Here is a 106,532-nt window from a genome sequence, read left to right as displayed (position 1 = left end):
ACACTTTACGTATCGACCGTCCACTGTAACGTCGTCCGAGGTCAAGTGTCGCGATGGTTTATACCTATGATGCAACGTATTATAGGATACACATGTATAAGGTAATATTACGCACATCGCACAATATATTATTGCGGTTGCATAACGATGTGACGAAATGCAGTGGAATCCGAATCGCGTGACCTGCAATATAGTAATCGATTGATTTGGTTTGTTATTATCGTTATTATTATATCCTTGCCTCTATCATTATATGTATAGTATAACTATATAAACGGATAACGAGCTCAATTCCTCCAAACATATTATACGTACCCACCAAATGCTGAGAGGAAAATATCATAACGAAATATCGTAAATTTTTGTTTGATGTGATGCAAAGAAAAAAAAACAAAAAAAAAAAAAAAAATCGCAACGGGAAAGGTTTCATTTTTATAAAATAAAAAAATGACGTAAATTCGATGCGAAATTATTCCCAATTACTCGGTAGATTGATTAATTTATCGTATGATTTGAAGAAAGTCGAAAGAATAAAAAACAATAATTGTTGGATGACGGTTAATGTGATGTTTGGGCAATAAATAAAAATCTCAAAATTCCATCTCGCCATCTTCTGCATAATAATTCTACACCGTTGTATACTTATTGATTTCGCACGAAATAGCTGAACTCATTTAAAGTTTTTTTCTTTCTTTAATCGAGTCCCATTACAAGGATAAAATTATATGCCTCAATTTTCTTCCTTATTACAATTTCCGTTGTAAATAACAATTCACCGGCGCTCATTCTTTTCTCAAAACGAAGTTACTTTATGTACATAAGTAAATATCTTTATACCTATACCTATATACCTGCGTTACAGTTTATATACACATTTGCGTTAAAGTTTGAAGCTATATATATATAATAATAATCTATTATATATATATATAATAGATTATTTTAAGTAAAACATGTTATAAAGTACGTTAAATTTTTTTTTATCAAAACGTCGAATCCTCCGCTGAGTTTGTAATAATTATTATTACAAAGGTGATACTTTTGTTCCTTCTCCAATTTTATATTCGTTAAGATTATTAATTATATAACATAACGTTGTACTAGAACTAGAAATATATAATTGAACGGTGATCTGATTCCGGACTTTAGGCTATCATATTTAGAGAAATGTTTATTTATTATATCCTAACAGTGTGTTAAAAGTATTATACATATATTGAGCAAAAACTTGCATCGCGAAATGAGGATTTTCATCGTGAATAACTGTTATCATTACTGTACTAATTAAATTACGATTATTACTTACATTCGTTATCGTTCTCTGAACTCAATGGTGCAAATACGTGAAGAAAATAAAAAAAAAATTCAAAAATCGTCGCCCGCTATACATTATACGTTACGAATTGTTATACAATGATGCATACGAAGCGGAAAATCCTCATTCGGCAATTACGTCAGTATTATTTTTTCCCTGTAGAAATATATATATATATATATATATATATATATATAAGACATGTTAAAAGCGTCGAGGTGAATGCTGATGAAGTCCGCTGAAGTTTTAAATATATTTATCTATATCTATGTACGTATGAATGTATGTATGTATGTATGTACCTACCATGTACGAATGTGAACGATGAAAATAGGTCGAGCGTGGAATAGAATTTATTTACTTATAATACATGACGTATGTATAATGAAAGGACGAATTCAGTGAAACAAAAAAAAAAAAAAAAAAAAAAAACCGACATCGTCGCAATTGTAAATATGTACATAATTTACACCATCGTTATTATCATTATTATTGTTATTATTGTTATTAAAAGTAATCGAATATCTGAATTATTAATTCAATATTACGATTATGTATATGCACGTAAAATAATTTTTTTATTAGACTCGTGTCAAAATGTATTGCTGAAGATTATTTATGATTTTAATTATACAAGATGCATCTTAAATATAATTAATTGGCCTCTTACACATATATAATTATATATATATATATATATATATATATTATATATTCAGCAAAGCCCAACTATTGTACATAATAGTGATCAAAGCTGTCTAGACACATTTATGTTTTTATGCATCGAAATAATAATATCAGGACAACACCAACAACAACAACAATAAAAATAATAATGATGATGATGATGATGATGATAATACATACATATATATATATATATAGGTGATGAATCTAGGATAAAATTTAAATGAATAGCATACATATAGAATATCGTCATGGTATTATAAACCTTTACGTGGATACACGTATCCTATAAGTGTTAAACCACCCAGTAATGCCATGTAATGCGTGTTAATGAACAGTAATTAATGTACTTTGTATGATCTAATGATCGCAAGTGTTGAGACGCGCTCATTTGCGGGATGATTTAATTACTGGTGAACGCGCCGATAATCATGTAAATTTAGCTGGTCGATCGCTGGTGTGATGTTTAATAAAACGATTCTTTAACGCTCGACTTGCTTCGATTGGGTATCGATATTTCCGACGTGTGTATAATGGATGAAAATTATTCATGTATGTACCTACGTACGTAGGCAAGTGAAGAAGAAGAAGAAGATGAAGAAGAAAAAGGGAAAATCGAGATCAACAGCGAATAATTATCATGTTTTAAGGCGTTGAATTTATTTGTTGATCTATTTTTTTTTTTTTTTTTTGCGTCTAGTTAAAATCGTGGTAGATTTATCGCTGTGTCTGGCAAGTATCTTTATTGTACATACATTGACTGGTTGTTAAAATCACAGAAAGAGATAAAAGTCGGAAGAGTAAATAAAACGACGTTTCGTTTGTACAACATTGAATTATGTGATCCTTGGAAGCTTGTATGTGTATAATTACATTTATATTAATATGTTACTTGAAAACCATAGGATATTAATGTGTAAGATAATTGATCGGAAAATTAGGAGACTTGCAGGATAGCAAAAGTTTATATATACAGATTGAGTGTATTAACGTCATATCATGATTTGTGTGGAAATAAAATCGTCGCGTATCAATAACTTCATCATCATCCCAGCAGCCAAGGACCCGGGATGCAATACATCATTTATAATAATAATTCGCGCATATCTGAACTGTCCTGTTATAATTATCATCTTACCAATGGTATACATTATTATACGACTAAAAATCATGTCGATTGACAACGTAATATAATTAATAAACTAATTTTTATCCAAGGAAAATCTTGATTTACGAAATGTTTGTAAAGTATGAAAACTATGCCCCCCAAAGAATCATAATTTCAATCTCATATCATTAGCAACCCCTTTAAAAGAAGTAATCGAACAATTTTCGAAACAATCGAAGACGCTGATAGACGAAAGAAAAAACAAACTGTGATCGATATCGTGTAATAAAAGAACGATTGAAAGTGTACAGTACGAGAATCGCAAAAAAGGTTTTCAACTTCGCATAAATTCAAAGTAAAAATTGCCTGAAAATTGGACCACCGCCCCCAAATTTAAATCGAATCTCATAGTCCCCACGACTGTCGAACTTCCTGTTCTCACCGGCCGGTAACCGGAAGTTATCGACACCAAAAGGTAAGTGCATAGACCAGAAATGGGGTAGCAGTCTGGGGCACCAGATGGAGCATCGCGACAGGCGCTACCATTCAGAGAGGTAAAAATAAAATACCTAGTGGAGTGATAATGGAAAATGTGAAGGAGCAAATGAAAAAAAAAAAAAAAAAACGAATATCATTAACTGGAGCGGCCATGTTGGGACAGAGCAGATGTAGATATGCGTCGATGCGTGGTGCGGCAGCGTGGCACACGAGCATTGTGTTTGTTTTCATGCTGCAATTAGAACAGCTGAGCAAATTGGCAATGAGCATCAGAGTAGGCATATACCGTTACTAAAATTTGTTGAAAAAGACGAGATGAGACGTAGAACTAAGAAGAAAAATGGTGAAAGGGATGCTACAGAGCGGATAAGGAAAGAAATTGTTCGACACAATTTTTCAGTTCTATCCAATTTTTTGCTTCGTATCGTTTTCATTCAAAGTACATGGAGTTAATCATATATAAGTTCTAAAGCAAGTTGTATGATGCTGGTGGCTGGTTTGCTTCAAGATTTTCCATAATTGGTGCGCAGAAAGCGAAATAGCTGCAGATATTGGGAGTTTTCTGTGAAACTCTCCGCGAAACGCCGACAGATAGGCAACCGAAGCTACATTTCATATCGCTTGGTATTCAACGCGTAGCTTCGGTTGCCTATCTGCAGGCGTTCAGTGACGAGTTTCACAGAAAATTTCCATTTTACAGTGTAATAGATATATATATATTTAGGTATGTAAATTACGTACAACTTGTCATATGATGACAAGGCCCAATTCAAGGATAAAATCGTAGTCGAGGAAGGCTGTAATATATTGAATATCGTTTTTTTTCGATTTTGAAACATTTTAAGCCTTCGAAAGAAAGAATTTTTCGGGGAAATTTCACGTATCTATGTATAGGATAAGATGTGTGAAATTTTATTTGAAGGGGTTTAAATATTTTTCATAATTATGTAATAAAATATAGTATTGTTAGTAATTAAGCAGTGTTTTCAATTAGAGTTGTTGGTCTTAGGATTTCTGGTTATTGCAAAATCAAAAGTCCTTTCGTTCAGCCGACTATAATTCTTCAGCCACTACACAGCTGTAACGAAAACTACGAGGTTGAAGTTAGTAACGTTGGGGTGACGGAACGTTAAAAAACAACAATCCCTGTTTTCCGATTTCAGAACAGTTTTAAAGTGTAATAGTCAAGCTTCGTAAAAAAATCTGAGTATAACAGTTTTGCTTTATTGCGGGATTATGTATTTCTAAGTTCTGAAATAACGACCATTTTCACATACTAAATGCATCTCTGCGGCAACGTTACTGACTTCAACCTTATGGAAAACTGTTTCAATTTTCCACCCAGAACTATGAGGTATGACTTGATGATATGGTGAAGAAAATTCAAACACCTCGTGTCGCGTTGTACATGAACGGCAACTTCAACTGATTCGAAAATCAACAAGTTGGACCCTCGTAGTCGGCGACGACGTACTCGGCACGGTATTTCGGGGATATATTGATGTAGTTCGCATCGGGGGGAGACGCAGGCGCGTTTCAGGACACCGTTGACAGGGTACGGGCGGGGGTCTTCGAAATGGTCGATATCGAAGCTATAGTGGCGCGAGGCTCTCTCGAGGCCAGTCCGCCAGCCGACGACGCCGTCGTTTGTGTATCGCGGTAGAATTTTCGTGTCCGTGGAAGGTAATCATCGTGCCTGAAAGTCGGCAGGAAGAAGAGAACAGGCGTGATACAAGAGTTTAGCGATATTCTATCCGAGGAAGCGGAGCTCGTCGATCGTCCTGACCAGCAGCAGCCTGCATCGCCGGATAACCTCCGCAGCGTCTTAGACGAAAATCGGGGCCTTCGAGGGTCGTCAACGACGGAACTGTGAGTCCATCCCTGAAAACAACTCTCCCCTCGTTCCATTTCCATCCACATCATCTCCAACGCCAACGCGGACTTGACTCGTTCGTCGATGGCCTGCTTATTGATTTCCCGACCTTCGCACGATGCACCCCTTCTCTTCATCTTCTTGTTCTTCTACGTCTCCGCTTTCCGCTTTCAGCTCGCTTCGCTGATTTTTTAACCCGTGTTTAGACTCTCTGACTTCTAATCGACGACTAACGCTTTTATTTAGGTCGACGCACCTCCGCCAATTAGCGAGCCTCGATAAGCCTGCAACAGTAACTCGTTTATGTGTTTGCCACTTCCCACTTCCTTGCAGATAGTACAACGTTATGTCAGTTTATCGCCTCCTGACAGCTGAGCTAATTCGGATTCGTTTCTTATAGCTGAGAGCCGAATGCTCGAACGTAACTCGTTTCGACGTTATTCGTTCGTGTTCGAAACAAGCGAACGGAGGCCGAGGAAAACATGGCTGATTGTGGGAAAAGTCGAGTCGAGTTCGTCTTCTTATTCATCGTTCTTGTCATTTAAGAATAGCCATATTTGATTCGGTTCACAGGCGAGAGAATCTGTGTTATCGCGACACGGCGACGAATCACGTTCGTTTTTTCCGTTCTTCGTTTTTTGATTGGTCGGTTCGTTTGAATCGATTCTCTGCCAACTTCGTACCAGATGTTTCCAATTACAATCTTCGATGGCGGGCATGTGTAAAGTGTCCTATATATGGGGTATACGTCGTTTATACATGGTTCAAGAGCTAAACCCGCTGATCAATAATTGAGACTGTCAAAAAGTAGTGAAATTTCGGCCATGATTTGGCAGATTCGATATAAACGATATCGGACATAGCTTAATATAATATTCATCGATCGCGTGTCGGACAATTGTTAACTTTAATATAAGAATAGAAAAAAAAATTTCCACCAAATTCGACACGGGATTTGACTTTTTAACAATAAGTTTATACCGAAATCGTTTTGTATACTACAAAGGTATAGAAAATCTTGAGACAAATTGAATCTGACGAGTCAGATAAGGGAGACGAATAATCCTTGGTTGAAAAACACTTGAAATCAAAACCGTGAGTAGAAACAGTACAAAGAATACTTCAGTATTTAGCTTTCTTTCAGAAGTGTGAGTAGAATAAATGTTTCATTGAAATTTTTTTTTTTTTTTTGTTTCTCTGCACAAGTGTTCAAACGAAGCGGTTTAATGTAACTTTTTCTTTTTCTCGATTCTCTGTCTTATCCGAACTTAAAATCATCCAATTTTTTCAATGAAAACATTCAAAAAACATTTCCGCAAACTGTATAGCCTAGTTAAATTATCACTTCGAGTTTAAAATCACATTTTTCAATAAACGATAACCAGTTTAGTAAAAATAAAAATAAAAATCCCTAATACAGTTTCGGTTTTCAAAAGTCCAACAATTGTATCCATTCCATGCGTTGGAATGAATTATCTATTCGTAGATTGGATATTCGCGTTATACTAGGTATATATATGTAACATAATTTATACAACGCACTGATGTTAGAGTGATATTTTAAGCGAGATAAGGGTAAGGCTCGAAAATATCGAATTTTATAATGAACTTGACGAAACTGAGAGTGAGTGCAAATTGATGCACCGTATATGCACGGCTCAATCGTGAGTACAAGTGAAACTAGCATTAAGCCAGGTTTCGGAGAGCCGATCAGTGGAAAGGCGGCGTTATCAGCGCTACTGAAAACTGCGAAGCGAGTCGTTCTTCGGCTGGAGAAGCCACGTAGACCGAAGTGCGGTTCGCGGTGTGGTTTTGCGTGTTCTCAATCAGCAACGGAAACCAGTAAGGCGATAACATAAGTACAGACGATAGTATAATTACACCTCGACCTTAAGGCGATCAACATCCGCGGGTAAAAGTTGATCCCAAAGTTTATTAAGCCGGCGATTCAGTCGTCATTCATTCTAGTCTCTTATCGCATCATCCATTCATTTCGTGACGCGTTCTGTAATTCGCAATCCGTAACCGTATTTTCGCTTTTACACCCCGACAATGTCCGAGAATAAGGACGAAACCAGCGCCGTTGGACTTCCTGTCAAGGATTCGGTGCTGCAACTTCGCACGCGAATGCAGCGGATGATATCCATCGTCGAAATCACTTCCCCGGATTACGCGGTACCTATATGGATTATTGTTTTCATTCGCACTTCCCAATGGCGTCGATTGTCGGTATTCTAAACACCTGTTTTACCCGATTTTCGTCTTCTTTTGTTTCTGCGCTTCGATCCGATCGGTCGCAACAGCGAAACGCGTTATATAAATGTATAAATTTTCGAATTAGTTTGAAAAATGACGATAAAGCGTAGAAAATGCAGTTGTAAATACTATTCGAATTGTTTTCAGATGGCGGGCCAAGACCCTAAGTGGCAGAAGGATGCGGCGGATCAAAATTTCGACTACATGTTCAAGCTGTTAATAATCGGCAACTCATCCGTCGGTAAAACATCGTTCCTCTTCCGATACGCCGACGACTCGTTCACCTCGGCCTTCGTATCGACGGTGGGGATCGATTTCAAAGTGAAAACCGTCTTCAGGCACGACAAGCGGGTCAAGCTGCAGATATGGGTTTGTCCTTTGATACTGTAAACGATTTATCTGTACATACTGACCAAAGTGAGGAACGATTAAAGTGTCTCATTTGTTCTATTTCTGAACACGAATTTATAGCTGAGTAGAATATATTAATCTGTAGTCAATTTCTTGAGTAACACCTTAAATGTCATTTATTTTTACCACTTTCAAAGCCGATACATGACTGATGTGAAAACGCTGCAGTCAGTGCAATAAAAGAAAGAAGAAAAAAAAACAGTGACATTTTAATCCGTCGGTAAAGATGGACTGTAGCATATCATCTTAACGGATAAAAATGGCAACTGAAAAGTCCTGATCCTGGTGAAAATGAGAACTGTATTTTTTATTCCTGCAGGACACGGCGGGTCAGGAAAGATACAGAACGATCACGACGGCCTACTACAGAGGTGCGATGGGTTTCATACTGATGTACGACATAACAAATGCGGAGTCATTCAATTCCGTCCAAGACTGGGTTACGCAAATAAAGACATACTCGTGGGACAATGCCCAGGTTATTTTGGTCGGCAACAAGTGCGACATGGAAGACGAGAGAGTCATCAGTTTCGAAAGGGGTAAACAATTGGCCGACCAATTAGGCGTACAATTTTTCGAAACATCGGCCAAGGAAAATGTCAACGTCAAGGTGAGGTCATTCGAAATACATATGGTTGACCTCTGCATTCTCCTGCAATCAGTGAAAACTAAGAAAAGTTAAAATTAACTACAAAGTCAAAAAATCGTGTGTCAAAAGTGTTGGGAAACGAATACCTTTCAGGAATGAATCGAATTAAGCGACTGATTTTCAGGAAAAAAGTTTATTCAAGCGGAAAAGATCCTTCAATTGATTGTCAGTCAATTTGTCAACCACTTGAAGTGCGAAATTATAAAATGATGAGTTACAAGTTTGAAAGAACACCTTGCAGAAATCGATTGAGTTAATTCGTTTTCCATTTCGTAAAATTAATGAGCCAGTAGAAAGGTGTTAATTAAAGCGCAAAAGATTCTTCAATCAAGTCAATTTCTGCAATTAAACAAAGTGTGAAACCAAAAATTGACGAGTTAAAAATTTGTAAAAACTAATATTGTAGAAATGAGGGAAGCTAATTAAAATAAAAACGAGATTGGCGAAAAATAAATTTTACAGAAAAAGTTCCTCCAATTGAACCAATTTCCTCAATACAAAAAAAAAAAAAACAAAAACAAATTAGCAGTACTGTAGAAATGAATCGATCTAATCAATTTACGTCTAATTAGAAGGAAAAAGTGACGAGAAATAAGTAAAGCCAAGCAAAAAGGATCCTGCGATGAACGAGTTGCATAAATTGTCTCAATCATGTTTGCGCAATAACAGATTTGTCCCAAATTTTTAGGCTGTATTCGAGCGGCTGGTGGACATAATTTGCGACAAGATGAGCGAATCGCTTGACAGTGATCCAACCCTGATGGGAAGTGGAGGTGCAGGAACCGGGGCGAAGGGCCAGCGACTTACGGATCAGCCTAGCAATCCTGCAACCGCAAACTGCAACTGCTAAGCCGGCATAATTGATCCTCATGGAAAATCCCTTTGAGTGCCGACGATGGTCGGCTAGTCCATAATTTCGTCGTTCCTTGTTTGTCTCTTCCTCCTCTACCTCTTAATTTCACCTTCTCTCCCTTTTTCCGTCTCTGTACTTCACTTTCCATTCACTCCAAACGTTTTTTTTTTCCTTTCTAATTTTTTTCTTTTTCTCGTCAGTCAGACAATCCTCTCTCTCAACATTCTGACCGTTCATATTCTGGTGTTCAAATTTCCCGCCAACTTGATTCACTCGATCAGAATTCGCAGAAATATTATACAATTTGAAAATTTCATACAACAGATTCGAGTCGATAAATTTTTCGCCAAATTTTTGTCAGTTTCTGAGTATGAATTGGATGGTTAAAAAATAATAATAATAATAATGATAATAATAATAAACATTGATTGTAAGTAAATAGTAATCTTACATTTAAGTTGACTTTTTGATCGAACTTAAATGTTAATTTTAGCCCTATGAAACCTGAGTGTTTTTCATTTCACGTAATATAAGAGTTAATCCACTGATTCTAGGATGAAATTTTTCAGGAATAGATGGGCAATTAATTGGAGACTAGTTTAAAAAGATTTTGAAAATTTGAACACCATTTTACGAAAACCAGTCACGATCTCTTGCTTCATTCAATATGAGTATTATTAACAACTGGAATAGCAGTACGGTGGCTTACATAGATAACAGTTATGTGACAAAAAATAACACGAACCGAAGAAACCAGAGTATAAAAGAAATCCTGTCGTACCAGCATCCTATAATATACGATATATATATATATATATCACTAATGTAATGTAATATTGCGCGATGTACAGCTGCAATCAGTAAATTGTGAATTTATCAATTAGAATTTCAATTATTAGACAAATTTTTGTATATACATATACATTTACACATTACGACAGATTGCAAACTAGTGTGTTATGTATATTTAGATACATCAGCTATATATTGTATTATCTATATTATTAACTTATTCTATAACGTGTCAATTAAAGTGAATTTCAATTGCCTGTTACGACGACGATATAATTACGTAATTGTGTACACGATTTGTCATTATGTATAAAAATTGAATGATAGACCTTTTCTAACAGACAGAAATCAAAGACTCAAAAGACAAAATCGGTGTGGAAATGAAATTTGGCAATTTGGTGAAATACAGATGAATGATCAAACATGGTGAAGAAAAATCGGTGTTACGAATTAAGTTCCAGGCTTTCGAAAAAGCAACGATATCAAAGATTCAACTAATACTCGGTTTTATATGAAGTATACATCAAGATTTCCATTTTTTGAAAATTTTTTTAATTCTTCTCTAAAGTTGAATACAGATAAAAGTAGAATATAAATAAATTTTCAAGTCTTACAAAATTTCACCCATTTTTACTTTATAAATTAAATCCAATAATTAAAATCTACAACGATTAACTGTTTGTAAAAAATTAATCTACAAACAAGATATTGGCGAGTTGAAAAATTCATTCGTATCACCGATCTTTCGCGATGGGGGTATTAAATCCGCGTAAAAATATTGTATTTTTCGCAAAATTCTAAAAGGTCTGTATATTTTGTCACCTAGTTAAACTAAATTCGTACCGTTCTCTTTGAAAATGTTACAACAATAGTATATGAATCTATACATACGCGATATAGATATGTTACGTATAGCCCACGTAATCAGATAGATACATGCATGTCCGTAATGTTATTCCACTGTCAATATTTTTCCAACTTTTCTTCCCATTCCTTTGCGCTCGTTTCATGTCATCAATTCGTTTCAACCCCTATTCCTCCACTCCTGTCCCGCCCTTTTGAAAACTAGGCGAACTACCCTCTGTAAATAAGATATATTAAATATTATTGACATATGTAATGAAGTGTATAATGTATGCGTTAATAATTTATCCGTGTGAATTATAACGAGGGTCCATTTCCGCACGATAGGATGCTGATATAGAACCCGCAACGCAGAATATAAAACAATAAATAAACCTAACGACAAGTTGAAGAAAACCGCGTTCCGAATTGCGATTATATATGTATATATATCTAATATATATATATATATATATATATATATATATATATATATATATATATATATATACACTCTCTGCAATAGAAAAATCTTTATTTTTCTCGTTCATTTTTTTGCTTTAAGTTAATAATATACCAAATGCGATGTCTTCAAGCGACCATATATGTATAATATATATTATATATAATATATGTTATATTATTAGAATTGTGCAAAAAGGAAATAAAAACGAGAACAAACATGATAATAAGGAAGAAAATGAACAGAAAGAAAAACAAAAAAAAAAAAAAAAAAAACAACAAGTTACACAATAAACATAAATTAATAACATAATAGGTAATTTTCCTACATATTTTGTGTGAAACGCCGTTTATCTATGCAATTATTATTATAATAATAATAATCTGCGAACATACTATATATATATATATAAATACAATGACAAAAAGAGGAAACGTGTGGAAACGAAAAAACAAAAAAAAAAACACAAATCGTCGGCGGTCGATTGAAAAGATACGAATAGCGTGAAGACAAAAAGTAGGAAAAAGAGAAAAAAGAAAATTACACATTAGTAAAGCTGGTGTATGGACACTGTATGTATGTATTGTAAAACGTATGTAACTACTATTACTATTAATTTATAATTATTATTATTATTGTTGTTATTATTATTTTTTATCAATAATATCATCATACGCCTAATAATAATAATAATAATAACCTATTACTGGGACTTACTTCGTAAAAGTTACGCTGATCGTTTATATTATTATGATAATAATAATAATAATAAATAAATGTAGTATATATGAATATATATATATATATATAAAGTTAATGTTTTCAGTGCTGTCTACACAATATTATAATAGCAGGCAACATTGTCAAAAAATAAAAGTGTATAATAATAATAATTCAACAGACGAATTTTGCCATCATATTTATTGTTACATTATGTACGCGTGATTTGAATAACCGACTTGAACGAGTATACTTTATATGATTTCTCGTAGAACACATGATCATGACGAAAATGATTTTCAAAGCCCGTTACAACCGTAAATTTGTCGCTAAATGAATTTGTATCGACTAATAAAATCTGCAGAGCGAAATGAGTCCAGCTTTCATGCTCGATGAAAAACCATTCTAGTTTATTCGCAATCAAGTATAATGGTGGCCATTGTTTCACGTTATAATAGCCGAAATTCATTCGGTTAGGTATCACTGCAAAGTTAGATGTCGATTGTCATGAGGTATTTCATTCCTGCGAAGCAATTCGATCATTTCTGTACACGTGAAGCATAATCGACAAGTGATGATGAACAATAAACTAAATTGAATTGTATCGGCTGAAAGGACGACCCTTCACCCTCGATCAAAGTCAGCTTCCACTAATCCCTGGATAAAGATTGGTTTTAAAATAATTACATTTCATCGATCGGATCGGCAAGGATTCATCCTCGACGATTGATTTGACAAAAGTGAAGGAAGTCGATGAGCCAGTTTTTTTGGGGTGGAATTTACCCCAACGACGGGGTGCGAGGGGAAACTCTACTCTTGACTTCCCGTAATCCGATAAGTTTTCGAATTCCACATGTGTCTGACATGCTATCTCGACGTGATGGGGGTTCAAAACTGGGTCAACAGTGATAACAACACCCTCTCATAAACGAACGAACGTACAACGCTACGACTACAGGTCTGGATTCTCGAGTGACGCGTTAAGTCGAAATTAAATCATAAATTACTCAGGCCAGACTGACCCCCGTGATTTCTCATATAAGTAAGCAGACTCCATGCTGGTTACATAATTGCTGAATAATTTCTACCTAATCAAGTTAAAACACCGGTGTGAAAGACCTTAATCAGGTTCTTTCATTACTTGATGATGATCTGCCGTCTAAGGATATCTTGGAGGGACTATGAATTGACACGATTACAGAAAGTACCCTGATGAAGTCACTGAATGGTCATCAAGACACACCTCATTTCCTTCTTGCCTCTGGGCTTAGCTTGATCTTGACTTCATTAGAATCGAAAATCTTGGTGAAATATTGAATCGAGAGAGTCTAATTATTTGTAAACAGGTTTGTTTGGTTTATCGTGTAGTTGTTTCCGGTGGTAAAGTGATGGGGGAGTAAAATGTTCTCGTTGTCGACGTTTAGCAGTTTCTGACCCATTACTTGGTTCCAGTTTTGCTTGTCCCTCTTCAGCGTTAGGGATGATATCGTTACCTTGTAGGGGAGCATCGAAATGGCGAATGGGTTACCTGGTGACCATGATCACGCTGCAAAACTGCAAAATGAAGAAGGGTCTTTGGTGTCGATAAGGAACTTGGGGCTTCAAGCTCCTTGCAGACCGCAGACTAAAAACTCGATCGGCCATTTACTTGGAAATCAAATTAATCATTTTGGTTCGGTGAGGTTAATTTCGAATGATTTCAATCGATTTCTGTCTTTTCGTGGAATTTTTTGTTGCAGCCTTCCACTTATTCACAATTCAAACTGATTCCCATTGACATCCCAATGTTCCAGGAACTAGGAAACGGTGGAGGACATCGAGGAATCAGGAGAATAATTGAAAAACAGTGGAATTCACTAATTTAACTGAAAGCCAACGAAAGCACAAGATGAGACAGACGTCAATAGAATGTCAAAGAATTGAAACCATTTTGCCTTTACCGCAAGGTTGAGGAACGCTTTCCATGTTTTACAATCAAGTGATTGGCGATGAATTCCAATGATTTAAAAAATCTCCATTAATTCACCTCAACTTTGAGGAGTATTTCCGCCATAGAAGTTCTTTCGAATATCCTCCCTCAGGAAAAAGAACTTGTTTCAATGTCCAGGTTGATGACACCGACGAGTTTCGGGTCAATTGGATCGAACCACGTTGAAGGGGAGGAAGAGGCATGTCTTTGAAGTACGAAGCGAGGGGGTCGAGGTGATTCTTCTGGCGCCATTGATCCCCTTAGCGACAATCCTCACGTACCTTCGGGACAAAGACGGCAACGTCGATCATCGAAACTCGCAGTATAATAAACATTGAGTACAATAGCTCGCAAGTAACGGAAGGCAATCGATAAGCAGGTTGTCGACTGGAATGCGAGCAGACGACGAATGGTCAGGGAAAAATAGTCCGATCGATTCCCAGGCCCAGGTGTGAGAACCTGGCCTCAGCGTTTACGCATGTAAGGTTTCCTCTAACCCGGCGATGTGGGCGTCGACTCGCTACTCGATGGGCTCAAGCTTTTCTGGGAACAAGACGAGCTCGCGGTTCACCAGGAGCTTAGGCAGCAGGGCCGTTTCCAGGGCGACGAGACGCACCTTTTGAACCGTCGTCGTTGTAAAGGTCGGTTCCTCCTCGTCGACGTTCATCACTTTTGTTGTCCCATTACTGGTTAAATGGTGAATGATAGTATAGGATCGTTTCATGTAGTCCAAGTCGATTTCAAGCTTCTACACATTGTCTGCTACTCATGTAATGGCGATGATGGTACATGACTCGTTAACGACTCCTGGCAAACTCGTGAATAGTAACAGTACATCAGTCCTTGACTCCTTCACGCTAACGATTTCAAGCAGGCAAAGTCAAGCCCAGCAAGTCTCCTTGACCTCACCTGAACTTTACGTCGTGTAGAAATGGTCGATGGCCACTTGGTGGCCACTCACTGTCCGAGGCTCCCTCTCTCTCTCTCCTTGAAGAGGATGAAATTTGTTATAACGATGTGGCGAGGCTGTGGCTGCTTCGTTACCGGTCCCAATATATGGTCCGACCATCATTCTCGTTGGTTCACGCAGCCAGGTCAACCCTTTCATGGGTCTGACCGATTGTCGATATGCAAGAATTCGTCGCAGTCGTTTGGTACTGTGAATATGACGAGGGATCGAAACGAAGTCGTTCGTTTAAAAATTAGCAAATCGTTAACGCTTGGGCTTTTCTTTTGAATGTTACCAGCAATTCGCGTCTAACACAAAAGCTTTCAGCTTGTCTCAGTGATTGTGAAACCGTTCATTAGTTGTATGATGAAAAGGGGACGTCCCACCGCGTTTTGCTCGACTCCATTATCGGAGATTCTGATTAATGCCAGAGAACTTTCCGTTCTCGATGTTTTCGACTAACTGTTTCAGGGATCCGAGGGGTCCGAATGTAATTTATGTCCCAAGAGAACGTCTCGTCGAGAGTCTCTCTCGGACTGAATATTTCAGTACTGAATTATAAATACGAGATGGATTTGTTCTGGAGGAAAAGAACTGGACGTTCTATAGAAATAGGCATTTGTAACGGTTTCTTCGACACGTATTTTCCATCTTTTTGATGTACCTCCTACACACATTTTCGACAATCTTGTTCCAATTTCGATAGCACCCCTCGGAAAAACATTACAGTCGAATTGGGAAAGAGAGCTGTGCTTTTATCGGAATCGAAATATTCCCGGCGTCAAGTATCGTTGGCTCTTATTGACGCCTGAAGTTCGAGGGTAGTTCCAAGTGTTGGTGGATGGATTTTCCTCCCAACTTTCTTTCCAGAAAATCAAGAAGAATCCTGACATTCTTTATTCATGACAGCGACGATTCCTCGATTTATATCGATCTCCCCTCCCTCAACTTCTTCTTTCATACCGTATTTCACTCTATCAAAGTCTGGTTGCGAAAAAGTTCGCAGTCTTTTTATCTAAATAATTACGACCCATGCCGGCGTGTAGTCTCCTATAAATATCACAATACTTTCCTATTTTCTGACTCAGCAATTTATTCGCAGAGTTTGGCGTGCTGAAATAGCGTATCTGTATCCAACGTGGATACAGTGTATCATACCTGATGTATCGTCGTACCCCCGATTCACGGATAATGCCAAATTCCTATGAGAAAAAAGTTGAGGGTACGAATCGACACCAGAGTTGAGAGCTTTCACCGCGAAGGACAAAACGCTGATATACCAAAATAGTTGATAAAAGCGTTATAAAAAAAAAAGCTTTCAAGCTTTTTTTATCGGTCCACAAGTCTATCCGAGGACCTATCCTAGCTGCGTATCAATTAATACAAGTTATGCAGAGTGCGATAGAGGGTGATGTAATTATTAGATTACGAAAACTTGGATGATTTGAGAAGCAGGCTGGCTATAAGACCGGCGCTTAATGTATGCAAGCTCACGCCCTGAAGCTCGCGGTAAGAAGCGGTCCACAGCAGCAGCGGCGGCGAGAGGAAAAGGGTGAAACGTGATTTGATAAGTTTATCGATGAATCGAGCTCGCGGCGGTGTTATAGAAAAGAAGAAAAACGGCGTCAGCTATTTAGGTAGAGACGCGGAGAAGAAAGATGAGAGAAACGGCGTCGGTGGGAGGATAAAAAAAATATCGGAACAAGAATAATATAACGGTGATAAATAAACCGCGCAATGATACAAGCAGGTAAATAAAAACGGTGACGCGTTTAAGGCTGCTGATCGTGCGACCCCGATGGGCGAATATCGGCTGAGCTATTTCGTGCGGATTTCGTGCCCATTGGTTTAGCCGACGTCTATATTTACGTGGGAATATTATAATTAACCCAAAATGCGCACGTACCGCAGGGATAAGTTTATAACGTGTATTACGTACTTATAATATCGCTGCCGCATGCAGCAGCAGAAGCACATGTTACAGAAACAACCTAACCTATCTTCGAAACGCACATTATCCACACAGACTGTACCAGCTAAGCATAAGCTGAAATGCTTTACAATTAGACTGACGCGTAGAAACTGAAATGTTTACACTTAGTCTCGAAGCGTTCGCTGCAGGTTCGTTTCGTTTATTTAACCGACTCCCGGCGAGAAGTCACGTCGAGATTTTAACATCATCCGGCTCTCTGGCACATTTGTACGTCCGCACTTCTCGCATGGCGAAGACAGGCAACTTGACGAAACCCGGTTCCTTTTCGAAATTAACAAGTTGCTCGCATGTAGGATTGATCGGTGTGTGTATTTCAGCTATTTCGCAATTTCGCAAGAGGCAATTTATCCTGCGCTGCGAATTTATCTTGATAAATTGTTTAGTTGTTAGATTGCCTTCAAGTTTTCCTGCAAAGTATTTGAAACATGGATACATATATTCATTCATATATGTCCGGTAAATTTCTGTTATCTGAAAATTACAGCTATCAGTCTGAGGGTTCGAAATACTCTGGAAGAAAATCATAACTTTTCTAGAGATCTTATCCGCGGGAAATGAGAAAAGTTTCACCACTTTTGTTCCTGGTCTCTCGACACCCTGCCGGGTCTCCTGAAATTTTTATCCTGTTATTCTGAATATTTTATCACGGTTATTAAATTATCTAGTATACAAAATCAGTTATATATACGAATACTTTTCGCACATTTTGATATACAGGTTTGCGATCGTTTTAAACTGTTTTCAAAATTTAGAAGATAACAAGAAATAAAAAGAAAAAAAAATTTGTTCTATAATATCATCAAATTACGTGATCATACATATTTGAACTTGGAGCTTAAATGAAGGCTACTTTTTTATTCTCTGCATATAATACACATTGTTTACCAAGAAGATTAAGAGAATTACTTTCACAGCATCGAGAGAAATTTCTTATTGTAATTACTGTACACTATAGATTTTTTTTAAACCATTTTCATTTTTCAACATAAATTTAAAAATATAGTTTTGGGAACGATGTAAACACAACATTCTCTCGTACTCCATTTTCTTCTAATAGTTGTGCTAATTTGATGCTGGCGCAACAACAAATTTATTTCAAGGCCTCGTTCAACCAAAGCAATGTAATATATTGAACAAACAAATTTCACGTTGCAGCAAGCAGAAAATACGCCATTGGCAATGACACAGTGGAAAAATTTCGTGTAATTTGAAATCCGTATAATGGTACTTGAGCGCAAATCATCGATTTCCACCAGAACATGAAAAGCGTATATAAAAAAAGGTACTCAAAATTTTTACCAATGTATAACTACGCTACAAAAATTTACTTGTACAGATTATTTTTATAATCCGAACATAATCGTTCAAACCGTTAACGTATCGATGTACCCAATATACCAAAATCTTCGAGTATCATACAACGAATCGAATTTTTCTCGTTCCAACAGTGCAAAATATGTCTAGCTCCAATGACAAATCTGAGTTTGAGGGGAAAAAATTGCTTAATAAAAAATCAGAAATACAATTTTCTAAAAAAATTCTGCAAAACGGTGCAAACGGTATAATACAAGTATTTACTATATACATGTATAGCGTTAGAAATAGTATTACATACATAAAACACAAGCCGAAGTAAAGTCAATTAGCTTAAAAATAAATCGAGAAAGAAAGAAAAAAAAAATGGAGTAAAAAAAATGAAGAAATAAAAAACAGGAAGTAGAAAAAAATATCGCAATACAAGTTCAAGTTCTCCAACCGTTCCGCCCTCCCCGCGTCCCCCTAAAGCAGCGCACGTACCTACAGACAGCCAGGTAATACCCTGCACACCACAAGACACGGCATACATTGGCATACATTGGCATACATACAGTAGGTGTCTGCGCGTCGAGGAACGCGGCGCGCGAAAGCTCGCCTCGATGCGCGCGCATCCAATTTCCGTTTGGCCGCGTGGCGATGGTGGGGGAAGAGCGTCGGAGCAACAAGCGTACGTTCGCATAAATTTGCGGTCCGCGCGTCGCCGCGTCGCGTCGTACGTACGGCTCTATCCGCGCACACATACCTACCTGTGCCAGGTACCTGCAATACCTGCCTCTCTAAAAGCTCACGAAAAGCTCTCGGAGGCCGCGCGGGCGCGTGTGGCGTTTCAGGTTCACCCTTGGCGCGTGTGACTTGCGTCGGAACTTCGTGTACGTATACACAATCGCGTGTATACACACGCATATATAATATATATATGTATATATATATACACATGATGTATAACTAATGTGTATATATATATATATATAGGATGAGACCGAAGAGCGAAGACCAGACGCAGGCCGCGAGCGCTCGCCGTCAGTGCTGCGCGAGCTTTCGATCCGCGTCGACGTTGCACCCCTATTCCGACCGATTTTTATTCTCTTATTACGCTTTTGGTGGTGCTCGTTGCTCGTCCGTGTTGAGAAAAGTAAATAATAAACGCAGAAAAGAATTTTTAATATATAAAGAAAAATAGAAAAAAGCAAAACAAAAAAAGCAAAACAACAAAACAGCAGAGGAAGACTTTGCAGACAGACAGATAATGAAGGAGGAAAAGCTCAGTGTGAGTTTTCTCCCTACGATTGTTAATTATCGTAAACTCTCCATCCCTCCTCTTTGACCCCTTGACCCCTTGCGATGTTTGATGAAATCGAACTTTTCTGTTAACGATCTTGTGTTAGATGTTTCTTTGTTTTTTCTTCTAACTCTTGTTTTTGGCAATCGAGCGAAAATCCTTGAGGGTCTTGTTTTTCCAATTTTTATCGTTAGTTTAAGCTCGGCGTTAGGTAACGTGGCGACGACTTGGAGAGTATTAAAAATTCGGTATTGAAACTGATATATTCACGATCCGTTAATTAGGTATTATATTGAGAATCGGCGAAACTGTAAATAGTCGAAGTAAAAGAAAATTTATGCATTATGTCTATAACGCGTTATTATAACACGACGCGTTCAACTGCGGGATGATGAAAGTGGAACGTCTGAAGCCGGACAAGCGTGCGGATTGAAAGTGTATAATAGAGGTTATGTATTTTTTATTTTTATTTTTTTTTTGTAAATAGAAAAAAGCTCAGCTTAGCGGGGAAAAATATGTGCAAATAATACCTGCGGAGTCACCCGCGTCATGTGTTTGGAATATACCTGTTAGAAACGTAATCGGCGAGCCGGGTTTGAAACGGCGGCGGTTTTCGCAACTCGCCGAGTTTCTGTTTTCTTTTCTTCTTTCGTTCGCTTCAAAGATCTTCTCAATTTCGAGTTTCCGTCTTATACCGAGGTCTTCGAAAGCTTTCGATGTCCAACATATGTATTATGTGTATATAATGGAGTGTAGAGCCGACTATATATAGCGGGTGTATAAATAAATCCTAACTGAATATTTAATGCTGCCAACTTCTCCGCTGACCAACACCTAACGTAACGAAACCAAACGAAACGGGACGAAACTTAACGAAACGAAACGAAACGAAACGAAACGAAACGAAACAAAACTAAACCGACTGAACCCCACCACTTGAGTATTTTTATTTCGTTCATATTGTAACACAGGATCGGGAATCGGGCGTTTAGTTCGATCGCTCGGTTATTATATTCCTACGACTCGTCACTGCCTTTGGGAATCGCTCTCATCCTCGGCTAGAAGAAGATTGCAACTCTTGTAGTTGACGATTATTTTTATATTCTCATTCTCCTCGGGCTTCCCGCCGCTTTGCCACATCTGTCGAGCATCGGGCGAGTGACAGATATTCGTGTGGCAGTGTTTTCTTCGCGCAATCACTCTCTCATAAAGCGCAAAACTCGTTTCGTTGCGCTAATTTCTCACACGCGAAGCGAATCGCATTATTTAATCGTCGCTTTACTAATTTCCGTGGAACAAAAAAATTTTTGCTGAATGGAACTAAGAAAATTTAGCTATCGAAAATTCGATTTCGTATATCATTTCGCAAATGTATATATAGTATTAAGTATTTATACACTACGATTCTAAATCTAAATTATTCTTATAGAAAATTCAGTAGTAAATAATAAATGGCACAATTTTTCAAACTGTAACGATACAGAAAACCGAATTTACGATCTCCCGCAAAATAAAAAAAAATAAAAAAAAAATTACGCGAATAATGTTGTTTTTTATTTCTCTCTTTTTTTTTTATACTTCACCACTTATTTTAAAAGTGTTTAAAACACTCTTGTAAACCGTCCGCATGCGATTAATTTGATCTTTTGATATAGAAAACGATAAACTTTCGGCTGTCTGGTTGAGTTTTGAAAAGTAATAAAAAGCATTCCGTTTGGTTAAATTTAACGATAAATCTGTAACATTTAATAAATATATAATCGAACGAAGTGTAAACCCGTTTTAAATACACCGGTGAGTTAATATTGACTCAATTTAGGTAACGAGTGTTCTCCAATCGGATGAATAACAAGTCGATCAGTTTGATTGAAGAGGCAATTAGTTGATTAAAGAAGGAATATTTTTACATCAAAGCGATGTAAATTTGTGAATTTTTGCCAGTTACAGATACGAATAGAGCTTGGAGATACAATTGGAATAAAGATTAGCCAGTGTAGTCGCAGATTCTATTTTACTTTTATTCACGATTTTCGTTGTACAAAAATAGCCGATTTTAGGGTAGCTCAACCTGCGCTGGGACACAATACACACTCTATCGCGTAGGTATACCGTATTATGATGAGCTATTTTTGAGTTGATTAACTTAAGATGACGTTGCCGCGAGTCTATCGGCTGTTGTGAAGGTAATACGCTGTTTCTTGTTTTATAAAAGTTAAAATTAGCCGCGGGCCGGTAAGAATACGAAGATACACGTACAGCGTAACGAAAAGTCGAGGAAGAAGGCGGCGGCGGCGGCGGCGGCGGCTAAAATCCGATGAAACAGCTTTTCTACAAAAGCTTCAGGATGTGAATAAATTCGTTAGATTCCTTCAGACCCGATCGCATAAATATATGTTTTTAAAAAATAATAACGTAGATAAATTATTGTCTGATTTCAGATGAGGATGGAAACACGTTAAGGAATCCTGAGCAATAAGAAAAATAATATAATAAAAAATAGAATAATAATCGTAGACCCAACTACGGGAGTATGAGAAAGATGTTTTTCACGGGTGGAACGGACTTATTATACTACGTAAATAATCGCGAGGATTATAATAATAATAATAAAGGCCGGGGAGCAGGTGCAGGTAACGATGAAGTGGAGGATAGAAATGGTTGCTCTAGCGGTATTAATAATAAATTCGTCTTGGATCGGGCATGTACGTCATCTATCCGGCAGAAGAGCTCCTTAGAATCTATGAAACCAACAGGCGACCTGCTGGGAGTTTACTGAATGCTGGCGTGTTGACGAGTCGACCGTGCCAAGTTTCTAACTGGAGTCAGATTGACTCGAGCGCTAAGAAGATAGAGAAGAGTGGTAGGAAGAATAAGCCGGGAAAACCGACTAGGAACAAGATTAATAATAATAATAATAATAATAACAATAAAAGTAATAATAATAACAACAATAATAATAATCGTAATAACAGTAAAAGTAACAGCAACAGTAGTCATAGCCTTAGTAATATTGACAAGAGCTGTTCGAACTCGGTCGGTAATTCCGGCAGCTCTAAAGGCCGGGAGAAAAAACGAGTTATTATGCAAAATAACCGCAACACCACCGAGGAGGGTGCCCCCAACCCCCTTAAGGATTTGACTCATGCATCCCTCAACGAACCGCTCAAGCTTCACAATGCCAACACCCTCAAGCTCGTTCAGAACGGTCAGTATATCAATCATTACTTTAAGTCCTCTGAAAGCTCGACAAAAGCACAACGTTCGTTGGGGCCGACGGTCGGATGGAAAATGTGACTGTAAAAGTGACGTAGAATTGTTGCATTCCTATGGTTGATTCAGAATTGTATACAGATTCGACATTTTGCAAGGCTATGTTTTCATCTTTCTAAATTTTGACTTTTTGGGTTTCGAATTTCTATGTTTTTAATTTTCGACACTTGGAGTTTTTACATTTTTGCAAATTTTTACTCTTACCCGACGCGGTGAAGAGTTAAATTCAACAATTTACGATGTATGTCGACTTTTTTTTAGATTTCAATTAATTAAAACTCTGAATTTTCATTTGTAAATGAATTCACTGCAAATCAGTTTGAGACAAAAATTTTTTCATTAGCTGCTTTACGTTAAATCACAAAAACCGTATTCTGTATATATATATGTATTATGTATACATATGTATTCAAGGCAAAAACGTTCTGGATTATGATTAATTTCGACACGTGGAACCAAAAAGAGAAGAGAAAAACGAACGAGCACTTGATGTTAGTTTCATTGAACTTTTTCCTCGACCGTAGGTACGCCCGATGCATTATATTAAATCCGATAATAAATTGATGTTGATATAAAATTGGGGGGGGGGGGGGGGAGGGGGGTTGAAATATTGAGGTAAATTCAACGTTTTCATTTTGTATAATAATAGCATCCATGTATTCTGCAGTAAAGTGGTTTTGACGCTTTTTATACGTATAGATGCCCGCACATCGAAGTGGAATGAAAATCACGAAAAAGATCGACGTAATATAGCCACAAGTGTTGGATCATCAGTACCTCGTACGTCACACGTCAAAGGCACTCATAGATCGCGTATCGTCTTGACCCATAACTGGTTGTGTAATTACATTTTCCCCCATCAATTAAGGGAGAGTCAATTATCGATTCTCCGAACCGTTCGCAGAGTAACAAATAACGTTGAATACAATCGGAGAACACACATCGGTGTTAAAACGTCGCGTGTCAAATTTCAGCCAATCGATAACCGGTGAGGTGAACGAAGGAATTTCAAAAACCAGATTTAGAATGAAAATATTGACTAAAAATAACTTGATTTTGGACGTGATTAAGAAATTGAGTTTTTTTTTTCTCTAAGGGTTTCCGTTTTTCTCGTAATGTGAGAATGATTCTACAAAATAAATAGCTGAAATCGATTTCTCAGAAAATTTTACCCTTGTTTCGTATACTTGATAATTATTTGATACGCAGTGTATGTCAAAAAAATCGTAAAAAACGAAAATCAAAATTTTACCTCATATAGTGTACAAAAAATCGAATGGATTAAATCATTCGTTCAAATTAAAATTTCACTTCAAAATTTTAATTAAAAAAAGAATAAAGAAAGTTATTTAGTCACCTCCGAAATGAAAAGTTCAATTTTCAGTATATCACCGCGTTTCAGAGAACGTTTGAGACTCATTTTCGAATGAACATCTGGGAACGAATGAACGAACTTGGACGATTCTGGTGTCACTCGACGGGGCTTTTCTCAACTTAAAACTGATTAGATTTTGCATATGATCGATCGAGTATTTTTCTAGTTATTCGATTATCCACACGACAAAAAAAATGTAATAACGTAAAAATGATGACATCTCGAGAGTGGATCAAGGGATTTTTATGATTTTGGTCTCGATCGGCGCAGAATATATTCGCTTAGAACCGAATCAATTTTGAATTTGATAAGTGACATAGTTTTCCAGTAATTTGATAAAAAGAGAAAATGCAATGCAACCATGGAGAAAAGCTGTTCCCGGATATTTCACGAGCTCGAAACGCATCTGAGGGGAAAATTTTTAGGGCTGGTCTTATCAAGGTCACCAAGGTTAACCACTCGTTTTTTAGCCCCTCCCCAGAGGGGGATCCGTCGCAACGTAACGAGCACATAATTGTGAATCGAGTTATTCGGCACGCAAATAGAGAAAATCACGTGGGCGGGCGAATATCGAGCCGAGTTGCAGGGCGCAGGGCGAAACTTCGCGACGGGACGGGACAATTTGCTTGTTCGCGACAATGCAACCCCGTCGCGACGCGTGTATGGAGCGAAGCTTGCAGTGTGCCGTCGTAATTGCGGTAACGAGAACCCCGCAATTGAGTCGTGGTTATAGCTATACTCATACCTACACCTGCTCGTTGTCTAAGTAGAGTTGGACAACGACTCCGGGCCTTGAATCAGGGTTGAATTAATCATAGGGGTCGCAAATGGCGACTGGGCCTGCAGCTCGTACGGATTAACGATCTATGGAACGTACAGTCGGGTGGAAAAATTGTTGAAACGAAAGCGTGGCGAAAGCCTTGAGGGGTTTACACAACTGACGAACAAGAAAAAGGGTTTTTACAGCATTGGCATTGAAAATTCCACTTTTTGTGGCAGTTTTCGTTCCGTAAAGTGACGCTTTATACGGCAGCGAACAAAGTTGCGGAATAAAGTCTTTATTCCGCAGTTTTGATGCGCAGTTCAAAGTGCGCATCCCAAACTGGCGAATAAAGTAGCTTCGTCGAACAGATCGCGACATAACCTCACTCTTCGTTTTGCTTTTCAATACCCATACTGTAAAAAATATCGTATGTGGCATGCCCGTAAACCGTTTTTTGGCTCGGATAAATTCAGTACTCGCTTCCGGCTCGCTTCCGGCTCGCCTTCAGCTCGTCCTGAAATCTTTATCCTTGCCAAAAAAACAGACGATTTACGGGTATGCCACATAAATAGCTATTTTTTCAAGAATTTTTTTTAATAAGCTTTAACTGTAAATATTGATATAAGCTTTGTTAGGCTTAATAAATACACTTCCGAATTACAGAAATTTTTTTTTTTTTTATTGATTTTAATCACTTTTTATACACGAAAATGGCAGTTGAAAATCAGTCTGGAAAAAAGGCAGGTCTGCGCAGTTGATGATTTCTCGGAGATGGTTAACCTGAAACAAAAAAATCGAACGATATTGGATTCAGCATATTAATGGCCTTCGAATGAATCATACGTTTTTTGAAATTTTGATTTTAACAATATTATTTTTTTGCAAAAAACGGCAAAGAAGCGGTCTATTTCAACTTTTTCGAAAAATGGCCGCCATTTTGTTAATTTTTCAAGTATCAGAAATCATATTATTCGTTCCAAGGCCACGCTGAATCTAAGACCGTTCGATTTTTGGGTTTCAGGTTAACCATCTCCGAGAAATCATCAACACCGCAGACCTACTTTTTTTCAGACTGATTTTCAACTACGATTTTTGTGTATAAAAAGTGATGAAAATCAATAAAAAAAAAATTTAATGGTTAAAACTTATTAAAACAATTCTCGAAAAGAACCTTTTTTTTGCTCGTCAGTTGAGTAGACCCCATAAACACTTTCACTGAAGCTAATTTAGTTACACATTCAACTCAAGAACTTTCCATGATTATGGAAGCTAAATTGTTGAAACACTGAAATGCAAATAACAATACCTCAATATGTTAATTAAATCATGGAAATCTCATTATTCTACTACCCCCCCTGCCCCTCCCAAAAAAAACGTCGATTTGCTTGACTGATTTTAATTAGCATAAGCTGATTTTATTCGTAAATGAATTTTCTACGGATCGTCCAAGTCAAATTGTGCATAACAATAACACACTTCTTGCTCGATCACAAGTTTAACATTTTTAAATGATTACGATTGGATATTAGAGTAGATTTTTCCGCCAACTGATGAAATCGAGAAAAAATCTGACTCAGATGATTTTTCGAGAATTTATTTACTAATAGAATGAGCTATTTTTTAGTACAGTCAGTAGAACTATGTCAATTTATCACAAAAAAAAATAGTGAAATAACGTGATTTCTTTGATGCCGTTAATATCAAGGTTTTTGCAGTTGAAATTTATTGTTGAAACGCTTTCATCTGGATCACAGTGACTTGATTAGCTTCAGTTGCCTTTCATCTTGTTACGTTTTTGATTCGACATATTTTTGACCTGACTATACTTCTCATACATCCTTAACCCTTTGAGTCACACACTATTGTGCTGAGTCAACTTTTTTAACAAGAAAGTATTCCGTGGTTTTTGGGTTCGTTGATATTACAAATCTGAAAGCAAATTTCGCAAATTCAAGATGAGAGATAAAAATTTCAAATTTGATCGAATACGGTCAAAAAACTCTCTGCAGGGGTTTCGGAGACGCTGTTTGGATTCGCCATACTGAATTTTCGAAATCTGATTTCACATTCGTAATCAGCGACCCCATAAACCACTGGACAGAGATAAATATGTTGAAAAGTTCTCTAAATCTACAAAAATGGATATAAAATAGGTGATGAAAATACTTGTCACCATGACTCAAAGGGTAAAGAAGACTGCGGGATTTTGTTTCTCTGCTTCATTGTGTCCGATGAGGTTTCCCGTATTTTCATTTAGAAATTATATTAACCCTCTTCGACTCTGAGATTATTAATTTTCCTTTCAAGAAGAGGCACGCGTTTCACTCCGCCGATTCTTAATGCGCAATTTCATACAAGCGAAAAAGCTGATAACCGAGGAAGGGTAATGAAAATATTTAACAACGGAATTATTATGACCCCGCTCTCTAATCTAATATCCTCAACTTCGTCGTGGAACATTACGAGGCGAAGAAGTTATATCAATATTTTTACAGCCATGTACAATATAGGTATATATCCACATTATGTGTGCATTTTTACTCGTCTTCGCCATTTCTTGCCGGTGGAATTTACTCTGATGGTAATTTTTTAAGCCACTTTTCCAATAACTTTTAATTCAGACTTTGTACAATAGACTTTTAGCTTAGACTTCATTCTCATTTTGCAAAGAGGAATAATTTTTGCGTATAATATTTACGCCATTCTAATGCTACGTTATATGTATAGTATACGAAAAGGAGAAAGAAAAAAGAAGAATGTACTATATATAAAGTGAAATCAATCTTCTTATGGATTATAGTATTATTGCGTGAATCAGTCGTGCAGAAAACCCACCAGGCATCAGTGAATTTGGAATTGTATCCGCACACCCGCAGGCAATGAATTGTTTATGGGGTTTGGGGTACGTGTGTATACATGAGCCAAATGACAACACGCTTTTAACGACGTGAATGAATTTTTCATTTTTACGGAAGTTCGTAATGCGGCCAAAGTTCTCTTCTGCGCTGTATACAACGATTTTGTAAGTTTTACCTGAAACACCAATAATTCTCGTAACAATTGGTGAGCCTCATGTTGAAAAAACAGAAAATCGATTGTGGATTCATTCGATTCAAACGCCTTTTCGTGTTATTTGATACTGTGGAATGATCGTGATTTAAACTTTTGAAATTCTATTTCGAATCACAAAGTTGATCGGTTAAAAATCAAAATCCTTTTAATTTAATTTTCCCACGACACACGCGGACGCTCTTTATTTGATTAATTGATGTAAAAATATTGATATCATTAGATAATTAAGAGCTTCGATACCGATTATGTATTCTTATTATAGATCAGTGATTTTGAAAATTTATCCGTGCAGCAGATAAGTGTATATATATAATCACAACATCATTTCAGTTGAAAATGAATTTTATCATTCCTCTTTTCAGCGTTATACAGAAAATATTAAATAAGCAAAGTGAATGCAGCGTAATTACATCGATTATTCACATTCCAACTGCACGTCGTCGCGGTGTCGACGGCTCGACAAAGAGAGAAAGAAGAAGAAGAAAAAGAGAGAGAGAGAGAGAGAGAGAGGAATTGAGGGTTGAATACAATATAATTGGCCGAATGAAATTAGCACGAGTAATTAAATCTCTATTTAAAAAATCGTTATGCAAATATATTCGTCAAATCCTATTGTCATTCAAACATGACATTCTTCGAACAAGTTATTTTGGAATTTGATTCCACCCCCTTTCGCGCGGTTACGAATTGTCGAATATCGTTGTTAAAATTGAATTTCATTTTGACGAGTGAAACTAGTCACACATCATAGATTACACGTATGCAGGCTATTAGCTATAGATACAGAGAATCGCGAGTTGCAGGTGCTGGGATGTTGAAATTGGATCTCGGTTGCAGGTAATTCGAGGGGTTGGTTTCGCTGAGCGGCGGAGCAGCTCAACGTAGGTATTGTCCTGAGTGTAGTAGCGATCCATGCGAGCGACGCTTGTATTTAATTTCTGTTTATTTTTCTTTTTTATTGTTTTTAAACAATGTCCTGCATCGCCCGAATCGACATTATAAATATTTTATAATGTCGAAGGAGTCTGCAGGTTGCCATGGCAGCAGAGCCGAGCTGGTGAACAGGCAAGGTATTGATCTGCCCCACCTGAATTCAGGTCAACCCCTGACTAAACACCTTTTCTGTATATTATATATGCATACCCACCTGCAATCTTTGACAAGGTTACATTAATTATGCATATTACCGGCCTGGATTAAAGGCTCGAGGTTTGCCCGCGCGGCCGCGTCCTCACCCTCGTCATTATTAACCCCCTCCACCCCCACCACCAAACCGGCAACCTCCGATCTGCTAATTAAGCGGCAAGCGCATTCTGTGAATCCTCATTATAACCGATCGCTTCGCTTCTGTCGAGAGTCCGCCTTTGCCGGTGTTGGTGTCGATAGAACACGTGACTATAGTATCGGAGAAAAAGTAGAAGACGATGAGAAGGGATGAAAATAATAAGTATATAGAGAGAAGAAAATGATAAGAATAAAAATAAAAAGAAGAAGAAGAAGAAGAAACTTGAACCGGGAGAGAAAGGAAAACAACGTTGGCGGAGAAGGTGAAATTCAACAGCAACGTGATATCGGAGAAAGTCATTTGATATTCTCATGTTCCAATTAGGCCGATCCTACTGGAACCCTCGAGGCTGATGGATACTCGTTGTTAAAACAAACCGTCTGCGAAACCGGGGGTTGAAAATATGGGGGCGGGAGAAGGTCGTTCGCCAGGCGAAAAAAAAAAAAAACTTTCAAAAATAAAACTCCACTTCGAGCATCTCGATTTGTTGAAGTTTTGTATCCCGTGTACAGGAGAAAAAAAAAAAAAGAAGAAGAAGAAGAAGAAGAAGAAACAATTCCCAGAGATATTCCCGATTTCATGGGGTAACCTTTCATGCAGGCTTCGTGTGTATCCGTAAATTTTGTTTCGCGGGTAAAAATGTCCCATATGTATATACATATATGTATATATATATATATATATATATATATATATATATATATATATATATATATATATATATATATATATATATATATGTATGCGTGAATTTGATGAAAGAAAGAAAGAAGGAAAGAAAGAAAGAAAGAATAACCGTGTTACATGTACATATCTATACACTCTATACTTTTACGTATCGATCATTCAATTTCATTCACCAGCGAGATGGGTATTGAAAAATGTGCTTTTCTTATCCGCTGTTGTAGAAAGGATGATGCGATGCTTTTGTGCTTGAATTCAATGCATTCGTAATAAACATATAGTCTATACATATAATATGTATGTATAATGTATATCATACTTCTTTTCGACACATTGTTGTTCGTTTTCAAAAACATCACCCGATTCTTTCCTTTTCAATAAATTTCATTTTATTTCATATCTCCCCCCCCCCCCCCCCCCCCCCTCGGTAGATAGATTTATCAAAAATAAATGGCGTTACAAAGGTAATCCCGCAAATGGGCGTCATAAACGTTTGAGAGCCTCGCATATGGGAGGAAAAATTGAGAGAGAGAAAAAAAAAAAAAATAAAAAAAAAAAATAAAGTACCCTGGGATACGTTGACACGGTTCCCTGATGGTTTTCCTGGCTGTGTTTTTTTTTTTTTTATTTTTGTTTTGTTTTATTCCCAACTTCCGTCATAAAAACGATCGTTACTCACGTCACCGGTGACACCGGATCTTGACCGCTTTTCCAACCGGTATTATCTCATCAAGATATAGAGTTTATATTGCGCTCAGGTGTCGCGCATTGTATGTATAATGCCTGTGTATATAATCGAACGATGCGATATGTCGAGTGTTTGGGCAATTAGGGAAAACACGCGATTCTACTTACGCAATTAAACGATTTCGATCCCCGCACGTGGCCGCGCGCCGGAGAGATAAATTGTTATATTCACTCGTAAACGCTAATTGTACTCTCAAAAATACAGTATACATCGCGTATGCAGGGTGAAATTTTTCGAATTTGAAAAAGATGAAATATATTGAAAAAAAAAAGTAAAAAGATAAAAGAAATTTCCAGAACCCGAAAGATCGATCAATTCAATTTTAAACTGCATCGTCCGAGGTTTTCATATATTTTTTACTTTTTCAATCCGTTGATAATTCGATGCTTTTGTTCTTTGTTCCGGAGGTGACCAAAAAAAAAAAAAAAAAAAAAGGGGAGAAAAAAGAATAAAAACAAACAAACAAACGAACAAAAAATGAAAAAAATTAAATCCAACGACCAAATTATTTTTCTCTAATTAGTTGTCAAAATAATCTGAAATATACGAAATTCCACGAAACTTCCCTTACGGAACAATGTTTCCTCGAGGCGAAACGTGAGGCTAAAAACAATGCTAAGAGAGAAGAGAGAGAGAAAAAAAAAACGACCAATAACAAAAACAAAATGAAAACGTTGAACTTGTTTGATTAAACAAAAAAATTTGAATCATTATGGCAATAATTTTAAAAGTTCTTGTACAAAAATTAATGGCCTGCAGTATTTTATCTGGTTATTTTTTTTCTCATCGCAAGCTTGAGTGTACTTTTTATTAATTAATAAAGATTTTTCCCTCGCCACGTTACTGCTGTATTTATGACGATGACACGCCTCTCCCGGAAATGGTCAATTTAAAAATGGGGTAAAAGAATACCAAACGTTAATTGTCAACTTGTATTTCCATCCCTTGCAGTGTCGGAATTCGCTCAGGAATTGGGGGGTGCGATGGAAAGCCACGCGGCGAACGTCCGGCGGCTGGTCGACGATTTTCGTGGACGTTCAGGAGAGCCGAGGGGAGATTCAGGGGGGATGCGCCGTGCCTGGGAAAGCCTTTTGCGGCAGGTCGAGGCGGACGCCGCGGCGAATTTGGACCTCGCGGGTGTCCTGCAGCAGCAGCTTGCACGGCCAACGCAGGAGGCGAGCTTCCACCGGAAGGTGCAGTCGAGAAAGGTGAGAAGGGCGAGAAAAAAAAATTTACATTAACCGAGTGCGGAAAATATTACATTCTCGCACTAGTGCGGAAATGTTTCTACTTTGCGCACTAATTTAGGTACGTAAAATCGAATTTTCCACAGTGGATTGGGAAAAATAGTACGTGCAATACGTGCGAAATCCTAGATGTTGTAAAAAAAATTTATTTTTTCGATCAAAATTTATCGATTAAATTTATTCATGCCGCGAGGATGAGTATAGATTGATTGAAATTCAGGAGATTGATCACAAGCATTACTGCCTTGTGTATAAGCTGGTACTTGCTTCCGTATTACAAGTAGGTATATATATATATATATCCTCGGAAAAGGGTATCCATTTCAATTTGTTAATTACTCAACTAATTCGATCGAAATTCAGAGCTTTTAATGCTTTTCTGTACCAAAGATTTTAATTTTGTGACCAAACTTATGAGAAGTTTTTTTGGTTGGCAATTCTAAACATCTGTATCATAATTTTTTCATTCAGAATAACTTTTCTACTCGACTGTACACACGAAATATCTCTAAAGTTCTTTAATGCCTGGAGGGTGATGTCAAAATTTGGGAGAAAAGTGAGGTTTCATTTGTTTCTACCGTAAAACACTTAAGCTTGTTGAAATGTTGAGAAATTCTTTTCAAACTGACTTGCGAGAGTAAATGAATTTCCGAACTTGTGTCAGTTACGACAAAAACCTTGTCAGTATTTTTAGAGTTTAATTACTTCGGAACGAGCTTTCTAAAGTATGTTTGAAATTCTTTCAGCAACATTATAATGCTTGTTAATTGAACTTGTTATAAGTTTTCATTTATATATTATACTGAAATTAAGCATGAATCAATCACGTTTTTTCCGTCTAAATAAAGTAAGAACCGTTTTTGATAAAGAACCCGACAAAACGACCTTTCGACTCGTGAAATTTCTGAGCATCTTCGAAATTTTGAAACGAATCCAAAAGCACTTGGACAACAGGTCACTGCACCGTGCAACCGGAAATTGCAGTTGGCTAGAGAAATTACTCGACGTCCATAAAATCTTGACTCAGCAACGAGTCTATTTTCTGGAAGAAACGAACAGAATCGCGATAGGCAGGCGTACAGTTGGCACTGCGTTTTTTACGACACAATAAAGCTTCGGTATTTCTTTTGACGGTTTATGACCCCGCGACTCCTTGCGAATAAAAGTATCAAGCTCGTCAAAATGTCGAGAGTAACTCACCGTGCGAGATCTCCGATACTGACAACAAGGAACCTGCTGTCTGAAACCCGGGTGTAATTCAGTCCTCTGCAAGCACCGGCTTAACACGAAGCCGTAAAAACTTACGATCCTTACTTCAAGGCGATTATACACTCGTATATCAGGTATAACAATCAACCGATTTCAACGTCCACTTTTCAGAAACCATAACACGGTCAATACTAATCTCGTTTTACCTACTTGCGGTTTTTTCTTTTTTTTTCTTTTTTTTTTTATCGTTTCTAAAACCAAATTTCTACATATTGATTTATTTTGATTTTGAAATGAAGTGAAATTTGAATCTTGTTCAAATTCTGAATCACGGTTAGACCGAATTTTGGACTACTTGACTTGTAACAGTCTTCAGTTGTCATTTAAGTACTAATAAAAGTTAGCCGATTAATCGATTAATCGGTAATTGGCAGCTTCGATTAATCGATTCATATACCGATTGATCTGCAGAATTATTATGTGGGAACTTCGATTGATCGATTAATCGAAATCGTCGATTAATTGAATAATAGGAAAAACGATTAATCGATTAATCGCACAGCACCAACATAAATCGTTTGAGCCGCGTTTAGAAGTAAACCTGATTTGGTTAGCCAGCCTTCATTGTTGAAATACGTAAAAGCTCAATCTGCTAACTTCCACCGTTTTTCCCCCAAGTATCTACTTATTTCAGGGACTGCATAACGTCGATGAGTATAATGACGATAAAAAAGAAAGTCTGCGTAACGTAACTCGACGTTTAACGGCGTAATTGCTAATTTGGGTTAAGGGGTTATATACAGTTAAAATTTTCAAAAAGTCCGTTTCTTTTTTATTTTCTTTTCGTAATGTACGAAATATATTTAAGTACACACAGAAAATTTCTTGTCAATCCGGCAAGTATTAACAACTCGATGTAAGTTGAAAAAACAAATTTTATACTTCGTGTAAAGTGCTTCTAAAACTTTAAACGCGTTTTTCTCAAAACTGTGTTTTTAAAGTCTCGGTGAGCCAGATTTCTCGGAAACGGCTTAACCGATCAGCCTCAAATTTTAACATAAACTTTTTAAGTATAGTTTTCAGCAATTAATCGAAGGTTTTTACTCACGTATAAATATTTTCCATCTTGTAAACAATTCAAGGCCCAAATTTTTGTCAAAAATCTTTTTAATTTTTTTCTTTTTTGAGAAGCTGCCATTTTGTTGAAAATTATTATTTTGCTTATTCCTTCGATCAATTACAAGATAATACATTATATCAACGAGATATTTTTGGTTTTTCATTTCATATTATTCAGTCCAGAGATATCGTGTTCACTGCAAGACGCCATTTTTTAAAAGTGCCCCCGAAGCTTACTTATAGCAGCTTTGAAAACATTTATTTTTACAAATAAAAACTTTTGAAATACAGTTAAAACTTACTTTAATAAATTAAAAAATTCTTCAAAAATCGATTTTTTTATGGCCTCCTAACTGTACATAACCTCAAAAATGTGACGCAGATATTCGCCCATCGCGATGCGTACGAGCAGGTGGTGAGTAAAACTGAAGAGAAGCTGCAGCGCGCTCGAGTCGATTACAAGCGAGCTTACGCTGCGCTTTTGAGCGTCGACGTCGAAGGGGGCGGCGACCATCAGGGGTTGAAGCGGTCCTACCTGGAGGCCCACAACGCGTACGTGCTGCAGCTGCGGGCAACGAATGCGATAACCGAGAGATACCAGCTGCACTGCCTCCCCAATTTGCTCAAGGAGATGACGGAGGTCTACGAAGAGCTTTGCGGGCTTGCAGGGAGCTGCATGGCCGGCATTGCCGAGGCGGGGGGGGAGAGGGCCGCAGATCAGGCCCGCCGCTTTCAGGCCGCTGCGAAAGAGGCGCGGAACGTCATCCCAGCCAACGACCTCCAGCTCGTTGCCCGAAGCTTGGCGCCCACCCCCGGGTCCAGGAAGCCGCCACGACGCCTCTTCGTCCCTCCGTCGCCCCCCGAACAGGTGCCTCAGGAGCGGCTGGCCCAGGTGCCTAATCTAAGGGATGAGCTTGTGCCCACGGGAACCAGCGCTGCCCCTCTGATGGAGGACCTCAAACGCGAGGCGGACCGCCTTACTCAGGAGATAAGCCGCCTCCAGGACTCGCTCGAGGCCCTCGTTCGCATTCAGCGAAAGTGAGTACATCCCTTAGGAGATTTTTAATATTTTAAGAGCTCGCACTTCAATGTTCAACCTCGACCGCAACGCCTTACATTAGTCATGATTCACCCCCTTTGTAGGTGGTCGTGTATATGTATACTGTCTACCTATTTCGTTGTCGTTTCCATTTTCATACAGGGTTGCGAAACGACGACTCGATTTGCCTATTCATGATTCGTCTTGGAATTCTGAGAGATAACTTGGGCTCGATGCGTCAAATTTATTTTAATTATACGGGCTGATGTACTTATTCGATGGAAATATACTTTGAGACGACATTTTGCTACTCTGATAACAGCGATTTTCTTGTCTGATATAACGGGGGATGTTTTTTTTTTTTGTATTTAACCTGATGCTGAAATATATTGTACAACAAGTAATTTAAGAAAAAATATGAGTATTCGAATCGAAATCTGTGTGACAAGAATATTGTGGAAGAGAATGCACTTTTTGCAACAGTCGAAATCAATGTTTAAGATATTCAAAATAATTTTGTACCACATCTATGAATGTTCTTTTTTTTGGAAAGTTAAAAAATTGATTTTTTCTAACTTCTATGCATGGAGCCCTCGTTTTTGAGGGAAATTGTATTCGACAATTTTATATCTCGTATCCAGCAATAAAATCGGACGGAATTTGGGTCAATAACAGAGTTTACGATCGCGTTTGTGTTTTTATTAAAGAAAAAGTTCGGGAAATTGATAAAGAAAAAAAAAAAAAAACAGATACATAAAATATGAGATAACATCTGTATAATAGCATGTTGTAACTGCAAAAGCGAATGAATATACCGTAAAAATCTTTGCAGTTTTTCCCTGACTTTTCTAAACTGTTATATTAACTACCGCGCAAAAATAATTGCAAGTCTATTATCCTATTTCTAGAGTTCGAAACGATTTCACGATACTTAGGGGATGACAAAAAGTGCAAAATCTGACTTAGTCACTCTCTGAAATTCTCTTGATAAGTACGAGGGTATTTTATATTCGTCGCTTGATGCGAAGGGTAAACGTTTTTTAATTATGCCGGGTAAAAGCTTTGTCGCATACCCGCAGACACGAATTAAGGAGCTTACATCGGACCGTAAAATTAAGGTCGAAAATATACAGTGTATAATAAACAAGGGTACGTAAATTTTAATTTTCTCGTTTTTCACCCCTAGCTGACTTATCTTGCTCAGAATTTCGCCAATCCTCTTCGTTAGCTTCTTTATGTTTAAAGCTTTCGCGTTCTTGTAACAGAATTGAAACAACTGGCAAGCGATAAAATTTGTCATAATTATCCTTAACTGTTAAAAATAAATTCATTCCGTGCATTTTACAAATGACTAAAAATTCGGTGGGGTGGTTAATTTTTTAACTTTTTTTTTTTGATTTATAAATCTGGAAACGTATACAATATATATATTAGGGTGGCGCAAAAAAACCGACTATTTTTTTTTTGAGACTCGTGTGTCAATATGTTAGTTTTTGATGTTTTAAGACTCCACTCCAAAGGACAGTTCAAACATAAAAATTTTAAGAGTTGGCTCCACATTTTTTAAAACGTCAGAAATCGTCAAAAATCGATTTCAATTTTTTTTCTCGTTACGGTATAATTTTATAGACAAAAAAAAAAAATAAGTTTCATTTTAAAAAATGTAGAGCGACCTCTTAAAATTTTTTTTTGAGCTGTCCTTTGGAGTGGGCTCTTAAAACATCAAAAACTAACATTTTGTCACACGTGACTCGAGAAAAAAAAAATAGTCGGTTTTTTGCGCCACCCTAATACATATAAATAATTAAAAAGTATTGCAATAATTAGTAACGATCGCGATCTCTGAATATTTTCCTACCCCCTACCCAGGTTTCGCGACTATTATTTTTTTTGCCACAAATATTTCGAGTGGCACCATGAAAGAAAAAAAAGTTAAAAAAATTAACCGGTTATCAATAATTTAATTCACAAGGAGGTTAATGAGTGGAGTAAAAGCTGACTTCTCCGTTTTCAGAAGCGCAGAAAGCAGCCTGTTCACCAAAGCAGCGGAGCTTCAAGAGGACATATCGTTGAAGCGTTTTGACCTGGGGGTTGCTCACCTCCAACTAGCCGCGGTGCAAGCGCAGGTCTCGTATTCCGTCATTACTTTACTATTTAAACTGGTTCATAATTTCTAGCAAGAGGTTGTTTTACTTTTACGGCTTGGTGAACTCTCTGGAGGCAGAGAGACACAAGCAACTTTCTTCGCAAACAAGCTATGAAGGTAAAAAAAATAAAATAAAGCTAAGTAAAGGAAAAACGCGAAAAGGAAAAGAAAAATAATTTTTCCCTCGTCAAAGGAGTGATCAACCAAGTCACGTGTCTTTCCTGTTTTTAAAACGCTTCAGGAAAGTGAGTCTTATCGCAATCTAACACACGGCTTTAGCGTGCCTGTATATTTGCACGTTCACTCAGCCATTTATTATCGGATTCGCCCTGATTAGAATCAAGCAGACCGAGTTAGAAGCGGCAGAAAAGCCATCGGAGCTTTCGCCTTTATCGCTGGTTGATTAAGCTCAGCTTTGCGTAATTCGGACAGCTCCTTTCTCCACGGCTCTTCCTTTCTTCATTATCCTTTTGCAAATATAGGTATATGTATATGCATGATATTCCGCAAAGTCATGGAGTGGCGTGGCGTCGCGGCGTGACTCTATCCTGCAATTTAAACCCCCTAAACGACGGGGTTTTCGGTGGCTTTTAAGAGGACCTTATATAGCGAGAGGTCTCTACTTATGAATTCCACTCATGCTCCTGATACATTGCCGAGCGTTCAGAAAGATGGCGGCCTTTTCGTGCCGTTAGAAGTTAAAAACTTCTTCCATGACCCTTGAGCCTTGGATCATGGAGGGCTGACTGGGGTCGAGTTTGGAAGGTTAAAAAGTGACAAGAACGAGTCAGCGGAATACGACGTTAATTCAACGAAACATAAACGATGACAGATACGACAGGTTGCTGAAAAAAATCTCCGCATATGTCACACCTCGCCTTCTTCTTCACCTTTCTTTCATTCGTCAGTTTTTTTTATCTGCCTTTGTTCGTTACCTCACCGAGTGAATACTTCTGTTCCCAAATTGAGCCCTTCACTCTCGAGATGAATAGAGTAATTGGCACCACTTAGACTTCCCCGGAAGTTGAAGCTACATCCACCCTTCTCCACGATACCAAAATGGCGATTCGGACCATGTATTAGGGGCCATTCGTTGATTAGGTAAGGACGATTCTACCCATTTTTAACCCCCCCAACCCCCATGTAAGAACACATAAGATTTCTTGGTCTCCCCCTCCCACTTCTTAAGTAAGATTTTACCTTTAGTTTTCTAGTTTTATAAGCTTCAAAGTGTGTAAATATGAACAGATTTACAATTTTAAAAACTTATTATGAAATAAAAATTTTCCACAATAACAATATATTCGTGAAATTGTATATTAAAAATTAAAAAATAGATCTCATAGTTTGCGGAACATTGTAAATACAAATTTTTTGTACTTTTTCAAACTTCCCTTTAATTTTCTGGGCGATTTTTATTTCCCGAGACTATTATCCAAATTCTGACTTGTAAAATATTACCTGAGAATTACTTACCACCCCGCCCCCCCCCCCCCCTCCCCCTCCTCCCCTTCCTTCCCCGAGATAAGGTCATGTATAGATTTTTTAAACCCTCCCTCCCTCCTGGGACCCTTAGGTAATTAATTAATGGCCCCTAACTGAAGGGGAATCCACCAAAACCCCCGTACGATAAAATTAGCCAATCAGACGAAAATGGTTCTTCTAATTCAAACTGAAAACGTGATTCATCGCTCCGCGAAATTCTATTTCTTTCTTGTCTAGCTTTCTATTATTCGACTCGTTCCGATGTTTGTATCTCTCAGTTTTGCACCCCCGATTATGGGAAACTTTTGGAACTTCGACTTGTTTCGGTTGTAAAGTATTATCGATAATTTTTTATACGATATCCGGAGAATTGAATCCATGATTATTTGCGAATGATCCGGTGATCCGCGGTGTTTGAAGCCAAAAGACAAATTTACTGTTGTATTGAGTTTTTTAAATCCTCGTCGTTTGATGAGGTACGAAAATCGATCTTCTTGCTTGTTTTATTGCATTGAGTATTCACAAAATTATTATTAAAACTAGATTAAACAATTGGGGATAGGATATCCTTGTCTTACTTCTAATCGCTTCTAAATCGATCAAAATCTAGTAGATCATCCGGTCGACTTCCCTCCACGATAGGTCATTTCAATCAGAAGACTTTTTTCGTCAATCTCACTGATACAAATTTTCTTTTTTTCCAACTGTCAATTCTGTACTACCAATTGTTCATTAGAGTCAATATCAGTGCAATGTTGTAAAATTAATCATTGAACGATGTCAACGCAGTAAAGGAAAAGATATTTTACTGAATTGACAGGAAATATAGTCTGTCTAAATAAAATGAGCTATCGTAGATTAAAATCGATCGAATCTAATAAAGTTTTCACCGATTTTCAAGTGATTCGAAATCGGGTTTGGAAATATTTTTCTTTTCCGTTATAATTCCAGTATTTCCAGCTCACGTATATAACGTTTAGATAATTATACTCAATGCACGACTATGTTGTATTGAAACTAAAAATAATGTTGAAAAATTATCGAATTTTAGCGAAACAGTCTCATCGACGCACCACAAAGCCTTAGTCAGTCGTACTTTTTCACACTTTGTCATTGTAATTGCGAGATTTGAAGAACCGCTCTGAGTAAAATCAGAGACTGATCGTAAGTGGAAGCTTGAAATGGTGCTCGAAGCGTGGTTCAAGGGCGAGAAGGAATGGCAGGGAAAGAGCGGAAGGTGCGACTTTAGGAGGGTGTGATAATGGAGCGAACGACTAGAGAGAGAAAGGGAGAGAGAGAGAGAGAGAGAGTTCACTTTGAGTGGTGGCAAAAACCTTTTTATAATTCGATAAGTCGAAATTGAACTCACACCTTCGTGACCTACTCAATTGAATTGGGTCCTACGGATAAGAGAAGAGAGAGAGAGAGAGAAATTACGTCAATTTCAGAATAAAGTGGCTGCCGGGTTGGATCATCACACGATTTCGCTAATTCTGGACAAATTCACTTCCTCTATCGAAGAGCTTTCTCACTTTATCGAACAGTAAAATATTTTGAATATGGCTCTCTTGTGTCAGAGTAAATAAAATGCATTATCCAGTAAAGAAATAAAGTTAATTTGCTCAAAGTATAAGACTAAAACCTTTAATATTGAAAATGGAAACGTTCGTTTATTAAAGGAAATCGGCGATCTTACGGCGATCGAATCTGAACGTAATATTAATTTGAAATAATTATTTCCGGTATTCCGAATGCTTTTCTTCTCTTGGTGCAACCGGGGCATTGAATGACATTCTGGCGGTCCGCTTCCTCTAAATTTCACTTTTCATCTCGCAGGGTGGCAGAGAGAAAGAGAGATTAATTGATTGATTGATTAGTTTTATTATGCCGCATGGCAAAAAAATTAATACAGGAAGAATAATGTGAAAATGACAATAAACAGCACAACTGTAGGTCGAGAGAGTGAGACGATATCATTTCTACAAGTTCATTTCCACAAATGGCGTTCCTACAACTTCGTTTCCCATACATTTAATTGTCAACAATTTCCTACATTTTTAATGAATTTAATTCAAATCATCCGACCACCATTTGTAGAAACAAACCTTTCGAATGAACTTGTAGAAACGAGCGATTGCTTCGGTTCAAACTGTCCACCCATGGTCGAGAATCGAGCCACCCTGCTCGACTTATCGAATTCCTCGCTTCGAGGGCGAGATAAAGGGGCGCGTGTCTCTCGGCATGCGCCCTGAAAACTGGGTCAACATGGCTCACCAGCACCCGAAAGCAGTGCAAGCCGCGGCGTCTGCCTAGGTCAGGGTGCTCTCGTAGAAATATCGCCATGGGCTGGACAACTCTTCGTTCCCGAATCGTCAGTATAACCCGCATCTCACCCTAATGCTCGCTTTTCCATGTCCATGATTCTGTTTTTCATGCTTCTACATCTCATAGCTTGACTATTTTTTTCTACATACTTTCAACCGTCGTCATATTCGACGACAAAGTCCTTCTTTTCTCGAAAACTTTGTACTTTGTTGTCGCTGCTCCTTTGGCATCACTCGTTAAGATCAAAGGATCGATCAACCACCCTGTAGAGTAATGGGACTCGGTTACACGATCACTTTGAACAGGCCTCTTAACGAAACTCTCGATCAGTCTTCGTCGTTTTTATTCACTCGGTTCCGTTTTACAAATTTGGCTTACGTGATTTTGTTAAGCTACGATTTCAATTTCTTCCATCGAATACCTCACGCCGGATGTTTGTTTGAAAACGGTATTCTGATCTGGTTTAACAGAAAAATTTATATCCAAGAAAGATGCTATTTTGGAAAGGATTGTTCTGTTCTCAAGAATATTCATCTTCTTTCAATATTTCTTGGATTCGTATCTGATCATCATCCTTCACCGTGATGATCGTTGAAATGCATTTTGGGAAAACGTTACTTCAGAGTTTTCGACGCGATTACTTGACCCCCATAATTAAACTTATTAATAATGAATCTGCTCCCTTCTAATCGAAGGTGATCGTAATATCTCAGGACGAATTGAGCTCATGATTTGATATTCCGAGGATCGGATTGTGCGGATTATGGATCAGAATTTTACTGATCAGCTCTGACTACAAAAATGACATTTCCGATTTGTAGAAGGAGCTCTTTGGGGGCGGAGAAGCGGGTCCCCAGGACGGGATGAACGATCGTAAAATGTCCAACGGATCAACCGGCAGCACCAAGCACAAATGGCTCAAAGCTTTTAAAAGCCTAAAATCAAGTTCTCCAGCGGCTTCGCCGGTTCCCGCAGAAAAGTAAGCCTCTTACATGTAGTAACGTTGCACGGATAAAGTAACTATTATATTACCACAAATTCTGAGGCATTTTTTACTCTCGGAGCTGTAAGGCTTAGGTATATTTATGGTGAATTTTCCTTCACCCCGAAATCCAATTTTCGGGATAATTAAACCTCTGTTAGGATAATCGCATAATTTTGCATTTTTTTTTTAGCGTTTAAGTTTTATTTTGCCTATATCGATTTGATTGGAACGAATTACACCGGTCAACGCGAATTTTTAGTCTGGGTTCTAGAAGTCAAATTTTAATTTCTTTGATGTAATTAATAAATGAAATAACAGTTTCATCAGATAAAGTTTGTTTTTGTAGGAATCAGAACGATATTTCAGATTTTAAGAAAAATTACCTATTTTTACAAGTATTTATTGTAAATAACAACTAAACAAATTTCAGTCTTGCACTTAAATCACATTTATTAAAAAATAATAATTAATAATAAACTACAGACGTAGAACAATTGATAAACAAAGTTGATAAATAAAAATTTTTCGTACTTCTTCTATTTTCGTGTGGACTTTCTCGTATCAAACCAGAAACGTAATCTCCCATCACGCTCTCATTATACTGCCTCTGATAACGTTATCCTTTTTCTTCTGAATAGTCACCAATATTAGCTATAAATCAAAAACCTCACGACCTATTTATCAAAGTAAAAATACAAAAACAAACTTCATAAGTAACAAAAAAAGCTTTTTCTCATTATTCGATGCATAGAATCAAAATTATTCATTTTTTGTTGACCAGTGTTATTAGTCAGGATTTAGAATTTCACACCATCTTACATTACAAAACTGCCACGATTGTCTCTATACGTATAATTCATAAATTATACTTCACCCAATAACGATTATACCTACAACATAATCCTGAGGCTTCGGTGTTTAGCCGTTTTATTTTCATTCGCTGGAAAATAACATTAGTCAATGTTTGTGTAATGCTAAACTAACAAAGGGGGAAGCAAGCGATGTATCACGCTGTGTCCACCGTCGTCGCGATGTCCAGGTAATTTATCAACCACCACCCCCCTCAGTCCGCACATAAACGTCTCTAAGATCTGCAATTCTTTGTCACAATCCGCCCTCGCCGTTTTAACTGTTATATCACATACTCGCAAGCATCCCTTCGTCACAGCACAGAATTTATGTAAACATTTTTCCCCATATACTATACCTCGATCCACAATGTATGCAGAAATTTATACGTATTGATCATATTGATTAAACAACACGAACACGTTCAATCGATTAATTCAATGACGGAACAGCAATTTATATTCGATATTTTTCCACCCCTGGATGGCTAAATCACAAATTTGCACTGGATGGAAATGTTGCATAAATAGCTCATGATTTTTATCATTATTTGTTTAATTTTCTTGTTTTTTCTTGTCTTTACATTTCACACATTTTTTCGCTACTCTCACCCTTTGCGAAAATATTATGCTTTAACGGCTGCGTTTTGGCAAACTGTTTTGAAAGCTGCTGTTATACGTTATAGACACTAATTTAGACCATTGATTACGCATTATGTTGAAGCGGCACACTAATCGTGAATGTGAATGTTGCACCACCTTGCTTTTCTGTCAGAATGTAAAGACGTCTCTGTTTTCATCATAATCCCTGCACTTTAACGCAAAGTGTTTTATTAAAAAAAACATCATTTTCCTAAGCAGAGAAAACCTCAAAAATTATAACTACCGAACTCAAAAGGAGATGGTAGAGGATAAAAAATAAATTATTTTATTTATCGCTTGTGTGTGAAATAATTCAACCAAAGTTATGATCTCAGAATACCGCCTTTTGAGTTCCACGATAATTCTGAAAAGGAATTATAAATCACGGAGCAATTTTTGGCACGATATCAAATCTGACTCTTACAGTGAAACCATTTCGTTACTCAATGACCAGGAAAAATTTGGAGTCCGAGGGCGGTCACGCATGGAGAGAATACACTTACCGGAAGATCACACCTTGCGATGCCTGCGGTCAAGTATTGCGAGGTCACAGTCGACAGGGATTTCGATGTCGCGGTTGCAAAACGAACGTCCACGCCGACTGCATAACGTCCGTTCAACCAGCCACTTGTCCAAGTCTTGGCACGAAACGAAGCGGCGGTATTCCTCTTCTCCGTAGACAGCGAAGCACGACTTCGCACACCGAAGAGACTTCATCGGCTACCGATCACAGTAAGTCCCTCATATGCCTTCACTTCCGGGACGTTTTTTGTCAATTCGGTCGCGTTTCTCAGTCGCACACTTTGTTACTGCTTGGGAGAACTGTTTTTGAGACATTTTTTTACGGATTTTTGAAATTTATTGTTCCACCAGATGTATTGGAGATCGGGGATCTTGTAGGATCGCTGATCGCGATCTGAATTCAGAGTTTGGATGTATCGACGTACTGGATCCCCATCTTGGATTTAAAGATTGTCAAATTTTGGCACCAGATTCGTTATCAGCGACCCTGAAAACCCCCGAGTAACAAAATTCAGGGCGAAATATTGAGGGGAAAAATTTGCGACTGAAATTAGGTTGGCGGTTTTCGAAATTTTTCGGTCTTACTGTGACTGAAAGGTTAGAGAGTCGCTCTTCTTTTTCTTCAAGTCATATTTTAACTTGTGCGGTGGTTTTTCTTGTGAAACAAAAGAAAAAATTACAAGAACCCATAAAATTGCTGGAAAATCTTCGTGCTAAAAATGATAGTGACAGTGAAAATCGGTAGAAAAAAGCTCGAAGAAGGAATAAATTTCAGATCGATTTACGCGGCAAACGCGTCGTTTCAACGCTATTGTTATTGTTATGACTAAACTTGCAATTAACGTCACTCACTGGCCTCTGTACGCGAATACTTTCTTGGTTGTGGATCAGAAACGACGAAAAGTGAATGAAAGATTCTTTAACTCATCGGTTTAGCGTGTGGATAAACACTGTCACTATTGTTGATCGATAAATCCACCATAACGTAAACAAGTTGATAAAAAGGCTTAAAGACACTCAAATATACAGGCTATATATACTCTTTGAAATGTATATACACTTCTTGCCACATGAAATCATCGATTTTCTGAACGAAGAAAAGAGTTCTTTTCAAGTTTTCACTCTCTTCGAAATTTTGAACCTCTAAATCGTCTATAAAATTTAAAACCAAATTAAAAATCCGTAATAAATCACAAGGCATTTTCTCACCTAGTAACATCGAGTAAAATCATATTTACGAAGTACCTACATAGCGAAACTGACCCAATTGACAAAGAAAATCCCTTCATATATCGTCGAACGTAAAATAAATAAATACATACATACATACTTATAAGAATCATATCGAGCGGAACATAAGTGATATAAAATGCCCAAACATACGTTTTGCGAACGACGAACCCGAGGAAAATCGGATGCGAGATGAATCTGATTATAAGCTCGTACTCGATCCTATATATAGAATATTCGACGAGCCACGTTCCTTTGATGTTTGCAAAGTTTAACCGAGAGACACGGTTGACTGGTGAATTTTGGCAATGAACACTTTTTCCCCTCTTATATACAGCTTTGGCAGCTCGTATCAAAATCATTGATCCGACGGACGATTTTCCTCGGTGTTTTCTTTTTCTCGTTTTTCTCTCTCTCTCTCTCAATCTATCTTTTCGTTACTCTCTTACTTTCTCTCTCTCTCTCTCTCTCTCTCTCTGTCCGTCTGTCCGTCTACTCTTCGTTCGTTCGTTCCGTTTCTCTTCTCTGGTTTTTGTTTTTGTTTTTTTTTTTTTTTTTTTTTTTTGTTTTTTTACTCATTTCTTTCATCTCACACACCGTTTCGTGTTGGTCCATGGAGAGCGGACGACCAGCCCCAATGATATGCCAATTGATACGCTGATCCTTTACCCTAACCAAAAACATCTCCTCGGCACCCTTGTGTGCTTGCGTTTGTACCATGGCAGACGTGGACGCGATATACCAGGTGCTGAAGCAGGCTGGGGAGATAAGGGGGAACTCGACGAACTCTCCACCAACACCTCCCACGGCAGATCATCCCCCTTCCGGTGCAGCAGCACCCCTGGCTACGAGGACCTCTTCTTCCCAACCCTGTTCCTCGTCCACCTCTGGTAAGCCACCCCTCTACTAACGATCACTACCAGGGACATGACTCGCCGCTCCGTTGATCGTTATGATGTTGCATATGCCTATACCAATAAGCTGCTGTGCGAGCTTTTATACGTGTCGTTTTTATCAATATATTATGTATTAATTATACATGTGCATATACCTGTATCCGCCATTTTATCAACCGCTACGAAAATTTGCCAGTATTTCTTTCATCTCAATTTGTATTGAACGCTTGACTACATCATACTAATCTCTACGAATCGTCTGCATTATATACGCACGACGACGTTTTCGTCACGCTTCGTTGGACCTGGTGTGTATGTGTGTAACCAAAGCCGTGAATTTGACGCCATGATGCCACTTCGTTCGTTACGGAACTCTGCACATACACTGATGGCTTGAATAACCAATTTACATTTTCCACTATGCAGCCTTGGGTGAAGTATATATGTATATACGGTGTTTTTGTCACCACTCACTCACCTCTCTGACAATCCATACTTTTATATTTTGTGATAATGTTTTTTTTTTTGTCCCAGCTTTGTTCTTCAGGTTTTTACGTATCTATATGCCTGATTTTTAATTTGCCAGAGTGTTAATCTGACACTGTTTATTTTTCAAATAACACGCTGTTTGCCCTGGACCTTTTGATAAAAACGTTTTACCATTAACCATGAATCGACATCGAGGTGGTGTTCGATACTCAAATCGAATTTCGATATTTTCTAAACTCGACACCTCTTCGGTGAAAATTTTAACTCGCGATTATTGCTGCGATTAGGTTTCGATTAGGTGACGATCACAAGTCGAGTATATACTACCAACGTCGACTTGATCTCACGGTCAGTGATTTAATCACTTTTACGAAGTGCCGCTGTTGCAGTAACCGCATTTAAACCTGGCCCTCGAAATTCCCGCAAAATGAGCAAAAATACTGCAATCTTCTTTCAATTTACACCAGTGTGGAAAAAACTGAAAAGAAACCAAATTATGACATGGAATTGTTGATCATACCTGATGAGATTTGAGGAAGAAAAAAGGGGGAAAAATGCTTACCGAGATGTCTTCGAAAATTCTACGGAAAAGCAATATTTTCTTTTCATATCGTCGCCCGTTGAAGACAGCTCGTCAATTATCCTTTAACGGCTGAGTTACTTGCTCGGTGACGGTGTAACGAAAACGGGTCGAAAGAGAGAAGAAAAAAAAAAAGGGTTCCGCTTGTTTCCTGGCAAACGCGCAGAGGATGAGACACGATTCTGTCCTCTTTCCAATTTCCAGTCCCCGACAAAAGCTCCGGGACAAGCGAAGCTCTCGCGATTCTCGAATTCGGGATAATTGCACGTCAAAAAAGACATCCTTGACCCCAAAGCTTCGCGAAACCAAGCGGAATAGCCAAATCCAGCGGATCTAGCGTTAATAAAGCGTCGCATCCGGACCCTCCTAACCTCAAACAGACAGCGAATCCCGTGAAACTGATTCCCTGCCAGTCTGCTCGTTTTTTATTCAGTTTTCACCCCGGAACTCGCTCGCTCCGGAGATTTCTCGATTTACATTTAAAAGCAAGCAATTTTTTCTCGGATGGTACCGTAGTATAAATTCACTTCCTTTGATACGCGTATATATTTTTCTTCGTTGAATTTTCACCCTGTTTATCCGGGATGAAATTTTATACCTCTCGTTCGCGTGAGACGCTTTTAGACAGAAAAATCCATAGCAAAAAGGATCTTATTTTAAAATCAAAACAGCGCATAAGGCCCGATTCCAATGTTTGAAGTTCTAACGAGAAACAAAATTGGGACTCATTTGACCCTCGAAAGCCTGAATCAGAATATTTCAGGCTTAGACCTGAATTAATCCTTGATATTTTCTTTTCCCGATTCTTACAGACTCGATGTTCGATTAATTGATTTTGAAATGCGAGGATCTCTAGGTTAAAAATATCGATCTATAGATTGTGAGATCCTCGGAGATCGACCGAATCAAACTGATTTTAAGGCTGTAAATGAAACCTAAACTCGATTCGATTCTAAGAGGTTTCGAACGAGTTTCGAAACTTTGTTTCGGGTTATCTTACTCAGCCGTTAGAGGGTCGAACGATGAACAAGTTTTCGACTTTTATTCCGTAACAAATTTTTCCCGCAGCTTCTTCTTCATCATATTCTCAATGATGTAGCCGGTGCTATATACGGTTACAACTAACAAAAATCGTGTGGAAGATTTGCAAGCTGAATTATGAATATAACCACAAGAGCTTGAAAATTAAAACCACTCACGCGATTTGGGAGAAGCAAGGATAACGAGAATAAACAAATAAATTAACGAACAAACAAACAAACAAACAAACAAACAAAAACAAAAAAAAAAAAAACAGAAATGGAGAAGAATATTGACGAGATTCGATTGGCCAGGGCGGGGTAGCGGAGGATCAACTTCAGGCACTCGACCCTTCGGACAGCCTCTGGTTCTGATGGCTCGAGGGCCACCGAATCAATCCACTTCGTCCTCGCTGCAACTTAGGCGTAAATCGACGACGCGAAAATCCACGAAACGCAGATGATTTGCGTTTCCGATTCACACCTTTGTTCATTCATTTTTTCCAACGTTTATTTATTTATTTATTTTTTTTTGTTTATGGGCCTCGATTCCAACAGCGACTTGTTGTGTCTGCAATATGTGCGCATAATAATTATCCCTTCTTTCGACGATTCATTTATTTATTTATTTATTTATTTGTTTATTTATCTATATACGATAAATGAAAAAAAAGTAATTCTGCGCAGACGATCCGATGATGAAACTTTTCCGATCTTTTTCTCATCTTCCGATTATTTATATTCCCACCTCTCATACCTTCTTCCTTTGTCGAGTTTCTTGAGGGAAAGAGAAAAAATTAATCTCCGACTGCAGCGTGAAGCAGCGAACAAACGAAAGAGGAAGAAGAATAAATTGATATCAGGATCGTACGAAGATTAGTACCACTCGTCAAGGAATTGTCTCCCTTTCTCTCTCTCTCTCTCTCTCTCTCTCTCTCTCTCTGTAATTGAATGTAAATTGAATCGTTTGAAAGGCGCATGCTATGGATCGATAGACGGAAAGCAATATCTGTGTTAAATTCTAAAACATGAAATACCGTTTACTACTGTTACCTCAATAATTAAGCGATGTATATAATGTATATAATAATGATAATAGATATAATAAAAAGAACTTTATTTTCTTCAAACATCGTTCAACTTTCGGTGTGTATTCTTTCCAAATTTACGTACGTACGTATTACGTATCTACCTATGTGTACAATTTCTACAATATATATATATATGTATACATATATATATATTATGTATGTTCCTATGTATTGCGAGTCGTGTCCCAGCTCTCTTCGTATATCCTCGTTGTACGCACGCGTATTATTGTGATGGAATTGTGAATGTTTGTTATTACATCTGTACCTACGTCGTTGCCAATTTTATCCTCGTATTGTTATATATATATATACACTGTACCATATATATGTTTCTATAATAATCAAACGATTTCGTTGACAAATCAACGTTTCGATCGCGAACGCTTGTCTCGATCGCTCTGGTTGGATATAACATGTACATACGATACGTGATACGAATTACAAGAAAAGGAAACATGAAAAATATGAGAAATAATATAAAAACAGTAATTATACATTATAGTCTTATAATTTCAACAAATTTTTTATATACACTCTCGTTCGATGATTTTCATTATATTTACAAACGAGAGTAATTTAATCGAATCACCTTACCTCGTACAATTCTTTTTAATTATCTCACTCCGTTTAAATCCCCCCCCCTCCCCAAGAAAAAAAAAAAAAAAAAAAATTTTTATTTAATCCTAAAACAATCCATTTTCATTCATCATTATAACGATCGATCATCGTTTGTCACGCAAAGAAAAAAAAAAAAAAAAACTAAAAAAACTTTTTCCTCCCCCTGCGTGTAAAGAGAAAAAAAATTAAACAAAAGGAAAAAAGAAAAATATATATGACAATTGTAGTAGTATGTAATAACAATAATAATAATAATAATAATAGTAATTCGGTGTAATTTCTCGACGAGACGAGAATCGCGCCGATACGAACCTTGAGTGATTGTAGATAACGCTAATTGAATTGATATGATGAAAAATGAAGCGCCCCACAGTCCACAACGTCGGAGGGAGCGGCTTAATTTACGGATGAAGAGTTTGAGCCTGGATTCGCCGGAAGGTTCCGCTCACACGCGTCAGCGTCCTCGAGATTACTATTCAACTGGTCCGAGGGAATCCACGCCCCCGCGGTTATCCGACAGCGGTGGCACCAGCCGGTTATGTATGTATTTCACCGGATGATTGAATAATTTACACAACAAAGCCCGCCTGCCTTGATTAAAATCGCACGGATTAACCCCGAGAGTTCGGCGGTGTGCCGCGAAATACGTTACGCAGACGAAACTTTGCCGAAAAACAACGACATACCCCGTCTGCCCCGATAAATCAGGTGCACAAGGGGAGAATTCCGTTTCGTTTCACCCAATCGCCTAATCGGTGAAAAGTTCCGACCGACCGACGCCGATCCTTTAGACGGAGTTTTTTTTTTTTTTTGGGTGTTTTTATAATATCCTTTTTTTTTTTATCTCAACCGAAATATTAAAAAAGAAAAAAAAGTTACGACCGACGGGTGGATGTATTCTTTAAATAGGACACTTCTTCTGTTTTTAGACAAATTGTTTTTAATATTTGTGTCGATATTTTTCTCCGAACAATTATTCGAACAACGAATGTGTCATTAGATTCAAACTTTTTGAAGGAAATTTAACATCGTAGAATTTTTAAAGTTTCGCGTTTTGATAAAAAGATCGTTTTTCCTCGATTCGACCGATGACAATAAAGATTTCTTTAAAATAATTCAAATTCGTTGAATATCTCACGACACAATTCTTAAGACCCCGTGTTAAGAAATTTCTGTTTCGAAAATAGCTGAAAAATGAAATAATTCGTTAAGCCACCAGATAGATAGTCTAATTAAAACCCTTCAAACACTTTGTCACTTTTATTTATCGGTAAAATCTAGGAGAAAACTAAGGGACAGATCGGTGTCGGTAAATGAGACGAAGCCCCAAAAACTCTGCCTAAATTTTACAAAATTCTAGCCCCCTGCAGCCCTAGCCAAGGACACGGGGGTCACAAGCTTTTAAGAAGCACCATCCGGATGTCAAGCATGGAGCTTCCGGACGATATCGAGAAGTCATATTCTTCGGCGAGCACGTCGCCGTGCCCCTCGCCGCACGCGGGGAACGCGAATCATCTGAACCCTTTTCCACCAGGAAAGCGGGTCCTGCCACCGAACAACCTATACGTTGTTCTTTACAACTTCAACGCTCGTCATCGGGACGAACTGGATCTGAAGTAAGTGCATAAATGGAAAGGACACTAATGAAGTTGGGGGATTAAGATGTTACGGAACGTATATTCCCAGCCAAAAGTGAATCTCGGTGAAAACTTTGCGTTGAGATGAAAGTCGGAAAAATATAAATCTTAACCAAGTTGATGGAATAATTTGTTTTTAATAAGAGTAATAATGCGAAATAGTTGTTAAAAAATTTTGTAAACAAAAATTTGTGCAACTAATCTCTAGTGATATTATTTTTACTTTATATATAATGAATTCGTTGATTCTTCCGAAGACCTATAAAACTTTTTTGGAATTTTTTACAATTTTTAATAATTTCGTTTTCCAAAATTTTCTAACGCTCTATTTATGAAGCTACACGCCTCTCAAAATTCTTCAGTGTAACGTATAGCCATTTACCGAAAAATCTAGAACTTTTGATCCATTTTTTTTTTTTAATTTTTAAAATTTTCGAAAACTGGTTATTCAATATGACCGAAAAATTCCAAAAAAACTCATAGGTATTCAGAAAAATCGATGAATTCAATTTACGTGATATAAAAAATATTCCGCCAGAGATTTTTTACACAAATTTTTGTTTAAACAATTTATTAATAATTTGTTGACATTGTTATTATTATTATTGTTATTATTAAAAACGAATTATCTTATCGCGAAGTGTTCAACATTCTTACCGAGACTGACTTTTGGCTGGGAATATACGTCCTGTAATAACTTAATTGCCCCGTACCGCGCCTGGAGAGCGAAATCGAATGATTTTACCGCGAACGCTCTTCCTAATCACGTTTCAGAGCCGGGTACAAAGTAACCGTTATAGACAAGTCTGACCCCGACTGGTGGAAAGGCAAGTGCCTCGGTGGAAGAGCCGGCTATTTTCCAAGCGCCTATGTCATGCGCGTAGAATCTGGCCAAAGGACACTTCAGGTCACCCGCAATCTTCAGCTAGCCGATCAGACGACTTTACTCAGAGATCAGGTGAATTTTCTAGTAATAATTGATTTTATGATGGTTGAATAATTTATTTTATGACGGAAAAAGGAAAGGCCGGGCGACTCGAGTCTTGCAAAGTTTTAAATTTGACGTAGATTCCCGCCCGAAGTGTTGGAGCGAGACGTTAAAGAGGTGCACACCTATTTCTGGACTGCCCATGATCGTATAGATCGTCGGAGACGTTCTAGAGACGTAGAAATCCAGTTTCTCTATGTTTCAAAATGCGCATCACATTCACTGTATACAAACTAGTTCACAGCGATTCTGAATCACGGATAAAAATACATCATGCAACGCGGAGGTCGTTCCGTGCCAAATCATTTGCATATTCAGGCCGGTTATCTAGCCTCCGGGGATCCTCCATAAAATTAGCAGCCTCTCAGTTTTGAAATTGAAACATTTCCCAGGATGGATCGTTGATGTCTAGTCAATTGCTTAAAAACTACTTTCATTGTAGTAAGAAAGAAAAAGAAAAGAAAATAACGGCTAAATGATTCACCCTGATAAACGATTCCAAAAAATTCAAACAATTCAAAAAACGAAGGGTAAAGGGAGGCAACTTCACGGTGGTCTCCAGAAACCATTCCATGTAAACGCGCGTCGCGATTTGAAAAACGGCACTTTTGTCGGAGGGTGAATAATTCTGGTGAGGAAAAGTTCGGACCCCCGAAGGGTGACCTATAAACAGTGACGGGAGACTAAAAATCGCGTATTTGCATCCCTCGTTCTTTCGAACAGATCGTGATCCAGATTGGGGAGGAGGTTGATGGCGTCGCGATGGTGAGATGCGCTTCGAACGTGAACACGACGGAGAGCCTGAGCAAGGAGACGGAGCCCCGGTTAAAGGAGACCCTGTGCCCCCTCAAGTACCTGCAGGAAGTGTGACCCCCGCCTCCGCAGCGGAGCTTCCGTTTCATATCGCAGCAGCGGTCGAGCGTTCTGAATTCCAGTGGAGGTGAGGCGGGTCTCCAGACGCCCTCTTCAGCCTCGGAGAAGTACTACGACTGTCTTCAGTGCGGTGAGGAATGTCGACACGCTGGAAACGCGAGTTCAAATTTCCCGAGCGCAGCGCCACCGCCGCCGGTAAAGATGGCCGTCGAAGAGCGTCAGCCGACCGTTTTCATACCGAGAAAACTCCCGCAGACTCCGGCCAAAAAACGGTCGTCCTTGGCACGGCCCGTTCGTGTTCACGATGCCTTCGTCCAGCCGAAAATCGCGGTTAGCTACTGTCAGCAGCTGCCCCTGGAGCGCGCTTCCAGCAACCTCGTTGACGATTTCGACAGCAGCGCCACCCTCCAGTGGCCTCAACGCATCCGTCTCGATGACGCCATGAACGACTACTCGCCACCTTACGGTCATACCAACAAGGGTGGTAGACGAAATTTCAAGGACACCGATAAGCTGCTCAAGCTCATTAGCGTCAACAATGTGGACCAAGATTTATATAGCGTTAAAGGATGTTCTCTCATGTAGTCACTAGCTGATTGGCTGAAGCGAGCGTGTCCGGTTGTTAATGGTAGACCGATCCGCGGTGTTTTTATACTTTCGGATCGTTCTTACAGTGAGAGAAAACGGCCGAACGTTTGGTGGACTGAATTACCGACTGCGCATGCCTGAGGTTAGGAAAGTTTATTGGTCGGTAATAGTTTTGTCTACAGGTAGGGACGCCAACATAAGCGAAACGAAGCACGAGGTGCCGAACTCGAGAATCAATTGTCTAACGGAAATTATGTCGTTCTAAATATTTGTAGCACTCATCAGTCAACGTTCCACATTAACTACGCGAGGTCTGCTTATCCCGAGAAAATCACGCCACCTGTGTAACCTCTACAAAACGCCATTTTGTAGCTCGAGTTCGAGTTGGCTAGCCTGCACGTAGAGACGTCAAAACTCGCGCATGCGCAGTCCAACGATCAATCTGCCAAGTTTCACAATTTTTTCTCGATGCACGTATGTACTGGCATTGTCGAGTGAGCTTTTTATAGCAGAATATATATTCGTACCTGTCCTCTGTCCCTCGAATGACGTCGTAGACGTGCTCGGTTTCTCAATCGCTCACTACAGTTAGCCATGCCATATGAGACTCGTTTTGCTTTTATATAAAAATGTTGAGTCGCGATATCAATGGTAATTAAAAATTTGTGAACTCGGCCAAATTTTTTTTGGAAAAAATTTGATAGCTAGAGTGTATTTTTCGTCATCTTTAAGAGGTTCTACATTTTTTAAGACAATATCTGAAATTCATACTCACTTTCATCGCACTTGCGATATTGAATCTTCTGAGACGAAGGATTGTCGTCGTAGTTCCTCAGTGGTCTAATTTTTTGTAATATCGAGTCAAACAACAGTGAAAACGGCACAATATATAACATGATGACATCTGAGTGAGCTGAAAGATCGTAGCGTACGTCGTAACGATTTCTTTTTATGTTTTTAATCCGCACCCTATGACTACCTTGATCTTGATGTTTCAAGAGCACCCTGAATCAACTTGCACGATTGTTGTATACACATTATATTACAGACACTTTGTCAATATTTCTTTGCGAAAAACGGGATGTCGTCTGGTCTAGTAAAAAATTTTTTCAAAATCGGATAATATAAAATTTTGCGTGTGTATTGGGTAAAACTTTTGTACCGTATATTTTTACCTTTGATTATTGCTCTCGTTTTACCCTCCCGATACAGCAATTGCAAAAGAATATTGTCAGCGTAATGTAAAATCGATATCCAGCGTAGATAAAAACTTCAGTAACGTATAAATATTTGATATACATAATATACCCACAAGATATCGATATAATATACAGATAAAATGATGTAACGAGTGCCCTTTCCTTGTTGAACCATACAATATATTATACATATAATGCGTATGATAAAGTATATTTTAGGTGTATAAGTACTCTCAACAAAAGCAACAAAAAAATTAAAATTAAAAAAAACCTGCCCAGTATTTTTTAAGTATTAAACGCAAGAGCAAAGTTGTTTATGTAATATCGTTGTGCCCTTCATCTGTTAGATAATTGATATATTATATATCAGTATATTATATTATAATGTTTGAACAGTTATGAAATTATGGTGTGCGTGCCTATCAAAGATTTGGAATCATTCGAAAATGAAAGAACGAATAGACGATAAGGAAAGTGGAATTCTTCCTTATTTCATAAAATATGGATAAAATTTGAGAGAAAAATATAAAAATAAACTAACAGAATTGAAAGTAAATGAAACAAAGAGAAAAATGTTCCGAACCATTATTGTGATGTTAATCTATACCTATCAATGTATCTTTGAACCCTACGTAAAGTGAATAGGTATAAATCTTGGTGCTGCGTTTGAAATCTTTGATTGTGCATGCATTGTGGCGTGGAATATAGAGAAACGTGTGTTTATTCGAATTATAGACTGCACGTAATATACATACATACATATATACATACTATCTAAATTATATACACGTATACACTGAGTATATACACTCATGTTATAGAAAAGTCGAAGTAAAAATAAGAAAAAAGAAGAACAAAAAAATAAACAAATATATATATATGTAAGGTTGGTGGTGGTAGTTAAGAAGTTAAGTTAATTAAGGTGAGATGATGTAGAATAATTATTTATTGTGGTGGTAAAAAGTGTCGCGGTTACAAGATTGATCCGCCTTGCTAGACGGACAAATTAAGACTGGCTGGGATTTCTCAAGTGGTCACCGATAGTTGACTTTCTTCCCACTAGGCTTGAACTGGTAGACTGTCGTTAAGCCTCAGTACGGATTTAAGGTGTTGACATGATTTGGCTAGGACAAGACCGTCTTTCATATTACATATATAACACCGCACCGAAATTAATTAAGAAGTAATTTTCTATTTGATTTTAATTTAACTTCAGTAAAAAAAAAAATCATTTCCTTATTCGTTTTTCATATTTCGCACACATTTTATTAATCGAGCTATAAATACACACCGATGTTTATTAAATTTGCAACACAATCAACAGACGAAAATAAGTGAAAGAAAATCAATTTCGTATATGGATAACGATTAAAAAAATTATTCCGAAGAACGTGCGCAAGTAAAGTATGTAGGTATAGAAATAAATTCAGCATTTAATACACAGTCTAGAATATACATAATAAAATATAATATAGGTCCTGAATACCATCCCGAATTTTTAATAAACTAGAACAAAATTACTTGTAATCGATCGTACACATCGTAGTGGTTCTTTACCTGTAGTACACAAAAATGGAGAAGTAGTATTTACTTTCATGCCCAAGTTTTCATTGTGTCGCTGAATCTCTTGTATACGCGTGAAATTTCATGTGTCGTGGCGCGTGTTTATTTACTTTATATTTGAAAGAAAAGAAAACAAAATTATGTTGAATAGAAGTCGACTTCTAAACACTTCTAATGTCACGCCTCGATATACGAGAATTTTGTATGGTTAATACTTTTCTCAAATTTGTTATACACGAGAAGAAGAACAAGAGTGGAAAAAAATGTGTGAAGTAGAGACAAAATAATACTGCAGGCAATACAGTGGTAAGAATAATAACCACCACAAATTTAAGCAAAATTACCTGACAATTTTTCACTGCTTTGTATTACTTTGCAGTTTTTGTATAATCATATGTGACGTTATAATTTCTGAATAACTTTATTTCAACAGATAGTAACTATTATATAGATCAATATTTGATGGTAAAAATAAAAAATAAACCATTGATATTTCCTTTGCTTGCTGCCGCAAATTATTCCAGAAATTTCTTGAAATCGTATCTCTTTGCGTACGTTCATCAATCCCTATCCTAAATCCATGAAAATGTCTATGGAATCTGATTCACATCATACCACTGACGGGAAACATGAGAAAGGAGAAATTAAAGGGGATGAAAAATTGCAACACAATTAACACAAGTAACAGAGAACAGTCAAACAAATTTTACTCAAAGAACACACAAGAAAATAAAAATCACCTGTAAAGTTTGCGACGTATTTTCAAGGCCTACACATATACATCAATACACGAGTAAAAATTAAAAGTGAAATTAAAATTTGGCAAAAATTGGAAGAAGATAACCGAGAAACAAGACAATCGAAGGCTTGTGCCATTCACTGGCTCCCAATTCCGGTTTACAACTTGTACTTGACTGCACGGGTAATTGGGAACTTGTCACCGGTGCACACACCCCTGAAGTCGTCGAGGGACAGGTCGACGATCGCGACACCACCGAGGCCCTTTGCCTTCGCGTAGGTCGCCTTGGTTCCGGCGGTGTCCGGCTCCTCGTAACCGACCCAAATGCCGTCGGCGCCGGTCGCTTCGTTGTAAGACTGGTAGGCGTAGCTTCCATACTTCTTCGAGGGGTCGCTAACCCGGCGCAAAATCGTGCCGAGCGTCGTCTCCGTGAGGCGAGTGCAAACCTCCGGGTAAGACAGGAGACCAGGTGTCAAGGTGTGCGGTCCCTCTGCTCCAGGGCCGTCCACGTCCAGTGGCGGCACTCCGGATATCTGGCTGTCAGCTGTCAGCTTCCAGGTACGGGCGAAAGTTGGAATTCCGACGATGATTTTGCTGCCTGGAGTTCCGTGCTCGAGCCAGTACCTGGGGATGTATGATTGGTTGGATATTGATAGAATATTGCGGGACTAAGGAGATCGAGCGTCCGACTGCGCATGCGCGAGCTTTTGGAGCAGGCTAGCCAACTCAAGTTTCAGCGGTGAAACCTTGCAACGCTGCTTACGGAGGTCGTCTAGCGATGCAATTTTTTCACTAACTTCAATTTTCAACTGATCGACGGATGACTGACTGGCCGGTTGTCGAAATGACACAACTTCGATTAGCCATTCAACGCGGAAAAATTTTACACCTCATGATCCGTTTCAAGCAAGATAGCTTCCCTGACTTGCAGACGAAAATATGCCTGCTAAGTTTCACCGTTTCTTATCGCTATTCGAACTTGAGAGAAGCTTGAAGTGATCGGAAATATAGACGCTTTGCAAATACGGCAGATCAAAAACTTGAACATTTCAGTTTATCTTTTTTTTTCAATTTTCTCAATGACCTAACGATTGTTATCCCCGACACTAACCTCACTTGACCGTCGACGTTTTCGTCAGCAGCGCGTCCGTAGCTTTCGTAAATCGGGGCAGGATAGTCTGCGTCCTTCGGGTTGCGGTCTGGAGTCTTCTGGTCGAAGGCGAAAAGATGTACTGCTTCGATGTTCGGACTCAGAGCTCGAGCGTCGTAGTAGACTGAAAATAAAGAATTTTTGATAATTAATCAATGGATGCATGTCTGCGTGCCAGTACCCAAAAACCTCAGTGCCTCATCCGTAGAGAAAAAAATAAACCGATCAAGGCTTGAGCCTCGAAATCCGGAAATTTGTTATCCGGACAGTCAGTTACACATGAAATCAACTTACTGGAGGAGTTCACGTGGGGCAGGACGGTTATGGTGAGGTCCTTGTTGTTCCTCTGTCTGAGGAGGTTCTTGATGTCTCGTACCAGAATGGTGAAGCCGTCTCGGTGGTCCTGCTGCCTCTCATCCTTGAACGTGCCGTAGCCGAAGACCTTCTTGACACCGTGAGCTATGCTACCGAAGAATCCACGCTTCTTCTTGACCTTAACCTCGGGGAACTGCCACGCCAGATCCACACCGTCGAATTCGTACTCGGCCAAAAGACGTCCAACGGAGTTGACGAACTTGGCTCTGGCCTCGCTCGTCTCGGTCTTGAAATTGAAGCATAAAAATTGTAAATACAAAGAAGACAGATCAAAAGAACCGAAAATCGGTTTACTCTACTCTCCACTCACCACGAGGAGGTACTTGTGGGTTTGTTCATAGGGATCAGCGTTTCCGCCAATGCTAAGGTAGACCTTGAGGTCAGTGAAAGTTTTCTTGAGCTGAGGAACCGTTCTCAAAAAAGCGTAACCAGCTCCAGTATCGATGTTAGGATGAAGAGGCACGGCTTCGAGGGTCTCGGCGTTGATGCCAGCGTACCCGTAGACCAAATGGGTGCAGAGTGAGAGTGCCGGGCGCAGATCGTCGACTTGGAACTTAGCCGGACCTGAAAAACAAGTACGAGTTAATCAAGCATTCGGGGAATTCAACTTGTACGTTGTAACTTGTGAACGTCATCGATTCTACCTTGACGTTCGAAAGAGGTCGAGTTCCAGTAACAGACAAGCTTGTTGTGGCCGTTCAGTTGAACAGCAAATGTGGCGACGCACAGCGCCGCCAAAACTCCTACAGTGATCAGCTTCATTTCACGATCTGGAAAAAGAATCATTGCTTCAGTCAGTCAGCTTTTGACTAATCGACTTCAAAATATCAATTTTTCATTTCCCTTCTATTTATTGCGCTATAGTGAAGCACAGGTTTCGAGTTTATCAGTATTAAATGAAAGAAATTTTTTGATGTGGTATTCTATTCCAATTTACTTCGTTATGTTTAATTAATTAAGTTTTATCAGTAGAGCAATAACGTTTTTCTTCTAAAATCCACTATCAAAGTCTAACGTTTCAACAGATTATCTCCAATAATCATTTGCACTACAATAAATCTTTAATTGGACGTTTGATCTTTGAAAATTTGTGAAAAATTAGGCGACTGTCTCAAATTCAACGCGTTTAGTTATGGTTATTCCAGACGAGCAATGATCGTCTTTGGAAACTGCGGTGGTTTCACAATCCTCAGTAACTATTCTTCAACCTTAAATAAACTCTTGTGCACAACGAAGAAAGGAAAAACTGGACTTACCTTGTCCGCGAAGAGACGTGGACTGGCGAGGCTTACAAGTGCGAGCAGCCAGCGAAGGCTTCAAGACTTCGCCTTGGTCCCATCGGCTGTGTCAGTGGTGGGGCTGACTACAATGACGTCATCGGTCCATCCGTACGTTACACACATGAATCGGTGAGACTCTGTTATGTGCACAAATATTATGGATGATCACTATTCAGGGTCACCTTTGTAAGCTGTATCACGAGGGTTAACACCTAGCGAATCCTCAACTCTTGCAGTCACAGGACTTCTCAAGGAAAATCCTTGCTGCGTGATTTGGTAAAAGCAAAAGCAGTCATGGACTGAAAAATCGAATCACTTGGATCTTCTGATCTCTCGATATGTCTTAGGAATCAGACGTAACAAGGAAGCCATTTTTTGACTAACATATGAAGTCGACTGATTGTGAATTGGACTGAGACATTATCCTTGTCCCGATTAGGGTATGAGAAAAACAGTGTATGTACGTATTTAGCATTGAATCGATTGTTTCCCTGGATTTTATTGTTATCGCGATGAATACAGTTCGTCGATTATCTACTGTTCGACTGACCCGACTGCCAGTTTTCACGTTGTAAAGGGCAGAGTGCAAAAATACAATTTCACAGGCAAGTAGAGCATGGAGTCAGTCGATGTGACTTGTTGTCAAGTTTTACGCGTTAATATCTCTGCGGAATTGAATTACAAGAACGACGTTCTTTTTGTTGACTTGAAACGAATCCAATTCCAAATTTTCCAGCTCACCGTAAACGATCACACTAAAATTATACTCTCTAGCAGGACAGGACGCTGAAATGTAATCGCACCGTGTCAACAGCCTGCGGATACATGAACGTTAACATCTACAGCAATCGACGCGTCAGTTCAAACAGTTCGTCGAGCCTTTGCAACAAAGCTTTGACTTTGTTCTGTGTAACGAACACTTGACGCCCCAATTAATTGTTTGAAGCTGGAAAGCAAAGTTTGGTGACCTGGGGTGAGCAGGCGAAAATTTGTCAGACCAATGTTATCACTACGATTGTTACTGTTTTATACAAACGTTTTAGGTACACAGTTTGAAAGAGAATTTTTAATAGGTATTGGAAGAGGTGATTTTTTCAGATTTTTTTCTCTTCTCTTTTGTCGAATCTCGATGGATTTGGATTAATTAGTGCTTGTATTCCAGTGGTGAAAGTTGTGGAAAAAAAAAATCAGAAAGTTGCAGTTGATGTTTCGACACTTGGAACGTCGACCGGGGGAAAGACGATAACAATTCGGAATTTCCACAGAAGTCATCGGAGCTTCGATAACTGCATGGAAGTTTCTGGCCTCTGGTGAGATAATGCAAACAAGTTTCTTGAAGCTTGATCTGCAGTGCCTAAGGCCAGTCGTGATCTGTATTTCGATTCAAACATGACACAATGGCTTGTTTCTTAAGATTTTATAGGCTTTTCTTTTCTGCGGTCCGAAGGTTAGCCGCAAATTCTACTCGCGTAACTGACGCAGGTGAACGCTTTCCTGATATGCCTTCAAATCTGGGTTGCACCCTCCGTCCTAAACCAACTTCAGATCGTCGTCACCTCTGGGGACGTTGCGACGTGACTGTGGAACGTGAAACTTTGGAGAAAAGGAAAAAAAGCTGTAAAAAAAAAGAAAGAAAAACTGGACAATTCCTTTGTACGTAACGACGAGTATCGAGAATACGAAATCCCGATTCTTGGTACCCTGAATGGGGTTCGCCATGACCCTAAATCGGTGATAACCTCAAGGCAAATTAAAGCGACGAGATTGGAGGAAAAGCGAAGGCGGAGACCAGTTTAACAATTTAAATCTACGTCCAAGATACGATTGTATCACGTATAGTAGCTCTCCTGCGTAGCAAGTAGTTCAATTTGGTGTACTGAAACGTCTGATCCATCCGGCGATGTGACCTCAGACAAGATTAAACTATCAGAATTACCTCGTTACGATCCTCCTTCGCTTGCCGTGCACGGCCTCGCGTATTTTCTCAGGCATAAAAAATAAACGTCTGCAATAACTCGCGATGAGTAATCGGGATGTTTTTAATGTAGTACAAGTCGTGGGGGAAAGAAGTCCGAACTGTCCATGTAGTACTGTGTCTACTTTTCATCAATAACGACGTAAGAAAATAAAAGAAGAATTAATGTAAAACAATAAAACAAGATCCGACAACAAAAAAACTTTAAAAACAAGATTTCTTGATTCTCGATAAAACACGATCTGGCTGATCTGGTTTTTGGAAACAATCACGTCTTATGGGAATAAATCTTTGACAATGAAAAGGTGGGAATGAGCGGGGAAGAACGCGGCACACGAGTTTACATATTTTGCACTTGTTTAAACTCCAAGGTGAATGAAACGTGCCAAGCTTGTCAATACCAATCGGTCTTTTCTCGCTACTGTACATTAGACTGATCATACATCAATAATCAGCCGTGCTTCAAGGGTCGGAAGAAAGGTCAGAGAAATCTGCACCAGCCTCTAAATCCAGTCGAAATCTCATTCTCGCCTAACAGTCAACCTCACGTGTCTTCATAAACTACACAGATTTCTTTTTTGCTGATTTTTGGATTCGCTGAAGGTGATTTGCAGAATCCTGTGAAGTTTCTTCAGGCATTGTAATAGTTATTCCCAAACTGGAGATTAAGATCCTGACTTTCAAAGTTCTCTCATTAGATTTCAGAGAGTAATTAATATCCCCTAGAATCATCCTCTATATACACACAGAATGGACCCTATTCAAGTTCGATGCTTAATCTTGTATGAAGAGGTTCCAAATTGAATTCCAGACTGTTTTCAACCCCAAAAATTGACAGAAGCATCTAAAGAAAATCTGAAGTGTAAAAGTTTGGTACAGAATCGTGCTTTTGTTCTAAGCTTTACTCTGGAAACGAATATTAGTACATCAAAATTGAAATCCAAAAACTTGACTTTACAAGCATTCGCGGTTTGTGGGTTGAAAAAATTTCTCATATGACACTCGGCTGAAGGTAAATATTAACGGGGAGGAGATGAAAGTCGACGTACCTACCACAGGCTGTGCAAACATTTGGAGGATATCTCATAGGTAGAGGCGATGGTGACAGAGGGTGGAAAGCTTGCAGACATGCGAGATCTTGAAAATCCGCATCGGCTTTGCCTTGTCACCAGCAAAGCCGGGAGCCCAGCTCCGTGTACCTTATCTCGTTTCCCCAGTTGGTATGCATAACAAATCTCTTTCTAGACTCTTTGTACAGAGAGCTGGAAACAGAGCCGATCAAACACAGACTGAGTGCAAGCTGTGCTCGGCATTTTCGTGTTTTCCGCTGTTTATCCTGCGGATACAAAGGTTAGCCGGATCAAACGTGGATATTCTTTGAGGGTGATTTGTTTCACTTTTGCTCGGTGAACTATATGCAACATGATATATTATGCCTTTTCGACGAATCCATCACCTCTAAAGGAAATTTCTAACGTATAGAGGCTCGCAGGTGAAAGCGTTTCGGGCTATTCCGAAGGCCTCAAATCGCCACTAAAATTACAAACGAAATGGAAATTTCTCGACGAATTTCAATTCCCGGAGTTGTTTACCAGACCTTGTTAACCTGCTGGCTCGATCTGCGATTGACACAACTGATAGTCGCGTTCATGGTTCAAAAGCGATGCGAGATAGTACCGAATTATCTCGTTCGAACAACTCTCTGCGAGTGGTATTAAGCGAGCTATCAGACTTTCGGATACTGGGCAGTGTAATTAGCCAAGTAATAAATTAATGAAGACTTACAATGAACCTCGTTACCATGCGTGTAAAAGCGAGATACGATTTATCGATACTATTTTCTCAGAATCCGTAGTCTTGCACTTGTGTCTCGTATACAATGTTTATTGTCTTTCTTTTTTTGTAAAGCAGTTATACACCGATCATTATTATACAGGCGATGAGTAAAACGAAGTTTTGAATGTCGATGGACGAGAGCATCTCTGGGATGATAAAAAAAAGGCACACAGTTGATTAGAGTAAATAAATTTTACTCGATATCTTTGTTTTGAGCTAAAATATTAGATTTTAAATTCTTACCTCTCGAGGCCTGCATGAACTTGAGACAGAAATTATTTTTTAATCAGATGCGGGCCAGTGGTAGAGGTCCAAAAGTTAAAAAAACTTGTAGCGTTATAAAATTGTAACGATAACAAGCGTACAGACAATTTTTCGAATTTTCAATTTATTTTGCAACGCGATTACGCTTTCTAACTGTCTGTTGATGCAGCTCGATGTGTTTACTTGCGGCTTCGCTGTCGTCCACTTCTTCAAGTTCTCGGATTATCATTTCTTGCTGCAATTTATTTATAGAGAAATTACACGGTTGATATAGGTAGAATAATAACCACGCGTATTTCTTCAAGCAGCTGCTGCTGCTACTAGACGGAATTGAGCAAGAATTTTTTCGAAGAAATGACGTAAATAAATAAATAAAAGATTACAAATTCCTCGAATTCGATATCTTCAAACTTTAAACCGTTTAATTGATATCAAAATTGAAGGAGCTACTGAAATGTAATAATAACAAAAATAATAAAAATAATAATATGTAAAGAAAACACACGTTTTCAACAGAATCATCGCAGATATCCGTGAATAAAAAATTAGAGGATAACTGCGAATGACGATGAACGTGCTAAGGATTTTCTAAGAAACTATCATCTCGTTATAATATTCAAAGGCACGGGACTTGAGAGATAAGAAGACGCAATATCCGAGCACTTCGTTACGTAACTTAACCGGCGATCTTGAGTCATGCTTGTAGTTATAGCTCGTCTGATCCCGAGTAGGTATTATACGCACTATAAATTTGCATAAAGTGGACTGTGAGAAAAACGCGAGCAATTCACTGGCAACAGCGATTCCTTATGCGCGAATTTCTCTCCTGCGGTGGTTCGAAAAATCATTATTTTATTGTCAATATCTTGCTTAGGTATGAAAGCTATTTTTCGGAAAAAATTACTGCACGGAAACTGGAAGTTAATTTTTTTTTTTTCTTTGTTCCTTTCCTTAACGAAGATTATTATGCATTTCTATGCAGTTATAAGCTCTGCTTCTGTAGCTCATAAAGCGACATTTTTATTGGCTATAATATATTATCGCGAGGTGTTGATGTTGCGCGCACCTTTCATTTCTGTTCCAAAGACTACAACCTTGGCAAACATGTGCCTTGGGCTGTGTGAATGAGAGACGGCCGTTCACTCGAAACGATGAATGTCAATGGCCAAAGTTGTCGGTTTAATAGCGAGCCGTAAGCAACGAACGACGAAAAGAATAAAAGAGAAATTTACACCTCGTTCAAATTCATTACCGCCTATTTCAAACGGTGGCGAGTATAAGTTTATACTCAGCGAGTATACATATCTGCACACGCAAAGTACGTCACGGATTTATAGCCTCGCCTTCATCTGCATGTGCAATCACCAGAAACTAGTCGCGTCACGTTTAGCGATTGCAAAGGTACTGCAAATTGTCAGGATCTTGTTGATAGTTGGTTGAATTAGTTTGACCTGCAGCGATAGCAAAGTCTACGAAGAATCGCGCTTATTTGCTTTATTCGCATTCCTCGTTCTGCGCGAAACGTTGCAGAAATAATTATGCAATCGGATCTAATTACGAGTATTATTGCGTCGATTCGTTAAATTCGAAATGATAAAAGAATTTATTTCTTTGATTTTTTAACGGATAAATTACCAAAAATGTATCAATGAAAGAAGAAAATACTAATCACTAAGCAACTATAAAATTGTGTTTATAAACATTGTTAAAGTGTTAATATTGATCGAGTAACTTTCCGAATGCAATAAGACAAGTAATAACATTTATATCGCTTCAGCTTTTAGCTCTTTTATTTCGATTAAAATTATGTTTTCAAATTTTTTTTACACCTCGTGAAAGGTCAAAGTGCCAAATTGGCGATTACGAGAGACGAAATATTACATCACACAACCACATATGTACACGATTTGAAAATAACTGGCGATTAAAGGGAGTAAATCACATCGGGGTCCAAAGTACCTTAAAGTTTTTTTCCCAGAATTTTTTTAATAAGTTTTAACTGTAAATATTGATACAGGCTTTGTTATGCTCAATAAATACACACTCGTATTACGTAAAAAAAAAAAAAATTTCAAGCCTAGCGATTTTGCAATGTGAGTCGTCGGTGAGCCATTTCATCATTTGTATAATGAGAGTATGTTACGCGTTTTTTCACGAAGTACGAAATAGAGGTTAAGGTCGCGTAATGTCAGATTTATTCGCGACTGCGCATGCGCGGAGTACAGAAAAGACCACGTTTCAATCCTAGAAGTTGAAAGTGGATTTTTCTGTACTCCGCGCATGCGCATTCACCAACTCACTCAACCGTCATAAAAACTTATACTTTGTGTACGGAAAATACGCATGAAAAGCGAGTAAAATATGCTCGCGTTATAGGTATAATAATAAATTTTTCACCAGTTTTGACCGGTAATTTTTATCATGAAAGCCAAGAACTCGTAACAAAGTCGTGATTTTGAGGTTAGGGTGCTTGAAATGAGATTTACTTCACTAGTCATTAACGTTGTATTGAACAACGACTATCTCTGTGATTCATTACCGTTTCATTTCTAAGTACAATCTTAATATAAGCAAATTACTGCACTATACGCTGCTGTTTGCGATTGCATGGCGCAAGGAAATACGGCAAATATGTAATCGAGTGCAACAGTGTGTGTCACCTTCGTAAATATAACAATCTACTCTTGTTGCTATCTTGTAGAAATGCGTCATTTGTCACAAGGTGCATGTTCGTTTGGTTTATCGCTTACCTTGCACGTTTTTCACGGAATTAGCAGATATGATCTCTTTGTATGGTACAAGCTCGCATTATTCTTATAGCGTTTAAGCATATTATCATTTAGTGCCGGTTTGTTGTCGTTGTAAAGATTTAAAAATCACTTCTGTCGTATATTTACCTGACCATGAATCAGAATCTGATTGATTCGAAATTCAGAAGAAATTATTATATTGTCTCTCTGGGGAAGTGTGCGTGGTATTTATATAACTGTTGAGGCTATAACTTTTATGATTTTATTACGAAAAAAAGAACATTATTTACAGTGCATAGTGCGTATAATTTTGTTCGTAGATCGAGATTACTGCATACCGCGTATTACCGAATTGCTAAAAAAAAAAATTCGGACTTTTTCATATCTCGGTAAAGAGGAAGGTATTATGAAAGTAAAAAAAGAAAATAATAGTCCAATTTATGAGCTACGTGGAAAGAATTACGATATAATATTAAGGCTTTGATGAAATAGAAACAATGCAGGATCGATATACGCAAATATTATATTTCCTGCGATAAGCTTTCGCCGATTTTGACGAAATCGCAGTTTTTTCTCACTCAAATGTTTATGCTAATGAGAGGCGTAGATAATTGTATCGGTAATAACGATCCTGCATTTGAATAAATTTGAAAAAATCGGAATATTCGTTATGCAATAACCTCCTCGTGTTAGTTTAACAATATAGTATATATAATGTACATATAATATTTATATACGCATCCTTGAACTTCTCGTAACAGACATAATCGCGTTTACCGTGTATAATAACAACTCACGCCACGTAATATTACACGCGATTTTTAGACAATATTTCAAAAGAAATACGAATGTAAAATATAAATCCCGAATGATGAATAAAAATTAATTAACAACTAAAAAATTGATAGTCGCAATGCGTGAGACTTTTTAAGGTGATTTTGTTCGTTGAGAAAAAAACAATAACTTAAAGCTAATATTATCGATGGTGAAAAATAATTATGCGATTATTATGTATCAGTATGAATATGGTAAAATTTGTAAGCCTTCTTCGCTTTTTCAATTAATATGGAATTAATCTATATCTGTACAATTGTGTCACGAATTCGTTTATAAATTTGTGTGAAACGTGTTAAAATTTATAAATGAATAGGCTAAAAAGTAAAACTCGGCACGCTTAGTGATCAGATTCAGTCACGATCGCTTCGTTATAAAAAATTGGGCACTCCGTTTTTGTTCTCTCTGTAACTCATACATCCATTCTCCTCGACTATCAACATTATTCTTCTACAAAAATACAGTCTATTCCCTACAAGACTATTATAATCAATCATCAGTCCATTCGAACAACAACGTACCGTATAACTATTGATCTGCCAATATTTTGCATTAACCCCCCCCCCTCCCCCCCTCTTTTTTTATACAATAGTGTATTATTTTACTTTCGTATTCTCTATTTTTTTACGCTGATATAAGTCGATGGGAGATTCGTTATTCTTCTATAAAATCACTATCGTTATTTTACATTATTGTTATTATAACTGTATGTCAATTGTTTAATGTCAAACCTTCACCGTTAATATTTGAATCTTTTCATTTATTATTATACCGTCATCGACTATTCGATTACGCTACTGCGTATGAGTTCAGTATTTAAATGGTATTTAACCATTCATCGAATGGCCTATTTTCTTCTTCTTCTTCTTTTTCTTGTTTTGGTTACGACGTTATTCATCAACATTCTCGCCATGTTCTGACACACCCGCAACGTTCATATTGTTCCTTTTTTGATTAGCTCACTGTACACGACGTGTAACTCAATGTGAATTTATCCTGGTAGGAAGTTTTTTGTCTTAACTTGTTGCTTCTCATTCCGGATTCTTTCCAGCCTTGAGATTGTTTCCTTCGAGTATCGGATAGTCCAACGGGTCATCTCCATCTTGAAAATAAAAATAAGATAATAAAGCTCTGCAATATCGTCAATCTTTGATTTCACTTATCAGTGAAATACTTAAATTTCCCGGTCTCAATTTATAATATATAGAATAACTTTAAAATTAAATAATTATTTAAATTCTTCACCTTCTCCCTCTTCTTCTCCTTCTTCCAAGTGTAGATCGTTATTTTTCACCGGTGAATCCTTCTCGTAATCACCACCGTACTGACCGTACTCAACACCGTCAGCAATTTGTTGAATTCCCGTCTCCTCGAGCCTATAGAGTAAAAAACGTTGAAAATAAAGAGTAAAAATTTTTTTGTACACCAGAGTGTTTAGTTTGTAAGAAACATTTTTTTCTCTCTGTATCTGAACCTGACAAAACTTGTTCATAGTAAAAAAAAAAAAGAAACATTCTCAACGGAAGGATATCTGTGAAAATGAATTTTAAAGGATCGTTGTCGAGATCCGAAGTTTTCTCATTTCGACAACATGGAGAAGATTTGATTTCTTTTATGTTTGTTTGTTTTACTCGATTCTCTGCAAAACTTGTCCGTTGAGTAAAATCCGCAAGCTCTAACGTTTCTTAAGTTATAATTAGTCACTTTATACGTAGAACTTTATCTTTGACCGTCTTTATAACTGGCTATATAGACTTTACGACAAAAATTCGAACGACACTTTGGTAGGAACTTTAATTCCAGAATCAAGTCTGCAGTATCAAGTTCGACTTCCGTCTTGTTATACGTACAAGACGAGTTTCACGTGGAGTGATAAAAACAGTTCATCTTCCAATCGAAACGTGATGAAATTGATTATATTGAATCTTATATGGAATAAATTCTTCTAGTTTATTTAACAATATTTACATAAAAAAAAAAAAAAAAAAAAATGCCAAAAGGGGGTTTAATTTTTTTTTTTTTTTCCCCCCATTGCCAATAATTCCGTCCACTTATTCTCAAGATAAAGACTGTAAAAAAAAAAATGTATACGCCCTTTTGGCATTATCACCACGATATATAATATATCCGAAATTGTATTTCATTATTCATTTTCATTTCATCATTTTCTTAAGGGGCCCACTTTGCCTCACCCTTCCCTACACTTATATCTACCTAGCATATTTTTTTTTCTCACCCTGGTATCTTTTCCCTGTTGCTCAACTCGTCGCCAATTTCCTGGACGCCCGGGGCTACTTTGGGGGGTCGGGCCCAGCTCTCCTGCCGAGGTTGGGCCTGTTCCCCGGCATGACGTTGTGCGGCGGGTAAACGAGGAGGATTGGCGACCTGGTTATCGACGACGGGGCCGAGGGGCTTTTCCTCCTCGAATGGAACATCGGCGGCATCTCCTCGGCCGTTTTCAATCTTCCCTTCATTCGTAGCCGCGGGATTTCTTTCAGCCTCGAACATCGGGATGGGCGGAACTCCGGCGGGGAGTTTCACCTTCCGAACACCAGGAGACGATTTTTCTCCAGGTTGCGTCGACCCCTTCGTACTCGACTTCGAGGAACCGTCGCCGACCTGCGCTGCCTGCACCCTCAGCGTCGTCGTCGACGTGCTCTGTAAGGATGAGGTCGTTCACTCGGAAAGTTCACGAATTTAACGGGTAAAAATGTATGATCAAGTGGAAGAAAAAAAAAAAAAAAAAAAAAAAATAGCGAATTCAACTAAAGTTAACAGTTTTTCAAACTTCCATCATGGGAAGTTTTATGGTTGAATGTACACGGTTTTGTTTCAACTATTTTTCACATCGTATATCCTTAAATCGAAGGAAATTTGATGACCGAAATTTTTTTCGTAGTAAAAGAGAATCGTTGAGTTAACCGAAGTCGTTGGAAATCGTCGAAATGATTTCAATTCGTCAACATTCCGTTGAAATACATCTCGTCACGTGCTTTCGACGATTTGAAATTTACCGGTTTATCTTCACTGACATTCGATGATTTCAGGTGATTTTTTGAAATACTTTATACATATCTGGAAGATCGATGGGAAATCAATAGTGTCAAAGATTTAATTGAAATTTAAGTGAAAACTCAGTTAAATTTTCTGACTTTAATCGTTGATAATTTATATTTCCTGACTGATTTATTAGTTCTCCAAGTTTACGAGAACTCTGCGATAATTTTAACGATAAGACGATTGTATGGCTTTGTCTTCTTCTCTCTTTGCCGAACCAGATGCGAAAGAATTCTCATGCAAATTATAAGATAGAAGCTTTAGTTCTATTTTAAATAAAATCATGCACAGTTTTACTACTTACGTGATTATCAGTATTTTTCTGATAAATCTTTAAAGTGTGAATATATAATAGCATAAATTATAATACATTTCTGTAAAATTTTACCGACGTAATATATGAATTGTTTCACTTATGCGCAGGAAAAAGATATTTCGAGAATATAATAAACGAATGAGATATTCGAAAAAATTTATTCAAATCGACGAACGAATCGTTTTCATATTCGTAAAGTTTCTCAGAGTCTTATTAAATTCACTTCCGGAAAAACCGGTGTGGGGGGCGCCGGATGTAAGCCTTGGAGATTTTATTCTTTCGCAGTAAATATTATTGACTAAAACTTTATACTTGTTCAGCTGTAATTGAACATTAAAAGTTTTTCCGTCGAAATTCGTCGTGTTATATTAAACTATAAAAATTTCAGCTTCATTCAGATTAAAGCCATCATTTTAATCGTGTAATCGTCAAAAACTGTTTTTTAGTATTTTTATGCAAAAACAAGCACCGTCCAAGGACAAAAAGTGAAACAAAATTGGGTAAAGAAGCGAAGAGACAAAAATGATGAAGAATCGCAGGTAAACAATTGTAACAGTATGTAGCAATATATCATAAACAAAGTCACGCATACATGTATACTAAATTAATAAAGTCGATCGAAGGTAGAAAGGAGAAGAGAAGTGACAAATTAATAAATGGTTTTAAATTAAAAAAAAAAAAGTTTACAGTATCCTAAATTAATACCTTGTCACATGATAAGATCGTGCATCGCAGAGCAAGCTCAAGGTTAATTAAATATCTATATACTACAACCACTGAATTACATAATTATTATCAGCAAAAATAACACCAAAAGAATCGTTCGGAGAACGTAAACATGCAAGAATTAGGTTAATGATTAAATAAATGAATAAATAAATAAATGAATAAAAACAATCGAATCTGAATTTTGAAGGATATATCGAAAAGAAAAGAAGAGTAAAAGAAAAAAAAAAATAGAGCAGGTACATAAAATTGGCGGGAAATTGATTTTAATTCGAAAAATTCTTTTAAATTCTTATACGCGATATCGATATGTATGTACATAATAATGTACTTAATGTAGTTAGGTGCGGGTGCATTTATACAATATACAATATGCATGTATATAGATACGTGTGTGTATAACAAGTAGAAAAGAAAAAAAAAAACCACGCAAGCAAGTAAAAATGATAACAGTTTATTATTTATAATATTTTAAGTAACACAAATGTACAGGCACATTCAAGGCGTAGCACGTCCTTCGTTAACTGTATAATAATCAATCTATATAAATATATAAACATATATATTTCACCTTTTTTTTTTTTTTTTTTTTTTTTTCTTTTGTCGTTTTACGATTCCCATTGTACATCAAAAGATAGCTACTTCGTTTGGACAGAGTTTTTATTGACATATTCGTGTAGATATGTATTTTTGATGCTTAGAAATTGTCTCAAGTTTTTCACAGTTCAATTATTACGAACTAATTGTTGTCAGTAGGAAAAGAATTTGATACACGCGAATTTTATGATTATGAAATTTCGTCACGTTTTATCTTTGAAAATCTCTTCTCTGACATGCGATGTTAACAGTTTTGGTTATTGCGTACATGAAACTTTATTTATATGTATCATCGTTAGATAGAGCTATATTTATCAAACCTTATTATATGCAGTTGTTTAACGTTTTCAATATGCATTCCTCTGGTTGTTTATTCTTTTAACGAAAAGTTTAAACTACATACTATAACTGTAGAGTGAAAAGCTTTGCACGTTTGAAAAGTTTTCTTACAGTTTGATTTTTTGAGGAAAGTACAATGAATCGATCAAATTATTGATGACTATGATTAGAGAACAATTCCAAATTAGAAATAAAGAAAGGAATAAAAAGAGAGAGAAAAATAGGTCATTTTAAAAATCTTCTCATCGAGGTAGTAAAAAATGAAGAGAAAAATAAAGAATAGAAAATTAAAATATTGCAGCCACGGTTAGTCGATGATTAATACACAAAAATATGTAACGATGTGTCATGCAAGGTGCCCTGCGGGTAGAATAATCTATAAACTAAACAGCGGTTTTCCAGCCATTTTTTCGAGACAAACGATTGCACACGTACTGCAGGGAAAAGTCGCAAATCACATCCCAAAGCCACCAGGATTCTACATTAATATAACACATGGCGAAGTAAATAGTAATAAAATAATAACTAGGTGCATACATACAATAGTTACTATGTGTAGTGTAAATAATCTGTGAGGATGCAGTAACAACAGCAGAAAATTATTGCCTACATGTTTGTATATTACATATTACCTATAACGTCTAATGTATATAACGATGTAACACGCTATTAAACTGAATAGACATTTTATGTACCTCTAGTTTTCGGATTCAGGCTATTAAACAGTTTCGTTGATATAAAAATAAGTTCTAGGATATATATAGATTTTTATATTATGATTGCAGAAACTGTAAAAGTCGAATTTAATGATCACGCTGTTATTATGAGTAGTTATGTAAGGTCAGAGTAAAAGATCAGCCCTCCAAAAGACCACAAGTAAGTGTTTCGAAGTCGTGCTTCTACGAAGAAAACACAGTAAAGGTATGAAATAACGTGCAGCTGTAGGTCGCAACGAAATTTGTTTTTATCAATATTTTGCACCTTTGAAATTTAGGAATTTTTGTCGGTGTTAGACATTTCTAATTTGAATCTTTGAAAATTTAATCAAAAAATCCTTCTACTGTTTCGGATAAAAGAAAGAGAAGACTTCCCTTAAGAGGAAAGAAAGAAAACAAAACAAGAAACTAACCGAAGAGACGCAAGGAATGTATATTATAATTATCGCAGAGTTACGAAAACTGGGCTGACTAAAATCGGTCCCGTCTCTAATATACGCGTCCAATTATATTACGAGATGCGAAGTTAGGTGGTTACGTGGCAAGTACTCGACAAGAGAGTATAAATCTTCCCTTGAATAACCGAAGCGGGTGTATAATTCATCGGTTGATTGATACTCGGAACATTCAAAGTATACAATCGCACGATAGAATTCAGTGATTAGCGAGCTTTGCATGATTTCGAGTTGATACGAACTCAGTGGTGTAAAATTCAATCGTAATTACGAGCTTCGAATTCTCAACGTCACTGCAGCGATTCGTTTTTAGATGAAAGAGAAAAATCGCAATTTCAAAACTTGAGGCTTGTTAAAAATACACTAAACGTTCATAAAGCGAAACATGATCAAACATTTTTCATACTCAACTCTTTCAAAGGCATTTTCATATTGGATATACCCCCCCCCCCCCCCCCCCAAATTCTTGTTATCAGAGTGTTGACTGCAAACTGCATAATGCTAATCATAATACTTTTCGAATTATATTTTTTTTCTCGACAACTTTCAGTATTTTCGTTTGGTATTTATTTGCCTGCCAAAATTTTCAATAGATGGAATAATTTGTTTACAACAAAAAAAAAAAAAGTTGGTTGCCCGAAGAGTGTAATAAGAAAACACGTTTGATTCTAAGAGAAAAGAAAATGTTCCATGATTTCAATGAGGATGAAAATAGTAAAGCTATACTGTAACGATGTATGTTTAAGAAAAGTCGTTACTTCACACCTTGAGGAATGTCTGTATATTTATTTAACCATGATAAACGGAATATAATTATATTTGTAAAGCCAACTCCTTGAAAAAGTCATTATAAAATTATGGAATAATGAGTTTTCAACAGTTTTCCTCTTGATGTTTCGCTACGTTAACCTTACTAGCTTCATTCTCATTAGTTTCAAGCTTTTCTATAAAAGGAATGAAAATAATTGCCAAAAGAATTTCAGATTTTTCCGCGAGAGGAAGAAAAAATCCCCAAAGATCCAGGCTTTTCAAGTAATAATCACTCTGGATTTACGTTAACGTTTCAAACTTCACTTCAACATTGTAAAATTAGCCGTCGTCGTATAAATCGCCTAGAAACCGCGCTCCGGTCATTTCATCAGGTTAGATCAATGCGTCTCGGGTCTGTCCTGAACGACCTGACCCTGCTCCTCGATCTTCACTATTGGAACATTCTGCGCGGCCTGAGGATCGTCGTTTCCGGGAGGCCCGGCGCTCGACGTTTTTTGTGCGATATTCGGGACGGCCAAAACGTTCCCGTCGTTGTCGGCGGCGTTTCCCGAGTTCGGTATTGCGTTATTCTGGCTCGGATTATCCGCGACGTTTTCCGAGGGCGGTTTGTTCCCGTTATCATTCAGGGCCGCGCGGTCCAGCTCTTCCGCCGCGTTCGGCCCTGCTGGAACGACGACCCCTCCGTCCACCTCGAATCCGACGTTGCTCGCCGGGTCGACCTGCGCCCCGTCTTCAGGACGAATCGGGACGTGATCCTGGGGCGGTTGAATCGGATGCGGCGGACCTCCAGCGCCGTCGCTTGGTGGACTTACCTGTTGCGGAGCCGGCGGTTTAGCCAGGTTCATCGCTCCTCCAGCGTCTTGACCTCCTTCCGCCTCCTTCGCCGCCGTTTCGTTCGGGTCACCCTGATGGGCGGGTTGACCGCCGCTGCAGAATCTCTGCGACAAATGAAAAGGAAAGACAAGTTAATAAGAACATAAAAATTAATTATCTAAGGATCTCGAGGTATCTCAAGGATTCAAGGTGGTCTCAAAGGAATGTCTGAGCCGTATAAGATTTATCAGTAATTCATTGACTCTTGTTAATGATAAAAAAAAGGTTTGAGAACTACTATTTGAAATACTATTTGCACCAGTGATAATGAAAAAAAAAAAAATAACGATATTCTTACTATGCGAAGGACGTGAAGATGAATATGTTTGGGTCACGTTTAACCATAAATTTAAGAAACACTTTTATAATCACTAAGTTCAAAATTTTCGAAAACTTTAATATTTTAATCGGATTCTAAAGTTTTTCGGCTTATTTTATTCATTCCAGGAGTAGCCAGAAAGAAATAAAATTTACAAATATTTATCTCTGCAGTGGATGAAAATAAATTTGTCTTAGTGTAATACAATTAACAGATCTTCTTTCAACAATTAAAAAATTTCTTGAATACTTTTTCAGAGAATCTATGAAAATCTGATCATCGAACAAAATGAGCCTTAAAACGTTTAAATCGTATAAAAAACACCGGAGTGTAAACATTTTGAAATATCTGATGATAAAACCTTGTCTCAAATATTTCACATCTTATCTTGTGTTTAATCACATAACAGAAATGTCGTTTCATTCATGTTCACAATCATCGGCGTAAGCAAAGTTGCTGGAATTGTTTCAAACGGTTTTTTCACCTTTCCCATCGTTTACTTTACTTTAACTTTAACTATTACTTTAACTCCGACCGCGTTTGATCACGTCCTTGCAAACTTAGCATCCTGACATTTTTTTCTGTCATAACTATCGCAATCTCCGTTCAAACACCGACACGGATAACCGGATTTCAAACTCACCTTCATTTCGTCGAGCTCATGTGCGAGCTGGTAAACATGTTTCTGGAGTTTCTGATTCTCCATAACCACCACGTCATTGTTCCTAACCACATCGTTGTACATATGCTCGAATCTGTCTTTGTCGGTTTCGACGGCAAGATACTTGTTCTTGAAGTTCTCGAGGGTGTTCTTCGCCGCGTCCCTGTCGTCCTGCGCCCGCTTGACCTCGACCTTGAGCTCCTCCAAGGTCCTTTCGAGCCTGGTCCTTTCCTCGGACGCCTGTTTCTGGCTGGTCCCACACTCGTCCCGGAAGTCCTTGTATTCTACCTCCATGGTCTTGAACTCCTGCTGCAAAGAGTTGTACCTATGATTCGCTTCGACGAGGTCCTGGTCCCGTTGCGATTTCTCCATCGTCGCCCGATGCTCGAGTTCCTGTTTGGCGGCAGCGTTCGCACTCTTCTCATCCGCCAGATCCTTCTCGATGCGCATCTTGTACTCGGATATCACTGCGGAACATCAGTGTTCATGTGTTAACGCAATTCTCGTCACGACGCTGAAGTTAGTAACTTTAACGTAATGAAATGTGTGTGTGGGGGGGGGGGGGGGGAAGATGACGATTTCACGGAGAAGTGAATCATTACCATAACGTTACTAACTTAAGCCTCATCTCTTAATTATAGTTTAAATTTCAAATTTTGATTTCAATATATCTTTGCTAATTTGTCTTTCTCTCTCGCTTTCACTCTGATATCTTACTTTGAAACTGCGCAGCCAAAGTTTCTTTGTCGTGGAGGCACTGGACGTGGATTTCTCGCAGCCTCGCCATCTCCGAGACGGCTGCGCGATACGCGATCACCAGGAGCAGGAGGGCCACAAGACTTCCAGCGTAGATCGCGAGTCGGCCACCCCGACCTCTGCCAAGCCGAGAACCGTTCATCGCTGAGGAGGAAATTTTTATTAAAGATTAGTTTTTAAGTAAAGTTTTTTGCTGTTAATTTTTTTACTCAACGCCGGCAGATAGGCAACCGTGCATCAAAAATGTAACTTCGGTTGCCTACAATCTACCGGCGTTGAACGTCGAGTTTCACAGAATATAAAATGTAAATTAACATTGTTGAGGAATTTCATTTATAACCATTCTTCAGACAGGTGATGGAATTATTAACAACACATCCGGGCTCATAGCGTTAATATTCATTTACATATACGTTTCAACGTGTGTTCTCAATTATTTAGTCAGTTGAATTAACACAAGTGCTGTATATAATGCTATATACAATACGAATTCAACGATGAATTTTTCAACATCGATGTTTGTCCATCTTTTGCAACGTGGAAGACACGAATTCGTCTTTTCGAGTGTCTCCATTCTAGTATAAAATCTATTAATTACGAGAAATGTAATATTGTTCTCTTTTTCCTTTCTCTCATGTTTCACAAAAAAAAAAAAAAAAAAAACAAGACAAACATATAAAAACAAAGACGTACAGTGTAATAAGCAAAACGAATGAAACAAATTCTAAAATCGATGATACAGCTATACACACCCTGATTCACTTTAAATTCCATAAAATTAGGACAATTTTTTTACCACCCGAACACACAATTCTATCGCGAAAAAAACACGTGCGAGAAATTTTCACGGCGAGGAGCGGAACCGTTGCGAAAAAAAAAAAAAAGAAAAAAGAAAATTTGCACGATCTGTACAGCTCTCGACGAAATTTGCAAATCGCCGATTAACCGCCACTCAGGTGAACACAGCTGTTGAAAATTGCGAATTACGTATCGTAACACTGCTCAGTTATGAACAACTGTGTGAAATGACTTTTTGCCTTTGAAGCGCAGACTTTAGTCGACGCTTGATCAGTTTGGCAAATGAAGTTTGTCATTGGTTGCTGTTCGAATCGAGCTTGCGCGCAACCGAGGTAATAACGGAAAATTGGAAAGTCATTACTAGCGTAGTCGGATGATCGTGTAAATGGAAAAAAAAAAAAAAACGTGCCACGTATAGTCGGTCGTAAAAACAGTCGTATCGTATAACACGTATCAGAACGTTCAACATATTGTCATGTAGATATTTTTGAATCGTTAGATGAAAATAACGTGACACCTTTGAGTATGAATAGGTATGCGTGGACGGTGGAAAAATATTGGAATGAAAATATTTGCGAGGACAACGATCAGATGCATCTTGTGGGTGATAGGATCTCTGTAGATCACACGATTATATTCTCGGGGTGTTTAGCCAATTTATGAAAAGACTTGGGAATAGGAAAGCAATTTTTGTATCGACAATCCTATCAATTGAAGTTAGTAACGTTATCGTAACGATTCATGTTGAGAAAAAAGCGTTATTTCGCCATTTTGGAATTGTCTAATATTCAGCAAACTGTAATAAAACAAAACACACTCAAATTCCAAAATCTCATTTCCTTAAAAATTATTCTAATTACATACAAAGGTACACGTATTATATATTTTGCCTCGACGATGAGAAAACTTTTCGCGAAACGAAACTCGGCCCAACTTTTTAGATAGAATTGATTTTATTTGGAGGCTGTAGTTAATATCCATGCAAATCCGACTATGTTAATCTTTTGTATAGAATAAAATTTTTGTATATAGGTATGATATGATGTTTAATTAGTCTTCGGTTAAACTTATAGAGTTTGATGACTTTAAGTGGATTAGGAAGGTTTAAAGTATCAAAAAATATGCTTTTTTTACCACAATATTTTACAAGTATTTTGGCGAAAATACAACTGAAAGATTCGCAAAATTCGGATGAAAATGAGATAAAACTTCGAATGGCGTTTATGAACAATCCAGAAAACGTACGCAATTTTTCTTATTGTTGAGTCCTTTGTTATATTTTTGATCATGAAAATCAGTGGTTTGCATTAAAGAAATGTTAATAATTAAGGGCGATAGAAAGCGATGAATACCACTGATTTTCACTGTCGAAAATATGACAAATAACTTAAAGATAAGAAAAATTGTGTATATTCTTTAACTTGATCATCAACATCATTGAAATTTTTACCTTATTTTTAGTCGTCAAAGCCTTTCTGAATTCCTCAAATGAAAGAATCAAATCGAGAGAGTAAAAGTTAAAATGTAATGCAAAGGAATGTTTCCCTTTTGCATGCATCAGTGTATAAATACTACACAAATATAAAGCCTGGAGGCATTTCAGGTAATTTCAGGATTGCTTACCAACAATAAATGATTTAGAAGAAGCCGGGGTGAACAATTTGACGAGATCGGTTTTTTCCGCCGTTCAGAAATTGGTCTCACATGTAGAAAATATTTCTTACAATAATTTCACAATAAACAAGGTATTTTTCACGTTTTGAACAACCCTTGCGGTATATATCCCTAGAGAAAACGTCCTAGTGAAAAAAGAAATTTGAACACATGGAATCCATCTGGTTCGTTCCAATTCCCGATGGGATCGTATAGAAATCCGGCAAATCCATGGGAATTTGAAACGGATTTGGATGGATTCTATGGATTTACTATAGAAATTTTCAAAAGGGATTTTCCACGTTACAAATCTGGAATAAACGACTAAAATTGGTGATTTTGGTACTATAATGTAGAGTGAAGGAGTACTTGGATTCGGCGATATTCCAGAAAATTTTCTAAACCGGAGTGTAAAGTTTACCGGGTACTCGACTAATGAAGTGCTTCCTTAGTGTCTTTTCCTCGCTAATTTTGCAGCTCGATATTTTACACCCGCGCCTGTGAGCCACGTAGTCAGGGTGCCGTATTCACAAGTGGGCCATACTTTACGAGACGGCGAAAACTTCGGCTTTTGTCCGGACTTGACAAGGGCCAAAAACAAAAGAACAAAACGAAGACAGACGTTCTTCCATGATTCGTCGAAAATACTCGTATCCCGATCTCGAGACGAGTATTGAGTGTAAACACTACCGGTTAATTCTACGAAGTTGAAGTTGGTAACGTAATGACTGTTTTCTTAATTTTGCAATGATTCTGATTGAACTAAGATTTCGAAGTTGAGTGTGTTTTGTTTTATTACCGTTTACTGAATTTCAGACAATTCCAAAACGGCGAAGTAACGGTGTTCCGTCAGCATGAATCGTTACGATAATGTTACTAACTTCAACGTGATTTAATTCTACCCCATAATAACGTTGTGGGAAATTGAATTGATACTATACGTCGGATAGTTACATTCGTGTTTCGGGGAATCCGGTTCTGGATTTTCTGGGGTTTCTTCACTGCTCGCGGTCCGGTTTCTGTGCCTGAGTAGCGGTAACATTTTTCAAAATTCGAACTAGTCCGCGAGAACGGTTAGAAGAATAGAACGGGTTGCGATCGCTCAGGAGTAAGAATCGAACTGAGTTCGAAACCACCGTTTCGGTTCTACCGGTTGTTTGTTCTTCGCGGCAATACTGCCACCAAGTGGCAAACCTGGTTTGACGGAAACGAAGACGTGGATACAATTGTGAACATGTGTAACATGTGTAACACGAGGAAAGAGACGGCTGCGGAAGCGGGAAGAAGGAAAACGAGGGAAAAAGAAGGGGAGGCGAATTATGAGACGCGTTGTAGTAGAGGCGCTGCGATCGATCGACAGAGTAAATAACGCGGTTAATCTAATCTGCAGAGAAGTTGCTGGTTTAATGCTTATAAATTATAACGAAACCAGCGTGTTGGATGGTCTGGATGAGCGCAAATTGAAGTGTAAGTTATACCAAAAAATACGTTTCCGCTTCTACTTCTGAACAGCATTGATGACGATCGTTGTTTCCACAAATCGATTGTTTTTATATTATTATGTATGTGCGAATAACTGTGGACAGAATATTCTAGAGAAGAACACAGAAACGTTACACTAATATTCAATTTCAAAGTACGAGTGTTAGTAATTTAGCGCAAAAGGAACAATTTCCCGTAAGTATGTCAGTGTGAAAACGACATGTTTAATCTATGAAGCATTAAAATTTATCGAAGGCCAACAGTTTGTAGTCTTGGTTTAGAGCTACCGAAGATGCCAATAAAATAGAACGTGACAATAAAACGGCGAAGAAAATGATAATAAAACAGTGCGAGCGATAGCATAAACATATTAGCCACGCGTCAAAAACCGTTCATAAACTCAACCATTCGCACACATCATAACGACACACTTAATGCCCAACGCAGTTCCTTGTTAATTGGCTAAGGCCGATTTTATGTAATTTTATTATTATAGATTTGTTAGGTGAGTGGACTATCAATCTGCCATCCATGTCGGCCGCTTGTGATCGACCAAAGCCGTGACTTGTTGTGACGCTCATCAAGGCTTCAATATAACTAAGTCATATCTTATTGAATCCACATATTATTACATCCTCTATTTCAATTTTAAATTTACTCTCCTGCCTTGTTCCGTATCAATGTGAATATACTGTGTCAACCGAAAATCCTAAATCTAATTTGCAAGCAGTTTGCCGATCTCGTGTAATCATGATCGATGATCGATTCACCGGATGAGCTAACACTTGTGTGCAGCAAGTGACAGGACGACCCCTTTGGCCTCGTTGAAATTGTCGATCAGTAACCGGGATGCACGTGTCCTTCGAATGAAGCTGTACGCGTGCAGGCGTGTGCGCAGGGTGTTCGCGCACATCGCAGAGGTCGAGAAGCGCTCGTCTCGTGTCAGGATTGTCAGAAAATTGGGGTTCGACAGCAGACTGTCGTGTATGGCTGATATGGGAACGAGGCGACCATCTCACGTCCTGCGTTTCGTTATCCGCGGCTGAAGGAAAAGCGAAGAGTAAGGAAGGAAGAGCCGACTGTGGCCGCGTGTTGCACGGGTTCACTGACACTTGGCTGACGTTGACGAATAGAACAGCTTGGAAGCGTCTGCGTGCGCTTTTACAGGTCGAATGAATTCTGTTCGGTTTATATCGCCGATTATCCTACCTTTCGTCGGCCCGAGGACTCGGTCTGGCTCTACTCCATACTTCCGAAATCGAGAATTTCCCTCTCGTCGTCCGCCAGCTTATCTTTCTTTCTCAAACCACGGTTTATTGTCCTTAACACTGACACCGATCGACTTTCCGTGTTGCGAGCTGCTCGAGCCGCCGACTACCGACTCGCTGAGTCGTTGCGTTACGCTTCGCGGCTGCGTTCACCTCGCTGATTTCTCGTCGGCGCTGCGGAAAGAGACCAACTGCGCAAACGCACCGCGCAACAAGGAAAGATGGCCGCTCTCGCGATCGTCCGCTGTTTCACGTCGCTAGCCAATCACCGCGCGCCTCGCGCCGCTGGTGTACCAACCGAGGGACGAAAAGTCCCTAGGCAAAGTCGAGCGAGTTTTGTGGTCGCTGCTTTTTTCTCTACCCTTGATCCTTGATCTCTTTCATTGAGAAACCGAGCCTGCTGAGCGTTCTACGCACGATCGTGCGGTAATCTTGTCTTCGGGTTTTTTTCTGTTTCTTTTCTTTGCTCTGGTTTCTTTTTTGGAATTATCGTCTTCTGCCTGGGCAGTGCTTCGTAAGGTCGACCTTCGACCCAATTATTTACACCGGTCGTTTAGTCCGGGTGCGAGAATTTAATGTACAGCACAATACGCTGCTGCAGAAGTACGGTTAATGTTTGATGAAGGATTAATTTTACCCACGGTAAAAGGTTATTGTATTACAAACGCGGTCGTCGATGGTCAGATCTTACATTTCGCACGCCAGCCGTTGTCGGTGTGACTACAATCGTCTGTAGAAACTGGAAATATATTACAAGCGCTTTGCGGAATTTATCAGGCCGTAACAAATTGAGCAAAGGATTTTTTTTTCTTGAGCCTCCAGGGAGATACGACCGTGTTTTATTGGGCATAGCGAAGTGCATCGATTATAAAACGATCACGCTTTACCATAAGTAAATCTCCAAGCCTAATGAATGATAATTGAAATTTGGAATATATGTATATATTAGACTTGGGCAAATTGAAATAAGCTTAATGTTAACGGAAGTTCTTTTGCTTTCCGAAATGAATTCTTTTCAATCCACCTTAAGATATACAAACCCTGTTTAAAATTCGAGTTAAATTAAGCAGTTAAACTTTGAAAACTGAATATCCATAGAAGCGTGCACAATTCTGTAGACACAATGAAAAGGTGTCGAAGCTGTGCAATTATTCATTAGCATTTATTTATTTCTCTGAAAAACAAACTATAGCAAATCCGAATGGAAAATTAATTAATTTTCCTCCATCGACCCAAGACACATGTATCTTTTCTTCACCTTGCAACTCATGAATGAGTCGATGACGACCCCACTCGTTTTTTGTTCGTAAAATCGTTCTAAAAGCAATAATGAGACTGGTGAGTACATAAATCTGTTCGTTTTTTAGTAAAAAAACGAATGTTGAAGAGCAGATTTAATTTCATTAAAGTTTTGTTGTAGTATAAGCGTAAGTATTAACGCGATAATCTCAATTCCTAACTTAGGAGCGCAGTTCGAAAGTCTGCTGGGGGTCGTTTACGATCCTGTACATGTCATCTATGGTTAGATTAATACCTACCGTAAAGGTACGATATACATGTCGCATATATATACTCATAACAATGTGCCAGGAAATAATTAAGTAGAAAGGATTACGGTTGGTTTTAGGATGAACGGTTTCGTATTTCTGTTTAGTTTCTAAGGCCTATACATTGGTGAGTACACACAGGAATGTGTGCGGATGCCTGTATTTCGCACAATGCAAATCATTAACAATGGGCTAGGTGCTTAACCATAAGATGCGCGATTCTCTTTATCCACGACGTAAATTTTCTATTCCCTATTTCTAACCGTTCGTACTGCTTATGTATATATGCTATGTATCTATGTACACTTGCCAACATACGTGGCTAAGTATGAGGTATATTTAGCTCTGCGCCGTTTCGAAACTATCAGGCCTGCAGCCTCATAACACTCGTTAAACGATCACTATATACCTATATGCTGGACCACTTTGCGGTGAGACGAAACAATTTCTTCTCGTAATTGATCTCATCAAGAATATTATTTCCAACTCTTAACTTTCCGTGTCGCCAGCTATAATCGATCAATAATTTATTGCCTATAAAATCAACTCTATAACGAAGCGAAACTTTCTTCAAATTTAAAACAATTTTCAAAGAATTAAAGTAGGTAAATCATGAAGGTAATTCATACTGTTATACTATGATAGACATATGCCATTGATTCGATCAGGATTTATAACTGTATTTATATATGTATATCAAAAAATTATCTACCGCATAATAAACATGTTTAAAAAAAATTATTCATTCATGAGATTAAACCGTGTCTCAGAAACAACCTATTATTCCTATCTATTTACATTTATAAGTAATACCTAATTTCCCTCTTACATTCCGATTATACGCGAGCGTTCCTTCTACCTGTCCAGCCTACATTTAATACAGTGACGAAGCATTCCGTGACATATATATTTATGTCTAGGCATACGCGTCGGAGACAGTCAATCGTGATGAATCAGGTAAGCAGCTGTCTGCACACCCAGGTTTAACATACCGAGTATAAACGGTCAATTCGAGGGAAAGTAGCTTGCAGGACGACGGGGCGGGGGGAGGGGTGGGGGGGGGGGGGGGGGGGGGGGGTAACCAATATTGGCTACCGATTTGAAGAGGTAAGCTAGTCGTTGCCCTCCGCGTTTCCTAATTTTCGTTCAAACCGGGGCCTTCCGAGTAAACCCGAGGCGAGGGAACGGCACCGACGCAGACGCGTCATTGGGTCGAATCGAGCGCGACTCGGAGCCGATGCTAGGGACTTTTGGGCTCGGGGGTTGGCGGCAGTGGCGCCGAGTGGGGCACGGCTGCAGCCGTGTCGAGAGCTCAGTACGGAAACTCGGTTGCACCGAACAACTACAAGGCGCGTCTCGAGGCCCGCGGTCGGCAGTGATCGAGTTTCGACCGGCGGCTGCTCCGCGATTATTCCCAGGATTTCCCGCCGAGCCGCGGCGCCTTTTTCTTCTTCTTCCATTCGTGCGCTTCCCCGTGTGTGTGTGTGTGTGTGTTGTGCGACAAACGAGACTTCACTTACGCAGCTTTAACTCCGCTCGCGCAGCTTGTGATATCTGTGCTCGACGTGATGATCCCAGCGTTTTCAACGCTCTGAGTGCGACGGAATCAACCGACGACTGACGTCTTACAGTCTCCCAGGATCATGGCGTGAGTAGCTTATCAAACCGTCCTTATCGCATCAACCGCTCTGCCTCTTTGTCACTCAGGTTGAGAACCACGGCGCCAATTTTATCCGCCCGTACGTACGAATCGCCCTTCCGGCGGACCGCCGCCGCTAGCTCTTCTTCTACGTTTTCCCGTCTCGCTTCGTTCGGGTGTCGTCCCTTTATCGCCGATCCCCGTTTCTAGAGACCGAGATTCCGCTGGCCTTTTCCCCGCCGCCGCCGCCGCCGCCGCCGCCGACGCCTCGTCATCGCTAGGCAACGTAAAAACAGAGGCTACGATCAAACGCGAAACGAACCTCGTTCAACTTGCTTACTTATTACTAAATGGAAAGAGAATCGCTGAAGTCCGTTTCTGGTTATAACTTATTTGCGATTACGCTCCGAGTTCTGTGAGGAGATCTTTGCTCTTTGACCAAAATTTAGTTTTCATAGTATATAGACAATTTGTTGAAAATCGGAAATCGATCGATCGATTTGCGCTCATGGAGAAACGCAGAGAATTTGGTATTGCGGGAATTTTTTTTGTCGCTATGATCGGACACACTGACTCGCAGGAATTCAGCAGCCAACACTTTTTCCGCATTGCTCTGAGTATAGCTTTTTATTACCGCCCGCTGTGATCATTCTTCCTTCGTTGCATACGTCTCGGTTCCTCTCATCTTACCTGGAAATCGACTTCGGGAAAGTGAGAAAAAAATCGTGAATTAATTATTCAACAAATTCAGTTTACGCCCGAGCGACGAGGTCTCGAATTTCTATTTCTAAGCTTAACCCAAGTATGCAAGATACTCTTCGTTTATTACGATCCCTCGTTATTTCATCTTCTTCCCGAAAACTGATTAATCGATGGCAGCGTAAGAAACTGGACAAAGTTTCGTTTCACAGAATTAGAAAACTCGAATATCAAGTATACTTGTTACGCGTTTAACTCATCGATCAATCGCCCAAAACTCTCTCGCGAGATTTTCGGTCAACCACACTGCTTGATCGTCGGACATCTTCATCTGGGAATAATATAATCCAGCTGCAACTCGAGCAGCAGAGTTCTCTAGCATCCTTTGAGCGACCAGCGAACCTCTGTCAGTGGCGGTGCTGGCCGGTGGTTCAGGACGATCGATTTTTACGACAGAGACGGTCTCCGAGCTAGGAGTTCTGCACGTTATATATATATATATATATATATATATATATATACTCGCCACTTCCTACGTATGCATGTACATACTCGTACGTTCACAGATTCGTTGAGAGGCAACATCATCATCCACTTTTCGAGTAGGTATGCCGGAAACTTGCGCTCTTGTATAAATAATTTCGCCGGCGAGCACAATTTTCATCAGTTTGCAATATTTTATCGTAAAATATACGAGAAGTAAATGTGTATAAAAAAAAAAAAGAAGAATCGACAAAGAATTTTACTCGAGATCCCTGCTACTCGGCGTAAAATTCTTCAAGTAGAAAGAAAAGTTTATTTTTATTTTTCTTCTTTAGATTTATTTCCTTGCGTTGAATAGAATTTTGTTGATAATCTTATCAAAACTTCGTCACTTATAACACGGAAGAGTTGTTGGATGTGCGAAACTGTGGAGAATCCGGAGAGTGTCGATGAAGTTCAATTTAAACACTATGTGTGAAAAAGAACTTGCAAAGAATAGAAATTATCCATACAATATCGAATATGCTTCACTGTATTTCATCGTTTTTTCAGATTCCTTTGTCTTAATTTAGCAATGTAGCACTTATGATCAGATAAACACTGTGTTTCTTGCAAATAAAAGATAAATCAGCGAACATCAGATTTGGTAAAAAAAAACAAAAAAAAACCTTGGAAACGTTGTACGTAAAAATTTTCTCAAACTTTGATAGCTCGTGTTCAATAATCGTGGTAATAATAATGCTACGTGCGAACTGCAGCAGGATATGGTTTTCCAATACGTCATAAAAGTTTTACCCCAGAACCCACTGCGAGCCATATTTTTTTATTTTTATTTTTTATTTCGAAAATATTCACGAATGAACTTGTTTGTCAAAAACTTGATACTGTATTTTTTCTAAGCGGTGTAAAAAGAGCCCGTTGGAACAATTTTTTCGCCGCTATGCTGAAGGCTAGGCTAAAGCTAGCAGCCAGAATTAGCAGCCAAATGTTCTAAAATGTTCAATAGAAATTCGAATAAGTTAGTAAACTCCGAAAATCTAAATTTTGTGAAATACCTTGAACCCCTGAGATATTTTTATAAAATTATGAGGATAAAACTGAACTATACTTTTCTATTTCGATAAAGTTTAATACATTTGGCTGCTTAAATTCTGGCTGTTAGTTTTAGCTTAGTAAAATTGACGTTTCGCTGTGCTAAAAAATAGAATGGTAAAAACCCTAGATTTTGGCTTTCCAACCCTGCACAGTGTTAGCTATTTTCTCTCAGGTACCGCAAGATGAGTATTTTTAGCAAAGTCGTCGGTCGACGACGGAGTTATAGGATAGTAGTCAGGTACAACGACGTCGAAGAAAGTTCGGGATGTGTACCTGTTCCAATCGAGCGCCTCATCGTCGTCGTCGTGAATCGACGATAGAAAAAGCGGTTTCCTGCCCTGCGTGTAAACAACAACGGTACCTACCAGAAGATGAGGAGGAGTTTGTTGTTTTCACCAATGCCTGCGATTCGTAATCGTCATTTTTGCCCCGCAAGAGTCGTCAGGTTTTCTAAAATTGTTTACTGAATTCACTTAAAAATCGAATCCTAATCCGAAGTCTTTTTCTGCCGGACACAGCTCTCTTTGAAGTTAGAAACGCTGACGTATTATCGTCGAAATGATATCGCGACGAAAGAACGATTCTTCTTAGAAAACGCACCGTTACGTTGCTGCAACGTCACGACCTTCGTGCCTCTTCTGCCCCTCGTCATCGATGTCATCGTTCCAGGCCACCTTGTAGAAATCCGTATATCTACTGCTACCAACTTCTTGCTCTAAGTAGGTCGCGCATTTGAATCGCATCTGTGTGCGTGTCTGGAAAACGCGACACGACACTACACGACACGACAGGGACGAGCAACATCGTCGATAGAACCGAACTGACGTGTACGTATAACGCACGCCATGACCAACGACGACGTCAGGGATCAGCCCTTCTATCATTGGAAGTCCCGTCGATGGTCTGCAGACCACTGCAACGCCTTAACACCGGAGTCCATTTTGCTGTGGTGCGAGATCTTTCTTATTGTTAGGCGTCGTCGAGTAACTATACGGATTGTGCTATACCTGAAGTTGGAATCGAATGGGGAAAGAGAGAGGAAAGAAAAATCGAAGAGATACTCGAGACGTTAGTTTCAGGAGAACCCGTCTTGAGAATATATATGTTTTTTTTTTTGTTTTTTTTTTTTTCCCCGGGTCGAACTAGATCGAGAAAAACGGGTATATATACATATGTATTTAGTCGTCAAACAAGATTGAGAAAGTTTCGACAAAATTCTTGCAGGCGTAAACACTGCTGAGGAAAAAAACAATCCGTGCCTCTTTAGAATGTTATATATGGAAAGAAAGAAAACAACCGTAAGGTGATTCTTGTAATATAGATACTAACGTGGAATGGAATTTCCGATGGGATACAAATGTGGGCGTGAAAAGTCCCTAGGGCTTCTCTATGCATACTTGAACAGCGCTGTTTTCTTTTTTTTTTTTTTTTTTTTTTGATCTACTTAGATTCGAGTCAACAGTTCTCAAAGTCTTGTAACTAGAAATGTTGAAGGAAAGATGATAAAAAAATTATTAGACGAGGTAAATCATCTCTTTCAACATCGAGGGAATGGAAAGCCAAAAAAAAAAAAAAAAAAAATGATACTTACAGAACCCGTATAAATTCTATGTCTTAAAATTTACAAAATATGTATCTACATATTTAAACATGAAAAATAGAAACTAAACTTAATTTTCTGCTTCCAACCATCCCTACTTTGTCTATAGAAAAACAGATAAGGAATGAAAATAATTTGTATAAAAGAAAAAAAAAAAAAAAAATCTGTATTTACACATTAATCCGGGCCCTAGAGATAACGCGAGTAAGTAACTCGTTGATACGCAGTATATAGTATGTGAAATTCGTACGGTACGTGTGTCTGTTGGGCTTTGAACAAGCTAACAGACGGAGGATCAGCAGCCGAGAACCGAGAGTAGCGGGCAGTGTAGTGGGCCACAGGTACCTATAGGTGGTCTGTTATATAGGAAACGGTATTTTGGTCAGCCTTGATACAGTATACTTACGCGTCCCGTGTGCTGCAGCATGGCAGTGGTCAGTCGAAGTCGTCGAAGTTGAAACAGTACAACCTACTCCTCCCACCTTCCGTCTATAGATGTTGTTGGCCAAATCTAAAACATGCACTTGTCCCAGTACCGTCCGACAATTGTCATAAGCGTACCAATGTTACTAGGCACCTCTTCTTCGCCATTGCATTGGTGCGAATCTTATTGTTAGATGTTTAATTTTAGTAACACCGTGGGGGTCTATGAGGTTGGAGTTGGTGAGGTTGGAGGATGATGTAGTGCAGAGAGGTTGAAATAAAATCATCGATTTTAAACCTTAGAACGGTAATGCCGTTGTTAATATTATTATTATCATTATTATTATTATTATTATTATAATTTGTTTTTCTTATGTTGTTTTTATTAAACTATTCCGGAAAATAAACTATGCGAAAAAGCACCTCAGTCTTGTACCTAGATTATATCGTTCATGGGGGAAATTCGATGAATATCGAGTTTTTTGTTTTTTAAATGACTGAAAAAAGATGGAATCAAATATTCCTTTCAACAAAATTTTTATTATCGTTGTATGTGGCTTGAAAAAAAAAAAAAAGTTTCAATCTCCTGCGATGAAAGTCTATGCGCGAGGAACTTTAGCGAGCAGTATCCTGGAAATTTTCTGCCAAAAGTTTTTCACCCACACACACACACACACACACACTTTCACATCGCAGAAAATTGAAATTTTTATTTTTCACGACAACATACAAACGTAATAAAAAATTTTTTTGGGAGAATTTTTTGAATCACACCTTTTTTAGTCGTTTAAAAAATCAAAAATTCGATATTATCCAAATTTCACTGTAATCCCCCCCTTAAGATTCCTATGGAGTCTCATTTTCGTCGTTTTTTAACAACCAATTACGCGTGCCAAAAAAAACTTTTCGCGTTCGTTCATAAAAAGTGGTCAACGATTCGTGTGTCCTGTGTCGAAAACGTAAGTTCTTTGTTTGCTGCCAAAAATTTAAATTCGTGTGGAGTGTTTTTGCCCCCCCCCCCCCCCCCCCCCTCTCCCGTTGCCGTTCTGGGCTTAAACTAACCTGGCAACGAAGACTATGGATTTGATATTTGCGGTTCAATGAATTTGATTGTCAGTGTCGTATCAGAGACTCTTCTGGAAATGAAGAATAATGATTTTTTCTTGAAATATATCGTCGCGTTATCTTTACCAAATTTAACCTCATGCGGGACGCTGCAGGGCGTCGCGTCGTAATGGGTTTAGAATGAAGTTCCAAGCAGGCCACATTTGCTAACTTCTGTATAGCGTCAGTTAGTAAGTGGCTAACTTCACTCCCCTTTCCTTCTTCACCTCTCACTCCTTCCCCCTCATGCCACTTCTATCCATGAAACTATCTATAAACTGCAAGTCTACTCACGATCTTGGTCTGTATAAATTTATGTAATGTCCAGCACTGCAATTATATTTACATTATAACGTTGTCGTAAACAAAAATGTCGCGAGGCTGAGGTTAGTAACGTTATTGTAATAGCTGCTTAATTCGTGTTTCGGGAAAATCGTTATTTCGTAATTTTAAGAATCTTTGAAATGCACTAAATTACAAAGAAGGCAAAGCGGTAATTCATATTTTCAAAACTCTGTAACTTCAAAATCACTAAAATATCGTGTAGAGCAAAAAATTCTACGTCGAATTATGATCTCATATGTCGGAAGCGGTGTCGGATTAACCTGAATTCAGAAAAAAGAAATTCTACTTATCTACGGTATCTGGGGAATTTTAGTGATATAATTTTACTATTTTTAATTAGTGGATCCGACTCCGTTTCCGACATATGAGAACATAATTCGACGTAGAATTTTCCGCTCTACACGATGGTCAAATAATTTTTCATCCAACGACCGCAGTTTTTGAAGAAAATGCAAAAAACGTTAAATTTGACTGCTCTCTCGAAACCCCGGATATGCAGCTCAAAAATGACTTCAGATCTCAGTTCCTGAGGGCCCAAAATCCCTAGAAATCAAAATGTAGCTTCGAGTAGAATATTTTGAATTCAAACCCATTTCGAATGGACTATTTGGATGGATTGACGAATAGCGGCGTTACAAGCATCGTCGGCGCTTCCGTCACCTACTTTTTTTTTTTTTTGTTTTTTGTTTTTTGTTTTCCATAAAACGAGAGTTTGTTCCGTGACGTCACGTTACGTTGCCAGAATTTTACGCCGAGCGCAGTTTTTGACATTGGATATACCGTGGAATCGTGTAACTAATCATCGATATCACGTATTACACTATTTTCTCTTTCTTTACAATCAACAACAATGACATTTTTATCTTGACAGACTAGCCTAGTCACTCTCACAAAGGCCGTTCGCAGAGGTAATTCTTCTCTCATAGAACGCCGCTTTTTCTCTCACCAATTTCACGTCCAATTATTCGTCTCTCTCTTTCTCCATTCATTTTTCTTTCTTTTTTTTTTTTTTTTTTTTCATTTGCTCATTACGTACTCGACAATTCTCATTCTTACACTTTTACTACACACGGTTAGAAAAAAAATGTCTCAACAAGTCCGCTAAAATTTTTGGCACTCATTTATCCACTTTTTAATGTATTACTAAGTGTAAAAAAAAACCACAAAGTACGAATTAAACGTCGATATATATATATATATTAAATATTATTATTCAAATAATTTTCGTATCTACTATCGAGATATGATTATCAAATTCAACGTATTGTAGAACTGAAAACCAAATTTGTTAAAAAAAAAAATATAGATACGTACATGAGAATGAAATCATTTTGATATACCGGCCACTTTTGTTATCCTTTGGACGTAAAATACGTTTTTCCTGTTCACACTTATGTCAGTTCCAAGCTTATTATTATTACATACATACAATGTACCACGCATTTTGGGTATTACTAATATTATTTGCAGTAGCTATCTATGCACGCCTTTGTCGGGGGGTAAGAAGCAGAAGGCAAAGTGTAAATTACCGTATCTGTTATATATTTTATACATATATATATATATATATATATATATATATATATATATATATATATATATATCGGTTTGTCTGTCGGCCTTAACGGTAAATTTCAACAGTCACGCATTGACCGTATTATGTACACGGTTAGTACATACCTATATATATATGTACTATATATATATATATATATATATATATATATATATATTACACTTGTATTATATCTGCCTACGTTTTTTAATGTATATGATTATGTTTACACACACACACACAAACACACGTTTAGAAGAAAACTCTCAACATACTTGAGTGATTTATTTATCACCTGCGCACTTTGAGCTGGAAATAAATACAAAAAGTGTATATATATATATATATATGTATATGAAGACGAATGTTATTGGTTTAACACCCGTTTATCTCGATTTAGAATTTGAACAAGATTGAATATAAAAAAAAAAAGAAAGAAAGTAATCGTCTATTGTAACAATTGCAAAATGATACATAATTGGGATCAATTTGTATGATATTTTTATGCACTTTTTATACGTGGGTTAAATTTTTTCGTACAAGACTCAGGGTGAATTGTTTTTTGTTTTTTTTTTTTTTTGTTCTTCTTCTTTTTCTTCTCGTCACTCATATTTTCGATATTTAAGAAACGTTGTCCGAGGACTATTGAAATACATCATAGAAAGAAAGAAAAATTACTATATATATATATATATATATATATATATATATAGTAAATGAAAAATTTCCCAGAATTTGATCGAATCGATTAAACAAGCTGAAAAAGAAAAGAAAAGAAAAGAAAAACACCCTGGAAGTTTTCATACGTGACGTGTTTAAAATCGATAGAGAAAATTTATTCGTCATACGAATACTTTCTGCCTATATGTTTACCTATATAATATGCTATTATACATACACCTAGGCTAGGCTAGGCTAGGCTAGGCTAGGCGTACGTAATGCCGATGCGGTATATCAGGCGTCGCTTTTCCGGCGTCGTTTCGATGTGCGTCGAGACGTTGGACGTCTGGTTTTGAAGGTTGCGTAGGGTTTCGGGGCTGATGGTGGATGCAAGGGAACTGAATTGTCATCTCGGGCTACCCTTCGCTCTCTTTTTTACTCCTTTACTTCCTTCCTTCTTTCCTCTTCTATCGCTGCGCATCCTTTTCTTATATTATATAACCGACTTTTCATATATATATAAAACCGACTATTTTTTTTTTTTAGTCTCGTGTGACAAAATGTTAGTTTTTGATGTTTTGAGAGCCCGCTCCAAGGGGCAGCTCAAAAGAAAAATTTTTAAGAGGTCAGAAATCGTCAAAAAATTAAATTAAAAAAATTATGTTTTCAGTATTTTGTTTGATTTTTAATTCATGTCGTGGTGTATTGTTATCGATTCTTTCTTACTAAATAAAAGAAAAAAAAAAAATTTATGAAATTTTAATATGAATATTAAAAGGTCGCTTGAAAAGATCTAAAGAAATGCAACAAAAAATTGAAAAAAAATTACGAGCGACCTTTCAAAATTCAAATTTTGAACTGAAACTTTCGGAAACTTATTTTTTTTCGTCTATAAAATTATACCGTAACGAGAAAAAGGATTTAAAAAAAAAAATCGATTTTTGACGATTTCTGACGTTTGAAAAAAATGTGGAACGACCCCTTAAAAATTTTTTTTTCAACTCTCCTTTGGAGTGGGCTCTCAAAACATTAAAAACCAACATTTTGTGACTCGAGACTCTAAAGAAAAAAAATAGTCGTTTTTTTTGCGCCACCCTAATATATATATATATATATATATATATACACTCGATTATGTTGGTTCGTGTCTAACCTGCCGTTTCGATCGCGAGTTCGGACGACCTGATTTCATATTCGACGCGACTCTCTCACGTGCGCTTGAGTTCTAAGGGTGGTGGTATCGTACATAACGGTATGGTCGTGTAAAAAGAGAGAGAAAAAAAAAAAAAAAAAAAAATGAAAATACGTATTTCCCGAAAATCGACGAGCAAGTGACGAAAGGAAACAGACCAAGAATCTGACAAGTCCATACAAGGTGTTAATTAATAACAAAGTTGGTCAAATCAAATTTACACTATTGCTATAACTCGATTGACTTGGCGCAGCGCTTGTAGATTATAAGGTATATATATATATATACAATCGTAATTTTCTAAAACTGTAAGAATTTTTGTCGATAATTATATAATAATATATATAATATCGCTAATGTAATAACTATAATTTTATTATTTATCACGAATCTGTCGAAATTTATTATATATAACAATGAAAATAAGTTCTACAAAAACAAACTGCTTTTTATAAATCATTGTAATTTAATATTTTTTTATCTCGTTACTATCCGGACGATTTTTTTAAGGTACGAAATCTAATATTGATTTGAATTTTTATAACAAATGTCTTATCTGATATTTATTATGTATACGCAAAATTTCTGGCCTCAATGGACGCAATTCAATTAAATATTTTTCTTTATTTATTTATTAATTTATTTTTTATTATTCGTCTTTTACTTTCGCAATTTTTCCTTTCCTTCTCTTTTGAACCACAATGTAACCGATGACATGACGCTTTATTATCTTTATTTTCTATTCTTGTGTTGTATCGTACATCGATTTATGCACACAGAGAAAGGATTTACCAAGTTTAACATTTTTTTTTTTTTCCCTTTCTATTCTCGAAGAGTTCGAACGCACAGGGATAACCTGGAAAACCGGGAAAACTCAGGGAATTTCTTACAGAGCAGGGAAAAGTCAAGGAATAGTCAAGGAATTTTGAAAATTAAACTGAAATTTTCAGTATACATACGTCGAAAAAATAAACTCGTTCTTGTAGGTACGTACAAAGTACTGTTGATTTTAAAAACGAAATAAAAAATGAAATAAAAAACTGCACTTGAAATTTTATTTCACTTCATACATTTTACGTATTTTTGGTTTTTATCTCACGGAAAATCGCAGGATATTGTTTGTCGATTGATTATAGTCAGAGAGTAAGTTAGTTAGTTACTAGATAATATCGAAAGTGTTAGTATTAATGTGTAAAACGGCACATTTAGTCAAAGGGGTGGCTGATAAAATCCTATTTTCATTTCACTTCTTGTTTTCTTGCCATTTGTGTATTTACGCAATTGGCGCAGGATTTAAAATATCTTCATTTTATCTATGTAATAAGACTAAGGCTTCAGAAAACTTATTTTACAGTTATTCAATTACACGGCTACTACTGTCGTCAATGTGCGATGAAAATTCGCACGCGAATAATAGACTACATTACACGTCCTCGTCTCGTTGCTTGGCAAAGCGTTTTTCAACGAGGTGGCTCCACGTGTGAAATCGGCATGCCTGTTGTATACCTATATATTATCGTACGCGTAACGCACATTCGCACACGCTTATAATCTGCACGGCAATCGTCGTCGTCGTCGTCGTCGTCGTCGTCGTCGTCGTCGTCGTCGTCGTCGTCGTCGTGTGGGGGCAGCAACGTGCGATGTACGAGTATCGCTGTTGCTGTCTTTGTTCACCGTATGCAGATGTATACGTGCTGCTCGACCACGAGCCTATGGCTGTTCCATTTATCGAGTGAGAGACTCCCTGGGTTGTAGGTATATCCATGCACAACTGTATGTATATTAGACTGTATTAAAAAAATTGACTATTTTTTTTTTTTTATGGTATACTGAAAATATTGTTCAAGATGATGAAAAAGAAATACCATAAAAATTTCAGATTTTAATATTGATATTTAGAGGTGCCTCATCGCGATTTTCTACTTTCCATAAGAATAACATGGCAAAAATGGTTCTTCTTGCTCCTTGCGATTTTTATAACTAGATAACGACGCGTCGTACAGAAAATTAAGAAAACATGTTTTTGTAGGAAATTGAACGTTTTACAAAAAAGGTCTTTTGTCATTTTACGATAAGTCTACTCCTTCAAAAGTTATTTGAGGTCAAACATCAGCAAAGGACCTTAAATAACTTTTGAAGGAGTAGATTTATCGTAAAATGACAAGAGACCTTTTTTGTAGAACGTTCAATTTCCTACAAAAACATGTTTATGAATTTTCTGTACGACGCGTCGTTGTCTAGTTATAAAAATCGCAAGGAGCAAGAACCATTTTTACCATGTTATTCTTACGGAAAGTAGAAAATCGGGATGAGGCACCTCTAAATATCAATATTAAAATCTGAAATTTTTATGGTATTTCTTTTTCGTCATCTTGAACAATATTTTCAGTATACCATTAAAAAAAAAAAATAGTCAATTTTTTTGATACAGTCTAATGTATATGTATACATATAGCTGTGAAAGTGAAATTATCAAGAGAGTGAAGTTCGTAACGTTAATGTATAACGATTTATTTTTCGAAGAAATCATCGTTTCGCAACTCTAGGATCGTCTGAAATTTAGTATTATCTGGTTTTACGAAGCCAATTGTATTCAGATTCTCAAAATTAAGCTTATTAAAGTCCTCATAAATTTTTAAAACAATGATTTTTGTCTCAATATCTCGTTAAGGCTAACGTTAATCACTTCAATCTTGTAATTTATTCACCCAGAGACGGAAGAAATTTTTTTTTTTTTTTTTCTTCATTATTTTCATCCCATTAACGCAGGCATGAAGTTTCGATCTTGCGTCACGAATTATGTAAGAATTAGAAAATTATCACGATTTATTTGGATAACCAAATAGAATTGATTGGTGGCAAGTGAAATTTTCTTAAGTAAATGAAAAATTCAACAGTGATAATGATCCGATGTTTTCAAAGCGTTCTAGAAATCGATGCAAAGGAATTTCCTTCGCTTCGAGGATCTTCGTCTCGGATGATCGCGTCTGACACGGGATGAAAGCGGCAAGCATACCTGCAGGCTTACTCGAGCTCTGTCCGTCCTTTTGCCCATCGGTGGTTTTAGGTATACCTGAGAAGAGCCATCCGTCTTGTTCGTAACGGTTACCTGGGGCTTCCCGAACCCACTACCCGAGAAAATTTCCTCGCTTTTGACGAACGTGAATGTATATATGACATATGTATATATGTATAAATTAACGTTGTGAAAACTAGTTTAGGGAAAGTATTGTGGCAGAGTTTGAAATTTGTATAAAGTAAACACGTCAGTGTGGCGAGTAACGATTTCGTCAAGTTTACCTAATTCAACAAGTATTTCAAAAAGTCTCAAAACGATAATGGCTTCCGAATATCATCGTGGTTGTTCAAATCGAAACATTCGTATTCATGGTGGTCGAATGGCCGGAAGCGATCGGCCCTGGAACTTCCGGCTACTTCACCTATGGATGATCTTAACAGAGCCACGTAGAAAAACTTAAACCTCAAGGTGTGGTATGATCAGGTACTTTTTAAGTTCTAATTGGATGTTCCGAGGAAAGTTTGATTGGTGCATTGTATAAATATATTTCGTCGATTAGAAAACTTTGTTTTTATCTTCAAGTTGTGATAGAAGTGATTGATTTGAAGATGTAGCGAAAAGTTATATGTATCTTCTTTTCTGACCTGATCATAACAACTTTTTATCCTCTTCTCTGGATCCTGACGCAGAGAAGCAAGAAGTAAAAAATTGGTCATGAAGCACAACTAACGACACTCGATGACGTGATGAGATTTCATGATGGTTTCCAACCTGATCGTGATCTCATTCCAATAATCACGAACCCAAATGTTCTTCATGAATGAACAACCGCATCCCCAAGTGAACGACCGTAATGACGCTACTGTGGAATTTTTCCTACCCAATTTTTCATCAATGCAAGAACCATCGCCTCCTTACGAAGTACCTACATTTTGCTGCTAGTCTCTCCGGTCGTTTGTCTCACTCTTTTCACTCCTGTTTTTCCCTACTCAGCGAGGTTAAAATCGATAAAAGACACCCCGCTCACCCTGCGGCAGAGGGAATGGATGCCAAGCCTTCCAAGTGACTATACAGACGCTCAGCTAACGCGGCCGAAGGGAAGGAAGGAAGGAAGGAAGGAAGCGAAATCGTTAAGAGTGACCTTCTCGGTCCTAAGCTTTCTTCGATTACATCTACGATGTGGGCACCACCGACCTGTGAAGGCTGTGCAATCATCGGGCTTCCCTCATCCAGAATAATAATTCGTTGAAGTGAATTCGGTACGACGGAACATTCGAGAAATTTGATTGATTAATTAAACTCTCGAAATGGATGCAGTGACGGAGTTTTGAGACTCAGGATGCACCTGTAAGAGACCAAGAGTCTTCTCAATTGGGTTCAATTCTCATAATCCAGTGGTCGACTGTTGCAACCACGTGTTACACTCCGGTGTGGAAGAATAATGGGTTATTAACTCCTCGTTCGTATTTGTGCACGTATCTTTAAACCTTTTAAACTTGTCAGCGGTTTGCTTCCAGTGCTAGTGCCACACGGTGCAGTGCAAGTGTAATTTATGCTGCTTAATCCATGCTGTCTTGATGCTCTCTTTTAACGAGACGCGATGTCGTCCCACGCAAACAAGCCTGCAGTTGCCTAAATGTAGGTTATATGACTGATTCAGGTACGTGTTACGCGTGTGAATTGCATCGGTAAAATGATTCTTCTAACCCCATAGTTCGAGGATATTGTTTATATGCTGCAATAATCGTGGTCGTTTATTAGTTAGAAAATTCATTCAAATACCAAATACCAACGAAACGAATTCATAGAATACAGAATTCCGTTGAAATAATACTCTTGGACAAGGTCCAGGAAAACTATACACAGTGTAGATTGAAAAATGGAGATACAAGTGGATATTCCTCGTCGCGTCGGGTTAATTTGATGACTAGTATATGTATATATATTTATTATAACCGTCCAATTTGACGTTGAATGAAACCCAGGAGTGTAAAATACTAAGGACACGCAGGTTCAAATGAGAAAGAGAAAAATAAGAAGAAGAATGAGCTACAGAAGAAAGTAGAAGGGCGTGGAGGGGGGAAGGGGGGTGGATAATGCTGAAAGCAGTAAACTATAGCTATACCTCCGGTTAGGCGGAAGTTGGTAACCTAGGTCTGGTTTTAGGTGCGAAATAAAAAGACAATCGTCTTTTAAGTGAGTCATGAGTTGGTCGGGGCACTCTTCTCTCATCCTCTTACTCTTCTTTTTATGGGCTTCAGATGAGAGTTCCAAAGATTGATGTGGGTGGCTGGAACTATAAAAGATGTTTGGTATAATGTACCTACTCGAATAGAACAGAGAGGATCGGGAGATACGAACAGAAAGTTATGGACGATTCCATTTGGGTTAGGAATGGTTTCCAAAATCAGAGTTCGAATAATATAGTGACGTTGAAAATCTGTCAGGGACTTTTCAAAGGACGATGGATGAAAATTCTGTATGTAATAGCTATTTATGTGGCATGCCCGTAAACCGCCTCTGTCTTTTTTGGCAAGGATAAAGATTTCAGGACGAGCTGAAGGCGAGCCGGAAGCGAGTACTGAAATTATCCGAGCCAAAAAACGGTTTACGGGCATGCCACATACGATATTTTTTACGGTATGGGCATTGAAAAGCAAAACGAAGAGTGAGGTTTTGTCGCGATCTGTTCGACGAAGCTACTTTATTCGACAGTTTGGGATGCGCACTTCGAACTGCGCATCAAAACTGCGGAGTAAAGACTTTATTCCGCCACTTTGTTCGCTGCCGTATAAAGCGTCACTTTACGGAACGAAAACTGCCACAAAAAGTGGACTTTTCAATGCCCATGCCGTAAAAAATATATTATAACGGGAAGCTTATGGTGAAACTGTGCTTTGAGAAAGGAACGCCAGAAAAGGGTCGAGAAGGTCGGGACGATAACGAACTCTGTACCCTTAGAGACAATTGCTAAACCTGCTGCTGCTGCTGCTGCTGCTCGTGACGTTGATCATCGTCTCTTTCGCTCGATTGACTTATTCGTTACTTTGCCAAATTGGATGGATTGTCTATTATATACACGGGCAATGAGATCCCGAGGTAGAAGGGGCGACGCTGACGAAGGGCTCCTCGAACACACCCTCGGAACAAGTAAAATACATTCACTGCTGCAGGAGACACTCTCAACTTATTGTGTTAATTCAAAATTATCCGTACTACGTCATCCAAAAGATGGTTTTTTTTTTTTTACTTCTCTTCAGGGACTGTCGGACTAAGGACTACAGTTCGGTCAGAAGAAAATTGGTGAACCGCAAAGGATCGAAAAGTCTCGCTTAACCGAATCTAGTTACGTCTAAGTAAGAAAGTATACGTTACTGAAGTTTTGATCGATCAAACGTGATCGAGAACTCTATTTGGCAGTCATACTGAGATCTATTGATGAGTTTTCGAGGGGTAAATGAATCTTGCCAAGTTGGTTTTAAACTCAATGTTGTGCCGGTCTGTATTCGTTTTTATAACAACAACATATGGTATAGCGATATCCTCTTCATTGACTAGATGATGTATAGTAAGTACGACGTTGAAGTTAGTTACTTTATCGTAACGAAACATCGGAGGAAAAAAATCATCATTTTCTTAATTTCACAATGATTCTTTTGAAGGAACTAAGATTTCGAAATTTGAGTATTTTTTGTTTTATTATTACTTACAGAATTTCATATAATTTAAAAATCGTGAAATAACGGTTTTTCCTCATCATAAATCGTTTCGATAACGTTACCAACTTCAATATGATCAGTACGTTACGTTTCCTAGCACTCAGGGGAAATAATATCGGTAAAACAGACTTACCTACCGAGTCACGATCACTTTTCCTCAAGTCAAGATATGGATATAATCACTTAAACGGGATTACTGAAGACTTCACCATGGATTATAGATAAACAAAGAAATCTGCTTGGTCAATTCTACACAATTTGGCAACACCAGCAGTTCTATCTCGCTCGCGACGAGGTTAAATGCCTCTACCTCTACCGATAACTCTCCTTACCTGTATTACCGATATTTCTTCTCCTCAGTACTAGGCAATCCAACATACTGCCGCGTGTACTCAGAAAAACAAAGAATATTTCGGTCTGCAATTTTATGGATTATACAATTTTGTGTGTCGGTTTAACAGTATCTTGCGGTAAATTTCAAAATTGATGTAAAAAATTGTTCCCGCCCAATTTTCACCCCAAATTTCTTGAGGTTCATGGTGATCTACAATACCGACAATTACAGTCTCTGAGCTGTTTCTTTTTCGCATTTATACACATGTGTTAACCTTCTTTATTTCTTTCGCAGTGGCACCCAAAGAAACGCATGTTCCCGAACGCGGTGGCTTTGAGGGGGGGCGCCGAAGGCGTCAGCCATCCTTCGGCCCGGGGAGACCCGGGAGCATGAGGGAACGAACACCCTCCGCCGACGACTCCCCGCCGAGGGCACCGCCGATCCCGTCGACACCACCGACGCCACCGAACCCGCCCGTCCTCTCCACAGGTGAGCAATGCCACGACTTATAAATATTGTCGTATTTATTTTTCATATTTTTTCTCGCTTCGATGATGATTGTGCACATTTTAAATACGAGAATGGCCAATTTTCAACTTCACATTTTACCATCAGATGGTAACTTGCCATTTTGCGACTTTGGACGTCGCATAACTGACGTACTGGATGAAATTCATCCCAAAAGTAATATTTTGCTTTAGAAATGAGTTGTAAAAATCGATGAAAAAAATATGTAGGGATTGTTTGAGGATCACAGAAAAAGATCTCTGTTTTACCGACCAAAATTTATTGTTCAAATGTTGTGAAATATCGGCAAAGTTGAGGAAAGTGCCAAGAATGTCGAGGAAAAAAGGTGGAGCCACGTGACCCATTTTCATGACTAAAGGACTCTATGAGGAGTTTGACAAAATTTTTGCCTGAAAGTTAAGAAACTCGGATCATGTGAATTCGACTCATTCAGTTATTCTGACGTTGTGAGGCAGTAATTTTTAGTTACTAATATTTCGTCACGTTGACGTTACTGACTTCTGCAGATTATTTAACTGCTATAAAGTACTGATCAAGAAGGCGGAAATCTATATAAAAATATTGTAATTGTGAACAAAAGCTTAGATATCGATAGCAGCATTTTAATTCGCTTTAAAACTGTTTAAAACCTAATGGATTGATTCGATTTCACTCTGCGACGACTCGTTTTCTTCAGAAGTATATTTTCTACAAATTTACGACTGAAACACTTTCTCACTCGTTATTGCAGCGTTATTGATTACGATCGAATAATTGCAATATTAAACGATTATAAGGAGAGAAAATTTGTCTTACAGTTACTTTGTGGAAAATGGTCTTCTAAGTATTAACAATTTGACCAATCTACTTGATTTTTAACAATTGTGAACCGATTTGAAATAACACATCAATATTCAAGATTTTATTTACAATTCCAGGATTTTCTTATTTTTCTATTTTTAAACAGATCCTTTTAAATTTGACGTTGAAACTAAAAAGATCTCACTTCTTCACTGATTAATCCTGCAGCTATACTTCGTCAATCCAGTTAAGCTAGTTTTCGAAAATGGTATCGTTCAATTTTTAATTATTCGTGTGAAACGTAGCAATATTATGTGTTTTTAGATCCGAATTTATATATCCAAGTTGCACAACTTCTCGAGCTTTTATTCCTAAAAGCTGCCCAACATTATGTAGGTACCTATACCTATAAATTTCGTGGAAAAATGTCAGGGAATTCTAAATTTTTTCACGGGAAAAGGCAGGAAATTTATTTAAACAAAATTGTCGCCACCCTGATTAGCGGATCATCGACATCCACGACCATCAGACCTACCACCGCAACACCGTCGTCAGGGCTTTTCGACGTTGGGCTTAATAAGGGTTGCGCCAAGGGTCTCTCGAGGCTTCTTAACCCTACCGGGCTTTTGCTTCATGTATCTAGGTACTTAAATTATACGCATAGAAAGAAGTAGCGGCCTCGTTTCGTCGTCATCTTCTACTTCTTCTTCTTCTTCTTCTTCCACTTCTTTCATCTCCTTCTTTCTTGGTTACTTGAATTTTGCTTGTCCTTTAAAAGTCTTGGACTCTATTTTTGATTTTTCCTTGTCTCTTGAGAATGTTTCATTTTCAACGTCCTTGAATAACCTGGAAATATCCTTGGTTACGGATTGTTTACTAGACACCATGATTACGTATCCTTCGATCCTTCTCCTCGGTTGTTTGTGCTCCTCGTCGTTCTTCCTCCTTACTTCGTTTATCCCATTAACCGTCGTTTAGTGAATTTTACAAAGTATAATTGAAACAAAAGAGGAGAGACTCGAGGTATGCAGAATATCTGTTCGTGACGTAACGGGGTCGTTTTACCATTGAATATTGTGTAACCATGCATTGCAGGATTAGCGTGCGCCGTCAGGACGGCACTGCCAGGCATTCAAACTTGGGTTACGCAACCCTCGTTCCGAATTCCCTCTAGTTTCGCTATAATGTGACATGTATATACGACGATAATTGCAAAAAAAATCCTACTCTACATCATGTTTCTTCCTCACACTTCAACGAATTGCAAGATCGATCTTTTCCAATGTTAGTTATTTAATATAATCATTAAATAAATAACGAGAGATAATATGAAAATTTTCTTATGATAGAACATTAATGTTTTACTTACGTTTAGAACGGAAACTCAACAAAAAAAATTTCATTGTGGATTTCTTGAAGATTTTTCCTTCGTTTTTATTTCTATTTATTTATTTTCTTTGCAAAAAGAAACCAAAAACATCCCCAAACGTTTTGATCGGAGCAGGGAAAATTTTTGGATCCATCGTGTTTTCATATAGTTTTACAATTTTCTTCTTTCCATGCATCTTCATCTCTTTCTTTTTATCCGCGTATGTATATTGTTTTTGTATTTTACTGCTCGATCGCTCGCCGCTTCATCCTCCACGAAATCCCCCCCGTAACGTCGCGTCAGTATAGGATGGATACCATCCCGTTACAAGCCTGCCGCGCCTGCTTGCCTTGCTTGAGGGTCCCTCGTCGCAGTCAATTAGTCATCTCCTCATCCTGCGGGGCGCAGCTGCAGCAGCGTTCATCTCCATTCTGCTACTGGACCGAATGCCTACAAGCCTGTGAAAGAGATATATATATCTATACTAACGCAGGAAAAAATTTCACGCTTTCAGTTTCATGATTATATAGTACGCGAAAGAAAAATCTGAAAGAAACGAAAATTTAAAGGATGGGTTTAAAAAACAGGCGGCGGGGGAAGGGGGGGGGGGGTGATGATGATGATGATGATGATTCGTCGCCGATACAGACTTTTAATTATTCAATTTACATTACATTGTACACCGTATTATATAAAAAAAGATCTCACGTTACCAAAAGTTTGCAAATTTTTCTCAATTCAGAAATGTCAAGGTGTTGCTTAAATTTGCAATTTAAATTTTGAAGCAATTTTTTTTTTTTTTTTTTTTTTTTTTTTCTCTCCGAGATTTATGACGTATATATAATGTACTTCGATTGTGCAATTTTAAGTTGAAAGCTTTAGGAGATTTTTTACTCTCTCCTTACCAAAAATCGTTCATATTTAATTCTGTGATAAATTTA

At 38.0% G+C, this 106,532-nt stretch overlaps 4 protein-coding genes and 1 long non-coding RNA gene across 10 annotated transcripts; 2 read left to right on the top strand and 3 right to left on the bottom strand.

Annotated features, from left to right (window-relative positions):
* The first annotated feature begins 5,342 nt into the window (after positions 1-5,342).
* LOC124409761 (ras-related protein Rab-3) lies at positions 5,343-10,752 on the top strand. Of its 3 annotated transcripts, XM_046887592.1 has the most exons (5): positions 5,343-5,477; positions 5,728-5,987; positions 7,885-8,106; positions 8,468-8,758; positions 9,486-10,752. In XM_046887592.1, exons 2-5 carry the CDS (start codon positions 5,964-5,966, stop codon positions 9,645-9,647), a joined length of 699 nt encoding a protein of 232 aa, XP_046743548.1. In that variant the 5' UTR covers positions 5,343-5,477; positions 5,728-5,963; the 3' UTR covers positions 9,648-10,752. The 3 variants fall into 3 exon arrangements, with proteins under 3 accessions (XP_046743548.1, XP_046743549.1, XP_046743547.1); XM_046887593.1 differs by lacking the exon at positions 5,728-5,987 and having other exon boundaries at positions 5,347-5,477; XM_046887591.1 differs by lacking the exons at positions 5,343-5,477; positions 5,728-5,987 and adding an exon at positions 7,516-7,656.
* Positions 10,753-22,482: 11,730 nt separating this feature from the next.
* On the top strand, positions 22,483-54,165 carry LOC124409754. Of its 4 annotated transcripts, XM_046887577.1 has the most exons (12): positions 22,483-23,180; positions 32,124-32,380; positions 35,130-35,785; positions 37,801-37,912; positions 42,564-42,721; positions 43,716-43,766; positions 44,672-44,949; positions 46,695-46,859; positions 51,026-51,202; positions 52,023-52,278; positions 53,074-53,257; positions 54,011-54,165. In XM_046887577.1, exons 1-12 carry the CDS (start codon positions 22,676-22,678, stop codon positions 54,155-54,157), a joined length of 2,946 nt encoding a protein of 981 aa, XP_046743533.1. In that variant the 5' UTR covers positions 22,483-22,675; the 3' UTR covers positions 54,158-54,165. The 4 variants fall into 4 exon arrangements, with proteins under 4 accessions (XP_046743533.1, XP_046743534.1, XP_046743535.1 ...); XM_046887578.1 differs by lacking the exon at positions 43,716-43,766; XM_046887579.1 differs by lacking the exon at positions 46,695-46,859.
* A 4,142-nt stretch (positions 54,166-58,307) lies between these two features.
* On the bottom strand, positions 58,308-61,154 carry LOC124409758 (chitinase-like protein Idgf4). The gene is made up of 6 exons (XM_046887587.1): positions 61,031-61,154; positions 60,419-60,544; positions 60,085-60,338; positions 59,694-60,000; positions 59,361-59,523; positions 58,308-58,873 (listed from the first exon to the last, which is right to left on the bottom strand). The coding sequence occupies exons 2-6, from the start codon at positions 60,534-60,536 to the stop codon at positions 58,408-58,410; spliced, it is 1,308 nt and encodes a 435-aa protein (XP_046743543.1). The 5' UTR covers positions 60,537-60,544; positions 61,031-61,154; the 3' UTR covers positions 58,308-58,407.
* Positions 61,155-68,110: 6,956 nt separating this feature from the next.
* LOC124409766 lies at positions 68,111-92,073 on the bottom strand. Its single transcript, XR_006929539.1, has 3 exons — positions 92,063-92,073; positions 89,671-89,676; positions 68,111-68,925 (listed from the first exon to the last, which is right to left on the bottom strand). It is a non-coding gene; the product is annotated as an uncharacterized LOC124409766 (long non-coding RNA).
* On the bottom strand, positions 69,728-81,914 carry LOC124409757. The gene is made up of 7 exons (XM_046887586.1): positions 81,705-81,914; positions 78,261-78,443; positions 77,526-78,010; positions 76,503-76,628; positions 70,950-71,371; positions 69,959-70,089; positions 69,728-69,815 (listed from the first exon to the last, which is right to left on the bottom strand). Exons 1-7 carry the CDS (start codon positions 81,790-81,792, stop codon positions 69,745-69,747), a joined length of 1,506 nt encoding a protein of 501 aa, XP_046743542.1. The 5' UTR covers positions 81,793-81,914; the 3' UTR covers positions 69,728-69,744.
* Positions 92,074-106,532: the final 14,459 nt, after the last annotated feature.

Source organism: Diprion similis, chromosome 8, assembly GCF_021155765.1.
Source record: "Diprion similis isolate iyDipSimi1 chromosome 8, iyDipSimi1.1, whole genome shotgun sequence".
Lineage (NCBI taxonomy): Eukaryota > Metazoa > Arthropoda > Insecta > Hymenoptera > Diprionidae > Diprion > Diprion similis.
This window is presented reverse-complemented; position numbering and strand designations above follow the sequence as displayed.

What these genes read in the sequence shown, in the direction of transcription:
- LOC124409761 (XM_046887591.1), top strand. Translation starts at nt 7,534, where the DNA reads ATGTCCGAGAATAAGGACGAAACCAGCGCCGTTGGACTTCCTGTCAAG. An exon ending in TCACTTCCCCGGATTACGCG is followed by an intron (nt 7,657 to 7,884) that starts GTACCTATATGG and finishes AATTGTTTTCAG; the next exon opens with ATGGCGGGCCAAGACCCTAA. An exon ending in GGGTCAAGCTGCAGATATGG is followed by an intron (nt 8,107 to 8,467) that starts GTTTGTCCTTTG and finishes TTATTCCTGCAG; the next exon opens with GACACGGCGGGTCAGGAAAG.
- LOC124409757 (XM_046887586.1), bottom strand. Translation starts at nt 81,792, where the DNA reads ATGTTACCGCTACTCAGGCACAGAAACCGGACCGCGAGCAGTGAAGAA. An exon ending in GGATTCCCCGAAACACGAAT is followed by an intron (nt 78,444 to 81,704) that starts GTAACTATCCGA and finishes TTTCCTCCTCAG; the next exon opens with CGATGAACGGTTCTCGGCTT. An exon ending in TTTGGCTGCGCAGTTTCAAA is followed by an intron (nt 78,011 to 78,260) that starts GTAAGATATCAG and finishes GATGTTCCGCAG; the next exon opens with TGATATCCGAGTACAAGATG.
- LOC124409754 (XM_046887577.1), top strand. Translation starts at nt 22,676, where the DNA reads ATGTACGTCATCTATCCGGCAGAAGAGCTCCTTAGAATCTATGAAACC. An exon ending in CTCGTTCGCATTCAGCGAAA is followed by an intron (nt 35,786 to 37,800) that starts GTGAGTACATCC and finishes CTCCGTTTTCAG; the next exon opens with AAGCGCAGAAAGCAGCCTGT. An exon ending in CTGTTCCTCGTCCACCTCTG is followed by an intron (nt 46,860 to 51,025) that starts GTAAGCCACCCC and finishes TGAAAAATGAAG; the next exon opens with CGCCCCACAGTCCACAACGT.
- LOC124409758 (XM_046887587.1), bottom strand. Translation starts at nt 60,536, where the DNA reads ATGAAGCTGATCACTGTAGGAGTTTTGGCGGCGCTGTGCGTCGCCACA. An exon ending in GACCTCTTTCGAACGTCAAG is followed by an intron (nt 60,339 to 60,418) that starts GTAGAATCGATG and finishes CTTGTTTTTCAG; the next exon opens with GTCCGGCTAAGTTCCAAGTC. An exon ending in GCCCCACGTGAACTCCTCCA is followed by an intron (nt 59,524 to 59,693) that starts GTAAGTTGATTT and finishes CTTTATTTTCAG; the next exon opens with TCTACTACGACGCTCGAGCT.